The sequence below is a fragment of the Cervus elaphus genome, chromosome 6 (genome assembly GCF_910594005.1).
Source record: "Cervus elaphus chromosome 6, mCerEla1.1, whole genome shotgun sequence".
In the NCBI taxonomy this organism is placed as follows: Eukaryota; Metazoa; Chordata; class Mammalia; order Artiodactyla; family Cervidae; genus Cervus; species Cervus elaphus.
Genome location: NC_057820.1, coordinates 30,429,249 through 30,571,103, shown reverse-complemented (window position 1 = coordinate 30,571,103; position 141,855 = coordinate 30,429,249). Strand labels below are relative to the sequence as shown.

The 141,855-nt window shown below is 37.6% G+C and overlaps 1 protein-coding gene across 3 annotated transcripts; it reads right to left on the bottom strand.

The window, feature by feature from the left end:
• Positions 1-32,850: 32,850 nt before the first annotated feature.
• Positions 32,851-130,950, bottom strand: LOC122696495 (sulfotransferase 1E1-like). 3 transcript variants are annotated; one of them, XM_043906558.1, is made up of 11 exons: positions 130,890-130,950; positions 114,968-114,996; positions 88,331-88,368; positions 84,762-84,823; positions 47,610-47,771; positions 45,547-45,672; positions 44,659-44,783; positions 40,668-40,794; positions 38,687-38,781; positions 35,238-35,418; positions 32,851-33,271 (listed from the first exon to the last, which is right to left on the bottom strand). In XM_043906558.1, exons 1-11 carry the CDS (start codon positions 130,933-130,935, stop codon positions 33,159-33,161), a joined length of 1,104 nt encoding a protein of 367 aa, XP_043762493.1. In that variant the 5' UTR covers positions 130,936-130,950; the 3' UTR covers positions 32,851-33,158. The 3 variants fall into 3 exon arrangements, with proteins under 3 accessions (XP_043762493.1, XP_043762494.1, XP_043762495.1); XM_043906559.1 differs by having other exon boundaries at positions 44,659-44,756; XM_043906560.1 differs by lacking the exons at positions 84,762-84,823; positions 88,331-88,368; positions 114,968-114,996; positions 130,890-130,950 and adding an exon at positions 51,154-51,280.
• Between the last annotated feature and the right edge of the window lie 10,905 nt (positions 130,951-141,855).

Here is a 141,855-nt window from a genome sequence, read left to right as displayed (position 1 = left end):
CCTCAATATCAGACACACATCAGAACCAATTGGCAAAAATGCCCAAATTACACCTAATGCCCCAAACAGTCCTCAACATCAGATACACATCAGAATTAACTAGCAAGAATGCCCAAATAGCATTAACAAATGATCCTCAGTGGCAGAGAGACACCAGAACCAATTAGCAAGAATGCCCACTAGCACTCACAAATAGGAAGATTTCCCATGTGCACATCAGTGGACTTACCCAGTATTGGAGTTCGTCAGTCAGTTAGTTCAGTCAGTTCAGTTGCTCAGTCGTGTCTGACTTTTTGCGACCCCATGAATCGCAGCACTCCAGGCCTCCCTGTCCATCACCAACTCCCAGAGTTTACTCAGACTCATGCCCATCAAGTCAGTGATGCCATCCAGCCATCTCATCCTCTGTCCTCCCCTTCTCCTCCTGCTCCCAATCCCTCTCAGCATCAGGGTCTTTTCCAATGAGTCAACTCTTCGCATGAGGTGGCCAAAGTATTGGAGTTTCAGCTTCAACATCAGTCCTTCCAATGAACACCCAGGACTGATCTCCTTTAGGATGGACTGGTTGGATCTCCTTGCAGACCAAGGGACTCTCAAGAGTCTTCTCCAACATCACAGTTCAAAAGCATCAATTTTTCAGCGCTCAGCTTTCTTCACAGTCCAACTCTCACATCCATACATGACCACTGGAAAAACCATAGCCTTGACCTTTGTTGGCAAAGTAATGTCTCTGCTTTTTAATATGCTATCTAGGTTGGTCATAACTTTCCTTCCAAAGAGTAAGCATCTTTTAATTTCATGGCTGCAGTCACCATCTGCAGTGACTTTGGAGCCCCAAAAAATAAAGTCTGACACTGTTTCCACTGTCTCCCCATCTGTGTGGATCACAATAAACTGTGGAAAATTCTGAAAGAGATGGGAATACCAGACCACCTGATCTGCCTCTTGAGAAACCTGTATGCAGGTCAGGAAGCAACAGTTAGAACTGGACATGGAACAACAGACTGGTTCCCAATAGGAAAAGAAGTACATCGAGGCTGTATTTTGTCACCTTGCTTATTTAACTTATATGCAGAGTACATCATGAGAAACGCTGGGCTGGAAGAAGCACAAGCTGGAATCATGATTTCCAGGAGAAATATCAATAACCTCAGATATGCAGATGACACCACCCTTATGGCAGAGAGTGAAGAGGAACTAAAGAGCCTCTTGATGAAAGTGAAGGAGGAGAGTGAAAAAGTTGGCTTAAAGCTCACCATTCAGAAAACTAAGATCATGGCATCTAGTCCCATCACCTCATGGGAAATAGATGGGGAGACAGTGGAAACAGTGTCAGGTTGATGATAGGAAAGTTTACTTTATTTCAGATGCTGGTAAGTGGGAGGGAGGTGCTGGACATTTATCAGAAGTCCAACTCCCCCCTGCAAGCAGAGGGTGAGAGCTTTTCTAGACAGAATGGGGAGGGGGGGCGGCGCTACATGTAGAAATACAGTCAACCCTGATGGTCATTTTTAAAATTGATCATTGGTGGTCTGCCCAGCGTCATCGTGATTGTTTTAGGTACAGTTAATCTTCATTTCGAAGGTCCATTTGCTCCCATTTCTCTGAGGCCAATTCTCAGCACTGTGGCAGCTTGTGTCCTGGGTACAGTCTGACCATCATGTAGTTCTCCACCTGTGGCTTTAGTATCTATAACACAGCTCACAGGATATGGCCCAAAATATTGTCTATATCTCTTGAGGAAGAACTAAAGTGCCCTGACTATGTTTAACACTGTGCTAAGTTGCTTCAGCAGTCTCCAGCTCTGTGCAACACTATGGACTATAGCCCTCCAGCTCTTCTATCCATGGGGTTCTCCAGGCAAGAACCCTGGAGAGAGTTGCTATGCCCTCCTCCAGGGGATCTTCTTGATCCAGGGATAGAACACACCTCTCCCATGTCTGCTGCATTGGCAGGTGGATTCTTTACCACTGAATTACCTGGAAAGTGTTTAATGGCTACACTATTATTATTTAGTCTCCTTTGACTGTTTTTCTTCTTTCCCCCGCATTTCTCATTTTTCCGACAAACTTTCTTTTTGACTACAGTTTTCCATAGATGAAAGGCAGGCAGAGGAGATAGTGTGAGGGCAAGGGCCATGGGGTCCTGCTCTATTTCAGTAAGGTCTGTATGCCTGGAATGTAGAAAGTGAGGAGTGTGTGAATACTTTGCCAAATAAGGGTAGGAAGCTACAAATTTCAGGTCATTTCTGGGTGATTAAGTGTGTCTGCGATATACCAGGTTTCTGGTTAGAATTTACCAGAATAGGGATGTCCACTAACCTGTCACAGTGCCTAGTTTTAACAGCAGTTTTATCCTCTTGTAAGAGCTTGGTGATAAAACTGATTCTGGGATGTTTCTGAACATTCTTGAAAAAGGATTATGTCATTGCAATAGATATTAGTTATCTTTTTTTAATCAAGAATTTGAGGATTTATAAAGATCACAAAGTTGCAATACCAGTAGATAATGATAAGTTAATTTTTGTGTTTGGCATATCTCAAAAGCAAATTTATGACAGTGTTGGTCTATGATATAATTGTACTGCTGCTGCTGCTGCTGCTAAGTCGCTTCAGTCGTGTCTGACTCTGTGCAACCCCATAGATGGCAGCCTAGTAGGCTCCCCCGTCCCTGGGATTCTCCAGGCAAGAACACTGGAGTGGGATGCCATTTCCTTCTCCAAAGCAGGAAAGTGAAAAGTGAAAGTAAAGTCGCTCAGTGTTGTCCTACTTGTAGCGACTCCATGGACTGTAGCCCACCAGGCTCCTCCATCCATGGGATTTTCCAGGCAAGAGTACCAGAGTGGGGTGCCATTGCCTTCTCCAATAATTGTACTGGTATTGCAATATTTCCTGTTGACCTTAGCTAAGTTTCACGAATTCCTAACTGTGAAAAGGAAGCATAAGAAATGTAAAGTTTAAAATGTGCACAGTTAGAGGTTGTTTCTCTCCCTTCCTTCCAAAATAACACATTTTGATATATTTACTTAACAGCATTTGCTGGACATTACTGAATATCAAGGGCTTCCAAGGTGACTCAGTGGTATACAATCTGCCTGCCAATGCAGGACCACAGGAGACACGGGTTTAATTTCTGTATTGAGAAAATCCTCTGGAGAAGGAAATGGCAATTCACTCCAATATTCTTGCCTGATAATCTCATAGACAGAAGAGCCTGGTGGGCTAGAGTCCATGGGGTCGCTAAGAGTCAGACACGAATGAGCACGCATACACACACTGAACATCAAATACTATTTCCAGGCACCGGTGATAGAGGAAAGGCTAGCCAGGGAAAGTGCAGCTCATTTGCAACAACTTTACCTTTTTTGAGCATCAAGACTATCTTTCAGTCTCAGTCTCCCTAGCAGTTAGATTGAAAGCATGGACCTGAGTTCTAGTTGATGGGCTGTGGGTGATGTAAAACCATGCCTCTACCCTCCAGCCTTCTCTTCTACTGCCTTGGAGCCGTGAGAGCATATGTGTTCAAACACTCAGGTACAAGATTGAGATATCTTCCTCAGACAGTGACAGTGAAAAATAAGTATTTATTGTGTTAAACCATAGATATTTTGGTGTTTGATTTTTTTTTTTTTTTTTGCTACAGTATAGCCAAGCATACTGTGGATAGTATAGAACCATCTCTCATCCCTGTTTATTCTCAGTTTTTAAAAATACCAAAAATATTTCTACCTATTTAGAACAGAAGTATTGTTTTACTTTGTAATCCCATGGTTGGCTCCGTTATGTTATTTTGACATTTTTTTTTCCCATGATTTTAACAACCACCTGTAAGCCGAAGCCTCCAGAAGATAAGATTTACCATTATCTTTTTAGGTTTCTGTTCTGAGCTCCTGGCCTAGGTGTCCAACTGCTATCACCTGTCTTCCCCCAGTATTTCTCAGCCAAGTCTAAATTCAATAACAGCAAATTTAACTCAACAACCTCACTCTCCAGCAAACCAGTTCTTATCCTAGAATCCCCATATACCTCATATTTTGATAATACCACGTTCACCTCACCACTTAAGTCTGAAATCCGGGTGCCATGTTAGATTTGACCTTCTCCTTGACTCTTCCAAAACCAATTCGCTCACAAATCTGTTTTTATCTTTCAAATATCCCCAGTAAAGGGGCTTCCCCCATGGCTCAGTGGTAAAAAAAAATCTGCCTGCCAATGCAGGAGACATAGGTTTGACCCCTGACTGGGGAAGATCCCCTGGAGGAGTAAATGGCAACCCATAACAGTATTCTGGAAAATTCCATGCCTGGTGTGTTACTGAGTCAACAGGCTTGCAAAAGAGTTGGAATGACTGAGCAAATAAACAACAACAAATCCCTGAGAAAAGCACATTCTCTTCTTGAACTAACTTAGCTGTTAAGACTGTCAAGTCTTAACTGTAAAGTCTTTAGTTCAAATTCATATGCCAGGTCTGTCATTTATTATCAGAAGGACTCTGGAAAAATCACAAACTTAAGTTCAATTCATCAATATAAAACAGAGGTGGTAACTTATTTACTTTATAGAGCTATTGTGATGGAAGAATAAGATGACAGATATAACATGAATGTTCATAAAAACATGGTATATATTTGATAAATGGTAGCCATTGTTAGGGCTTCCCTGGTAGCTTGAATGGTAAACAATCTGCTGCAAGGCAGGATACCCAGTTCAATTCATGGGTCAGGAAGGATAGGCTACCAACTCCAGTTTTCTTGGGCAGGAGACCTGGGTTCGATCCCTGGGTTGGGAAGGTCACACAGAGGAAGTCATGGCAACCTACTTCAATATTCTTGCCTGGAGAATCCCCTTGGATGGTGGAGCCTGGTGGGATACCATGGGCGTTGCAAAGAGTTGGACAAGACTGAACACAGCACAGCCATTGTTAATACTGTCATTATTATTGGCTCCCCTCTCCCGAGTCTTAATTTTTTGCCCTTTTATCATCATCCACACTGTACTAAGACAATAGTCTTAAAATTAGTCTCATCTCTAAATTCAGTTCCTCCCTTTCACCTACTAACCATCATGATCTCTGTAACACCTAATCAAAACCCCATGTTGAAAGGAGGAAGTTTAGAGAATTTAGCAATGGTTTTTACACTTAAACTTCTCTGACCCTCCCTATTAAAAAAAAAAAAAAAGATCCTTATCCTTCTATCTAGCTGCTGCATTTGTATGATTCTGTCTTTGAGCTGATACTCTTATTTGTCTTAAACTCACTGCAGATGGTGACTGCAGCCATGAAATTAAAAGACGCTTACTCCTTGGAAGGAAAGTTATGACCAACCTAGACAGCATATTAAAAAGCAAAGACATTACTTTGTCAACAAAGGTCTGTCTCATCAAGGCTATGGTTTTTCCAGTAGTCATGTATGGATGTGAGAGTTGGACTATAAAGAAAGTTGAGCACCGAAGAATTGATGCTTTTGAACTGTGGTGTTGGAGAAAACTCTTGAGAGTCCCTTGGACTGCAAGGAGATCCAACCAGTCCATCCTAAAGGAGATCAGTCCTGGGTGTTCATTGGAAGGACTGATGTTGAAGCTGAAACTCCAATACTTTGGCCACCTCATGCAAAGAGCTGACTCATTGGAAAAGACCCTGATGCTGTAAAGACTGAGGGCAGGAGGAGAAGGGGACGACAGAGGATGAGATGGTTGCATGGCATCACCGACTCAATGGACGTGAATTTGGGTGGACTCCGGGAGTTGGTGATGAACAGGGAGGCCTGGCATGCTACAGTTCATGGGGTTGCAGAGTCGGACACGACTGAGCAACTGAACTGAACTGATCCAGAAAACTCTTATTTTTTTTTTTTAAATACTTGTACAAGTCTCACATCCTCTGAAAAGCTCTCCTGGTGACCTAAAGACAAAATTAGTCACTTTTTCATCTCCATTTCCATATATTGAATATACTGATATTATTTTATATATTTTAGTATTTTGTTATTGTCTGTTTACAGCATCTACTTCCCTAATCAGAATTTAGGTTCTTGTCCCTAGATTGGAACATATATTGGACTTTGTAATTCCAAGGCCTTTGCTGTAATGAGATTAATAAATGTAATTGTGTTTGTTGTGCTTGTGCTCTATCACTCATTCGGGTCCGACTCTTTGTGACGCTGTGGACTGTAGTCAACCAGGCTCTGTAGCCCCCAGACTCCTTGTCCATGGAGTTTTCCAAGCAAGAATACTGGAGTAAGTTGCCATTTCCCACTCCAGGGCATCTGCTTGATCCAGGGATCGTCTCTTGTACCTCTTGCATTGGCAGGGGAATTCTCCACTACTTGAGACATCTGGGAAGTCCTAATAAATGTATCCTGAAATGAAATGAAACTACTCCAATATTCTAGGTGGAATAATCAGGAATTTAACTATTGTATCTTACAGCTATAATTTTGATCATCAAGTTAGTACTTTGGGATATACTGGGAAGTGGCAGTAGGTCATAAACCCAATCAACAAGGAGTTTGCATTCCAATTAATTATTCAAAATACATACACATTCATACACACATGCATATAAGCACACAACCCTGCTTTCAGTGCATGTATTATGCTATTTAATCATTTTAAAAAATCTTTTAATTTAAGTTCTATTACCCCTATTTTACCCAGGGGAAAATCCACATAGAGAAAGCTTCAGTAACTTGTTCAGGTAACGTATCAGTAAGTGGCAGGACTGGGTTTGAACCCATGTAGTCTGACAACAGAGCCAGCAATCATAATCACTATTCTATACTACCTTTTAAATATAAACATTGAAGAAATAAATGTTAATACAAGGTGACATAAGAGAAGTGCCAAATTATGGTAAGGTAGACCTATAATATACTTTGATTTTGATCATGAGGCTTAGCTAATTAGAGATACAAGAAATATTTAAAGTAGAAAAAATAGAAAATCAGTATTAATTTTTGCTCAATATCACACACAATAAAGTGCTTCATAAACACATGGAAAAGATTACTAAAGAACATAGGGAATGACTTTTAGAACAACTGAATTACACTAATGATTCCTTTTAATAATGTTTGTTTTCATTCAATACTCGTATATATTTACCTGCTTACATAAAATTTCATTTGGAACCATTTCTAAAGGGAGACATTATGCATTTTTCACCTTGTTTCATGTATGAGAATTGTACAATGAAATGTTTTAATTTATACACAAGTTTTGGTAACTTTTGGAATATTTGTGTTTTTGCAAATATCTGGTTGTTATGGATCATACATCAAAGGTGAACTAATAATATCAGTGTCTTTTAATATTCCCTAAATTGAATTCAAATTTTGCATGTGTTCAATATTCTGAAGTAGCGTTATGACTCCTAAAAATACTGAAAGTATTTATCAAAGAAAGGCAATCAAATTTAACTTACCTTTAAACTCCTGAAAGCTTTAAATGAATATCCTGAAGTTAAGAGTCAGAGCCACAAAATCATTAAAAGAATGATACTCTTGAGTGATGTATAGCTTACTCTGTTTAGGAGAAATTGAGTTGGTGAAAGCTAGCAAAATGTTGAAAAAAATGGCTGTTTTCCTTAGACATCTTTTGTTTACTCCTTTGAAAATGTCCCTTGAAATGTAACTGTCTCTGGAGGATAATTATAAGACCTGGAAATAATTTAGTATCCTTCACCTTGATAAAAGCCAAAGTTAGATCACATTAACCTGAACAAAACTATCCACTCTCAAGCCCATTACAAAATTAAAATAATGAAATATTGTACCAAAGGATATGATGTGCCTTAATCATAAAAAAATGAATATTAAACTTATGATAAATAATACACTGTTCTTTTAAAAGTGATACTTTGATATTGAGCAGAACTTGACCTTAAAAAGACACATTTTATTAACTCCTTTTTAGATAAAAGAAATCTAAAATACTTTAATGTTAGGAAAACTGTATTTGTGGAGCTCTTCAAAGCACAGCCTTGGGAAGCTGAAGAGAGGCATTTAGCGCACTTCTTCCATGAGCCAGTTGTATGACCCTGAGCTACTTGCCTCATATTTATTTTTCATATGACCTTTGGTAGCTTATCTCTGCAATAAACACTTCCATTATATGACTTTCAACTGCTTTTTGCTCTTTGTTTGCTGTATACCTAGAAATGAGGCTGTGTTCCTTTCCCACACTCTGTCTTATAAATAATCTTAGTCTATATTACAATTTGGCTTATATTGCAAGTGGGTTTCCCTGGTGGCTCAGATGGCAAAGAATCTGCCCACACATTCTGGGTCAGAAGATTACCTAGAGAAAGGAATGGCTACCCACTTCAGTTTTCTTGCCTGGAGAATTCCATGGACAGAGGAGCCTGGAGGGCTACATACAGTCCATGGGGTTGCAAAGCATCAGACATGACTGAGCATCTTTCACTCACCTATACTACAAGTATTGAATGTAATTAGCTAAAACAACACGGAACAACATCACGGCATGGGCTGTGAAGAAGATTAATATTTATTGAACACTTACAGGCATTGTAATTTCTGTAACATACATTTTCACTTGAACTTGATAATAATAGCTTTGAAATTCATATAATCATAACAAATTTTCAGTTTATGCAGCTTGCTCAACTACACAAAATTTTAAATGTTGAAATCAAGCTTCAAATGTTGGGAAATAACACACTAATGGTGGAAGCATTTAGCTTTGTTACTGGAAAGGCCACTGCTATAAAAATTTTTTTAATTTATCACCTATGTAGCTTTGGGCAAGTGAATTTGTTTTTGTTTTTTTGAGCATAAGAATTCTTCATTTTAGTAGATAGTATCCAATTCATAAAACCATTGTCATTGTGTCATTTTCATTGTCATAATGTCATTAATGAAGTAATTTGACATGTATAAAGATGCAACATGCTGTCTGGCACATAAAAATTACTCAAAATAGTTAACCATTACCAGGAGTATTATCATTTGCTGCCATTCACACCACTGTAATCTCAAAGTTCATGCTCTTTATTAATATCAACACTGCCTCAAATCAGCAGAAAAATACATCCTCTTTACCCTAAAGAACAATTCACACTGCAGTTAGTTCCACACAAAAAGACATGGTAGGTCTAAGTTTTGTATTTGATCTCTGCTTTATAATCAGTCTTGAGCAAGTTATGAACCCTATAATGCTTGGCAACTTTTAGCTTTTGACTGGAGATAATTTCACTTCATCTTATACAGATGTTCTAAAGTTAAAAACTATGCTATTTTTTAATATCTTTTTTATATCTTCTTTTATATATACAGTAATTAACTGTGTATAGTCAGGAAGTGCCATTTGCCATCAGCCACTTTTTTATTTTCAGGGTCTTTTAGCATAAGAATTTTATGGTAAAGAGTTAACAATACTCTTCTCCATCTGGGATCCCTGGGGCCTAATAAAATCCAGGAAACAGCTTTCCAGTGCCATAGCAATGAAGGAACTGATGAGCTAATCATCTCAGCTCTAGAAACATAAACAACTCCACATTATAAGGTCTTGCTGGCCAGCCTAAACAGCCTAATAAAATTTCTATTTTATTAGAAATAAAATAACAAACATGAACTTTCACTAAAAATATAACTGCATATATGTGCGTTTGCATGTGTTTTTTTTTAAGCTTTCTTTTGTTTTGTTCTTTAATAATTTGGTTTTCCTTTCACCCTGATGCTGTGTGATTTCACCTGAAGTTTTAAATAGGGCTTTGAGAAATAAACAATATCCCACATTTTCAAGGCCAAAGTGATCCAAGTTGGGCTGAATCAGACCTAAAGAAATTTAGCTGGGCAATGACAAATCACTGATTGCCAAACCTTTTCCCAAAGAATAAATTTCTCTTCTCTAGGAAAGATTAGTGTTATATTTTTCCTCTCTAAAATCTCTCAGGATGTGGTGAGATGACATGAACTGAGATGAGATATGTACATTTTAAAGCTTAATAAAGAAGTCCTTCAGTTCTTCAAAGAAGTTGATGACTGCCTTTTTTAACTCACTTCAGTATCTTAGATTGTAACATTTTTAGATTCTTCCTGGCTACCAGCCCTTTGTTGCCTGGCCATGGGTCCATGAGAGTATTGGAACAGAGCAGGACACTATGGTCCTTGTTCCTTCATGTCCTCTATCTGCTTTTTGTCTGTGGAAAATTTTAGCCAAAGAATAAGTTTGATCAGAGAACTGAGAAAATGTAGAAACTACACTAAAGGTAGAAACTAAGGAAAATAATCCAACAAGACTAAATAATATAGTTTAGATATTAACCATAGCCAAGAACTTTTAATTACTCCTCAACAGCTATAGATAATATTCTGAACCATAACCTGCAAGCTGTTTTGCAGACACAGAAGCCTCCACCACATGGAGGAAGATGATTATATGATGACCAAATTGAAACCATAACTTAAGGTGATCCACTTAACATAATTCTGAGAACTTGCTTCATAGGAATGGGAAGAAACCCTGAAACTAAAGGTTAACTATACGTAAAATAACCAAGATGATGCTGATCAGACTGCCACATTAATTATCAAGATGACTGTAAGAGCTGACTGTGTCGTCCTGTTCCCTCCTCCATCTGTACAAACCTGAAGTGACATCGCTGACTCTTTGTGACCCCATGGACTGTAGCCTACCAGGCTCCTCTGTCCATTGGATTTTCCAGGCAAGAGTATTGGAGTGGGTTGCCATTTAAACTCCTCTTTAAAACCTCCTGCCCCCTGAGTAGCAACCAGGAGTTGATTTTCAGACAGAGGTCCACCTTCTCCCCCTGTTGCTGGCCTCCAGAATAAAGCAACATTTCCTCCCTTACCAACACTTGTCTCTGAAATATTGCCTTTAAAGCAACAAGAAGTAGGACCTGGGTTTGGTAACAATATTCTAAAAAATTTTAAAGGCTTTTGAAAACTACTTTCTATCACTTTTTGAAATCACTTTCAAAGGCTCTTTCATGACTATTTGCATCATGTTTCAGACCACAGAGGAAGTTGCTTTAGATGCCATGAATAAAGTTATGAATTTGCTAACATTCCAAGAAGAACAAAGAATCAAATTGATATTGAAGAATATTCTCTTAATGTGCTGGGCCATCATGAAATACTAAATGAGTCATATGACCCAAAATGAACTGTTGTTTTTGGTTTTTTTTTTTCAATCACATGAAACCTTCTTTAGTATATCTGAAAATCTAGATAATATATGATAGTATAAGTCTTCAAGAATATTAACCTCATTTTAAGTTGGGTATGTGGTAATATTAAAGTCCATTATAGTTTTGTACACATTGATATCTAACATATATGTCATTAAAAATAAACATACAATTTTAGAGCATTTTCAGAACATTGGGCTGTAAATTTAAAATATATAAATTTTCCTGTATCTGAGGGAAATACTTAGATTAGAGAAATAGTAATAGTGAAACATTTATTCACTGGGAGAAAAAAATAAACTTCTATTGACTGGTCACAGGCATTAACATAAATAGATGAACCTGACTTAATAGAATTTTATTTAATTTAAAATATTTTAAACAGAAATACAGATCACTGAAACAGAATAGAAAGCTCAGAGGTAAACCTAGACACCTATGGTCACCTAATCTATGACTAAGGAGGCAAGAATATACAATGGAAAAAAGACAGATACTTCAATAAGTGGTGCTGGAAAAACTGGAAGGCTCCATGTAAACAAATGATTTAGAACATGCTCTAACACCAAACATAAAAATAAACTCAAAATGGATTAAATACTGGACCCTATAAACCTCTACAAGAGAATATAGGAAGAACATTCTTCAACATAAATTGCAGCAGGATTTTTTTTTTGACTCACCTCTTAGAATAATGAATATAAAAATAAACAAATGGCACCTAATTAAACTTAAAAGTTTCTGCACAGACAAGGGAACCATAAGTAGGAAGAACAGACAACTCTCAATATGAGGGAAAACCTTTGCAAATGAAGCAGTTGACAAGGGATTAATCTCTAAAATATACAAGCGTAATATCAGAAAAACAAACAATCCAATAAAAAAATGGGTATTCTCCAAAGAAGACACTCAGAAGGCCAAGAATCACATGGAAATATGCTCAGCATCATTAACTGTTAGAAAAATGAAAATCAAAACTACTGGCATGAAGTATCACCTCATGCCAGTCAGAACGGCCATCATCAAAAAGTCTGCAAACAATAAATGCTGGAGAGGATGTAGAGAAAAAAGGAACCCTCTGGCACTGTTGGTGGGAATGTAAATTGATACAGCCATTATGGAGAACGTAATAGAGGTTTTTGGAAAAAAAAAAAAACTAAAATTAAAACTATGACGTAGTGATCCCACTACTGGGTGTATACTCTGAGAAAATCATGTATCAAAAAGTCACATTCACCCCAATATTCACTGCAGCACTATTTATGAAAGACAGGGCTTGGAAGCAACCTAAAGCTTCATCAATAGATAACTGAATAAAGAATATGTTGCACATATATACAAGGTAATATTTGTTGTTGGTGGTCAGTTACCCAGTCACGTCTGACAGTTTGCGACCCCATGGACTGCAGCATGCCAGGCCTCCCTGTTCCTCACCATCTTCTGGAGTTTGCCTAAGTTCATGTTCATTGCATCAGTGATGCCATACACCCATCTCATCCTCTGATACCCTCTTCTTCTGCCCTCAATCTTTCTCAACATCAGGGACTTTTCTTATGAGTCATTTGTTATCAGATGACCAGCATACTGGAGCTTCAGCTTCAGTGAATATTCAGGGTTGATCTCCCTTAAGATTGACTGATTTGATCTCCTTGTCCAAGGGACTTTTAGGAGTCTTCTCCAGCACCACAGTTTGAAGGCATCAATTCTTTGGTGTTCTGCCTTCTTTAAGGTCCAACTTTCACAACTGTATGTGACCACTGGGAAGACCATAGTCTTGACTATACAGACCTTTGTCAGCAGAGTAATAACTCTGCTTTTCAACATGCTGTCTAGGTTTGTCATCGTTTGCCTGCCAAGAAGCAATCACCTTCTGATTTCATGGCTGCAGTCACCATATGTAGTGATTTTGGAGATCAAGAAGAGGAAATCTTACTGCTTTCACCTTTCCCCTTCTATTTGCCATACAATAACAGGGCCAGATACCTTAATCCTAGTTTTTTAAATAGTCTTAGTCAGCTCTTTCATTCTCCTCCTTCACCTTCATCAAGAGGCTCTTTAGTTCCTCTTTGCTTTCTGCCTTTAGAATGGTATCATCAACATATCTACGGTTGTTGATATTTCTCCTGCCTATCTTGATTCCAGCTTGTAGCTCATCCAGCCCAGCATTTCTCATGATGTGATTAGCATGTAGGTTAAACAAACAGGGTGACAGCAGACAGCTCTGTCATATGCCTTTCTTGAGCTTGAACCAATCAGCTGTTCCATACATGATTCTAACTGTTGCTTCTTGACCTACATACAGGTTTCTCAGGAGACAGGTAAGATAGTCTGGTATTCCCATCTGTCTAAGAGCTTTCCACAGTTTGTCATTGTTATGCCCAATGTCCAAATCCCCGAGTGGGAAGAGAGAAGGCTTCCAAGACAATGCAACTCGCAAAAAAGGGAAGTTTATTGCTGACTCGAGTCAGGGCTTACTGCTGCAACCAACGCAGTGGTGCAGGGTCAGAAAGCGCTGAGCCCAAGCTGTTCCCCAAATTTATAGGGTGTGCATAAGCAGATGGTAGCTGGCTTAAGCAGATTGGTTACATGTTTGCAAAGTAATCTTATTGGCCCAAACCTTTGCGGGCTTTTGTCAAACTTGGGCATTCGCGGGCTTTTCAGCTTTCCCCTGATAGGTTCCCTTTTTCTTGCTAGGTGCATGTTGATTGGCTGGCTCCAGGTGGCCTGATAATCATGTTACCCTGGAAAACCAGGCCTACTCCTAATCTAGGCTGCCTGTCATGGTGCAGCCTCACATTCCCCCCTGTCTTGTTGTTTCTGTAGAGGAATCTTTCTCTTCATCCTGGGCTACCATCTGATATTGTTGCCTCAATACCATAATCTGAATGGTATTTAGACGTTCTTTAATAAAAGACATTAGCCGGTTTAAAATACAAGGGCCAAACGTTAGTGTCAATAACAGTACTATAAGTCGACCCAGGAGGGTGGTCAGCCAGGGGGAGCGTTGAAACCAAGACTCAAGCCATGATTGTTCATTTTCTCTTTCTTGTTTTCGCCTGCTTAGGCCTTCTCTAACTTTTTGAAGAGATTTCTGTACTACTCCTGAATGGTCAATAAGAAAACAGCATTCTTCTCCTAGGGCTGCACATAGTCCCCCTTGTTGTAAGAACAGCAGATCTAAACCCCTTCTATTTTGTAACACTACCTCAGCCAGAGAACTTAAGGATTCTTGGAGGTGGGAAATGGATTTTTCGAGTTGTTCAATATCTTCATCTATTGCAGCCCTTAGCTGGTTATACTGTTTATCTTGGAGTGTTAAGGCTGCAATTCCACTTCCAGTTCCTATAGCCCCTGATCCCAACAGGACAGTTAAAGTTAGGGCAGTGACGGGTTCTCTTTTTACCCTATACTGACCTGGTGTCTCTAACTTTGGCTGCAGGCCTTCTTCTGAGTAATAGTTCAGCCAGGGGATTAGATGGACTAGGACACAGAAATCTTGGGAGGTTTTGGGGTTGTCACCTGGTTTGGTCCCAAAGCTACCTTGGGGGCCAAATAGAGTGGTCCCAGCAGTAATTTGAGCTCAAACCGGAATCCATTATCAAATCCAGTCTGATAAAGATGTAGGCCCCAGGCTCTGCCTACGTCCCACCTGGTAAACCTTTTTCCCTCATCAGTGAACTTAATCTGTAATGGAAAACATTGTCCAGGTTTAGACGACAACATCTTACATGGTGGGAAATCTTGGGGTAATTTTACCTGAATGAGGTCTTTGACGGGATTGGTGAGCCAATGGACCGTTCCTGTAGTTTCACATCCCCAAGCGGCACAATAAAAAGAATCAACTCCCCCACATTTTGCAATTTGGCTCCGATCCCTTCCTACCCCCGGACAGACATATACGGGTGTTGGTTTTGTGCATGGTGTGTCTCCCTGGAAGGCCCAGTCAAGAAGGCCGAGGGTTTCAAACTGAGGGCTCCTGATGAAGTCACTCAGTTGACTGGGACCGTGGAAGCCATTAATGTCGGCTGCCAGGACGCATAAATCAAAGGTCAATTCAGGCCACCATGTCCCTTTGGGGGCTACGTTGGAACTTGAATTAAGTAGTCCTCCGGTCTCAGGGTTGTAGACCACCCAAGTCATGTTAACCGGATGATGGGGGTTGGGACTGGTCGCTCCTGGGTCGATGAGAGCTGCCGTCAGCAGGAGAATTAGGAGGCCTCCCGTCGGACAAGTTTCAGTTTCAAAGGATTTGACGGGTGAGGACTCGCCTTCAATTCTGCTCGCGCTTTTTCCTGTTCTTCTGGAGTGGCTTGCTGCACGTTATTGCAGTGAACCCAGGGTCCAATCCTGTCGACCTTAACAGCGGTAGGAGTGGTAAGGAGAACAACATAAGGGCCTTTCCATCTAGGTTCTAATACTTTAGATTGGTGCCGTTTTACCCAAACCCAATCACCTGGGCCAATATTATGTGAGGGGATGGCCCCCTTACTTTGACCCTCGGGTATCTCTCGAATCAATTTCCAAACATGGTTATGCACCTTACTTAATGCCATCAGAGTTTGCTGGAATTGTCCCAAAGTAGGGGGTGGCAGGCATTTTCCTTCGAAAATAGGACACACAGGAGGGGGTCTTCCATACAGAATCTCAAAAGGGGTAAGTTTCAGCTTATAAGGGGTGTTATGCGCCTGAAAGAGTGTGAAGGGAAGGAGGGTCACCCAGTCCCCGCCAGTCTCTATTGCCAACTTTGTCAAAGTTTCTTTTAGGGTCCGATTCATTCTCTCAACCTCTCCTGAGCTCTGGGGATTATATTCACAATGTAACTTCCATTTTGTCCCCAGAGCTTGGGCCAGCCCTTGTACAATCTGGCTTACAAAGGCAGATCCGTTATCAGAGCCCATAGTCACTGGCAGCCCATGCCTAGGCACTATCTCCTCTAAGATCTTTTTAGCAACCACTATTGCTGTCTCTCCCTTAGTAGGGAAGGCTTCTACCCACCCCGAGAAGGTATCTACCAGAACCAACAGATAGTGGTACCCGTACTTGCCTGGCCTTACCTCAGTGAACTCTATCTCCCAGTGTTGCCCTGGCTCTTCCCCTCGGTACCTCGTTCCCATGTGCTGCTTTTTCCCTGTCCTCATCAGCTGGCACGCTTTGCAAGACCGGATTATCTCTCGTACAGTTGCATTTTGTCGAGGGAACCTCAGGCAGGCTGTCTGGAGAAGTGTTAAGGTCTTTTTCTCTCCCAGGTGTGTAGTTGTGTGCAGGTGTTCACACAGGTGACGACCCAGGGTGGCAGGCAATATCAGGTTGTTGTTTTGGTACCATCCATCTTTGTCATCCTTCTGGAGGGTGGTATCCTCGTTGATCCAGGCGAGATCAGGGAGGGAATATTCGGGAACTGGTGGCAAGGCCCCCATACCAGGAGGTGGAAGTCCCACGGCTAATATGGGGGCAGCGTAGTCCCAGCTAGCCGCTTCTCGAGTGGCCGCATTAGCGGCACAATTGCCCCATGCCCTAGGGTCTTCTCCTTTCTGATGACTGGGGACATGTACTATTGCTACTGCCCGGGGCAGTTGGACAGCTTCCAGGAGCCTGCGAATCTCGGGCAAACTTTTGATCTCCTTTCCCTCAGCTGTCCGAAATCCCCTTTCTTGGTATATTGGACCTTGAATATGGGCAGTGCTGAAGGCATATTGGCTGTCAGTAAAAAGGGTGACTCTCTTCCCTTTGGCTTGCTCCAGAGCCTATATTAGGGCAATCAATTCTGCTTTTTGCACAGAAGTGTTTGGGGGAAGTGTCTCAGCCCATATCATCTGTCCTGAATCATCAACTATGGCGGCTCCCGCCTTCCTTTGCCCATCTTTTACATAGCTGCTCCCATCGGTGAACCATACTAGCTCACTGTTGTTTAGGGGTACATCAGTTAAGTCTTTTCGTGCCGCCAGGGCCTCAGCCAGTATCTCACTGCAGTCATGGTGAGGACGGTCTTTCTTTGGGTTAGGTAGGAGCGTGGCGGGATTCAGGAAGCAAGGGGTCTGAAAACGCACCCATGGGGCATCAAGCAGCAAGGCCTGGTAATGTGTCAAACGGGCATTGGAGATCCACTTACCCGGCGGCTGCTTTAAAACCCCTTCGATGGCGTGGGGGGTGTAAACCAAGAGTTGCTGTTCATACCTCAACTTGTCAGCGTCGTGGACGAGGAGGGCAGTGGCTGCAATGATGTGAAGGCAAGGGGGCCACCCAGCGGCCACCGGGTCTAATCGCTTCGAAAGGTATGCCACCGGCCGCTTCCATGGTCCCCATTGTTGCGTCAAGACCCCCTTTCCTATTCCTTGCTTTTCATCTACAAACAGCTGGAATGGCTTATTTGGGTTAGGCAGGGCAAGGGCTGGGTCTTCTAGTAGGGCCCATCTGAGTGTCTGGAAAGCCTGTTTCATTGGCTCAGTCCAAGTCCAGTTTGGGGTCTCTTTACTTCCCTCATACAAGGGCCGGGCCTTCTCATCAAACCCCATGATCCACAGTCTGCAATATCCAACAGTCCCCAGAAACTCTCTCACCTGGCGGGGGGTCTTGGGCTCTGGTATCTGCAATATTGTTTCCTTCATGGCCTGAGTTAGCCACCTTTGCCCCTGCCTGATCTTATACCCCAAATAGGTGACCTCTTGCCGGGCTATTTGCGCCTTCTTTGCACTAGCGCGATACCCCAAGGTGCCTAGAGTCTGTAAGAGGTCCCCGGTGACATGGTTGCATGCCTCCTCTGTGGTTCCAGCCAACATAAGGTCATCTACATATTGTAGCAGGATGACCTCTGGGTGGTGAGTCCGATATTCATAGAGGTCCTCACTCAAAGCCTCATTAAACAAGGTAGGGGAGTTCTTGAACCCCTGTGGGAGGCGGGTCCAAGTTAATTGTACTACCGGTTGGCCTTCCCCCTCAGTCCACTCAAAGGCAAATATCTCCTGGCTCTGGGCCGCCAGGGGTAGGCTGAAAAAAGCATCTTTCAAGTCCAACACGGTGTACCAAGTGTACTCAGGCAGCAAACTGCTCAGGAGGGTATACGGGTTAGGGACAGTGGGGTGTATGTCACTCACCCGTTTGTTAACTTCTCACAGGTCTTGGACAGGTCTGTAATCTGTCCCCCTGGCTTCTTCACCGGCAGTAAGGGGGTGTTCCAAGGGGATTGGCACCGCTTGAGAATTCCAGCATCCATGAGCCGTCGAATGTGGGGAGTGATCCCCTGCCGAGCCTCCTGGCTCATAGGGTATTGTCTCACCCTCACAGGAATTGCCTCGGCCTTTAGCTCGATGACGACCGGATGTCTCTGTTTGGCCAGTCCCATTCCTGCTGTTTCTGCCCAGGCCAATGGGTATTTATGGACCCACAGTTGTACATCTGGTGCTATGACCTCTGAGAGCTTAGGTGCAAAAAGTCTGTATTCATCTCTTAAAGCTAGAGACAAGACATGTATCGGCTGTCCAAGTCCATCCGTGACTGACATTCCCCCAGGGTCAAAATGCATCTGAGCATTAACTTTAGTCAACAAGTCCCGTCCAAGTAGAGGGGCTGGGCATTCTGGTATCACCAAAAACGAATGGGACACCTGGTGGGTCCCCAGATTTACTTTCCGTTCTGTGGTCCAACAATATCATTTTAGGTCCCCGTGGCTCCCTGAACCAAGCTGGTTTTCTTAAACATTGGTCCCAGTTTTTGATTTAAAACAGAGTGTTGGGCGCCAGTATCTACCATGAAGCCAACGGGTTTCCCCTCCACATGTATGGTTACCCAGGACTCATGGAGGGGTGCCAAGTCTTGACTCCCCTAGTCACTGTCTTCCCCCGCATATAGAACTTGAGTTCCAGGGGAGATTCTCTCTCTCTGGGTTGTTCCTCTCTTTGGGTCCCTCTTAGGGCACTCTTTTTTCCAGTGCCCCCATTCTTTGCAGTAAGCGCACTGATCTTTCTTTAGGGCCTGCCTTTTTGTTCTCTCTTTTTCTCCCGTCTGGGGGTCTCGAGGCTCCCTCAATTCTGTTCTGGCCTTCATCCCCGCAAAAATAATCTGGGCTAGCTCCCTCTGGTTCTTCTGGTTTTCCTTCACCCTATGTTCCCTATCTTCCTTCCTGATCTTCTCAGCTAATTCCCTTTCCTCCCGTCGAATTCGCTCTTCCCTTTCTTCTGGGGTCTCTCTGCTATTAAATACCTTTTCAGCTGCTTTCAGTAAATCTTGTATTGTCTGTTCTCCCAATCCCTCTATCTTTTGTAATTTCCTCCTAATATCTGGGGCTGCCAGATTTACAAATGCTAACCTCCTGAGGCTGACCTCCTCAGCCTGGGGGTCCATAGGTGTATATTGCCTAAAAGCTTCCATCAGCCTCTCTAGGAAGGCTGACGGGCTCTCAGTGGGCTCTTGCTTTACTAAATTTACCTTCACCAAATTTGTCGGCTTTCTAGCTGCGGCCCGCAGGCCAGCCATTAGAGTCTGGCAGTACACTCGGAGACGCTCCCTACCTTCCACTCGCTCAAAGTCCCAGTTAGGCCACAACAGAGGAACCCCTCGTCCACGAGATGAGGCTGGGCGGTTGGTCTCCCGTCAACCCGCGGACCCATTTCCGTGCCTCTGCCAGAATTCGCTCCCGTTCTTCTGTGGTGAAGAGCACCTGCAACAGCTGCTGACAATCATCCCAGGCGGGGTTGTGAGTGAACAAAATGGAATCTAAGAGGTCAATGAGGCCTTGGGGTTTCTCTGAGAAAGGAGGGTTCTGGGTTTTCCAATTGTACAGGTCACTCATGGAAAAGGGCCAGTACTGGTAGGTTCCCTCTCCTTCCAGGTTAGCTGGTCCCACTCGGACAGGGAGTGCCTGAACAGTGGTTGAAGGTGACTCTGGGTCCCCAGGGTCTTGCCCACCCCTATCACCCCTAGTTCTCCCCCGGGTCCCCAGTGCTGGTCCCCACTCATGGTCGGTTCCCGTTGGCCCTCTTAATCCTCTCGGTTCACCCGTGGGAGCTTCTCTCCTTGGAGAGAATTGCAAGGGGGGCACACATGGCGGAGGCCTTATCTCCATTTCTAGATCTATCAGGTTTGGGATAAGATGATTCCTGAAGGACTGGTTTTGGGTCCTCTTTCTTTTTAGTTTCTTCCAGGGGGGTCTCCATCACCAGGACCTGTGAATTGGAAGAACTAGGAAGTTTGTGAATGAAAGGTTTTAACCACTTAGGCGGATTTTCCACTAGATCTTGCCAGACCATGACATAGGGGACCTCATCCGGATGGCCCCAGGGGTCAGGAGCCATAATCTTCTTCTTCACAGCCTGTATGATGGACAGTTGAAAGGTGCCTTCCGGAGGCCATCCAACCCAGAAGGCGGGCCACTCTGCAGAGCAAAAGGTTATTAATTTACTTTTCTTGACCAGCAAAGACAAGTTATGGGCCCTGCCCTGACATCCGAAAAATGGTCAGTCATGAGAGAAAGTGGGGTAGATTCCCCCTGACCCATGGTCAAAGAATAAATGGTAGGGAAGAGAGAGAGAGAAGAAGTCACTGAGAACGACCACCAAAAAATCCTACCGGGAGTGGTGGCAGCCAAGAGGTTGGGCTTATGGTATGCTTTTGGAACTGTTTATGTGCCTACATCATTGCGTGGAAGTTTTCTTGCTGGGGGCGGGCACCCTAGAGGTTTCTATCCCGTTCCATGACCCCCTTATCCTCTCACGGGAGTCTTCAAGTGGCAGGCGCCCTAATGGCCTTTAAGTGCCTGACCCGTGCCCACACAAAGAATTTTAGGCCACGACCTCAGTTAGGGATGTTGAAGGAGAGTTTCACCCGATCGGGCTCCCGTTACTGAGGCTCACTTATTGTAGGGCCTTCAGAGTCCGCCAGAGTGTAGCCCTGGCCGGGACTCATCAATTGCCCCCACAACCGTTCGCCTGTTCACTGAAACTCCCAAAAAGAAAAGGAGTTGAGGGCAGATCAGAGAAGAAGAGGAAAGGAGAGTAAGTCAGAAGAGAGAGAAGAGAACGATGCACCAGAAGAGAACAAGACCAGAGACAATGCCGGCACACACACAAACACGGAGGGTCGTAGACAAACACACGGATAGACATATGTTGGCTGACAACACAGCGTTGGGTTTTCGGGCCCCCTGAGTCCTCTTGCCTCCCGGTACAAGGTTTATCTTACTGAATGGCACCCACTGTTCACCAGACTCGGGATCAGGAGAGGAACTCTCCTTCCCGCAGAGCCAGCAGCCTTCCAGCGCGCTTGCTGGCCTCAGTCTTGCGCCAGCTGGAACGTCCAATCCGTTCCCCCTTTATAGAAAGCTTTCTCCTGTGCCAGATACCTTCCTGCCTCTCAGCAGGGCCTTGGATTTACACTGGACTTTCCTGTCCTGCCTGAGCACCGGTGCTATTATTTATCCTTCCCCTCTGTCCTGAAAGTGTTCTCTTTCCCTGGTCAAGGGATCCCGGACGAGCCCCCAAATGTTATACCCGATGTCCGAATCCCCGAGCGGGAAGAGAGAAGGCTTCCAAGACAATGCAACTCGCAAAAAAAGGAAGTTTATTGCTGACTCGAGTCAGGGCTTACTGCTGCAACCAACGCAGTGGTGCAGGGTCAGAAAGTGCTGAGCCCAAGCTGTTCCCCAAATTTATAGGGTGTGCATAAGCAGTTGGTAGCTGGCTTAAGCTGATTGGTTACATGTTTGCAAAGTAATCTTATTGGCCCAAACCTTTGTGGGCTTTTTTTCAAACTTGGGCATTCGCGGGCTTTTCAGCTTTCCCCTGATAGGTTCCCTTTTTCTTGCTAGGCGCATGTTGATTGGCTGGCTCCAGGTGGCCTGACAATCATGTTACCCTGGAAAACCAGGCCTACTCCTAATCTAGGCTGCCTGTCATGGCGCAGCCTCACAGTCATGATCCACACAGTCAAAGGCTTTAGCATAATCAATAAAGCAGAGATAGATGTTTTTCTGAAATTCCTTTGCTTTCTCTATAATCCAGTGAATGTTGGCAATTTGATCTCTAGTTCCTCTTCCCTTTCTAAACCCAGCTTGAATATCTGGAAGTTCTTGGTTCACATAATGTTGAAGCTTAGCATACAAGATTTTAAGCATGACCTTACTAGTATGGGAGATGAGTGCAACTGTCCGATTGTTAAAACATTCTTTAGTACTACCCTTCTTGGGGATTGGAATGACAATTGACCATTTCCAGTCCTGTGGCCACTGCTGGATCTTCCAGACTTGCTGACATAATGAATGCAAAACATCAATGGCATCCTCCTTTAGGGATGTGAATAGTTCTGCTGGAATTTCATTGTATCCACTGGCTATTAACAGCAGTGTTTCTTAAGGCCCACTTGACTTAGCACTCCAGAATGTCTGGCTCTGGGTGACTAGCCACACCATCGTAGTTATCTGGTTCATTAAGATCTGTTTTACACAGTTCTTCTATGTAATTTTTCCATCTTTTCTGGGTCTCTTCAGTGTCTACTAGGTCTCTACCACTTGTATCCTTTACTGTGCCCATCTTAGGTCCATCTAGTCAAAGCTATGGTTTTTCCAATAGTCATGTACGGATGTGAGAGTCAGACTATAAAGAAAGCTGAGCACTGAAAAATTGATGCTTTGAACTGTGGTGTTGGAGAAGACTCTTGAGCATCCTTTGGACTGCAAGGAGATCCAACCAATCAATCCTAAAGGAAATCAGTCCTGAATATTTATTGGAAGGACTGATGCTGAAGCTGAAACTCCAATACTTTGGCTACCTGATGAGAAGAACTGACTCACTGGAAAAGTCTCTCATGCTGGGCAAGACTGAAGGCAGGAGCAGAAGGGGATGACAGAGAAAAGCAAAACAATTAGAGGAAATTTGATATTTTTACACTTTTGCACTTCAGTCTGAAAAGCAAGGGAAACCCATTTCTGGCTTGCTTCTCCACATACCTCATAAAAAGAAAATGATTCTAGGGTTCTCAGCATACCCCATTTCCTACCCATTTCTCCTCTTGCAAGAAATTGGAGATTTATAGTCTAGAAAAATTGCAGAATAGGGATTCAGGCATTAGGGTCACTAGATATAGACAAAGGAAATCTGTCATAATTAAAATAAGGAAATTGTGGTAATGTTACTGACTTGAGGGAAAACTAATATTTAGTTTGTCTCTTATTTCCTTAAAGGAAATAAACTTTGAATGTCACTGGAAGGACTGATGCTGAAGCTGAAGCTCCAATACTTTGGCCACCTGATATGAAGAGCTGACTCATTGAAAAAGATCCTGATTCTGGGAAAGATTGATGGCAGGAAGAGAGAGGATGACAAAGGACGAGATGGTTGGTTGGCATCACTGACTCAATGGACATGAAGTTGGGCAAACTCTGGGAGATGGTGAAGGACAGGGAAGCCTGGAATGCTGCAGCCCATGGGGTTGCAAAGAGTCAGACAAGACTGAGCATCTGAACAACAGCAACAACAACATTTAGAAACAGCCAACTTTAGGTTGAACTCACTCTCTTTTTCTCTTAATAAAAATATCTCTCCTTTTTAGATTGTATTGTTGCAGAAAACATGTCTCACATTTTTACATATTGAAATGCTTTTATTAATTTTTAGACCACTCAGATATGACCTAAATCAAATCCCTTATGATTATACAGTGGAAGTGACAAACAGATTCAAGGGATTAGGTTGACAGAGTGCATGAAGAGCTATGGACAAAGGTTTGTGACATTGTACAGGAGGCAGTGATCAAGACCATCCCCAAGATAAAGAAATGCAAAAAGGCAAAATGGTTGTCTGAGGAGGCCTTACAAATAGTTGAGAAAAGAAGAGAAGGTAAAGGCAAAGGAGAAAAGGAAAGATACACCCATCTGAATGCAGAGTTCCAAAGAATAGCCAGGAGAGATAAGAAAACCTTCCTCAGTGATCATTGCAAAGAAATAGAGGAAAACAATAGAATGGGAAAGACTAGAGAGCTCTTCAAGAAAATTAGAGATATCAAGGGAACATTTCATGCAAAGAGGGCACAATAAAGGAAAGAAATGGTATGGACCTAACAGAAGCAGAAGATATTAAGAAGAGGTGGCAAGAATACACAGAAGATATGTACAAAAAAGGTCTTCATGACCCAGATAAACACTATGGTGTGACCACTAACCTAGAGCCAGACATCCTGGAATGGGAAGTCAAGTGAGCCTTAGGAAGCATCACTATGAACAAAACTAGTAGAGGTGGTGGAATCCAGCCGAGTTATTTCAAATTCTGAAATATGATGCTATTAAAGTGCTGCCCTCGCTATACCAGTGAATTTGGAAAACTCACAGTGGCCACAGGAATGGAAAAGGTCAGTTTTCATTCCAATCCCTAAGAAAGGCAATGCGAAAGAATGCCCAAACTATAGCACAATTGCACTCAACTCACACACTAGCAGAGTAATGCTCAAAATTCTCCAAGCAAGGCTTCAACAGGACGTGAACCAAGAACTTCAAAATGTTCAAGCTGGATTTAGAAAAGGAAGAGGAACCTGAGATCAAATTGCCAACATCCACTGGATCATTGAAAAAGCAGGGGAATTCCAGAAAAACATCTACTTTTGCTTTATTGACTATGCCAAAGCCTTTGACTGTGTGGATCACAACAGACTGTGGAAAATTCTGAAAGAGATGGGAATACCAGACCACCTGACCTGCCTCCTGAGAAACCTGTACACAGGTCAGGAAGCAATAGTTAGACCTGGACATGGAACAATGGACTGGTTCCAAGTTGGGAAAGGAGTACATCAAGGCTGTTTATTGTCACCTTGCTTATTTAGCTTCTATGCAGAATACATCATTCAAAATGCATACTAGAAGAAGCACAAGCTGGAATCAAGATTGCTGGGAGAAATATTAACTTCAGATATGCAGATCACACCACCCTTATGGCAGAAAGTGAAGAGGAACCAAAGAGCCTCTTGATGAAAGTTAAAGAGGATACTAAAAAAGTTGGCTTAAAACTTAGCATTCAAAAAACATAGATCACGGCATCCAGTTCCATCACTTCTCGGCAAATCAATGGAGAAACAATGTATGTACCTATTGCAATTTTTAACCTTTAAAAACCTTAATCTCTCATGCAAACCAAGAACTGTTTGTTATATTACTATTTTTTGATTCGCAAATTTATGAACAGATCTTAAAACCTCTGAAAACATGCTTATTTTCACAGCATAATTTCTTTTCTTATTGTCACATGAGACATCTGCTTAACCAATCCAAGAACTGTTTTTTAGTTGAAATGTATTTGATTCACAATATTGTATTAGTTACAAGTGTACAGGAAAGTAATTTAATTATATACATATTTTTTCAGATTATTCCATTTTAGATTATTATAAGATATTGAATATAGTTCCCTGTGCTATAGAGTAAATCCTTATTGCTTATCTAATTTATGTATTGTAGCTTTTATCCATTAGCCTGATCTTGAAACTGCACTCCTTCTCAGGTGGGAATTAAAACCAGCCAAAATTTATATTGTCACTTGAACTCAAGATCCCTGAATTAGAAGAGAACTCACACTCATTGTCTTTTAATTGAAACTACTCACCTAGTGTCAGAACTTGCTGAAACTCAGGGTCTCTTGTTTCAGCACAGAAAAAAAACCAACAAGAGGCAAAGTGGCAGGCAAAGAGTGAATTGATCAGCATCCAGGACACTTGTGAGACATACGAGCCAGCAGATGAGAAGGTTCTGCCCCCAGGTCTGAGAGCATGCCATATTTATAAACAAAAGTGAGGAGAGGAGAAGCCCATCCCCTTTCCTATTTTGGTACAGACACCCAAGCTTACATCATTAACTTCTCATTTGACCCTATATTAAATGAGACTGTCATGGCACTGTTTATAATGTATATTAGCAGAAGGGTGGTAATATATACTTAAATATGACAATTCATCTCAGGTTTCAGTATAAGGTCCCCTTTCACCTATATTTCCTATCTTGTCTACAATTAGAAATGCTGTCTTCAAGGACTATTAATTCCCTGACTTCACGTAACAAGATTCATACTCCTGTCTATTTTTTTGTGTGTTTTAACTAACAGGATTTGTGGTTTGAGTGTTTCTGGTGCTTGGTTGCACCTCATCTTCCTTCAAGGTAGACTAGATTGCTGCCAGGTTGAAAGTGAAAGTGTTAGTCACTCAGTCATGTCTGACTCTTTGAGATTCCATGGACTATAGCCAGCCTGTCTCCTCTGTCCATGGGATTCTCCAGGCAAGAATACTGGAGTGGGTTGCCATTTGCTTCTCCAGAGGGTCTTCCTGACCCAGGAATATCAAACCCACCTCTCCTGCTTTGGCAGGTGGAATTTTTACCATCTGAGCCACTAGGAAGTCCATTGCCAGGTTATGGATTCTTTTCTTGAGTGATCATTAGCTATACAACAGCCTTGCCAACGCCCTTAAAATGCCCTTTGTCTTTAATCCACCAGTGGGATTTCTAAACTGACTAATTATTCCAATCTGTTCCTATTAATAGGCTTCTCTTGTAGGTCAGATGGTAAAGAATTCCTATTAATACTCTTAATTTATCCTTCCTTCCTTTCCCTGTCTCCTTTGGTATAGATTACATTCCATTTAACGTTACTACAAAACGATGGCTATATTTCCCAGAACTGTGCAATGTGTAATGAGAACAAACCAGTGGTTACAGTCAGGATAGGAAGGAGGGGAAGGGCAAGACAGAATTGTGGGTTTGAGATACAAATTTCTAGTATGAAATAGATAAGCAAGAAGAATGATTTATAACGTGCTTCTCTTGTGACTCAGCTGGTAAAGAATCAGCCTGCAATGCAGAAGACCTGGATTTCATCCCTGGGTTGGGAAGATCCCCTGGAAAAGGGAAAGGCTACCCACTCCAGTATCCTGGCCTGAAGAATTCCATGGACTGTATAGTCCATGGTGTCGCAAAGAGTCGGACACGACTGAATGACTTTCACTTTCACTTTTTTTCAGATAAATATGATGTTTTCACCATGGCCCAAGAGTCACAAATGATTCTGACATTTTAAGCCAACAGTGAGAGACTCAGAGGCCTTAATGTGACTGCTGTGTGATAAATACACCATTTTCTTATCAAGAAAATGAATGACCAAGTTTTAGGGATGGCAAGCTGTTATGAATAAAACTAGATAGTTCTTGAACTCTTGATAATTCAGTTATTCCTGTCAAGTATCAAATAAATGCCAATAGTTTTGATTACAAATGACTACAAAAAGGTAGCTTATATTAATCTTGGTAAATATTAATTGACCTTCACTTTGTCAACAAAGGCCTGTCTAATCAAAGCTATGGTTTTTCTAGTAGTCATATATGGATGTGAGAGTTGGACTATAAAGAAAGTTGAGTGCCGAAGAATTGATTCTTTTGAACTGTGGTGTTGGAGAAGACTCTTGAGAGTCTCTTGGACTGCAAGGAGATCTAACCAGTCCATCCTAAAGGCGATCAGTCCTGAGTGTTCATTGGAAGGACTGATGCTGAAGTTGAAACTCCAATACTTTGGCTACCTGATGCAAAGGGCTGACTCATTTGAAAAGACCCTGATGCTGGGAAAGATTGAGGGCAGGAGGAGAAGGGGATGACAGAGGATGAGATGGTTGGATGGCATCACCGACACAATGGACATGGATTTGGGTAAACTCTGGGAGTCGGTGATGGACAGGGAGGCCTGGCGTGCTGTGGTCCATGGGGTTGCAAAGAGTCAGACACAATGGAGTGACTGAACTGAACTGAACTGAACAGAACTGAACTTGCCTATGAAAGGAGCATATGCTTTCCTTCCCAGTAAGTTTGGATTTGGTCATGATATCTTCAGCCAATTAAATGTGAGTAGAAGTGATAACATAGCAATGACACTGTAAGAGACACTGCATTTTACAGTGGGACTCTTATTCTTTATTGTGTCTAACTTGAGAATGAACATGTACCCCAAAGGGGCAGCTTTGTCAGCTTGGGTCACAGAATAAAAAATCAAGTATCAGAGTCTCAGCCTGTCTAAAACCTGGAGAAGTGTGGCAGTCCAAAAGTAACATGAACAAGGACTCAGTTCAATTCAGTCGCTCAGTCGTGTCTGATTCTTTGCGACCCCATGAATTACAGCACGCCAGGCCTCCCTTTCCATCACCAGCTCCCAGAGTTTACTCAAAGTCATGTCCATCGAGTCGGTGATGCCATCCAGCCATCTCATCTTCTGTTTACCCCTTATTCTCCTGCCCCCAATCCCTCCCAGCATCAGGGTCTTTTCCAATGAGTCAACTCTTCAAATGAGGTGGCCGAAGTACTGGAGTTTCAGCTTCAGCATCAGTCTTTCCAATGAACTAGCCCTCCATTATTGTTAAGTAATGAGAGATTTCAAATTGCTTGGTGTCTTAATAAAGCTTGCTAACATAATTGCTTCTTGTAGACCTTTTCCTGAAAGAGTTGCTAAGTTGAAGACTGGCTTGAAATTCTTCCTATGAATAGTTGTTCTAAAATATGTACAATAAATCTTTCCCTTTATGGATAACTTTGGTCTTAATATTTAGAGATTTGGACAAAAGTACTTGATAAATCCCTAGTGGCTCAGTCAGTAAAGAATCTGCCTGCAGTGCAGGAGATCTGGCTTCAATCCCTCGGTCGGGAAGATCCCCTGGAGAAGGAAATAGCAGCCCATTCCAGTATTCTTGCCTGGGAAACCCCATGGAGAGAGGAGGCTGGTGGGCTACAGTCCATGGGGTCACAAGAATCAGACATGACTGAGCAAGTAAACCACCACTAGGTAATTCAGTTGAAATTAGCGTTCAGTGACTTCATGAGTTGATAGAAATGAAAAAAATAACATTTTCATTGATAAGAATAAGGAATTTATTTTTAAGCTCTTGCTAATTATAGAGATATACATATGTACCTAGGTAGATATTTATTCATTCATTTATATAATATTCATGATTATATACTGTACACAAGTTTCAGTTCTAGGGACTTTGTATTATTCTGTGAATAAAAGAAAGTCCCTGCCTTCATGGAGTTTAACTGTATTTGGATTGTAGTTGTATTTGTATTGTCCAACTCTTTGCAACCCTTTGGACTGTAGCCCATCAGGCTCCTCTTTCCATAGGATTTTTCAGGAAAGAATTCTGTAGAGGGTTCTCATTCCCTTCTCCAGGGAATCTCTTCCTGATCCAGAGATCAAACCCACATCTCCTGTGGTTTCTTCATTGAAGGCAGATTCTTTACTCACTGATCCTTTGGGAAAACCCAGTGTTTGGATTAAACAAGCAGTCATGAGTTCATATTGACATGAATGAATAAATTAGGGGGAAATTACTTTCTTATAATGTAGTGCCATTCAACAAGCTAAGAATGACAGAAATAGAAACTATTGACAGAATTTGCAATTAATTTAGTTGTGAAGGATTAAGGCTAAATGATCAATGGATGCTAAATGCAAAAGAATGAATTATTAACACCACAAAGTGCTAATCAGTTGCAAAGACAGAAAAATGATGTTATGGTAGAGAAAAAGGGCAGACACCAATTTTAAAAAATGATCAAGTTTGACAGCAACAGTGGAAGAGGCTGGACGTTACATGCCCTCTGGTGTGATGTGCTGAAAGATCCACAATTTTTCTGTATGTCCTGAGTGTTAAGATGGGCAAGATTGGGAGATATTAAAAGTCTATACTCTAAAACTGCAAAGGTCATGAAACACAGAAATATGCATAGCAACTGTTGAGACTGAAGGAAATCTCCAAGTATGATAATAAAATGGAGCATGTTGTCCCAGATTGGATCTAGGACAAGAAGGTAAGAACTAAAAGCCCTGTGATGAAAAATTTTGGATGTATGTGACTGTAACATATGAATTGGATAATAGTACTGTGTCAATATTGATTTCCTATTTGGATAGTTGTGGTTATACAAGAAAGTGACCTTATTTTTGAGAAATAGACACAGACATATTTAAGGATGATTATATCTACAATTTGATCTCAGATGGTTCAGAAAATAATAATGAATGAGTATGCATGAGTGTATATGTATTAATGTGTGTTTTTGTTCAGTTGCTAAGTCATGTCCAACTCTTTGCAACCCATAGACTGCAGTATTCCAGGCTTCCCTGTCCTTTGACTACCTCCTGGAGTTGGCTCATACTCATGTCCATTGAGTCAGTGATGCCATCCAACCATTTCAACCTCTGTCCTCCCCTTCTCCTCCTGCCCTCAATCTTTCCCAGCATCAGGGGCTTTTCCAATGAGTCAACTCTTCACATCAGGTATCCAAAATATTGGAGTTTCAGCTTCAGCATCAGTCCTTCCAATGAATATTCAGGGATGATTCCTTTAGTATTTGATCTCCTTGCTGTCCAAGGGACTCTCAAGAGTCTTCTCCAACACCACAGTTCAAAAGCATCAATTCTTTGGTGATCAGCCTTTTTTATGGCTCATCTCTAACATCTGTACATGACTACTGGAAAAACATAGCCTTGACTATCTGGACTTTTGTTGGCAAAGCGATGTCTCTCCTTTTTAATATGCTATCTAGGTTTACCATAGCTTTCCTTCCTAGGAGTAAGTTTCTTTTAATTTCAAGGCTGCAGTCACCATCTGCAGTGATTTTGGAGCTCAAGAAAAGAAAATGTCACTGTTTCCACTTTTTTCCCTTCTATTTGCCATGATACATACATACCTCTGTGTATGTATGCATTAACGATTGTTCCCTCCAGAAACTGAGATTCTAATTGCCACTCCAACCCGACAACTTCTTAAAAAGTTTCAAGATTCTTCAATTTTTGTAAAATTTATAGCAATGCTACACTAAATATAGCTTTGATTCTGAAAAATCAAAATTATTAAACAAGGGGCTAGGTAACTCCTAGTCTTTTCTCCAAGGAATAAGAAAACATATATCAATATCTCTCTGGAATTGACCTATGAGTTTAGAAATTAATGATGTTGTATTCTACTGGAGACCCATAGTGATTTTTTTCATAATCCTGTGTGTCTTCTGATTCAGAGAAAGGAAGCATTGACTGTTAAAATAAAAACACTATGAAAAAAAAAAAAAAAAAAAACACTATGGGTCTTCCCAGTGCACCAGCCCCCAGCACTTGTCTCATGCATCCAACCTGGGCTGGTGATCTGTTTCACCCTTGATAATATACGTGTTTCGATGCTGTTCTCTTGAAACATCCCACCCTCACCTTCTCCCACAGAGTCCAAAAGTCTGTTCTGTACATCTGTGTCTCTTTTTCTGTTTTGCATATAGGGTTATCATTACCATCTTTCTAAATTCCATATATATGTGTTAGTATGCTGTATTGGTCTTTATCTTTCTGGCTTACTTCACTCTGTATAATGGGCTCCATTTTCATCCACCTCATTAGAACTGATTCAAATGCATTCTTTTTAATGGCTGAGTAATATTCCATGGTATATATGTATCACAGCTTCCTTATCCATTCATCTGCTGATGGGAATCTAGGTTGCTTCCATGTCCTGGCTATTATAAACAGTGCTGCAATGAACATTGGGGTGCACGTGTCTCTTTCAGATCTGGTTTCCTCGGTGTGTAGGGATGGGGTGGGGAGGAAAGTGGGAGGGGGAATTAGGATGGGGAATACATGTAAATCCATGGCTGATTCATGTCAATGTATGGCAAAAACCACTATAATATTGTAAAGTAATTAGCCTCCAACTAATAAAAAATAAATGGGAAAAAATAAATTTTTTTAAAAAGTAAAAAAAGAATAAATAAAATTATCAATACATGTGTGCCTTGGAATACTATATAAAATTGACTTTATGCAATATAATTTTCCTATAAATTGGCACTGTCATTTTATATGGAAGTTGGCACTGCAAATAATTTTAAGTAAAGATTAAGGAACATAGGACATTTAAAAAAATAATAATAATATCATGGCTGCAGTTATGGCCTTTGGGAAGGACTCATGATTGCAAACTAGCTGCAGCATCTCCAGCCATCACTACATACAAAGCTATGTCCAGAAGGAAAAATTTTCCATCCCTGTCTCCCTTCTATTACCTTCCTTCCCCTTTAGCTAAGCATTTGTTGTAGATGGTGATTATTCTCTCATTGTTTCTTTTTGAAAATAAAAATAGATAACTAGGAAAAAAAACACTATGGGAAAAAGATAATCAATAGAATATAGAAAAATAAGAGATGTAAGTCAAAACAACATTATTTAAGTAAAAAAGTTTTTCTTCTTTTACTTTTGTTTCTGTTTTATTTTACTGGTATATGTCATATTCTTTAAAACTTAAGTTTACAGACCTTACTTTCATTACAGTGTGTATAGAATAGAAGGAGCCCTGAAGCATAAATATTTTAATTTAGCTAAAGATATTCAAACATAAATAGTACTCATTGGGATTATTTATAGACATTTGGAAACTAGTTCTGAAAATGCCGAAAATTTATACTAAACTAAGGTAAATTCCAAGTTAAGTCATTTTGCAGTAAATGAAAGATAATATCAGCTAAGAAATAACACATCTAGTTATATACTCATGTTTATTCTTTAGTTGTTTTTGTCAAGGTTTTTGAATTCCATGTACCCATTAATATATATTTATATTTATCCATATACGCATTTAAATGTATATGTATATACCAAATATACTAATGAATGGGGAAAAAAGGAGACACAAATTTAAAGAATTTGGAATGTTTGATTATTTTTATTGAGGCTTAACAACTTGAACAATTTGTGTGTACCTACATCATTCTCATAGGTTATAGCTTTGTGTAGTATTTATAATAAAGAAAAAAGGAAAGAAAATATTAAAGAGATAATGTCACAGAAAAAAAAATCTTTCTTGCTCTTTTATACTAAGATCTCAGTAATCATGTGAACCTGATCATGCTCTTTTGTATGATTCATTCTCTACTAGTTTAAAAGGAAGAAGGCGAAGAAGGATGGAAGAACACTTTAATCTCAGATGTTAAGAAAACCCTTCCTAGGCTTCTGTTCGGAACTTCAGTGTAGACCCCTTCATTTGCTGCTCATAGTGCATGTCAAATTTCTCATTCAGGGCTACGGTAAAGTGATTCTTCCAGTCTCCTATAATTCCTATAACAGAAAAGAAAAGAAAGCAGTAAACACTATGTCTTCCAGTCAGAATAGTGAAATTTTCTAATATCTATCACTTTCATTAACACCTAGTCAAATTTTAGTTTTGCATCCCTTAATTATAAGTATATACCATAAATACTATATATTTGAGAGTGCAAACAAGGATTTGTCCTGATTGTTTAAAAAAAATAAAACAAACATACAAAAAACCCCAGCACATTTATTTCTCTCTGACCTTCCTTTCTTATGCTACTTATTTTCTTCTCCAATTTCCTTTGAAATATTTGTGATCCATGTTTGACCTCTCCTGTGGTATTAAATATCATCTTCATGTTGATAACATTAAAATCCAGATTCATGTCTTCATACCCAAGTGCCTACCTGATGTGGCCACCTGTATTCCATAGGAACATTTCAAATTCACCCAGTTTAAAAATAAATTCATTTTCTTCCCCACCAGATTGCATTTTTTTGTCATTTTCCATAACCTGGTTAATTGAATGCAGATATCCACTGCATAAACTAGGCTGTTTTCTTTAGGCCAGAATATCTAATTCTTTATTTATATTCAGACTTTCTTCGTAGCCATTGCCTCCTCCCCGTTTTTACTGCCACCAACAATTAGAGAAGCTCCTCAATATTTCCCACCTGTGCTGTTACAAAAGTCTAGCAAGCTCTTTGCTTTTCATCACATCCAACTCTCCTCTGACAGGAGGAAGTCACTAGTACTTTGAATTAATCAGTAGTTCACTTGTCCTCTTAATCCAAGGAGCTCTAAACCTTCCCAATGAAATAATCCAAAAAGCAGAAGATAGAAAACATATCTTGAAAATCAGATTCTATCTGAGTACGCAATAGTATGAAACACTTTACAAGCATGGAAATTATTTTTAGTTTGTTGTTTTATCTTAAAAATATATGAGATATTATAGGGAAAGAAACTGAGGTAATCTGAGTATAAGCAGCCTAAATTTAATCTGCATGTTATTCCCTTTTCAGGGATGCCCTGTTTTAACCTGGTTGCAGGTTTGCTATTCCAATTGTTTAAAAAAAATCCCTAACCCTCTCATTGACAATTTGGTTCCAAGAGAAAGATTATTCTTTTATTTTATTTTATTATTTTATTTTTTTTCTTCCAGGAGGAAGATTATCCAAGTAACATTGGATGTCCCAATACTTTGTATATCCTATATGCCTATGTACTTATGAACTGACTGTATCTCATCAAGACCATGCCTCTTCCCATTAGATGTCACCTCATTGTATTTTGATATTTTTACCAAGTTGAGCAGTATTTTCTGCTTAGTGCTTTGAAACTTAGTGCTTTTTTAGCAGCTTTGTAGAAGTATAATCCATACACAGAAAACTGTACATATTCAATGCATACAATTTGATGCTTGGACATTTGACATTTAGTCTTGAAAAACATCTGGCACTTAGCTAGGGAAGAGCTGACTAACTGTTCTAAGGTTGTTTCTTCATCTCAAAATGAGATAATAGAAGTTTTTTCCATAACTCTTGTATTAGAATTAAAAAAAAATAGAATTTACAATTTGTATAATGTATGTGTGTAGCAGCAAGGCATAAAGACTTAACAAATAACAGCTAGTAGGGTGTGGTATTAGTGCTGCTACTGAGGCTGGGGTGACAGCTGGTGGTTCCTAATATAATTTGTTGTATGCACCAAATAATCAACATGTAATGGTAATTTAGTAGTATTAGTAGTATTTTATGCTTCTGCAAAACTAGTCAATTACTATTAGTAATGTTTCTAACAGTAATTTATTAGTAGTAGTATTCATATTTTATACTTCTGCAGAACTGATCACTCAAATACGGAAACAGCTCTGAAGAAAACAAGTGGGGTTCACAGGCATGAATAGACTTTAATAGCTATTTGCCTGTAACTGTTTAAACTTAGGTCTTCCTGTAGCAATGGAGGCAAATAACATGACCATCTCACCTTTTCTCATGAAGGGAGATACTTTATGGTTCATGATTTCATCCGGTAGTGTTTCATAATTGGTAGATGGATTGTTCTTCATCTCCTGGAATGTAGTGTGTTTTATAATCTTGTCCACAATCTCATCTGATGTCTCCTTTCCCAGAAATTTTATCAATTTCATCACCTCTCTTCTGATATCCTAAGAAGAAAAACATATTTTGTTTTTGAGGACAATTACTCAAGACAATTGTAATTGTCTTTAGTAAGACAATTACTCAAATTGAATAATATTACTTTGGGGGTAAAAAAGGACACAATAAGAAACTCATTCTTCCCTTCTCCTCCCCACACTGATATTGGAAAGTAGGCCTCTAATGAGCAGCTTACCTGTCAAACTTCAGCTTAAGGATCACCTTCTTTGGGATTATTTCCTTGACTATTCCAATTTAAGTTAGATATTTTCGATCCATAATTTCCATATAAATCTATTGTATCATATATGTATCTTCACGTGTTTTTTATTTACTTGTTTCCACAGAAAAGATAATATCTCTATATATAAAGGTAATGTCTTTTACTTTTACTTGATGTATTGCAGAAACAAGAGAAAACATTTATTCTTTTCTCCTCATTCATGCAAATAGAGAAGAAACATAAACCTGGCCATTATTGATCAAAATAGGGAGTAAATGGATTAAGACAATTTGGGAGGGTGAAAGAGATGGATTAACTAATAAATTTTGTTCTTGTGCCTTTTAAATTTACTGCCTTCAATATTCTAGTTAGAGAACACAAATTTAGGTAATATAATAGTAAACTACAAATCATGGTTGCTTCTCATTCAAATCTATTCTGCATTAAATTCTATAAAGTAATAATTCTGCTTCTAAAATAATATCCATAATCCTATTTTAAATGTGTCCTCATCAAAACAACTCTAGAATTACTGAGAAATGAATTTCAATAATTGCACAAAGATGTGAACAAGACATGGATATCAATTGCTTTCTTGGTGCTAATAAAGAATGAGAGAAGAGGGCTTCCCTGGTGGCGCAGTGGTACAGAATCCACTTATGAATGCAGGAGACATGGGTTCAGTCTCTGATCCAGAAGATCCCACATGCCATGGAGCACCTAAACCCATGTGCCATAGCTATCAAGCACGTGCGCTAGAGCCTGGAAACTGCAACTACTGAGCCCACATGCCCCAGAGCCCATCCTCAACAACAAGAGAAGCCACTGCTATGAGAAGCCTGGCCATCTCAATGTAGAGTAGCCCCTGGTCGCCACAACTAGAGAAAAGCCTGAGCAGCAATGAAGACCCCATACAGCCAAAAAATAAATAAATTTATATATATATACATATATGTATATATGTATATATATATATATATAATAATTTAGAGAAGATATTTGTTATCCCTTACTCCAGTACTTTGGCCACCTCATGCGAAGAGCTGACTCATTGGAAAAGACCCTGATGCTGGGAGGGATTGGGGGCAGGAGGAGAAGGGGACGACAGAGGATGAGACGGCTGAATGGCATCACCGACTGGATGCACATGAGTTTGAGTAAACTCCAGGTGTTGGTGATGGACAGGGAGGCCTGGCGTGCTGCGATTTATGGGGTCACAGAGTCGGATACGACTGAGCGACTGAACTGAACTGAACTGAATAAAAAGATCTAATATTTTGTCTTTCATTTAAAAATTATTTGATATGTGTACATATATACTTTAAAGAATAAATATAAATGCAGCACCCTTACTTACTACCCAATGCATGTAAGAAAACATTCATAATTGGCTAAGTTCTTCCATTTGTAAGTTCCCAACTTCATTTTTTTCACTCTGCATTCCAATTTTCACAAACAACAACAACAAACAAACTTGCTGTCCTGAAATTGATCTACTCAATCCTGGGCCTTTACTCTGTAGATCTGAAACTCATGTATGTATCCCGTGACAACATATGGCTTGGTTTTACTCAACTGATAAGCACATTTGAAATGTATTCCTTTTCACTGCAATATAATATTTAATTGTAGAATAATAGTATATACAATGCATTGATTCCTGAGTACATGTGTATTTGGGTTGTTTTTATGGTCATGCAGAATGTTATTATGGAGGTTGCTGTGCATATAAACTAATATACACATCAGTGTTTCTCATGAACATATATCTACTAGTGGAATTTGTGAGCCTTAAGTTATACACATTTGCCCTCCCTAGGTGACATGTTGATTCCACAATGTTTGTATATTCTTATACTCTGATCAGAAGTATGTTACTTCTGACTAAGCCACATCCTGACTAGCATTTATTGTCAGACTACAGTTGGACTGGGCTTCCCTTGTAGCCCAGCTGGTAAAGAATCTATCTGCCTGCAATGTGAGAGACCTGGGTTCGATCCCTGGGTTGTGTTGGGAAGATCCCTCAGAAGTGAGTATGGCAACTCACTCCAATATTCTTACCTGGAGAATCCCCATGGACAGAGGAGCCTGGCGGGCTACAGTCCATGGGGTCGCAATGAGTCAGATACGACTCAGTCAGATATGACTCACAGCCCAGTCAGGCTACATCTCATTGCTGTCACTCTGCTGGGGTGAAATATAGCACCTCACAGACATTTTCATTTTGAATTACCCTGATTATTAATGAAGCTAGAACAAAACTAGATTTTTCAGAAATTATGATGTCATCCTACTTTTGCATATTGCTCTTCTGGCATTCTCTTTACCCTCTTCTGGAAGTTTGACTTGATACATGTAAGATGTTATTACTTTATCCTACATATCCATTACTCTCTTTCTAATGTATTCTATTTATCTCACTGAGGTACATCCTGTGAACTTTCCCCAACATCATGTACCACATTACTAATTCACTATTTAGCCACGTCTTATCTGTTACTTAAGCCATCTTTTTGCTTTTCAAATTTTAATTTTTTAGAAGTTATTTTAGAAATTCTGGTTTGCTGCTCTTTTCCCCCTCCAAATCTGCTTTGTCAATTTTAGTAACCTCTTGTTTCTTTGTAAGATTTTAAATTTCTTCTTTTATTTTTTTAAACATGTGAAGTATAGCTATTTTACGGTCCTTTCCTAATAGTTCCATTATCTGCGGATTTAGAAACCAGTTAACTCTTCTTGCCCATTGTGATTCCTTTTGTGCACCTGCATCTGTGTGTTTGTGTGTGTCTGTGCGTGTTGTATGTGGCTGTTGCTTTAAGAACTCAAACTCTTTCCACTTTTATCTTTGGTAATTTTTTTTGAGACTTGAGTTTAAATGTGTTCATTTACAGAAGGTTTTTATTCACTAGCTTCAATCTGTTGTAGAGTATCTGGATTATTGTAACTTTTGGAGTTGGCTGCATTATTTATTTGCAGGCCAAATTTTGTATCCACATTATTGTCAAATGCTAACATTTTGAGAATTATGAAGTTGCCATATATTTTGAGTTTCTCACCTCCTTCATGTCTTCATAGAAAAGAAATAGCACTTGTGGATTCTCTCTCTTTTCCCACCAAGATTTTGTGTGTTCATACCAGGAACCATAAGGAACTAAAATCAGAGACAAAAACAAGGTGAGGACATAGCATCAACTCTACACTCAGACTCAGCTTAAAAATGAGTCTTCAGAGGAAAAAATATAAATAAATGATCATGAAATGAAAACTAGAGATCAGCTGCCCATCTGAGGCAAATTTCTCTGCAGGAAGTATGTTGAAAAATCTACGTACAGAAATATAATCTCAACTTTCATTATTATGACATGGTTTATGACTCAGAGGAAAAGTGATGGAAGTCTTTCCATTTGATTTAGAACTTATGAGAGCATTTTTGAAAATGGTGTGTGTGTGTGTGTGTGTGTGTGTGTAAAATCAGGTTGTTAATGAAAGGAGTTGAGTAGTAGGACTATCAACATTTTTATGATTAGAAGGCAGTCCAGATCCTAAATTTACCATTTAAAAGCTAGCTTTGCTAACTGAATAATTTATAATTATAATAATTGTATAATTTTGTTACACTGTTACAGTTTAAAGAGTAAAGGATGATTTCCTAGGGATCCTTAGTTTCTTTCTCACTTTAAAAAGTTAGAAGATTTTGGAGATGATGTGATACAACCAAATATGGATTCTTCTTTTCTCTCCCTCATCTTCTCTCACATGTATCTAAGTGTTTCACCCAGTAAAAAGCTGACATGGTAATATAATGATGTGTGAGCCAAAGTATTCTGCTTTGCATTAAATCATTGCATATTTCTTTTGTTCTTTGACCCTACTGACAATTATTTTATTTATTTATAGCTAACCTAAAATAATATCAAAGGTGTAAACATAGTGATTCAATATTTGAATAGATTACACACCAAAAGTTAGTATAAAATAGTGACTATATTCCCTATATTGTCCATTACTTTCCTGTGATGTATTTATTTTATAGCTAGCAGTTTGGACTCTTAATCCCCTTCATCGTTCTGCCCGTCCCCCATCCTTCTCCCTTACGGTAACTGCTAATTTCTTCTCTGTATCTGTGGGTAGGGCTGCTTCTGTTTTGTCACATTTGTTTCTTTGCAGGAAAGTCATATAATGACTTTTATAGTGATCTTATTCATCTATTTTGCAGAGGTACAGCATTATCTTTATCTGTTTTATAATGCATGTTTTGATGATCTTGAGGCATGTAATTTATTCGTGCTTTAGCATAAAATTTTCCAAAGGTAGCAACAAACATAAAGCACATGTACCACACTTTTATTGAGTCAATATTAATTTTTTTTTGGATATAAATGACAGTATTATCCTTTTCCTTACACTTATTATTAAGGAGTCAGAATGGCCTTCTTTAATTAATACTAGATTCTTCTGAACACTTTCTTTCTCAAACCTGAATACTCTGTTGCTTTAGTCTGGAGTTAAATAAAAAGACAAAATTTCCCAGAATTTCTGCTCAAGTAACTCTTGTACAATTCTAAGAAATCTAGTTGAATTATTCAGACTGTACAGTGGGTAGAATGAATGAGAATTTTGTAGATATTCAGACTTATTTGTGATTCTGACCTCATTTAGTATCTGAAATTTTTCTTAAATACAAATGAACAAGTTCTCTCCTCTATCCTTTTTTCTTCTTGTTCAGTGAAGTTATAATAACACACTGTGAGGTACTTCTGTAATAAAGACATGAGAGAGAATTGGACACCCACATATGCATATATATACCTACTTGTAGGCACTGTAGTCAAGTGTCCAGATTCTGAACTTTGACATTCTCATCTGGAAAAACTATGCTTGTTCTAAGTTCAAGGGCTTCTAGAACTTCTGTGTTTTAATTAAGGATCAGGAAGGATAACAGACCAGAACAGAAAGCAAAAATTATCCCCAAAGATGCCATTTGTCTTGTACCACTTACCTTGAAAGAATTCAGAAAAAGAAAGGAACTCTTCATACCTTCTCCATTCATGAATTTCTCCACAAAATCTTGAAAAGAACCAGGATCTGGATTAGCAGTCACCATTAAAAAGAAAAAATAATAAGAAACAGCCACATCCTTGGCATTCCGGGCAAGATAGATGATCTAAGGAAGATGAAATTAGTTATTAAATCACCTACTATGTTTCAAATATAGGCACATCAAGATTTAAAAAGAAAATATGTTTTTAACTGTAAACATAACATATTTGCTTTAGAAAATTTATAATATATTAAAATTATAAAAAAGGAAATTCCTTCAATAAACTGAAGTGACAACATCTTTTGTATTGCTGTTCAATGTTGGTTTTCACTTTTGATTTTTATGCCATTTTCACATATTTCATTTGAGAGCCTCAAACTCCACTGATATAAGTTGGGTGAGGCAGATTATTATCTCTGAATTATAAGTGAAGAAACTAAATTAAATTTCAGTCTGAATACATGGTTGAGAATTAATCAATGAGAGTAAGCGATTTGGTAAATCACTCAGTCAAAAATAAAGTCCTCTGGCCTTTATACTACACAACCATCCTGCATAACAATTTTAAAAAGGTCCTGCTATTTTCTTACTCACAGTCTTGAGGAAAAGCTGATTTTTATGGAATGCTTAGACCCCTGATACTCCATGCTTTCCTGGTGGTTCAGTGGTAAAGAATCTGCCTGCCAATGCAGGACGGGGGTTGGATCCTTGGGTCAGGAAGATCCCCTGGAGTAAGGAAATGGTAACCCACTCCAGGATACTTGCCTGAGAAACCTCATGGACAGAGGAGCCTGGCAGGCTACAGTCCATGGAGCCGCAGAAGAGTCAGACATGACCTAGTGACTAAACAACAACTCTCCATTGCAGGAAAAGACCTGCAAAAGTAAACTCTGTCTCTCTATGGGCTTCCCCTTCCTCCTTCAGGCACCCGAGCCATGCCATGGTCTCTGGCAGCTCTTGATTCTCCACTCTTTAGTATATTTGATAAGGCTCACTAATCTGTCTTACTCAAGTTTCTACATTTCAAACAAATCTCTTTGAATATTCTAAGAAGTATGGTTTTCATTTTTAAGGCCCCACTATAAAGAGCTCCAAATACTACAGAAAAAGTCAACTTTCTTTCTCAACAAAGCTATCATTGGCCATGTGAAACTTTTCCACATTTATTTAAAATTTTCCCCAGCCCTTTTTTCTTATGAGCTGAATAGAGCTCTTTGCCACTATATACATATATTTATCTCCACAAGTTTGCTTCATCATTTTCATTCCTTTTTTTGTTAGAACTGTTCCCTCTGTCTTGAATATTCTCTGCATCTCAAAATACAATCTGTATTAAAGTTTGGCTCCAGGTCATCCATGAAGCTTTTTTTCTCCAATGTACTCTTTTTTTATTGAGTTATAGCTGATGTACAATATTATATAAGTTTTAGGTGTACAACACAGTGATTAATAATTTTTAAAGGTTACCTCCATTTATAGTTATTATAAAATATTGATTATATTCCCTGTGTTGTACAATATATCCTTGTAGCTTATTTATTTTATACATAGTAGTTTGTACCTCTTACTGCCCTATTATTCAAGGTAGGGGAAGGGGGAAGGTAAAAGCAACCCCTCTTTCCTTAAACTTCCATTAGTTTATCTTCTCTCCATTTTGGAAGATTTGATTCTATATGCTAACTTTTCACTGTGCATGCTCTTCCTGCCTTTGAGGAAAATCTAGGTCTTTCCCCTCAGCTCTCTCAAGTCAAAGTTTCTAGTTTGCCCACAATTCACTTGGGATATAATCTATCTTAAAAATCTTACATTTGAAAAAGCCCTGTAATAATTCTTTCTTCTCCTGACTGATGCCATTTTTAAACTTATGGTCACTCCCTTGCTTTAACTGAAGATTTGAACATCAGACTCATAATATTACTCTCCATTCCAAAGCTTTTCATCATGCTGTGTAGTTTTAGTATCTGTATACATGATCCATCAGATTCTCTAGGTTCTTGGGGTCTTTGATCATTACCTCCATTTTACTTCAGTTAGCAACATTTGTAGCCAAATCTTGAAACTTGTCCAGTATCTTAAAGGTTCTGAAGACCTGTCCTTGAGCACCATGATTTCTTCCAAGACAATTCTGTTTCTTTATTCTTTCTTTCTTAGGGATATATCTCTTCTGCAACAACTCCAAAGCCTCAAGTTTACTGACTTCAATTGCTTCTTTTAGTTTTTAGCTTGTTCCATTTTTTCACTCTTTTTTTTTTTAATCACTTAAAGTTTCTAGCCTAAAACTCCAAACACACTTTTACCAATAGTTTCAATCCACATGTCTTCTTGTCCACCAGTGAATCACCCCAGAAGTACTCAAGTTGTGATTCCATCCAATGGTCACCTACTCTTTGATGATCCCTGAGATAATAAGCAGGTTTTTGAAGACTGTAGCTATTGTAAAGGTACAGAATCTTTTCATGTACAAGTAAAGGGATAACATCAAGACTTCATTCCATTCTTCAAAGAAAAAAAGTAACTTGGCCAAATATCTTGAAAAAATACTGGTCACACATTTCCCAGAATACATATAAATAGTATTTATTAAAGAGAGAACTCTTATGTATGACTTCAGAAGGATGTATGTGATCTTTCTAGGATTGCTTATGATAAAAGCAAACAAACAAAAAACATTGGAATCTTCAAAAGTTTACCCATGCATCTCCAGTAAATGTCATATATACCATGTTATATCATGGTGAAAGTGAAAGTGAAGTCGCTCAGTCGTGTCCGACTCTTTGCGGCCGCATGGACTGTAGCCTACCAGGCTCCTCCTGTCCATGGGATTTTCAGGCAAGAGTACTGGAGTGGATTGCCATTTCCATATCATGGTACAAATGGAAATACTTCATGACTCTGATAGATCCCTTTTTTGTCAATAATGACTACATATAGTACTTTAATATCTCATATGTTTAGTATGGATCATAGAGTGTCCTAATAAAGCTAGTAAGGTCTTGAGAAACATCAGTGGTCTAAGACAATGTCTGGCCTATACTTTAGGATTCCATGTTATTATTCTTTCTAAAAAGCAAAACTGATCTTATCAATCAGCAGCTTAATATGGCTGTAACTCCTCATTATCATCAAAGTAGAGCCCAAACTTCATAAGTTGGCTTCCATATCTGTTACAAACAAACCCAGCTTATCTCCCATCACTCATCCAACCAGTACAGGCACTCAGCCTTCCAGCTAAATTGAACTGGTTTCACATCCCACCTTGGGTTGCCTCAGAGATTATATAGACTAATTCTTATGCATCCGTCACATATCAGATGAGATGTTACTTGCTTTAAGTTTTCTTCTCTGCCTTCAACGTCTAGGACAGAATTCTTCCTTTACTTGATTTATGTCACCTTCTGCAGTGTCTGTTATTTATCCCTTCCCCCTGTGAACCACGTGTCCATGAAGACAAAGATTACATGTGTCTTTGTTATATTGCTGGCTCATGATAGGCACTCCGTAAATAATTATTCCATTATTTTTGTCTGTTTTTCCTTGCCTAGCTCATTTGCATGCCTTATAAGGCCAAGCACAACAGTTTGCAAAAAGAGTATATTGACTACAATTACTAATAATAACAAATAAAAGTAGCCATTGTAAATTGTTTATAACATGTTAGGTACTATGTTAAGCACTTCACAGGCATTATTTTAGCTAATCCTTACAACAACTCTATGTGAAATGCAATTATTATCCCTCTTTTACAGATGAGGAAACTTCAGCTTCCTGAGAGCTTAGAGAGTTTATTTGTTTTTCTGAGAATCAGCTCTGGAGTTAGAACTGAAGTCTAGACCTTCTCACTATATTATGATCCACATTTTTTAAATGTCTATAGATTCAGTGAAGAAATAAATAAACAAGTGTATATAAGACACAGGATATTACCTAACTTTATCATTGTAACATTCTTTGACTTGGGTGAAATTCTAAAACACTTGGCTCTGTTACCTTACAGTTCTTTTCCCAAAACGAGAGTGGAAGAAGCTCAGCAGGCAGGTGAGACTTCACTATTCTAGGAGATGCCATCCCTTTTAATTGTTTTACTCCTAAGTTAAAAAAAAAAAGTTGGACAACTTCCAAAATTATAAATATTTGTATGGATTTTTATAGATTTTAAAAATAGAAACATCTATACATTCTATATTATGTTCATAATAATGATATATATTCACTATGATAGAAGTTTAGATAGATAAAATCATACAGAAAAAAATAGATTAAATAAATTTTCACCACTTTGAAAAGAAAATCATTATTAACATTTTGGTAAGCATCCTTCCATACAAGTATATCTATATGCCCAGACTCATAGCCATATAAATAACAGACAGACAGATAAATTTTTTTAATATTTTGTAGTTGCATTTTTCTTACTATTTTAATGTCAACAAACATATGATATTATAATATGTTTAATGACTTCATGTCATTTTTACCTTCTGTTGATTAACATTTATATTGTCTCTAATTTTTTACAATAACAAAAGAATCTGTGACGAACATCTTTTTGCATATCCTTGAAAATTTATGGATATGTCTGTAGTGTTTAAAGTATCACTGCATGTATCCCAAGGAGAGATATAATTCTCATATATTACTAGACTCTGATGAAAGCATGTCAGAGCTATCCTCATTCACTCTATTCAAAGAATATGCTAGACTATAAACTCTGTCAAGATTTAAATTTACATCCCTTCCTATGTAGAAGACATAATACTACTTGTCATTTAATACTATTACCAAAAAATACTATTTTGCATACAGTCTTTCTTGTACCATTTACACCCACACATTAAAATATATGTGCATAGCTTTTAAAATTAATTTATGCATTACCATTCATCATCTGATCATTTCTACATTCCAGGTAAGGAACTCGATTAAAAATGACATCTTTTTTGCACTTTTCCACATCACCATCAGCATAAATCATGCATACAATTTCACTAATCCATGTTGTACCTGAAAAAATTAAACACACCTGAGTCTCCCACTGACAATGCACATCGATAATGCAGGGATCAATGGATTTATAGTTGGATAAAGTAAGAAGCTACCAATGAAATAGTATTTGCAAGCTGTCAGAATCACCACAGGACACAAAAACTATTTCCCCTAATATTTACTCTTATAGGATCCAAACATAGCATCAAAAGTAAAGATGAACATAGTTGTAATAAAATACACCTGTGATAGAAATTGACCTTGTCAAAGACGAACTGTGATATTTTGTACAAGCTGATAATATATTTGGATCTAAATATTCACATCTAAAAAGTAAGCATGCTTTCAACCACAGGGTTTCTCGATAGTTTTTATGCCTCAGGTTGAGTCCTAGTACAGAGAATATAGAAAAGAATAAATCTGGTCCTTGTCTTGTGATATTCAAGGGCCCTCAGAAGAGTCAAAAACAATGCTCAATAATTGCACTTCATTTTTCCTAAGATGCTGTAATACAGATGGGCACAGAGATTTAAAGAACTCCAAAGGAGGACTTTGTGTGCTTCTGCTGTTGCCGTGATGTTTCCACAAGAAATAAATGACTTTAAGAGAACATGGTAATTGAGCTTAGCCTTAACAAATTATTGGCATAAATTCACTAGTTGTGTAAGATAGGAGAGAGGTCTATCAGACAGAAGAACTCTCTCCTTTTTTTAAAATCAAAAGCCAGACATTTACAAATAGTAATGTGGTGAGGAAATGAATTGGATGTAAATTGCTTCTGTTGTGACTCTTCTACAACCCCATGGACTGTAGCCTGCTAGGCTCCTCTGTCCAAGGGATCTCCAGGCAAGAATACTGGAGTGTGTTGTCATTTCCATCTCCATGGATGTAGATTATAAAACCTAAATCAGAGGCTACTTGAAGGGATGAATGGAGACGAGGGTGCAATGTCAAGCAGACACCAAGCCTAACAAAGCCTTGTAATTCATACTAGAGTTCAAGTCATTTCTAAAAGATTTTAAAGGTCAGTGGCATACATCAAGCAAGAAAGCAAGGTTATAAGGGTCATGTTTTGGAAGAATTTCTCTAGTGGCAGAGTAAATAAAATAATGGAATGAGGGGTCATAAGAAGGTGACAAGAAAATTAGAAACTGACTGTGAGGCATATCTATGAGACTAAAAGGGCAAAACAGATTGATTGATTGAACATAGAAGATGAAGAAGTTAACAGAAACTGATTCTGAAATAGCTCTCATATGTCCTCAACAGGTGACTGGTTTTGTGCTGACATTGATCCAGACAGGAAAGAGAACTGAACACTTTAGAGTCAGAATAGCCAAAGATATATTTAATGTTTGACATTAAATATAAGTACTAATTTAATTAGTAATAAGTTCCAATAAGTACTAATTGGAACAACCAGATAGAGAAGTCTGGAGTGGACCTTTCTAATTTCTAAAGTTCTAAGATTATAAAACTATGACTAACAAGCTAATTTCAGGAAAATAGACGTTACCTGAAAATAGAGCTTCAGAAATGGACTTTAGAAAGAGGAACTGATTAGCTAAAAAGTGCTAATTTTTTAAAAAACTCCATGAAAATTACTTATACTTTGTCTATATAGCAATGACAACAATGACAGAATGACAGAAGGGCAATTTTAAATTTTACTGATGGTTCTATAGTCATCCATCTATATTATGTGACTTTCTTATATGGCCAACAATACTCATTTATCAGTGTCCTCCTCAAATTATATGTACAGATTGTGGTTGTAGAATAGAGCTATAATATGCCACTATTTTCTATGTATATACCGGAACTTTTATAATCTGTCCCTATTTAATACAGAGAATGGATGTGGGAGAAATGAATGGCTCAATATTTAACAGAAAATGTGGATTTGTCCTTTCTAGGTGAAAAGGGAACAACTTTGACATAACAAAGAGACTTACCAGATTTGGGATAGGTGACAATGACAAGGTCATCTGGTCTTGCCTCAAATTTCTCCACCTCATGCCAATACTGAATAAATTTTTTATACAATGGCATTCCACCAATTCTGCCAAAGTAATCTGCATAGGCGGGTTTGGAAGAACTCATCGTGGAGTGGTACACTGAAAGGAAAAAAGGTATGTTTTCCACTTCACATGCACTTTAAGTTGTTTTAATATTAATAGTAGTCCTGTACATCAAATTTCTCTCTTAGCATTTCTTATATGTTGAGCATATGGGGTAAAGCATATTAAAATAATGTATAACATAGCCTTGGTGCTTTAAGAGTTTCTAATCCTATTACTAAGTCTAACATATAAAAAACCAAGTAGTACAAAGCACAAAAAAGTTACGTGTTTTAAAACTATGTACAAAATGCATGATACGTTCAACAGAGCCTTGATTTCTCTGTCAAAACTGATAAAACATATAAAAAGACTAAGAGATTGAGAAAATGCAACAATATTTTGGCAAAGAATCACTTTAATTCTGTATATATTAAATAACAATAAATTTTGATGGCCACATTTGATAGCTATCGCCACATGTCAAAGTTAAGCTTTCTTTGTTCCTGAATATGTTTCATTCAATGAAAAAAAAAAATCAAATGCTTGATGACTGTATTAAAAAGATGAAAATAATGACACTGTAATGGCTATGTCTAAGATATGGATTCTTGAAGGTACTGAAGATTTTTGTATGACCTCCTAGCATTACTGATACTTTTCTCTCTCATTTAATCAGTAAAGTTGACACTCCCATTGAGTGACTTGTGTGAAAATTATAAGGTTAAACAACACGGTTGTCATTGACAGTGCCTGATCCCATGATACCTCATTTCATGTTCAGAGTAAGCCTTAGGCTTTTTAATTAGACAAACTTTCCTTTATTGGCTTTCAACTTCTCTCATTACCTTTATCCTCCGTAAAATTCCTCCATTCTGAGTTTGTGATATAGCACCTCACCAAATGTCATCCTTCTTGATATTACCCTCACAGGACCTCCTTTTATTTTCTTTTAAGACTTGAGGTATTACTGAGTAAAATGAGGCTCACCATGCCAGAGAACTGGGCAATATTCAGTTACAAGATTGTCTCAGGATTGTTGTTATTGTTTAGTAGCTAAACCATGCCCAACTCTTTGCAACTCCATGGGCTGTAGCCCTCCAGGCCCCTCTGTCCATGAGATGTCCCAAGAAAGAATACTGGAGTGGGTTGCCATTTCCTTCTGTAGGGGATCTTAGGGATCTTCCCAATCTTCCTGACCCAGGGATCAAACCCACATCTCTTGCACTGGCAGGCAGATTCTTTCCCCCTGAGGCACCAGGAAAGCCCATAGTTTCTGCAGTACAACAAAGTGGATCAGCTATATGTACACATACATTCCTTCCATCCTGAACCTCCCTCCTGTCCCCCATCTCACTCCTCTGGGTCATCACAGAGCACTGAGCTAAGCTCCCTGTGCTATATTCAGCAGCTTCCCACTAGCGAACAGTTTCACACATGGTAGGATCTCCCTTTTATCCACCTCTGTCAAAAAAAAAAAAAAACCTGTAGGATAAGTTGTTATACGCTCATACACGTGATCAAACCCAGGTCTTCTGTGTCTCCTGCACTGAAGGACAATTCTTTACCTGCTGAGTCATCAGGGATGCCTGTAGCCTGCCAAACTCCTCTCTCTATGGGATTTCCCAGGCAAGAATACTAAAGTAGTAACCATTCCCTTCTCCAGGGGAATCTTCCAGGGATCGAACCCAGGTCTCCTGCATTGCAGGCAGATTCTTTACTATCTGAGCTACCAGGGAAACCTCTAAAAATCTGTATATCAAAGATATTTTATAACTTTTCATGTTTCCGTGTTTCATAAGTTTATTGGTTATTTTAATCATTTTGGTCAATTTTGTCCATCAGGAGTGTTGTTTTTTTTTTTTTTCCTAAATGATAAATAGTAAGTAATTTATCATTGATTTATAAATTGAAGATATCTGAAGTGTTCCCATCTTATATTGCAAGTGGTTTTTAACTTTTTTAATGGTTTATATAGAAATTTATTGCTCATTTAATCACTAGGGAGAAAAATGTGTACAAAAGGCATTCCTTGTCCTGCATATTGATTTGTTTATTCACATGAACAACTTTCTTGGTGTTCTGCCAAGTTTGTAAGAATTGGCTTATAGCCAAGTGGGAGTAGCTGGTTTATTATCAAAAACAGTTGGCTGACCTCTGACTGACCCTTCATGGTCAGTTTTAATCTCAGACTTAAACTGCTGCTGCTGCTAAGTCACTTCAGTCGTGTGCAACTCTGTGTGATCCCATAGACGGCAGCCCACCAGGCTCCCCCGTCCCTGGGATTCTCCAGGCAAGAACACTGGAGTGGGTCAGAGTTAAACTAGGTGGCATGTAATAAAATCCCTTGTTTTGTTTAGCTTCTTTTAGTAAGTTATCTCATCTTGTATAGATTCACCTCCAGATGCTTTCTTCTTTCTCAAAAGACATAGTTCAGTTCGAAATTGTCAACTTCATTCCCTAACTGAGTGTACAGGGTGCTATTGTCTAGAAACACTGATCAAAAATTATTAGAACTGTGATTCATAAATTCAGTTGAGGGAAGAAATATGTTTCTTCTTTTCTTTGTATTTCTTCTTTCCTTCCTCTTTCTTTCTCTCCTTCTCCATCTTCCCCTCCTCCACTCCCGTCTGCCTTTCATTCGGTGAGAATACTCTGAGTTCCTCTGCTCTTACCAGGCACAGTGATAAGTGCTGAATAGCAGGATGAGTCTAGAGGCAAAGGGCTTGCTTCAGCCTCACCTTCTACAACTTAATTTGGATTTGAGCAAAGTGGCTGAAAGGAGAGAATATCCTTTTGGACATTATTCTATCCAGAACCACAGCACTGTGTCACAAAACGGATGCTAAAAAATCCTCATTAAATTCAATTGTTTTATTGTTAGATCAAATCTCCTCGGGCTTTCTAGTATCCACTAATGATTCCTAGATGAAACAGGCACTGTCAACTACTTACCACGGACTTGGATTTCTGCTCGTAAAGGTCAAATGTCTCTCACTTAAAAGTAACAGTAATATTTGCAAGTTCCCTGTTAGTAATAGATTGCTTCTGACATATTTCACAGAAGTAAACATATAACTAGAATTCAGTCTCCACTTTAACTTTTCTACTCTGCTTGCTTTGATCTCACTTCAGTAAAATAGAGAACATGTTTAACATGCAGGATTTACAAGGCAACTATGATACTATAGTTTTATGTTAAAACTCTTTAATTTAAATAGCAAAACATTATATAAATATATTATTTTTAATGATAAGTGATTTTTTTATCACAAAGTAATTATTAAAGCTTTACATGCTTTACATTAAGTAAGTAAAATGTTGATAAAGACTTTATTCTCTGTATTTCTTTTTTAATATAGTTTTATAATAAGTAATTCTGTATTTTCTATATCTAAAATCTAAATATTAATATCAGCAATAATAATAGAGATAAAACCTGTCCAGATGATCCTGTGAAAGAAACTGGGTGATCCAATTCAGTTTTATTCAAATCCCCACTCAGGTTTCAAGCTGCAAAAAAGGATGAGAACTACTGGGCATTTGGAACGTTTCCGGTGAGTTTTTATTCTGAATGCCAGAGAAGGAGGTGGAGATTAACTTGTGAGTCTAGGCTTTCTGGACTTTGTGATGCAATGGGGTAAAACAAACATGGAATCGCACCTGCAGCTGCAATGAGCCACACAGTCATGTTTATTCACATGGATATTAGAGACTCTCCATTTTTCATTCTTGGCTCATAGACAAATTTCTAAATTTGCCAGTAGCCATCATTGGGTTAAGGAGAAGGAGGAAAAGGAAGTGAAGGTAAAGATGAGGGAGAAAAATGTAAGCACGATGTAGCAAAATATAAGAGAATTTGTAAAAGAGTGTCACTTACTCAATCAAAACATGAGGATGACTTTTGAAAGACTAAACTCCTTAGAGGAGTAAGAAGAGAGAATAAAATGAACCAACATCAGGAGACTTAGATTAGCTTAGAGGGACTTTTCAAAGAGGGATTTATAGTACTTGCTTTTGTCTTAACAGGTCACTTGGAAAACACCCTTTGTTTAAAAATCTCTGCCTTTAACTCTTGAGCAACCCTGAAAATCAAAAACAGATGACAGCTAAAGGAATAATGTAATAGAACTCACTTTTGGATTACTGTTTTTAAAAATCTCACTTCTCTCTGCTCCCAGTCACATGCTCAGTGATATAGTGTGGAATTTCCAGGTAAAGTTAATCATTGACAGCATTGAAATTTAGATAAGAGAAAGAGAAAAGTGGACTTGGTGGGCATTATGCTAAATAAAATAAGTCAGATAGAAAGGCAAATCCTGTATAATATCACTTGTATGTGGAATCTGTAAAATACAACAAACTAGTGAATATAACAACAACAAAAAAAACAGTCACACAGATGTTGAGAACAAACTAGCTGTTACCAGTGGGAAGAGGGAAAGTGGGAAAGGAAAGATAGGTTTAGAGGATTAAGTAGTACAAACTATCAGCTATAAAATAAGCTTCAAGGATATACTGCCCAACACCAGGAATATTGCTAATATTTTATAATATATCATATATAGTATATATATATAATATTTTGACTATACCAAAGTCTTTGTGGATCACAACAAACTGTGGGAAGTTCTTTAAGAGCTGGTAATCCCAGACCTCCTTACCTGCTTCCTCAGAATCTGTATGCAGGTCAAGAAGCATCAGTTAGAACTGGACAAGGAACAATGAATTGGTTCCAAATTGGAAAAGGAGTAAGTCTAGGCTGTATATTATCACCCTGCTTATTTGTTTTATATGCAGAGTACATCATGTGAAATGCTGGGCTGGATGAAGCCCAGCTGGAATCAAGATTGTGAGGAGAAATATCAATAACCTCAGATATGCAGATGATACCACCCTTATGGGAGAAAGCAAAGAGGAACTGAAGAGCCTCTTGATGAAGATGAAAGAGGAGAGTGAAAATGTTGGCTTAAAACTCAACATTGAGAAAACTAAGATCACGGCACCTGGACCAACAACTTCATAGCAAATGAATGGGGAAACAATGGAAAGAATGAGAGGCTTTATTTTTCTGGGCTCCAAAATCACTGCAGATGGTGACTGCAGCCATGAAATTAAAAGACTCTTGCTCCTTGGAAGAAAAGCTATGACCAACCTAGACAGCATATTCAAAAGCAGAGACAGTACTTTGCTGACACAAATCCATCTGGTCAAAGCTATGGTTTTTCCAGTAGTCATGTTTGGATGTGAGAGTTGGTCTATAAAGAAATCTGAGCACCAAAGAATTGATGCTTTTGAACTGCAGTAAGAATTGATGTGGAAATACATTTGCGCCTCATTTGTGCAAATATGTAGGAGTGTGACTGCTAGATCAAATGGTTACGACTATATTTAGCTTTGTAAGAATCTGTCACTGTCGCTGTACCATTTTGCACCCCCACCAGCAATGAGTTAGAGTTCCTTTTGCTCCGCATCTTCACCAGTATTTAGAATTATAAGAATGTTGGATATTATCTGATTAAAATATAGGCTGTGTTTAATGTTTGCTGTTGTGTCATAGACTTTAGTTTCCTCTAGTGTCCTTGCTTTGATCACAGTTATCTTTTACCTCCCCTTTGTGAGACAGGAATGCCAAAAGGGCTATAGTTGAGTATTTGCCTTCCCCTATATCAGATAAATTGCTGGTAAGATCTTTTTCCTTAGCCAGAAGGCCCTTATTATGGAGAACACTCTAGTTTTATTTTTAAACGGTTATTTCTCCCCTCCCTCTACCTGAACTCAGGCGGTTTTCCTCCATTGGTTCTTCACCATGATAATCTAATTGAGATTTGGAAGTAAAATTCACAGAAGCCTGGAGATTTTCTCTAACTGAGCCCTTCCAGGGTTTTTAACTCTTAAATTAAAGCAAACTGTTGTTGCTGTTCAATAGCTAAGTTATGTCCAACTCTTTATGACCCAATGAACTGCAGCGCACCACCCTTCCCTGCTCTTTACTATTTCCCGGAGTTTGCTCAAATTCATGTCCATTGAGTTGGTGATACTATCTAACCACCTTATCAGCCTCTGCCACCCTCTTCTCCTCTTGCCCTCAATCATTCCTAGTATCAGGGTCTTTTCCAATAAGTCAGCTCTTACATGCCCAGCCTCCTCCTGCATTTCATCAGTTCCTATCAGTTACTGGCTCCAAAGACTTCCTCTTTCATCGGATCTCATTCTATGGATTCTGTCTTTCTAGATTTGGGAACTGCAGTTTTCCCTCTGGCCTCATTTCTTTGATAGATCTAAGAAGTCTTATTGATTTCCAGTTCATTTATTTTTCCCCTTTGTTGTGAGGAAGTGATTCGTTATTTGTGTTCATGCTAAGTCACTTCAGTCATATCTGACTCATTGCAATCTTATGGACTATAGCCTGCCAGGCTCCTTTGTCCATAGGATTCTCCAGGCAAGAATACTGGAGTGGGTTGCCATGACCTCCTCCAGGGGATCTTCCCAACCCATGACTTGACCTTCATCTGCCGCTCCTGCGTTGCAGGCAGATTCTTTACCACTGAGTCACGAGGGGAAGCATGGTTGACTATTTACATGCTCTTTATATATCACACCTGAATCCAGGGGTCTGACAGTTCTTTAACACATCCATGAGGCTTCACTTTTTGATATTCTATGAGCCTGAAAAAGTAAAGCGACTGCAGTCTTCTCCCACTCCTGAGAAGTCCCGGAGAGTCTTATCAGGAAAGAAAGACATAATCATTAACTTTTTAGTAGCGCTCATTTGAGCACATAAGTTCTTTGAAATGCTTGATAATTTGAATGCCAGAGACTTACAAAACTCAACATCTTTGTTTATCTTAATGAAAGAAAGTTTTTTGGAATTCAGGTTTTTTCAATGTCAAATTTAGTACTTTACTTTTCATTTCTATCAGATACATACTTTCTACCCAATTGATAGAGTTAGCTTTAAAGTACAGTGGTTGTTGGCCTATAAATTGTACTGTTAATTTCAACTTAGCCTTATCAATAATTTTAACAATGTTGCACATTTGAGAGGAATAAAATAGTATAAAATAGACTATAATCCATAGCATTTTGCCACATGGGTCATGACATAGTGTAATATTGTTATACTTTAAAAATGGCACTGATAATTTTGTGAATACTTTTAAAGTCTTTCACATTATGATCTGGTTTTTCACGGCTTTCTTTATTTTAGGAGTTGGTTACCCTTGAGTTTAAGGAAGCATCAGCTTCCAGAAAGATTGTGAAATCTTTTGTCCCTCTTGTTGTTTTGATTCCTTTCCTCCTTGATAGTTTAATTATTAGAGATGATACCAATTCACAAGTTTAAGTTTCTCCAGTTTACCACTTCCTGAACATTCTATTCCCAGTTTTTGGCAAATGAAAAATTATTTTGTAAATGAATTAATACTATACTTTTATAATAAGTGAGTCTTGTTACTGGTCCAATGTTAGTCTGTATCTAGTAGTTGGGCTTTTTCTTTACCCATGGGTCTACAGAAGCAACAATGCAATTAAAAAAAAGAACTTAGTGAAATATACAGAATACCTTCTATGTGCCACCCTGTTTGTGCCCAGTTATGTGATCTTCACATCCTATACAAGTGCATCTTACAGCCCTGTCCTAAAATATGCAGGTGTAAGTACAACTGTGATTTGGAGACCAACTGTGTCAAGAAGCTTCATAGTGAAGAGCGAAGTCAGTCTTCATATTTAAAATGATGCAGATTTGAATTAAATTTCATGATAAGAAAGAAAATATACATAATCACAGAACAGACAGGCAGAAAGTGCTAGGACAATGAAATTCAGGGAACATGGGGTGGTAGGTAATAGAAAGGTGGGTGTTAGGAGTCAGAAATTGGAGCACATGGAAGTTTATGAGTCAGATATCTGGCAGTCACACAAAATCAGAAAGACTGAACAGATGATAGAGATGTTGCTACAAACCTAGAGCTCAGAAGCAGGACTAACTCTCAGACAGACCAAGAAAAAGTCTGACTTCTATAAGAGAGAAATTTAACATATCCAGATAAAGATTCAGGTGTGGGGGAAAAAAAGTGAGAAACCTGGGATATAATGCAGATTTTGTCATAGGACAGTCCCTGATCTGATTTGCAAAACTACTAAAATTATCTAATGTTTCATGAGGGTTTATTATGTCTCAAGAACTACACTGAGTACTTTTCATAGATTCTTCATCCTTATTTCAACCCTTTGAATTAGTATTTTATAATTATTTTAAGACAAAAGAATCGAAGCTTAGTTAAGGTGCTGTTATTAGTCACTCAGTCGTAGCCAACTCTCTGTGACTGCATGGGCTATAGCCCACCAGGCTCCTCTGTCCATGGGATTTTCCAGGCAAGAATACTGGAGTGGGTTGCCATTTCCTTCTCCAAGGGATCTTCCTGACCCAGGGATCAAACATGCATCTCCTGAACTGCAGGATTCTTTTACCACTGAGCCAGTGGGAAAGCCCTCAGTCAGGTTAAGTAAGTGGCAAAAATTTATAGCCACTAAGTGGCTGACTTAGGATGTGAACCCTAGCCAAATGATCCAAGAGCCCATTCAAAGAACCCTGTGGCAAAGGATTATAGCAGCTAAGTCTCTTCACTTCCCTGCACCATTTCCACCTTCTTCTCAATTCCTCCTCTTTCCTACCAGGATTGGCCTCAGGGCATGAGGAGATGCCACAGCTGTGGAAACCAGGAAGGTTTTTGGAAAGTGAGAAGAGACTCTTTTAGATATTGCCCAATTGCTTACTCAAGCCCAGGAATTCTCTAATCTCTAATCAGTATATTGAATTCTTGCTAGCTCCCAATAGTTCTGTTCTTTGATGAGATCACCTAGTTACAGCAAATCTGAAAGGGGCAGGACATCATCACAATCATTCTAACCTCCCTAAGGCCTTCTGCCTCTGTGCATAGAGTGTGTGTGTTTGCTCAGTCATTCAGTCATGTCTGACTCTTTGCGACCGTTGGACTGTAGCCCAGCAGACTCCTCTGTCCATGGGATTTCCCAAGCAAGAATACTGGAGTGCATGGCCATTTCCTTCTCTGGGTGATCTTCCCAATCCAGGGATCCAACTCATGTCTCCCACATCTCCTGTGTCTCCTGCAATGCAGTCTGATTCTTCATCACTGAAATGCTGGGGACGCCCTGGGCATAGAGACTCAAGTGTAATTTGCATGTTCCTATTGCTCATAGCAAATCTCATAGTCAACTACACCAGGGGACTGGTTAACTGGAGCAATACCTGGATATCTGAAGCCATGGAAATAGTTTTCATCTATGATGGACCACTGCAACTGTAGGTTTCTTCTCTGATCTCTAGAATCAGTTCACTTTCTACTTTTTTGACCATCTCCTAAGAAAGAATTCCACCTTGAGTCTTGAGCCATTCCTCTACTCTCTCAATTTCTGAGGTAACTTTTATAGTCTATATTCTTGAAAGGTTACAGACAGGGAGAAAGGATGAAAATGGTGGCAGATTTATAATTTGTTTATAAGAATGTGTTCCCTATCTGTTTTTTATGTGTCCCCTCAAAATATATGTTAAAGTCTTGACCCTGGTACCTCATAACATGACCTGTTTTGGAAATAGAGCCACTATGGATATAACTTGTTAAGATCTTACTGTAGTAGGGAGGGCCCTTAATTCAATATAATGATGTCCTTGTGTATTTGTTAATCACTTAGACATCACTAAGTCAAGTCTGACTCTTTGTGACCCCATGGACTGTAGCCTGCCAGGTTCCTCTGTCCATGGAATTCTCCAGGCAAGAATACTGTAGTGGGTTGTCATTCTCTTCTCCAGGGTATCTTTCAGACCTAGGGATTGAACCCAGGTCTCTGCATTGCAGGCAGATTCTTTACCATGTGGGCTACCAGAGAAGCGTAATGATGTCCTTATAAGTTGACAATGTAAAGATATAAGGAAAAAAACTCCATATGAAGATGGATGTAGAGACTGGAATTATGTGTCTATAATCCAAGGAATACCAAGAACTGACAGAAGCCATCAAAGCTAAAAAATAAAAAATAAAAAAATAAAGAATGATTCTATCCATAACCTCAAAGGAAGCATGACTTTGCTGATGTCTTGATTTTGGACTTCAAGCCTCCAGAACTATGAGAGAATAAATTTCTGTTGCTTTAAGCCTCCTAGTTTGTGGTGTTATGGCAGCCCTAGGAATCAGTACACTACCCTTGCTACCTGAAAGTGAAGTGTAGTTCTCTACTGCAATAACCTTACAATTAACTATGTAATTTGCTTTCTGCAATAGAATATGAGAAGACATGACAGAGGCCATATCTGAGCAAAAGTTTGGAAAGCCTTTGTGTGTTTTGGCTGTCACTCACGTTGTTATCCTCCACCAAGAGAACATGATGCACTAAATAATACCTCCTCCTTCATCTTCAGTGTTTGAACAAGGAGACAAATGAGAGTCAGCAGAGCCCAGTTACATCATAACTGAGTTGTAGCCTTCAAGTGGAATGAGCAAGAAATTAATTTTTCTCATTTTAGGTCACTGATGCTTTGCAGTTGTCTGTTCTAAATGATAACCAATGAAGAAATTCTGGAAAATAAAACTGTATCTTTCCAAATGACCCATGCTGTGATATATATGATACAGCTTTCATAAGGGAGGTACACCCAGGTGGCACTAGTGGTAAAGAACCCACCTGCCAATGTAGGAGACATAAGAGATGCAGATTGCATCCCTGGGTCAGGAAAATCCCCTGAAGGAGGGCGTGGTAACCAGTATTCTTGCTTGAAGAATCCCACAGATAGAGGAGCCTTGCAGGTTATACTCCGTAGGGTCGCACAGAGTCGGACATGACTGAAGCAACTTAGCACACACATTGTACTTTAGAAAAATATTACAGAGGACTCTAAAGTAATCTAGGAGTTATGGGCCTCTGCACAGATTTAAGAAAAAAGATACAGTTTTATAATACAAAAAAAGTGTCTTGTTTTAACTAGGACAAAGTGAAAGTCGCTCAGTGGTGTCTGACTCTTTGAGACTCCATGGACTATAGAGTCCATGGAATTCTCCAGGCCAGAATACTGGAGCGGGTAGCCTTTCCCTTCTCCAGAGGATCTTCCCAACCCAGGGATTGAACCCAGGTCTCCTCCATTGCTGGTGGATTCTTTACCAGCTGAGCCACAAGGGAAGCCCAAGAATACTGGAGTGGATAGTCAATCCTTTCTCCAGCAGATCTTCCCGACCCAGGGATCAATCCAGGGTCTCCTGCATTGCAGGCAGATTCTTTACCAACTGAGCTATCAGGGAAACCCTCAACTAGGACATAAGGCATGAGTAATTAGAAGTGGAGAATTATATAAGACTTTAAAATTAGGGTTGGTATTATGAAGGGAATTGGATAAAACCTAGAGCCAAGATCATGGGAATACCTGACCTCGAATAAGGTTAGATTACTGTTTCAAAAGAACATTTACTCTGACAGTGATCCGGAGAATGTCGCTTCTAGACTGTGATATTATATTATCAAAGAATAAATAAATATTTGACTTAGTAGAAGGAATTTTTGTTTAAAAGGCTTATTGCAAAATGGCAGGGAGCTGGGACGAGGTAGAAGAAGAACCACTGCGATAGAGTAGAACATTCTGATAGATCGGCAAGCATCTTAAGAGTTAGGCAAGGTATATGTTGTATGATCTTACTTACACATGAACTCCCAAAATTCAAACTCGTAGAAGCATGGTTGAAGCATGGTTACCAGGGAGTGACTGCGTGGGAGCCTGGGGAGATGTTGATTAAAAGGTACAAACTTCCAGCTATAAGATAAATAAGTTATTGGGATCTAATGTACAGCATGGTAACTATAGTTAGTAATACTGTATTGTATACTCAAAATTTGCTGAGAGTAGATTTTTGGTGTCCTCCTCACAGAGACAAAGCTAACTATTAAAGATGATTGACTTGTTATTTAGTTTGATCAGGATAATCACTTCACAATATATACTTATATAAAATCATCACACTGTACAATTTATACAATTTTTATTTGTCAATTTTATGCCACGATGGGCTTTCCCAGTGGCTCAGTGGTAAAGAATCCACCTGCATTGCAGGAGACGCAGGTGACACGGGTTTGATCCCTGGGTTGGAAAGATCCCCTAAAGGAGGGAATGGGAACCCACTCTAGTATTCTTGCCTGGAGAATCCTATGAACAGAGGAGCCTGGTGGGCTATAGGTCATAGAATTGCAGAGTTGGACATAACTGACATGACTGAGCACACACATGTGCACACACACACAAACACAGAGACATACACTCACTCACACACACCAGGAAAGCTGGGTATGGGAAAGCTAGGCAAAAGGGGTTTTCTTTCATACAGAGAAGTCAACAGACTGGAAAGAACCCTGAGTGGAGAAATGAGATGAAGAGTCGTGTGATGGAAAAGAAGGTCAGAAAATGTCTCACCTGAGGCCAGCCTGTTTTCAGGATGGACTATTAAAAAATGATTGTTACTACTCAGTCATTAAAAAAAAAGATGAAATATTGTCACTTGCAGCAATATATTAATAGATGGACCTTAGTCAGACAGAGAAAGACAAGTACTGCATGATTTCATTCATATGTGGCAACTAAAAAGCAAACAAGCAGAAGGACAAAATAAAGAACAAATCAAATGAAAGTGAACACAGATAGAAAACAGTAATGGTTACTAAAGGGGAATGGAAAATTGGTAAAAAAAAAAAAAAAAAAAAGAGTCACTGTATGGAGATGGATGGAAACTAAATTTTTGGTAGTGAGCACAGTATAGTCTCTACAGAAATAGAAATACAATCTTGTACACATGAAACCTATATAATGTTATAAACCAATGTTATCTCAATGAAAAAATGACTTTAAAGTTGAATTGTTTGTCAATTCAGGCAGATAGCAAGACAAAGTTCAGGACCCTGGAGGAGGGAAAGAGTCAAAAGATAAGTTTAGTCAACAAGAATTTTATTCAGTCAATCATTAACAAGGCAAAACGTGGATATGTGGAGGGTGTGTCACCAATAAACAGGCATCCATGGTTCTTAGCAAAGTCATATGAGAAAGAGTGTTTCTTTGGAGAACAACAGAGAAAGTTCAGCATTCAGCATATAACGGTAAATACATTGAGATGAGAAATCAAATGTAGTTGTTTCCCTTGAAGTCCAGGGCACCCTCCTTAGACTATCAAATAACACAACGTAGTGAATGAAAATAGATTTGACAGTGAGGCTACCTGGTCTGCTTGTGATAAAATGTATAACACAGGGGAATTATTTTAACTACTGTTTCTTTATATAAAAGAGAATAACACATCTCCTCTTGCCATAAGAAATGGGGCAAATATGAACATCTTTGGAAACATGCTTTGTAAACTGCAAAACATCAGACATGAGTTTAATATCTATGAAGTGAGCACTGGCTGAACAAGTATAGAGGTGTCAGGGCACAGGAAGATCCCATGTTCCCTCTGCTACTTTGTTAGAAAATACAGCTTCCTCTGCCCCATGCTTGCCTCCACATCTTGCTTAAGAAGGAAAGAATAAATTAGGTTTGGAGAAGGAAATGGTAACCCACTCCAGTGTTCTTGCCTGGAGAATCCCAGGGATGGGGGAGCCTGGTGGGCTGCCGTCTATGGGGTCACACAGAGTCGGACACGACTGAAGTGACTTAGCAGCAGCAGCAGCAGCTTGCCAGAGATAGAAGCTTTGAATTCTGTGCTGCCTGGTACTTATCAAAAGCCAGGTTATGAAAAGCAATATTTATAGAGAGTTGTCTGAGGATGTGAACTCTATCAATTTCTCTGGGTACTTTAAAATGCTACTTGTCAGTTAAAGTGAAGTGAAAGGGAAAGTTGCTCAGTCTTTGTGACCCCGTGGACTGACTATACAGGCCAGAGTACTGAAGTGGGTAACCTTTCCCTTCTCCAGGGGATCTTTCTGACCCAGGAATCACACCAGGGGCTCCTGCATTACAGGCAGATTCTTTACCAACTGAGCTATCAAGGAAGAAATTAAAACAGGCCATCAAAGACCTAGCACTTACACTAACTTGTTTTGTTTTCTCATAGAATAAGTTCATTGAGCCAAGACTCCATAAGGAGTTTGATGAAGTGGCTGACAGCTCCAACTCTAAACCCGGGGCAGACCTGAATTTAAGTACCAGTTCTGTCACTTAATCTTTGTGACCTTGAGCAATTGATTGAAGTTTCCTGTGGCTTATCTATACATGATGTTCATGCAGTAAATTCCTTATAGAATTTCTGGACCATCACGTGAAATTATATATTTGAAAAGATTATCACAGTTTCTGGAAATCATAAACCTCTTTAGGGTATGTTTGTAGCTAGAAAGGATGTTCTGAACTCTACAAGCTTAGAACCTTGAAAGTCAATTTTGTTAAAGGTGATCCATTTGGTTACAGATGATCAAGAAGGAATTAGATATGCCTAGTGGGCTAGTCAGATTATGACTGGGTATCTAAACCTAGAGGCTCTGCATTATTTGGAGTTAATCTCTCAAACAATTCAGTGATGGCACCAAGGCAGTAAAATTTTATTTGCACTGCTAATTGAAGAGTAGATGAGGCCATACAGTGAGTGAAGAAAAGAGCAGATGTGAGAAAAAGATAAATCCTTGGCAGCTTTTCTCTTTGGTCTCAAATGTCTTTCTGAAGGCTACACCCCTGTTCTTAGAATTAAGATTACCCTTATGGAAAAACCGTATGTCTAGTTTTAGAAGCTATATGTTTCTGGAACATAAATTTATTTAATTATTTAGTCTCCTCTTACTTTTCGGAGGGAAAATTAAAAATTAGAACAATATAAGATTCAATGATGGAGAATGAAATGGCAACCCACTCCAGTATTCTTACTTGGGAAATCCCATGGACAGAGTAGCCTGGCAGGCTACAGTCCATGGGGTCAGATAAAAAGTGGACTCGACTTTGTGATTAAACAATAAAGATTAAATGAAAAATTATGACCCATGCATCCATATAAGAAGGATATTTTATTGATGAAAACAGCATGTTACAACCTATACATTGCTTTAGTATTTAGTTTAAATGGAAATCAATACATACTCAATTATTACTAAATTTAACTGCTCTCTCAATAGTTTGATTGTTCTCATCCAGCATAAACTCGTCAACACAATTCAACTCTCATTTGATAAAACCTCTAATTGCAAAACTCAATATATAGATATTGGGGAAGGAAAAAAATTCCCTCTGTACTTCTAGGTTCTTCTGACTGGGCTAAGACTTAAACTGACATTAGCAGAAGAAAAACTAAATTTAATTACATATGTTTGGAGGTTCCATAGGACTGAGGCCCAAGGACAAGTTAGAAAATTAAGACTGGTATGCCATCTGAGAGAAGAGGGTAGGGATTTGAGGCTTTAAAGGGGAGAAAGGCAATTCATATGGAGATGGGAAAACAAATGCTTGATAAAGGAATGTTTGTTATGCTGTGGAGACACTAGGACACAGAGTAGACTTTGGTCTTGAGGCCCTGACAAGTTTCCCACCACAGTAGCCCATGTTCCCTGTAGATCTCTCCAGTGAGAGGGCTCTTGCTGGACCAGGCCCTTTAGCTAAAATCTTTTAGGCAGCTAACAGGGAGGTAATGAGAAAGACTTCCTGAGCCTTTTGATTCTTAAAAACAATCAGCCAAAACTAACTGTCAAGCTGAAGAGATACATTTTCGGGTGGTAAATTTTGTTTTATCACCTAATTTTGTTTTCTAAGATTGGAGCCAAGCAAGAATATCAATCCCTCAAGAGGATATGCCTAAAGTGATTTTCATGAGATTATTTCCAAAGATGCAACCAAGATTAAGGAACCTGAATTGATAAGGCATGATGAGGCTCCCAGAGACTGACTTCAGTAGAAGTGATCGCCATTCTTAGCCTGAAGGAGTGAGGGAAAGGATATTACTAGATTCCATTGAGAACTGGGGACTTCCCTGGTGGCTCAGTTGGTAAAGAATCCACCTGCAATGAGGGTTCCATCCCTTGGTTGGGTTCCATACCTTGGTTGGGAAGATGCCCTGGAGAAGGGCATGGCAACCCACTCCAGTATTCTTGCCTAGAGAATCCCTATGGACAGAGGAGCCTGTCAGGCTGCAGTCCATGGAGTCGCAAAGAGTCAGACATGACTGAGGGACTTCACTTTCACTTTCACTCCCTGGTGCAGGAGGGGACAGCTGTTGGGCTCAGCTATGAATATAGAAAAGAAAAATGGGAATTTATAGTCAAGAAGCAAATTGGAAAGGTCATGGTGTAGATAAATGTAAAACTAGTAAAAGAGCAAGGTATTAATTCTTTGCTAAACTGACCTAACAAGAAGAGATACTAAAAGCAAAGGAGAAAAGGAAAGATATACCCATTTGAATGCAGAGTTCCAAAGAATAGTAAGGAGAGATAAGAAAGCCTTCCTCAGTGACCAATGCAAAGAAATAGAGGAAAACAATAGAATGGAAAGTCTAGAGATCACTTCAAGAAAATTAGAGATACCAAGGGGACATTTCATGCAAAGATGAGCACAATAAAGGACAGAAATGGTATGGACCTAACAGAAGCAAAAGACATTAAGAAGAGGTGGCAAGAATACCCAGAAGAACTATACAAAAAAGATCTTCCAGACCCAGACAGCCACAATGGTATGATCACCAATCTAGAGCCAGACATCCTGGAATGGGAAGTCAAGTGGGCCTTTAGCATCACTATGAACAAAGCTAGGGGGAAGTGATAGAATTCCAGTTGAGCTATTTCAAATCTAAAAGATGATGCTGTGAAAGTGCTGCACTCAATATGCCAGCAAATCTGGAAAACTCAACAGTGGCCACAGGGCTGGAAAAGATTGGTTTTCATTCCAATCCCAAAGAAAGGCAATGCCAAAGAATGTTCAAACTACCACACAATTGCACTCATCTAACATTCTAGTAAAGTAATGCTCAAAATTTTCCAAGTCAGGCTTAAGCAATAAGTGAACCAAGAATTTCCAGATGTCCAAGCTGGATTTAGAAAAGGTAGAGGAACAAGAGATCAAATTGCCAACATCTGCTGAATCCTTGAAAAAGCAAGAGAGTTCCAGAAAAATATCTACTTCTGCTTTATTGACTATGCCAAAGACTTTGATTGTGTGGATCACAACAAACTGTGAAAAATTCTGAAAGAGATGGGAATACCAGACCACCTGACCTGCCTCTTAAGAAATCTGTATGCAGATCAGGAAGCAACCCAGTTAGAACTGGACATGGAATAACAGACTGGTTCCACATCAGGAAAAGAGTATGTCAAGGCTATATATTGTCACTCTGCTTATTTAACTTATATGAAGGGTATACCATGAGAAATGCTGGGCTGGATGAAGCACAAGCTGGAATCAAGATTGCCAGGAGAAATATCAGTAAACTCAGATATGCAGATGACACCGCCTCTCCCCCCACCCCCCCCCCCCTCCCATGGCAGTAATCGTCTTGATGAAAGTGAAAGAGGAGAGTGAAAACATTCCAAAAACTAAGATCATGGCAACCGGTCCCATCACTTCATGGCAAATAGATGGGGAAGCATTAGAAACAGTGAGAGAATTTATTTTGGGGGGGCTCCAAAATCACTGCAGACAGTGACTGTAGCCATGAAATTAAAAGCCAATGGCTCCTTGAAAGAAAAGCTATGACCAACAGCATGTTAAAAAGCAGAGATGCTACTTTAGCAACAAAGGTTCATTTAGTCAAAGCTATGGTTTTTCCAGTAGTCATGTATGGATGTGAGAGTTGGTCTATAAAGAAAACTGAGCACTGAAGAATTGATGCTTTTGAACTGTGGTGTTGAGAAGACTCTTGAGAGTCCCTTGGACTGCAAGGAGATCCAACCAGTCAATCCTAAAGGATATCTCTCTTGAATATTCATTGGAAGGACAGATGCTGAAGCTGAAACTCCAATACTTTGGCCACCTGATGTAAAGAGCTGACATTGGAAAAGACTCTGATGCTGGGCAAGATTGAAGGCAGGAGGAGTAGGGGACAACAGAGGATGAGACAGTTCGATGCCATCACCGACATGATGGACATGAGTTTGAGTAGGCTCCGGGAGTTGATGATGGACAGGGAAGCCTGGCATGCTGCAGTCCATGGGGTCGCAAAAAGTCAGACACAACTGAGCGACTGAACTGAACTGAACTGAACTGAAACTGACCTAACAAGATTCTTGTTGAATGTGGGCCAGGGTTATCAGATATTGCCTGGGGGATAATAGAGGAAATTGAGGGTTATCAGATATTAATCACGGGGCATTCTAGCTAAACTGATTTAGCAGAATTCTTGCCCGAGCTGTTTTACAAGTATTAAGATAAGCCCAAGATCAGGCCTATTCAAGTAGAGGGCTCAAAAAAGCCTGACTAAGGTTTGGTCAAGGAAAGAATTCTCGATCTCCCAGCAGTACAGGGCCAGGCTGCTCTCTACTGGCACACATCAGTGTCTGCAGATATTTCATTCCTGAATTTCTAGCTTGGAGCACATGGTGCAACAAGGTAGGAGATGTAAGGGATGTGGGTTTGATCCCTGGGTCAGGAAGTTCTCCTGGAGGAGGAAATGGCAACCCACTCCAGTATTCTTGCTTGGGAAATCCCATGGACAGAGGAGCCTGGTGGGCTACAGTCTGTGGGTTCTCAAAGAGTCAGACATGACTGGGTACACACGCACACATACAGCTTGGAGCACAATGAAAATCAAAGATAATCAGAAATTTTGAAGGTAATAAATTCTACTAATTTTCTATTGTTTTCTGAGGTTCTGCAAGAGTAGCTGAATTTTTGTTTCATATTCTTTTAAAAAGCAATTCAAGCAGTTAATTATTTAAAAATCAATTCAAGAAACAATTTCTTAGCATCAACTAAGTGCCAGAGATAATGTCAGTCACTGAACACACATAATTCAATCACAGGTAAAATTTACCTTCAAGGAAATCATGCTATAATAACTACCCAGAAATATTATTTATGATTATAATGACAAAGGAAGTACCAAGAGGAAGAGTATGTGCTTTTACTCTCCCCATCCCTGGTTAATTTCATAAAAAATATTTTTTTTTTCTACAGTGTCATTCCCTCAAGTTCTTGAACCAAACCTGACAGAGCCTGGTAGGAAAGAAGGTTTAAAATTATTTTTTTCTTATTTTAAGATCATTCCTCAAAAAAGTTCTTTCTTTATTTACAATATTGTGCAACCTTCTCCATTACCTTCAAAAGTGTGCTCATCTGCATGAGACCACTTCTTCCATAGTTCCATGAAAGTGAAAGTGAAAGTCACTCAGTCATGTTCAACTGTTTGTGACGCCATGGACTATACAGTCCTTGGGATTCTCCAGGACAGAATACTGGAGTGGGCAGCCTTTCCCTTCTCCAGGGAATCTTCCAAAGCCAGGAATCAAACCCAGGTCTCCTGCATTACAGGCAGATTCTTTACCAGCTGAGTCACAAGAGAAGCCCTTCATAGTCCCATAGCTGGATCTGCATTCTATGCTGAACTTCAGACAAATTGAAAGAGATATGACATGTGCCTCAATTCTATCTTCTTTAGGATCAGATGCTTTCCTTGTTCACTCTAGTTAGTAGAGAAAATCCTACTTCAAAAAAGGAAAAGATCTAACATCCAAGCACAAAAGCTTCCCCCTAATACCCACTGATTTATAAATATTATCACTAAAACCCCTTTCTCCCATAGACATGAATACTGCTCACTGCTCACAATTACACTCCAGTTCATCCCATTCCATTGGACCTTATCTTTCAATTTATGAACACCCCTCCAAGGGGATTAACCTTACACATGGATCAGGTCCCTTAATTCAGGGTTTCTTCCTGTTTTCCACCCAGTCTTTCAGCCCATTTGAACATAGCCTGAAAGATGAAGAAAGGTTTCATGCAAGAGATAATATTTGAACCAGGTTTAAAAGGACAACTCAGATTTCTATGAAGAATGAAATGAAAGAGAAGAAATAACATTCTAACTAGAATAGGTGTAAGACATCTAAACACTTAGTACTTAAAAATAATGATCTGTATATACTGATAAAAAATTATCTCTAAGACATTCATGAATGAGAAAAACTGGGAGAAAAGCAATTCATAGTGTGTTGTCTCTTTAATTTAAAATGAACAAGCAAAAATACATATATTTAAATAAATTTATACATATAAGCAAAATGCTTTTGCAAATTGATTTGGAAGAACCGCTGAAAAAGGAGTTCATGAGCTGAGCCACAGTCAGCTCCCAGGCTTGTTTTTGCTAACTGTCTAGAGCTTCTCCATCTTTGGCTTCAAAGAATATAATCAATCTGGTTTCATTATTGACCATCTGGTGATGTCCATGTGTAGAGTCTTCTCTTGTGTTGTTGGAAGAGGGTGTTTCCTATGACCAGTGCATTCTCTTGGCAAAATTCTACTAGCCTTTGCCCTACTTCATTCTGTACTCCAAGGCCAAATTTGCCCATTACTCCAGGTATTTCTTGACTCCCTCCTTTTGCATTTCAGTCCCCTATAATGAAAAGGACATCTATTTTGGTGTTAGTTCTAGAAGGTCCTGTAGGTCTTCACAAAACCATTCAACTTCAGCTTCTTTAGCATTACTGGTCGGGGCATAGACTTGGATTACCATGATATAGAATGGTTTGCCTTGGAAATGAGCAGAGATCATTCTGTTGTTTTTGAGATTACATCCAACTACTGCATTTCAGACTCTTGTTGACTACGATGGCTACTCCCATTTCTTCCAAGGGATTCCTGCCCACAGTAGTAGATATAATGGTCATCTGAGTTAAATTCACCCAGTCCAGTTCATTTTAGTTCACTGATTCCTAAAATGTCAATGTTCACTCTTTCCATCTCCTGTTTGACCACTTACAATTTGCCTTGATTCATGGACCTAACATTCCAGGTTCTTATGCAATATTGCTCTTCAAAGCATTGAACTTTACTTCCATCACCAGTAACATCCACAACTGAGTGGTTTTTTTTTTTTTTTTGGTTTGTTTGTTTGTTTGTTTTGCTTTGGCTCCATCTCTTCATTCTTCCTGGAGTTATTTCTCCACTGATCTCCAGTAGCATATTGGGCACCTACTGACCTGGGGAGTTTATCTTTCAATGTCCTACCTTTTTGCCTTTTCAAACTGTTCATGGGGTTCTCAAGGCAAGAATGCTGAAGTGGTTTGCTATTCCCTTCTCCAGTGGACCACATTTTGTCAGAACTCTCCACCATGACCCGTCCATCTTGGGTGACCCTACACAGCATGGCTCATAGTTTCATTGAGTTAAACAAGGCTGTTGTCCATGTGATCAGACTGGTTAGTTTCCTGTGAATGTGGTTTTCAGTCTGTCTGCTCTCTGACAGAGAAGGATAAGAGGCTTATGGAGGCTTCCTGATGGGAGGAACTGACTGAGGGGAAAATTGGGTCTTGTTCTGATGGGCGGAGCCATGTTCAGCAAATCTTTAATCCAACTTTCTGTTGAGGGTTGGGGCTGTGTTCCTTCCCTGTTATTTCAGTCAGTTCAGTTCGGTCGCTTAGGCATGTCCAACACTTTGTGACCCCATGAATCGCAGCACGCCAGGCCTCCCTTTCCATCACCAACTCCTGGAGTTTACTCAAATTCATGTCCATCGAGTCGGTGATGCCAACCAGCCATCTCATCCTCTGTTGTCCCCTTCTCCTCCTGCCCCCAATCCTTCCCAGCATCAGGGTCTTCCCAATCAGTCAACTCTTCACATGAGGTGGCCAAAGTATTGGAGTTTCAGCTTCAGCATCAGTCCTTCCAATGAACACCCAGGACTGATCTCCTTTAGGATGGACTGGTTGGATCTCCTTGCAGTCCAAGGGACTCTCAAGAGTCTTCTCCAACATCATAGCTCAAAGGCATCAATTGTTCGGTCCTCAGCTTTCTTCACTGTCCAACTCTCACATCCATATATGACCACTGGAAAAACCATAGCCTTGACCAGACGGATCTTTGTTGGCAAAGTAATGTCTCTGCTTTTTAATATGCTATCTAGGTTGGTCATAACTTTCCTTCCAAGGAGTAAGCGTCTTTTAATTTCATGGCTGCAATCACCATCTGCTGTGATTTTGGAGCCCAAAAGAATAAAATCTGACACTGTCCCTGTTATTTACCTGGGGGCCACACCATGGTGGAGGTAATGAAGATAATGGCGACCTCCTTCAAAAGATCCCATGCAGGTACTGCCACACTCAGTGCCCCCAGCCCTGCAGCAGGCCACTATTGACCCACGTCTCCACCGGAGACTCCGGACGCTCCCCGGCAAGTCTGGGTCAGTCTCTTGTGGGGTCACTGCTCCTTTCTCCTGGGTCCTGGTTAATGACAACTTCCTCCAAAAGGGCTTATGCCATACCCAGGTCTACTGCACCCACAGCCCGAGCCCCTGCCCCTGTGGCAGTCCACTGCTGATGCGTACCTCCTCAGGAGACACTCAGACACAGTTCTGTCTCAGTCTTGTGGGATCTCTGGATCCTGGTGCGCACAGGTGTGTTTGAGCCCTCTGAACGTTTCCAGCAGGTATGGGATCTGATTCTAAACATGATTTCGCCCCTCTTACCATCTTGCTCCTGAAGTTGATGATGGACAGGGAGGCCTGGCATGCTGCAGTCCATGGGGTCGCAAAGAGTCGGACACGACTGAGCAACTGAACTGACTGACTGACTGACCATCTTGCTGGGGCGTCTCCTTTGTTTTTGGATGTGAGGTATCTCCTCACAGGCACTCCCCCACTGCACAGCCACCGCTCCTTATTACCAAATTCAGGCTTAAACTGAAGAAAGTAGGAACCTCTAAACCATTCAGATATGACCTAAATTAAATCCCTTATGATTATACAGTGGAAGTGGCAAATAGATTCAAGGGATTAGGTCTGATAGACACAGTGCCAGGAAAACTATGGACAGAAGTTCATGACATTGTACAGGAGGCAGGGATCAAGACCATCTCCAAGAAATGCCAAAAGGCAAAATGGTTGTCTGAGGAGGCCTTACAAATAGCTGTGAATAGAAGAGAAGCAAAAGGCAAAGGAGAAAAGGAAAGATAAACCCACTTAAATGCAGAGTTCCAAAGAATAGTAAGGAGAGATAAGAAAGCCTTCCTCAGTGATCAATGCAAAGAAATAGAAAACAATAGAACGGGAAAGTCTAGAGATCTCTTCAAGAAAATTAGAGATACCAAGGGAACATTTCATGCAAAGATGGCCTCAATAAAGGTCAGAAATGGTATGGACCTAACAGAAGCAGAAGATATTAAGAAGAGGTGGCAAGAATACCCAGAAGATCTATACAAAAAAGATCTTCATGACCCAGGCAACCACAATGGTGTGATCACCAACCTAGAGCCAGACAACCTGGAATGGGAAGTCAAGTGGGTCTTAGGAAGCATCACTATCAAAAAAGCTGGGAGGTGGGTGGGTGATGGAATTCCAGTTGAGCTATTTCAAATCCTAAAGATGATGCTGTGAAAGTGCTGCACTCAATATGCCAGCAAATCTGGAAAACTCAGCAGTGGCCACAGGACTGGAAAAGATCGGTTTTCAATCCAATCCCAAAGAATGTTCACTACTGCACAATTGCACTCATCTCACACGCTAGTAAAGTAATGCTCAAAATTCTCAAAGCCAGGCCTCAGCAGTACGTGAACCGTGAGCTTCCAGATGTTCAAGCTGGTTTTAGAAAAGGCAGAGGCACCAGAGATCAAATTGCCAACATCCGTTGGATCCTTGTAAAAGCAAGAGAGTTCCAGAAAAATGTCTACTTCTGCTTTATTGACTATGCCAAAGACTTTGATTGTGTGGATCACAACAAACTGTGAAAAATTCTGAAAGAGATGGGAATACCAGACCACCTGACCTGCCTCTTAAGAAATCTGCATACAGGTCAGGAAGCAACAGTTAGAACTGGACACGGAACAACAGACTGGTTCCACATCAGGAAAGGAGTATGTCAAGGCTGTATATTGTCACTCTGCTTATTTAACTTATATGCAGAGTATATCATGAGAAATGCTGGGCTGGGTGAAGCACAAGCTGGAATCAAGATTGCCAGGAGAAATATCAATAACCTCAGATATGCAGATGACACCACCCTTATAGCAGAAAGCAAAGAAGAACTAAAGAGCCTCTTGATGAAAGTGAAAGAGGAGAGTGAAAAAGTTGGCTTAAAACTCAACATTCAGAAAACTAAGATCATGGCATCCAGTCCCATCATTTCATGGCTAATAGATGGGGAAAAAATAGAAACAGTGAGAGAGTTTATTTTTGGAGGGCTCCACCATCTGCTCACTGCAGATGGTGACAGTAGCCATGAAATTAAAAGACGATTGCTCCTTGGAAGAAAAGTTTTGACCAACCTAGACAGCATATGAAGAAGCAGAGACGTTTCTTTGCCAACAAAGGTCCATCTAGTCAAGGCTATGTTTTTCCAGTAGTCATGTTTGGATGTGTGAGTTGGACTATAAAGAAAGCTGAGCGCTGAAGAATTGATGCTTTTGAACTGTGGTGTTGGAGAAGACTCTTGAGAGTCCCTTGGACTGCAAGGAGATCCAACCAGTCCATCCTAAAGGGAATCAATCCTGAATATTCATTGGAAGGACTGATGTTGAAGCTGAAACTCCAACACTTTGGCCACCTGATGTGAAGAGCTGACTCATTAGAAAAGACTCTGATGCTGGAAAAGATTGAATCAGGAGGAGAAGGGGAAGACAGAAGATGAGATGGTTGGATGGCATCACCGACTCAATGGACATGGGTTTGCATGGACTCCGGGAGTTGGTGATGGACAGGGAGTTCTGGAGTGCTGCAGTTCATGGGGTCGCAAAGAGTCGGACACGACTGAGAGACTGAACTGAACTGAACTGAACTGAACTGAACTGAAAGGTGGTTAGTATGGATAGAGGAGAAAAAGGGACACGGAGGAAGAAGACAGGAAAAAAGGGGTGGGGAGCCAGATTGCAGAGGTGTTTTGTATCCACTCTAACATCTTTGGTTGTTTTGGAAAAATCCAACAAGGAGATCTGAGCAGAGGACTGAGAGATATGATCCCTATTTTAAAAGATTTACCTTAGTGACTCGCTGAAAATAAATGTGAGATTGGAGGTGTGGGCAAGAGTAAAATCTGAAAAAATAGTCAGGATATTAACTAAAAAACATGCATACACAACAATGTAAGAGCTATAAATTCAGATTTGGGGAGGGATTACTGAAGACTGTAGCCTGGGAGATACCCTCTCAGCTAGTTCTGAAGAATTGCTCTAAAAAGGTATGGGGAAGTCTGTATCTCTCTCTATATATATGATTTTGGTGAAAAAGGATCATGCAACCAAGCACACAAATCTGTAGAAGGTTGCTGCTAAGTCACAAGGAACAGATGTCTCTCTTAATGATTTTAGGGCCGCTCTAGTTATGAGAAGATGCAAGAACTTGAGTTCAAAAGTTTCTCATGAAAGCATCTAACTATCTGAAATTCTATTTTGTCAGTTTTCCCAAAGCACAGTGTGTCTCTTTCCTAATTTCCATCCTTTACTCCTTTCAGGGTGTGTTAAAGGTCAGCAATCACAGTGGCTAATGACCTAATTCTTATAGAGCTGTATGGTGGTTGGCAAGAGTGTATTTTTTAGTTGGCAAGAATTTTTTCAGCTATTCAGGCAATGGACCATGCCGACTTGGACAAAAATGAAAGTGATGGATTTGTGAGAAGTAGCCATAGAGCTGACAGGATTTGGGAATGGTAAGTGAGAGAGGGGAGTAAAGGATGATTCCACAGTTTGGGAGCTGAGCAAGTCAATGAATGTTTTCTCTGGAATTTACTCACTTCGGATACAAGATACAGCAAAGGGAGGATAAGAGTTCAATTTTGAAAAGTTGTATAGACATCTACATGGAGATAAGTAGCAAATGTTGAATTTTAGGGGAGCATTCCAATGTAGAGATAACACTCTGTACCTTATAAATGGTTTATTCTGTTCTTCATGAAGTATAACTTTCATTCAGTTTTTTTGCTTAAGCATCACTTTCATAGGCATTTCTAGATTGATTTATACCAAATATCAATGTTCCCCCAAATTTTAGTCCTCTACTCTTCATTATGATAATTCAAAGGAATTATCTCCACATGGCATATTATACATATGTTTTTGTTTGTTTGTTTTCTCTATCCCTCCATCAGAATAAAATATAAGCTTCATGAAAGAAAAAGATTTATTAGTCATAGCATTGTCCCTGGTAATTGCCTAGCACATAAAATAGTTAATCAAGAAATATTTTTGAATCAAAGCATAAATAATGCTCATTGAGATACTTATATGCTTCACATATTATTTTTTGAATAAAATAATTGTAATTATTCACATATTTTTTCCCAAAACACCTACCCAAGCATCTAGCATTGTTCTTTTTTTTTTTTTTTTTTTGCTATTTTTATGAAACACATTTAATTAGCAAATAGAGAACTGAGTGGTTTGTCATTGACTTTGATTTAATGCAAATTTATTTTAGCAATTTATTTTGCACATTTGTAGGTAAGGATAATAAAAGCCCTGGGTGGGATTGTTAAATAGAGGGAGCCTTCTGAGCATTCCAAATGAGAAATTATGTAGTCTACACAGGTACTTCCTTATATCTGGTGCTTCTTTCCTTCCTGGACATTTAGAAGACTGTATTTCTTTGAAGGAGGAAACAGACAGAACAGGCTCCACCTTGAGAGCAGGACTCCATCTTGGGTCAGACTGAGTACTTTGGGCTATATGCCCAGTATCTATGGAAATGACATACCAACTGGAAAACCAGACCCCCCTTCCCCGGATGGAAGAGCCCCAGGGCTCGTACCTAGACTCTCCATCGCCTAAAAGAATACCTTAATTATCTGTGTAACTGAATAGAATCATGAATTCTATTATGCTTATGGGGTATGACCACAGGTCTATTGATAATTGTCCACTGTTAACTACCTAGGCTTAAGGCATACTAATCATGGGTTTAAGGCATACGAATCACATGTTAACTCTGATTATATCTTTCTTTACCTTTGTTCAGACTAGTTTCAGAGAATTGGGGGAGGTGGGTTTGAGTACGTACACTTAGGGTATATAAGGTTTTCACAAAAACTGGTCGGGGTCCTTGGCTAAGAGGAGACTCTGCCTTGGGCCTGCCAGTGTAATAAACTGCACTCCACTGTCTGCATTGTTGTCCTTTTGAGTGAGTTTTTTTCCCAGAACACGTGACTACAACATTTTAACCACTTTGTCTGTGTCCTTGTCAGGCAAAGGACAGAGGACAGTCCTCTTGATGATTGCCCATTCAGACAAAACATGTGCTCCTGGAATGGGAACCCAGAGCATGGTCTCTGACCCAACACTGCAACCTAACCTACACATTGAAAACTAGAGCAGTCAGAACAATGGGAACCAAGTGGAGTCAAATATCTGTGGTGATAGAAGGCTCTTGTAGCCCTCTCTCTAAAAAGGAACATTCTTTCAGTATTACCTAGAGGTCTCATTTTGATTTTGTACAGTAAAACATTGCTGTTGCAAGTGACTAGAGGTGAGGCAGAGGGGAAAATGTGTATAAATTCATCAGTTGAGATGGCAGACTATACATCTTTAACTTATTTAGGTAAATCTCTAGGAGCATGACTGCTGGATCATACAATACTTCTATGTTTAGTTTTGAAAGAAGTTGCCAGACTGTTTACCAAAATGCCCATATCATTTTGCATTCTCACTAGCAATGAATGAAAGTTCTTGTAACTTTGGATCCTACAGAAAAAGAGACAAAAGCCTGATTTTTCAGGGAGTCAATAAACTAAAAACTACATTGTGCCTTTCAGTAAATCACTTTTACAAGAATAATTACTGAATTACTCAATAGGTAAGACAGTGGATCAATAGCTATGTTTCACATTTACTGCCTCACTCCTCATCATCTACCAAAGAAACATTTCCAATATAAATTCTGCCTGTACCGGACTCCATCCAGCCACAAAAATTATGGAAATCTTTGTTCTGCCTAAGGACTCTTAAAAGAAGACAATCTTGGAGTCAGTTTCTTGGGAAGAGGCTTATTGGTTACAGAATCTTTTGAATACATGATGAAGAAGCATAAGCAGTTGGTTCCAGTTTCCATTGGAAGATTTGGTCTGTAGAATTTTGAGTCCCTTAATGAGATATCATTAAACCTTAATGCATAATCTATGTTTCATTCTTAAAATATTTTTCTTCTTGCTGTGCATTTGATTACTTTTAACTACTGACTTTGGCCACTTAATGCAAAGAGACGACTCATTGGAAAAGACCCTGATGCTGGGAAAGATTGAGGGAAAGAGGAGAAAGAGGTGAGAAAGGATGAGATGGTTGGATGGCATCACCAACTCAATGGACATGAGTCTGAGCAAACTTCAGGAGATACTGAAGGACAAGGAAGCCTGCCATGCTGCAGATCATGGGGTCGCAAAGAGTCGGATATGATTTAGCGACTGAACATTGACCTTATAAGTTGAAGAGCAGCCACTTGCTTGATAATTCCCTATTAACTCCAGCTTCAGACCCCACTACCATAAAGTAGTATAAATTAAATTCAGTTCCTATCATTACTTTTGGAAAATCTTCCTCCCATTTTCCTATCATTTTAATCTCATTTTAAGGATTATCATCATCTTTTTGATATCCTCACAGAGCAGGAAAAATATGCCATGATCATTTTCCCTGCAACCTTTTTCATGATCATGTCAGGTACCCTAAGACACAAAAAGAAAAGCAAAACAACTGTGATAATGGTTTCTAGCCTGACTGCCTGTGGTGTCTGTGTTGGAGTTTTGGAAAAAAAAACAAAAAACAGTTTATAAATAATTCCACATTCAACAAAGTATCCATAATACATTCAACTTCACTTCCCCAACAGTATAGTTTATTCTATAATTGAAAAATGAATGAATAGATCAATGAATTATATAGAGAGCTTGCTATACAAAAGAATACAAAACAAGAAGAGAAATATAGAACAGACGTCTAGGCGTTACAGGTATAAGACATGTAAAAGTAATTTTGAAAAAAAAGGAACTTGAAATGGCCTTGAAAGTTGAGTAGAACTTTGGCAGGACATGAAGAAGGGAGAAATAATTATATCCAAAGGCAACAGTATGAACATTCTAGTATTTGGCCTGAAGAAGATGCTAATAGAATCTGGCCTGGGAAGACTCTAATAGAATATTCCCACATAGTTTCAACCTTTTTGTCATTCTCAAAATGTGATATCCCTGAACTGTTAGCATCTATATATTCTACAAATTTCAAAAATGCATATTCTCAGACCTCATCTCAAATCTCCTGAATCATAATCTCTGAAAGGAGGTCCATATTCTGTGTTTTAATTAGCCCTGTATACAACTCCAAAGTACATTAAGTTTGAGATTCACTGATAAAACTCATTCAAAAGATCATATCAAAAGATAAATTAAGTAGAACTAATTGAGATCTAATATCTATCCAGTCAAAGCATTATAATAATATATATTTCAGAAATGTCACAATTGGAGGTATTAATGAATGTCTATATCACATATAAAGTTTAATTTTATAACATTACACCACTCTATAGGGCTTCCCTGGTGGCCCAGGAGTAAAGAATCCACTTGCAATGCAGCAGATATGAGTTCGATCCCTGGGTCAGGAAGATTCCCTGAAAAAGGAAATGGCAGTCCACTCTAGTATATTTGCCTGGGAAATCCCATGGACACACACATGAGCCTGGCAGGCTACAATCCATGGGGTCACAAAGAGTCAGACATGATTTAGTGACTAAACAACAACAACACAGCGTTCTATAAAGAACAAGCTTAAGTAAAACCATTTGCAATTTGAGGCATAATCATGTATAATTCCATAAGTACAACTCAGTTATAAATAGAAGCTCATTTATATTTTTCCACATCACATTCTGTTAACCATAGAATCACTGTTAATTATCTGGCATGTCATTTCACTAACCCCAGTTGTCCTTGAAAAAAACAAAATCCACTTTATTCTCTTTTGGATGCCTACTAAGAAATCATACTCACCTAGTAGTTTTCCTTTTTAATAAAAAAATACCACTGTGTTGTATTCATGTTTAGCATGAATCAAATGTTACCATTTGTCAAATTGTAATTTTCAGAAAACTCTATGAAATCAACAGCATTAGCACCTACATTTTGCATATAAGGACACAGAGACACAGAAGTGGTAAGGAGCGCACCCAACATTCTTTACCTAAGAGGTGAGAGAACCAGAATGAGTGTCCCAGAACCCATGCTAACTCTTTTTCTTTGTAATATGTTAAAATCCTCTTTGTTTTGTTTAAGTCAGACTTATTAAGGCATCCTGTACATAGAGTAAAATTCACCGTCTTCCATAGGCCAGTCACTATCCACAGGTTACATTTTCTTCTTTTACAACAATGGTTGTCAAACCTGGTTCCCAGATCAGTATCATCAGCATCACTTGGAAGTTTGTTAGTCCACTCCAGTCTTCCTTTCAGAAACTCAGTAGGGGGTGAGAACCACAGCACATGTCGTATTTATCAGAATTAACATCAGCATCGTTTTAATATGTTGAAGTGAAACTGGTACCTCACCTCTGTATTCTGCCTCCCCTACACTCTTGACTCCAGTGTATACTGAGAAAAGCTATCAGGCAGGTCCCAATTCAGAGACATTCTACAGAATATCTGACAATGGTTCCTCAAAATTATCAAGATCATCAAAAATAAGAAAAACTGTCACAGTTGAGAGGAGCCTAGGAGATATAAGAACTAACTGGAACAGAAAAAGATATTAAGTAAAAAACTAAGGGAAAGGGCTTCCCTGGTGGCTCAGTGGTAAGGAATCCACCCGCAATGCAGGAGACATTAATTTGATCCCTGGGTCAGAAAGATCCCCTGGAAAATGAAATGGCAACTCACTCCAGTATTCTTGCCTGGAAAAATCGATGGACAGAGGACCTTGGTGGGCTAGCGTCCATTGGGTTGCAAAAGAGTCGGACATGACTTAGCAACTAAACCACTACCATCAAGGGAGTAAAAATCAGTATATTAATGTTAACTAAAGTGCATATATCAGCAACTGAATGGCCATGAGTTTGAGCAAACTCTGGGAGACGATGAAGGACAGGGAAGCCTGGTGTTGCTGCAGTTTATGAGGCCACAAAGAGTCGAATACGACTTAGTGACTTAATGCATTAATACTGGTTCGTTCGCTGTAACTAATGCACTGTAGTAATATAAGATTGTTTTGCCAAAAGTTTTGCTTTTGTTTTAGGTTCAAAGGATTCGTTAACCAACAAAACTGCTTGCTAAACACTATAAAAAAGTTCAATATTTCATAGAGGATTATTTAACTTAATTTCAATAAACAATCATTAGAAGAAAGGAAAAATAGAAATAGAGAAAAATGGAAGCACATACATCACCAAATTGGGCTGACCAATATCGAGAGTCAAAGACGGTGCTGGGAAGTCCCTTGTCAATAGCAATCTGGAGTTCCAATCAGGAAAGAGTCCCAAACAGTGCTTCCCATCCACAGGTGAGACCAGATTGCAGTGTCAGGGGCTCATGCTTTTAAATCCAGGCCACGAATTGATACCATCATCAGTCTGAGTGCAAAATTGCAGTTCTGGTTTTACTTTAACATTTTTATGTTTCATCTTGTGAGTTAAGAGAACTTCCAGACCCCAGGCTTTAACCCAACCCTCAGGGGCTGGAGAAAATTCCAAGAGCCAGTCTCTATCTTATCTGAAGTGCCTCTCTTCTCCCTGGTAACAATCCATGCACTCACAAGTCAGCAGAAAGCTAGCAAGTCATCAGGGACGTGTTCAGACAGATCAGAATCAGATCAAAGGCCTATTTTGCTTTCTTGCCTCTGAAGCCTGAACAAGATTGCTTCCATTTTAGTTTCCCTAAGAAAGATATCAGAGAAAATTAGATACGGGGTATATGGGAACTCTCTTCACAATCTTTCTGTAAATATAAAACTGTTCTAGGGCTTCCTTGGTGACTCAAAGGTAAAGAAACCACCTGACAATGCAGATTCAATTCCTGGTCCAGGAAGATCCCACATGCCTCAGAGCATCTAAGCCTGTGTGCCGCAACTATTGAGCCTGTGATCTGGAGCCCGGGAGCCGCAACTATTGAGCCCATATGCTGCAGCTACAGAAACCCATGTGCCCTGGAGCCTGTACCCCACAGCAAAAGCCATCGCAATGAGAAGCCTGCACACCTCAGCTAGAGAGTAGCTCCCCCTCTCCTCAACTAGAGGGAAGCCGGTGCAGCAATAAGGGCCAGCACAGCCAAAAACAAACAAGTAAATACATTTACAAATGTCCTCAAATGAAAAGACTACTGAAGTAAACAATAAAATAATAATTTAAAAGTTAGGAAAAAAGAGAATAATATGTCAGAATAAGCTCAAAGTGTATAAAACTCAATATTACAAACCAAAAAAAATGGAAGAATTCTTAGAGAAAAGGTCTTTTAATTTTGTTTTTGAGATGACAGATTAAAATTGAGGAAGACAAGCAAAATAAACTAAGAAAAATATCACATACATAAACAGTATTGGATATGAGAACAAGTGATTTGTGAAGAGATGAGACATCTATGAATACCTTTTTTGCCAATAGATTTTAAAATAGATTAAATTGAGACAGTTTTGACAAAATATAATTTTAATCAATAAGTACAAAGAAAAATATCAAAGCATTAGGTTTTAATTAAATTTCTTTAATGATTATTAAATACTATACTGTTACAATGTAAAGAAATTTAATAAGCACTTACATAATGCTACAACTATTAAATAAGTTTAATAAACAATTTAAGACTTTACACAAAACAAATATCAGATTTAATTATTTTACAGGGGATGTCTATTAAACATGCAAAGAAAAAATATTCGTTAATATTGTTTTAAATTTATAATGGTGTTAAAAGTTATGTTCTCATTGATTCCAGTAAGCAGAGCTAAAACCTATAAAGATTTTTAAAGCAAGCAGCAGAGCAGCAAAGTAACATTGAGAACTAAATGGAAAACTAGACTTCAAGATTTATTATAACTCTGAACACCTTTCTGAAACATATTCCAAGTGTTACGGAAATTCAGTTTTCTTTCTAGGTTAGGTATTTTCTGAGCATTCCAAAAGAAAACATTTGAATTTTGTGTGTAGGAAAAAGTCCTCGTATGGACTGGGGGCAACCTCAAAGTATCATTCTACTTCCTCCTCTCCTCCAGTCTTTCTCCTCCACCCCTCCTCCCCACATCTTCCTCATCCTTCTTCTTTTCTCTCTCTCTCATACACACTCATTTACTCACACACACATACACATATTCACTCGCACACACACAGCCAAGAGAGATTCAATCCCCTCTCTACCTTATAGGTTTGAAAAGGGACAATAGATCTATTTAAATTTCAATTTTTCTTTTCAGGAAAAATATCACCTCTGACCAGTAGGTGGCATCAAATAGCTATGAAATATGCTTGCTACTGCTGCTGCTAAGTCACTTCAGTCGTGTCCGACTCTGTGCGACCCCATCCCTGGGATTTTCCAGGCAAGAACACTGGAGTGGGTTGCCATTTCCTTCTCCAATGCATAAAAGTGAAAAGTGAAAGTGAAGTCGCTCAGTCATGTCCGACTCTTCGCGACCCCATGGACTGCAGCCTACCAGGCTCCTCCGTCCAAGGGATTTCCAGACAAGAGTACTGGAGTGGGGTGCCATTGCCTTCTCCATGAAATATGCTTAGATGACTGCAAAGTCAGAGAAAAACTTAAAAAGGTCATGCAATACATTATCTTTCCTTAGTTAAGGAGGTGAGGACTCTGCATCTGAATTGAAATAATATTACATAGATCTTTTAACCTTTAAGGATAACTTGTTAATCATTAAAGAGCATAGCAAAATGCTTCAATTATAAATTCTATAATTAAATATACGACTTTATCATGTGAATTAGTTTATCTTTGTTGAAAAATAGCATTGCTAATTTCATTTGTTCAGACATTTGTATCATCAGTGGATAAGGTCCCGGACATTTTAAATCACTAGATACTAGACATAAGAATGCACAAATAAATTTTCTATCTACATGCGTGTCTCTGTTTTTTAAGTTTAGGTCGAGGCCATGAACTTAGGTATGAGCAGCTAATTTAATTTCAATCAATTAAATGTTATCAATTTATGGGCAAGTATCTGGTGGCTCAGATGGTAAAGCATCTGCCTACAAAGCAGGAGAGCCAGTTCGATCCCTGGGTCAGGAAGATCCCCTGGAGGAGGAAATGGCAACCCACTCCAGTACTCTTGCCTGGAAAATCCCACGGACGGTTGAGCCTGGTAGGCTACAGTCCATGGGGTTGCAAAGAGTCGGACACGACTGAGCAACTTCACTTCACTTCATATTTCAAGCACTGCAAGATACTGATTATGCAGTGATAGCTATCCTTGCTGTCAAAGAATTCAAAATTGAGAGGGAAGACAAAAATGTAAATAGGCTGCTGAAAAAACATAACACTGATCTCATGAAAATTTAACACTTTCCAGAAGACCTCAGAAAAGGATAAGTCGACAAATAGCAGAGGAGAAGTGATGCCAAAGCAGGGGTAGGCCAGCAGAGCTGGGATGGAGTGGAGTAATATAAAATGAGAATAACCTAGTTGAAGGAAATAACATACATAGGGGTGCAGGAATAAGAGTCTCATGAATTATTGAAATCAAAAGAAATGTGTTGTGGCTGTATCCTTGAGAAAAGAATAGATGTGGAAAGTGGTGAGAGATGAGGCTCAAATCATGCGGGGATTCGTAGGTGAGTTTAGATGATTGACTAGTATCATATAAGCAATGAGGAGCCAATGAAAAAAAGGGTTTCAAAAAGTTGTTCAGTTGCTAAGTCATATCCAATTCATTGTGACTCCATGGACTGCAGCATGGCAGACTTCCTTACCCCCACCACCATTGGCTCCTGGTTTCAAGAAGACAGATATTATACTTAGATATTATACTTAGCTTTGATTTTTTACGTGATTTCTTGGGCTGAAGTGTGAGGGGACACAGATTGGATAGGAACAATATCAGAAGCAGTGAGAGGCATGAAGAGATTAGACTATTCCAGTAAGTTGATGGTGTCTCACCTAGGAATGGAACATTTGGTAGGTAGACTCAAAAATAGTTAATGCTAGATAGGCTGTTGAGGAAGGAGACGGTATGATATGCAGGACTAAGCAATGGAGAGAATGATCTAGGTAAACAAGGCTAGTCTCAGGCAGAAGGCAAGATGCTCCTTTTAGACCTACTAAATGTGAGATGCCTCTATGGCTGTCCTGACCCTCACCTTGGAGTTCATCCCAGTGAAAGGCACTCGCATTCAGGCATGTGTTTTTGCCTTACTCTCCATATCCAAAGGATTACAAAGCTCAATATGTAAATCCCTCTATAAATCCTCTTGAAACTATTCAGCTCTTTTCATCCCCACCAACCCCCCTTAAACATTATTATCTCTGATTTGTTGTTGTTTAGACACTCAGTGCTTTCCTGACAGCTCAGTTGGTAAAGAATCTGCCTGCAATTCAGCAGACCCCGGGTTGATTCCTGGAAGATCTGTTGGCAAAGGGACAGGCTACAGACTCCAGTATTCTTGGTCTTCCCTTGTGACTCAGCTGGTAAAACATCCGCCTGAAATGCAAGAGACCTGGGTTCTATCCCTGGGTTGGGAAGATCCCCTGGAGAAGGGAAAGGCTACCCACTCCAGTTTTCTGGCCTGGAGAATCCCATGGACTGTATAGTGGATGGGGTCGCAAAGAGTCAGACACGACTGAGCAACTTGCACTTTCCATCACTCACTCAGTCGTATCCAATTCTTTGCAATCCCATGGAGTGTAGCCTGCCAGCCTCCTCTGTCTAGGGGATTTTCCAGGCAAGAATATTGGAGCGAGCTGCCGTTTGCTTCTCCAGGGGATCTTCCTGACTCGGGGATCAAACCTGCTTTTTCTGAATTGCAGGAAGATTCTTCATTTACTGCTGAGCCACTGGGAAGACATCTTCTTTTATTTTTTTTTTTTATTTTTTTTTCCATTTATTTTTATTAGTTGGAGGCTAATCACTTTACAATATTGTAGCGGTTTTTGTCATGCATTGACATGAATTAGCCATGGATTTACATGTATTCCCCATCCCGATCCCCCCTCCCACCTCCCTCTCCACCCAATTCCTCTGGGTCTTCCCAGTGCACCAGGCCCGAGCACTTGTCTCATGCATCCAGCCTGGGCCGGTGATCTGTTTCCCTCTAGATAATATACATGTTTCGATGCTGTTCTCTCGAAACATCCCACCCTCGCCTTCTCGATGTCTTCTTTTATTTGGATAACTGCAAAAGGCTCTGAACTAGTGTACCTGATTTCATTCTCCATTTACTGCAATCTCTTCTCTACTCTGAAGCAAGAGTGAGTTTTTAGTACATAAATCTGATCTTGTCACCTCCCATCATAGTCCTGCTACTTAAAACCTTTCAATAGCTTCTCATTGTTTTCAAGATTAAGACCAAATCCTTAAATTAGTCTACAAATCCCTGAATGACCTCATTTCTGCCCTTCTAGTGACAGGTATCATCTTTCTCTACTCCTTCCCCTTTCTCCTCCACTCCAACAAACGCTGGCTTCTTTTAGTCCAGTATCCTCCTTCTCCTTCAATAGGCTCTGAACATCACGCTTTGTCTGTTTCAACTCTTTCTCATTCTATTGGCCACAGCTTTACAAACCAGTTCCTTAGGAAAAAAGCTCTTCCTAACCTATTTAGCTCAAACACTTTCACAGATCCCCATAGCACTACACCCCTCTTTTCCTGCAGTTGTCAAAGTTGCACTTTTGCACGTGTTTATGCAATTACAATCGCATCTCCTGATCTACCAAGCTTCAGGTTTCAAGACTAAAGACTAGTTCTGATTTAACTCACCTTTGGGTTTCCAGAACCTTGTCTGACGCTGGCAGATTGGGAGCATAGATACTTCTAACTTCCTGAAAGAATAAATATAAGCAGAGTAGTACACTTTATGCATAGATATGAAGCTTAAGAAACAAGCCTGAGTGGGTCATATGATTCAGGTATCTTTAGAATAAAAATAATAATTGCAGTTATAGGAGTGAATCAGATCACTTAAGAAATGCACACAGAATGAAAAAGAAAGAAAAGGAGAGAAGGAAGGAAGAAAGAAACTCAAGGCTGTGTTGATCACTGTTCTAGTTGTTATAGAAACATAATCTGTGTTTAAGCAGGAAAGAAATCTATTTTAGAAATTTCCAGTGTGTTTTAGAGAATCCAATTCAGGGATCCAGGCCTGGAAATAGACGGGAACAGCACTAAAGACTACAATGAGGGATTTCTAGGGAAATACTGAAGTTCACACAGATTCTGCCACTCCACTGACACCAACATAAACACCAGATATTTTGCCACTCCAGTCGGCACAGAGCTAGAGTCCTCATCAGGAGGTTAATGCCCCAAATACCTGCTTCCTCATCTTCACTGAATTTACGATTCTAGCACTTTGAAAGTGTTTCTGATAGGCGTAACCTCACAACTCACATGCCTCACTGCAGTAGCAAGGGAAACAGAAAATAAATGTTTAGGCCATTATCTTGATAAGTTGCAATATAAGACATTATAAAAATATAGAGATGTCAGTCCAAAGAAAATAAGTACTCCCTTCCCACAAATAAATACATGCCATGATGGCTCAGAAGGAATTGCTGAGAATATCAATATGTATAGTTAAGGAAGCAGAACTATCTAAATAAACAGAGGGGTCAAGGGGACAACCACGAAGATGTGTCACTAGAGACAAAAATCTGGAAAGAGTGTTCTTTTTTTGAAATATTTGTCTATTTAGCTGCCCCAGGCCTTAGATGGGTCATGCACGATCCATTTGCTGCAGTGCATGGACTCTGTAGTTATGGCCCACAGATTTAGTTGCTCTGTAACATGTGGGATCTTAGTTCCACAACCAGGGACTGAACCTGCATCCCTTGCATTACAAGGCAGATTCTTAGCCACTGGACCACCAGGGAAGTCCCAGAGAAGAGTGTTCTTGAATAGGAGGATCAGTAATCTCAAATGCTACAGAGAAATTTAATAGGGTACAGACTGAGGGGTATCCATTGAGGACCAGTCAGGAGGTCATTAGTCACCGTGGAGGGGCCAGTTTCCGGGAATAATGATGTAGAAGGCAAATTGTAGTATATTAGTGAATGAGTGGGAGGTAAGAATACAAAGGAAATGTAGGATGTTATTCAAAAAGATTGTTGAGCAAATAGCAATATGTTACGGAATTAAGGCTTTGCTGTTATCACTTCTCCTGAAGGGAGAGATCTCAACATGTTAAATGGACCCATTAAAGCAGAATGGTTGAAAATGTTCAGAAAGGAAGATATTAGTAGGGGAAAGTCCCTGTTGTGATTCTCAGGAGAGGTTGAAGACCCGACTTCAAGGAGGAGGAGGGATACATGTTCTACCAAAAAGGCAGGGAAGGAACAAAAGAAATATGGATGAATGAATTTGCAGATTTGCTGGCAGGAACAGTGAGGGCAGGTTTGGTACAGTAGGCTTTTGTTAAATAGAAGGTGGAGAGTGTTGGAAATAGAGGATTAGAGAGTAGCAAGCAGATTTATTTCTATGTGCAACACCCACAATGCAGGTAAGTTTGGAGCAAAGAAATGTACAAGGCCATCAGCTGCATGGTCTAATGGTTCTCTTCTGGAGGGTTCAGTAGTCTAGTTGTTGGTATAAAACATTCAGCCTAGGGGAGCCCAACAGGACTTCCTGTAGAGATGAAAATGTTCTTTTCTGTGCCTAATACAGCAACCACCAGCCACAAGTGGCATTTGGTACTTGAAATGTAGCTAGACAGAGGAGGTACGTTTTTCATATCTTCATTTTAATTACTTAAAATTTAAGATTTAAATAACCACACACAGCTAGGGGCTAGTTTATTTCGCTGTGTAGATTGAGAGCTGGAATTTTGCAATATAGCTTAAAAGGACAGTGGAACTAGGAAGTTCAGAATATTGGCGATAGAATGGCTGAATGGATAATGGATTCTAGGTGACTTAGAAAGTAGTTAATGGAAAGAAGGCGAAACAATGGTGTTACAGAAGAGACCCCTTAGCATACAATTGCAGCTGTGGAAAGAGCTGAATAAAAAGGTTATGTGGAATCTGAGGAGGTTAAGATACAAAGCTAACCTATTCAAAGTTAGTCTTTTAACAGCGGAGGAATTCTAGGTAATTAATATTTATTGTCTTAAAGCAGAGGTAAACCTTACAAATATGCTACAGAAGTGAAGTGAAAAGGGAAATGTATCAGGGGGTTAAATTTGGAGGTTAGATTAACATACACACGCTACCATATTTAAAATAGATAATCAACAAGGACTACTGTATAGTACAGGGAACTCCACTCAATATTCTGTAAAAACACTTACATGGGTAAAGAATCTGATGCAGAATATCTATCTATCTATATAACTGAATCATTTTGTTGTACTCTTGAAACTAGCACAACATTGTAAGCCAACTATACTTCCAATAAAATAAAATCTAGAAAAAAAGTGAAGTGGAAATGGTAATGAAGAGGTGGAAGAATTTAAATTGTGGGTCTTGTCTGGACTGGATAACTCTCCCTGTTGAGAGTTAGGAGCATGTTGAATTGGTTTTGATTATTTACAGGACTGGGGAGGGGTCACCACTTGCATTTAAGGGCAAGTCAAAAATTCCCAGTGCCTTGAGATAACCAAAACAGACTCAAGTATAAAGTTTGCTTTCATAATGTCAATAGGACTCTCATAGAGAATCAATGCCTTGGATTTTGGATGAGTCATGTAGGAATATTGAATTAACTCTTGATAGAATTTGGAGGCAAGAGGAGGATTTTTATAAAGAGGTCATCAGTCTCAGTTAGTTTACTTTAAGATAGTAGGAGATTTAGGAGTTCAGTAGATAACAAAAGTGAAATAGTCACTTATCATATGGTGTAAGTTCCAAAGGATCAGATGTTTGACACCAAATGAAAAATTAGAAGTTTGTAAGCATACTAGAAAGTGAAGAAAATGCTAACCCACTTCTGGATCATGCATGAAAAGAATAGTTATACTGCCTTAGGTGGATTATAAGAGAAACGTGTATCCTTCTAGTGAAAATCAGATTTCTTTCAAAGTATTTGAGGGCATTTATTTAAAAGGTGGACAGCAAAGGAAAGTTATTTATATTTAACATGAAATTACATGAAACAGCAGTCTTCAAATTGATAGATACATCTCTAGGGGTTCATGAACATGTTCTGAGGGCTATGAGACACAGGCACATTTAAGAAATCAATATATTTTAGATATTCAGTTTTCAAATGTACACTTCCTTAAACTGCTCCATTCAGAACACATAGTGGAGGTACCTATCATGCTGGTCTTTCTTTCTTATCTACTCTTTCACAGTAGCATTCTTTCTAGTTAAAGGAAAATAAAGCATACTTACGTCCAGCCCAAATCTAACCATGGAACATTTCTCCAAAACTGGGGGAAAAAAAAAGAAAACAACTTTGGGGCACATAAAGAATCAATTAAGGCTGTAGATGTCAGCAAAGCCTCTTTTAATCAAGGGATCATAGACCACACAATGCTTATCATTAAAAGAAGCATTTTCAATACCATTTCACCTTTTTTCTTGTAACTACTGACATAATAAGTAAAAATATACTTTTGATCAAGTATGTAAAAATAACTGTGTTTTAATACTTAGAAAGGCATTTATGATCACTGAAAAGTTTTAAAAATAATTTCAAGGTGTTAATATATTCCTATCATACTCTAAGAAAGTTATAAGACAAATTGCTCTTATCCTATACAGACAAGTTTACATCCAGATGAGAGCAGAATTGAAAATCCAACCAAAACACAGGAAAATTTTTCTGAATTTATAATATTTTCCTTGGAGAATTTCATAGCAACTAGAGAGAGAAAAGGAAACAAAATTAGTAGCAAAAGATAACATCTTCCCTTCAGACAAAGTCTATATCTTTACAGTTAGATGAATTAACTATTTTAGAAACATTCTCACAATGAGATTACATAGATAAATGAAATCTAATTTTCTAATTTTAATGTTTACATTTAGAATTTTAATATTCTTTATTTGGAGGAAAGATTTCCTTATAAATAATTCAACTCTTCTTAGTTGATGCTTAAATGTAATACTTTTTTTTCTGTCTTGATCACTTTCACAACTAAATTGGCCTTCTGTTTGAATCAATCTATCATAGATATATACTCAGACCAATAAATTGCTTATTTAGAGTTGTCTTAGAATTTGAGCACTCTGAGATTTTTTTATTGTAATATAGCTGATTTACAATAGTATATTAGTTTCAGGTGTACATTCTCTGAGATGTGTATCAGAATGAGTCCTGCTCTGAACGGCAGTTCTTCATGTGCACCAGATCTGTGGTTTCCCAAGGTTCATTTCCCTCATGTCATAGACATCCTTGTCCACAGATAAGTTTCTTAGAGCACTTATTTGTTCTCTCATATTTTACAGGACATGTCACATATTAAACTTTACATGTTTTGAATAAGGGAATCTTCCTTTAGAGAAGTATACAAAATAGAAAACCATTTGATTATAACACCTTATATATCATTTAAACCTATGTTTTTATCCCACTTCATCACACTATAGTCCAATGTAAGACAAATTAAGATTCTGAGCCATAAGACCACATCCTACACAAAGGTGAGCCACCTTAATTGTAATTATTAATTGTAAAATAGGAAGACTTTATGCAGATGATACTATCGTAGAAACATCTCTAAATTGATTAAAGTTTTCTTTGTAAATAAACAAAAACTAAGCAAGAGGAAATTGTGTAAGGAGGAAATGTTATGCATCTAGATTAGAATTTTCATTTGAAAAAGGATTATTTTGATCAACTGAACAAGATGTAAGAATTTGCTACCATACAGATGATTTGGAGAGAAATTACCATTCAGCTTTCTCAAAAGATTATATAGAAAGGCTGAATTAAAAAATGTCAGGCTCAGGAGGAATTACAAAGGGCTTCTAGACCAACTAGTTGTATGCATAGGATACTTCTACATCTTATTATAATTCTTGAATACTGTCAGTATTAGGCATCTCAGATGTTACAGCATGTGCTGAATAAGGCAGACACTCCAAACTTCCCTGTTCCTCAACCTTTGCTTTCTTCCCCAAAACTCCTACATCTTCTTGCCTATTGAATTTCCTTTCCTTCTATTCCCATTTCCCATATTTTCAGGTTTGGGGCCCAAAAGGAGAGGAAAGCTTATTTCAGGCTGTCATCACAATTCAGCTACTCACCAAACTAAATAACTGATCCGTAAACAGGTAGTTATAGAAGGGGAATTTGAGGATGAAGCCTAAGGGATCAATGAAGATTTTGGAATTTGGGGGACAAGGCATAGTACCAATGTCATCTGGTTAGTGAAAGGAAAGAATGGATTTGAACCCCATGGGACACATGATGAGATCATGACAAAAATACATTTTAAGATGGAAAAACTAACCTCAAGAGAAAACCTTGGTGAAACTGATTTCCAGTGAAGATTGCTATGGTCCTCAACAGCTGCTGTGGTTCCTTGTTAGTCATTTATGGGTGTGGTGTGATCTATGGTGCTAATAGACATGTCAACCATATTTAATAACTGCAATTGTTATGTAAATATAATTTCAACTACCACATTTAGAATTAATGTTCGGAATGAAAGTGTCATTTTTTTCTCATTATCTACAACAATCGATCCATGTCCTTATTCATATAAAGGGGCATGATAGTATTACTATCTGTTATGATAATAATTTTACTTTGTTTTTTTTCAAAATATTAAAGAATTAAATTTAATTTTTATGAGCTTATTTTTTCCTCAAATTCTGAGAAGACTAACTTTATTAGAGTTTGCCAAATTATGTTTTTAACTGTAGTGAACTAACAATATCAATATTAGCAGTTCAGCAATAGAATTGAATTCTATTAGACTATGTAATTTTTTTAGGCTATGTAATTTAATTAGGTATTTTTCTATCTCTTTTCTCTTCAATGTTGTAAGATTTCAAACTTAAAACATGTGAAATAATTACATTTCCCCTTTAGATTAAAATATATTTAATCTATGTTATAGAATCAGTCAACAGTTTGCTTTTTTTCACATTTATCCATTTAATTTTGGCTGAATAAAGATACTGATATTGGAAATTTTATGTCACTGAAATACACCTAACAAATAATTTCCTTGTTCTAAATCTATCTTTAAATAATTGCCAGTGCATTCAGAAAATTTCTAGGAAGTGCATTGTGTTCATTTTCCAAGCATTTTATCTGTGACATCTTGATTTCCTAATGTGTCATTTTAACCCTCCTTATTATTTCAAATTTATGATTTTATGCCAAAAACATAAACTGTTTTTGCCACCATTTATCTATATTTTAACCCTTTTTATTAAAATTAACTTCATTTTATAAAGAAATTTCCATAAGTTTTACATGCTTAGAGATCATAAAGCAATTAGTATACTTTGAACTTCATACATCCAAACACTAACTTTATATTAGTAGAGGTAGTAGAAACCAAAATGAGAAAAATAGATTGGACTTCTTAAAAATAGCCCTAAGAAGTTCAGCGTCTTGGTGTAATGCATGCTTTTTTATTATTTAGGAATCTCTAAATTACTTTGGGTAATCATATTTTATTTCTTTTAACTATCAGACCAAAACTTCAGACTTCTAGATAACTTAGGGTGCATTAAATGATGAACACTAACAAAGATGCTTGTTTTCTGGCACTTTCATTCTAGGCAAATGTGGGCAGACTGTAAACTTTTGATAGACATATTTAAATTACACTTTAGGTTAGAAGTGGTACAGGCCATCAAAAAGACAAAAAAAGAAAAGAAAGGAAAAGAAAGAAGGCTTAAAGTGATCAGTATATTGAGATGTTCAGGAAAAAATAAAGCTGAGGAGGCCTCATTGTGAGAAGGCATTTGCTAAATGGCACATGTGATTATCTTTGTTACCAATTTATTTATGATTTCAAGAAACAAAGTATTTCTGTAAAATTAGGTCTAACACCAGTGTAAATAATATTCTATAAAACAATAGATTTGATCATTTGGACACATTTCAAAGTTTATAATTTTTATTGTGTTATTTTCAAGTTCCAAGAAATATTATAACACATGCATATGGAATAGTTTGTTTGGTTTTAGACAAATACTAAAAGATTATTCCTGTTTACATACCATCCTGACACAGTTTGAATGTAATATTGAATGGCAAATTTTTGGCCAAGAGCTCAAGTCACATTTCAATTATGATATCATCAGCTGGGTTTATCTATGCAGTTCAGCTACAACAAAACAATTCAATGTTTTCCACAGAAAGCTGCCTAGAACTTCAAAAGATTACTATAGACTATAGTATACTATAAATTCTTTCTCCTCTTTTCCTATTTTTCTTTTCATATCTTCTTATTTTATTTTCCTATACCCTCTTTATTGGCTAGCATGCATACCAAGCTTCAGGTTGTTCATCACTGAATAATAGAATCATTAAAGGAGTATAGGACTAATATGCACTGGAAGGACAAATATACACAAATAACTATTATTTGCACAGTATTAGCACTTTTATTTTAGACCTATAAGCTCATCCATAATAACAAATTGGAAGTTGCTGTCTCTGATGTAAATAATAATAATGGTCTATATATTTCAATCCAAGAGAATATTTTCATGTTTTAAATATATACATTTATATCCACATCTATTTAAAAATATTGCATCCCTATTATGTGTAGCACACCCTGAGTGTTATAAGAATGAATATTAATGCTTAACCTGTCAAAGAAAGGGAGGAAGAAGGGAAAGAAGGAAGGGAGGGAAAAAGAGGTACATATCAAGGGAGACAGGCTGCACAAAATTCATTGTTATAGACATTACAACCTTATAATACCTTAAATACCTTAATAGAAGTCCAATGTACTATGAGTGTTTAGAAAAAGTATAAATTACTTTAAAGTGAAACAAGTAGGGAGAGTTTTGTGGATGAGGACATACCAAGGAACAATGAATTTTAAGTTTTTCAGCACTTCCACATTTCAGATATATTTCTAGGTCTTTTTCTTTTTCAAATTTTACTCCCCTTTATAACAGCCCTAGGAGTCATCATTACCTTCATCTCCACCTTTCAGTAAATAAAATTAACAAAATATAACTCTCCTGAATCACACAGTGTGTTTTCTCTTCTTCAGAGACTACTATTCCATGAGAATATCTTAGTGAGACATCATAAAATCACAGCCTGTGTGACAATAGAAAATTGAGACCTCTCTAGATTACTGTTGATGACTTTTCTAAACATTTTTAGTTCTCATTCTAAACAATTGCTCCTGGGATCAACTCTGGCAATTGTAGCTAAACTTCTTCATCTTAAATTCTTGTGAATGTATTGTCTTCTGTCCTCCCTACGGACATTTACACAAGGTTGTTGAATTTGTCAGAATTTTGTCGCCACTTATTGATTTCAGAAGAGGACTTCAGTGTAGGGGAAAGAAAAAATAAAAGCACTTAATGTGTATATTATTACAACTACCCCTAAATTCTATCAGCTAAACTCCAACAGAATCTTACATTATTTTTCTTGACCTCAACCTGCTGTTGTATTCTGTAATTTGCCACCTTATAATCAGAGCTACCCATAATCTGTCATATCTAGCTATATTCAAGTTTCCCAGATCCTTATTTTGAGGTTCCCAATTTTTAGAAGCCAAAAATCAACTATTAGGTAAACATTTTTCACATGTAAAGGATATTCTTTTACAGTTCAACACCTCTTCAAGCTAAACCTTTCCAGTCAAGATTTTGCTAAGGTTTTGTAAAAATAAATAAGGCTAAACATGTTTTTAGGAGTGACAAAAGAATGAAGAAACATCTGCATTTTATTTTATATCAAAGACAAATTTTCCATCTTGCCTGAGAATGTCAGTATTAGGAGCTTGAGGCGAAACTGAGGTCTATTTTATCCCATAGCTCATTTTTTCATCATGTTTCTTTCACATAAAGATGAGTATATTTCAGTAGTTTTGAAAAGAGGGTCGCAAAGTCAGAGAGGTGAGTAAACTGAAGGTAAGTTTGAGAAGAAGCAATCAGCTATTGAATGAAGTGCAGATTGTGTTAAGGAGAGTGTTATAAGATTGATTAGAGAGATGATTCTGTTTCACTCCAAATATGAATAATTAATAGTAAGATGTTTGGACACAATTCACCAGGTACCATGTGACTGACAAAGCAGAGAGTTGAGAAGATAAAAGAAGCAAGTACAGGTTCCACAGCCTCATATAGAAGATGGAATTGTGTCAGTCATGTCCATATAACTAACCTGCAACAATTACCTATTCATCTGCAATCTCCTATATCACTGCCTATCCATCCCATTGTCTTAGTTCTAACTCTTTTTGCTTTTAACTTTTTATTTTACATTGGAGTATAGAAGATTAACAATGCTGTTACAGTTGCAGGTAGACAGAAAAGGCTTCCCAGGTGGTTCAGCTAGTAAAGAATCTGCCTGCAATGCAGGAGACCTGGCTTCAATCCCTAGGTTGGGCAGATCCCCTGGAGAAGGGAATGGCTACTCACTCCAATATTCTGGCCTGGAGAATTCCATGGACAGAGGAATCAGGTAGGCTAGAGTCCATGGGGTTGCAAAGAGTCAGACACGACTGAGCAACTTTCACTTTTCACTTTCACAGACCGAAAAGGGACTCAGCCATACTTAAGCATGTATTCATTCTCCCTCAAACTCCCCTCCCATCCAGGCTGCCACATAATTTTGAGCAGAGTTTCCTGTGCTACACATTAGGTCTTTGCTAGTTGTTCATTTTAAATATAGCACTGTGTACATGTTGATTCCAAACTCCCTAACAATCCTTTCCCTTCATCATTTCCTCCTGAGTGTTAGTTCCAACCTTTGCATTTTCTATTCTATATGTTGTCTAGACATGAGTTCAATATTCACATTTGAGTTTAATACCCATTCTGCCTTTGTCTTGGGGCTTTCCTGGTGGCTCAGATGGTAAAGAACCTGCCTGCAAGATCAAACCTGGGTTCGATCCCTGGATCAGAAACATCCCCTGGAGAAGGGAATGGCTATCCAATCCAATACTCTTGCCTGGGGAATTACATGGACAGAGGAACCTGTGGGCTACAGTCCACGAGTCTCAAAGAGTCAGATACAACTGTGCGGCTAACACTTTTTCATTGTTTGTCCTCGTAGACTAGAGGATTCAGACTGCCCTTAACTGCCCAGCATTTACCCTGACCAGCTGCCCCAAATGCCTTGAATAGAAAATCAGATAACAACAAAAGAGTGTGCCTTATCTTTTGAAAAGTTTCATTAAATTATTGTGTTTAAATATTTAGTCAATTTATTTATTAAATTTCCGACTGTGTGCTCTCCTTTTTCCCACAGGTTTTCAGGAAGGCATCCAAGATGAAAATATCTTTGGCTTTTCTCTTACGTCTTCTCAGGAGGGCTTCTAGTTTTCCTCAGAGTGGCTCTGGGTGCTCTATTGGTTCATTATATTACTTGTCCAGTTGCTTTACCTATTTTAACCATAGATTGAACTGGGCTCAGGCAGAGGTATGTATACATGATTTTGCTTATAATTTTAAGTCCTCCTCATGCTCTGCTTCTTTCAGTACACTTATCACACCAAAAATTGGAGATGGAATTGTTTTATTTTATTTCAGCAAAATGTACACAATCATACAAATAATTGGGATTACATTTTCTGCTTTTTCCTTCCCAGGGTTTATGTCAACAATATGGCTTTCATCTTCTAACCATCCAGAATGTTCAGGAAGCCTCTGCCATAGCTATTTTGATTAAAAAAAAGTTTACAACAGAATGAAATATCTGGATCAGATTAGACAAACCTATTCAGGTATTGCTAAAGTATTTTTCTAAGAAAGGATATATATTTTTTCTTTGTTTCCTACGTGAAGACGGTAGTAATATGGACCTACCAGTCAACCAAGACACATATGCTCTTGATCTCTTGGCTTTTGTAAGATTTCCCAATTTAAATTATAAACTAAATTCCACATATTTAAAATTAGCTAACTCATAATTTGTGGAGAGCCTGAATTTCCTAAACTTCTGTTGGCAATCTAGGTGCATCTGGTAGGTCACAGAGTTTTTTCTAAGAAAAGTATGATCGATGTACAATGTTTTGTATTGTGTGAGTTTATGGATATTATTTCTGTGAACCGAATCAGCATCATCTCTGCACTATTTGCCAGATACTACTCAGATATGTTTTAAGTATTAAAGAAGATTCTATGTGCATTAACAACCTCTAATCCACTCTGCCTGAACAACATTATTTTATTGCTGTATTACATAAATAATTCTATTACTCTGATGATATTATATAAAATTCTGTGGCTATTATGCTATATTATAGCTATATTATGCTATATTATATTATAGCCAGAATATTCTTCTGAATATTCAACTTAAGGGACACAATATAAGTAGGGGAACATTAAATCTTGACAAGCTGTAAATTTTATCAAAGCATTTTTTACTTCTGTTCTTAGGAACTATGATCTCAGTATTCTAACTGGTGTTTTTTCATGTGTTTGTTCATTCATTAAAAATATCATATTAGTTCAGTCTCTCTGCACAGTAATAGGTATCTATTGATCAATTGCTAATTTATTTTTTATTACCATCCAAATTATAATTTTCTCAGCTATGAGATAATATAGCCAATGAACTGCACTAGATCCTGTAAAGGTAGAGTTCTATATCATGCCTTACAAGTTATAAAAACTCTTACTGTGTGGTTTACACACATTTGCATTATAATATAACCAAAGAATATTCTGTCTTGGTAATTCTCAACTTACTAACAAAAACTACCCCTCTCTCCACTGGGGAGACATTTTCTTTCAGAAGAGCCAGTAGAAAATCATTCATGGACCTAGATACAGACAATATATACCACTAAAGAGCCAAAAAGTCACTATAAAAAATGAAGATTGTATGGAACTTGTAGCAGCAGAAGGTGAGAATATGTGATAGTAATAAATTTTTAAAAAATCTGAGTTGTACCAACAAGGCCTCTTTCTAACTATTTGCTCTAATATTTTCCAAAATTTTCGAGGAGCCATAATTATGTCAAAAAAGAAAAGGTTCCTTTATCAAATATGCTTTTGAAATACTACATTCTATAATCTTTCTCTAGGAAATTTAACACCTTAGTGACTTAAAGGCTCTGAAAACTACAGTTTAAAAGAAACCTGTAATAGTCTTTAACCAACACTTTCCATATCTATTTGATCATAGTTCTCTTTTCTCTCCTTACCTGGTAACATTTTGCACAGTAGTATTTAGTTTGCAAAAATGCAGATTCAGATTTATCAGTTGAGTACTGCAGGGGAAAATGTAGGTAACAATCTCAGGACTGTTGGAAAACCACGATTGTTACACAATTTTTCAAATTTGTTTTATTTGGGATTCTTGAGGTAGAATAACCTTCAGTGCCAAGAAAGGAGGTCCTTCTTGTGTCAAAATGTGTAAGTCTCCAGGGGTTATCATTTCTAATTCAGTCTTCTTGGAATATGAAGAATACTCCATCTAATGCTAATTACTTTCAGAGTTATAAGGATAAGAACACCTTCCATGGTGCATGCAATATATAAATACTTTTTTACTGAGTTCTTTTCATAGATTTGAGAAGTCTTTTTTTTTTTTTTTTCAGGTTAAACACTTCCTGAGCAATGTTTCTTATGTGATCAAAAGTCAGAGAATCTTAAAAATAGGTCTGATTCCAGAGCACTTCAAGTCTCAAAATAATTAATTATATGAGCATTATTATTATATAATATGAAACAAACTCAAAAAACAAAATTCACAGAACATATTATTCATTTCCTATGGGGGATACATTAACTTCTGTATCTGATAAACACACCTCCAAGCATGGTACTAGGCATTAAAATTAAGACCAAAAAAGGTGGGAGGGGGGATCAGGATAGGGAACACATGTAAATCCATGGCTGATTCATGTCAATGTATGACAAAAACCACTACAATATTGTAAAGTAATTAGCCTCCAACTAATAAAAATAAATGGGAAAAAAAAAGATTCTTGTTCATGTTATAATGGAAAAGTCAGAAAATAAACAAGTAAATAAAAATGTGCTATGACTGCATGTGTGGAAGTCACTTCAGTCATGTCCAACTCTTTGCAACCCTGTGGACTGGAGCCCACCAGGTTTCCATGTTCATGAGATTCTCCAGGCAAGAATTCTAGAGTGGGATGCCATGCCCTCCTCCAGGGATCTTCCCAACCCAGAGATCAAACCCATGTCTCACGTCTCCTGCATTGGCAAGTGGGTTCTTTACCACCAGTGCCCCCTGGGAAGCACCGGACTATAAGTAACACGTAGATGTGTATTATCTGCATTAGAACTGTTTCAGATGCTAGGCATCCCCTTTACCAATAAATGGAAGTCTATCCATAGCCTATGCATCCTAATTTGCTACTATGCATCAAAAATTAATGACTGACAGATCATAAAGATACTAATTATTTGGTTTATTAGGACAGTGAATTGAGATAATTTCTATCCATGTTTGAGTAGGGTTTATCTTATGAACATCTTCAAATTTCTACTTTTAAGTAGCTCTCTGAATTCCTTTTGGAGATAGTGATTTTTCTCCACTGTATGTAGTCTTCGTGAGAGGGCGTGTGCACACACCTGATTTCTCACTATGGAAGTGCAAAGAACCAGATCCTAGTTCTCTGTACTTTGTTATGGGCAACATGACCCAAGCTTGACAATGAGACCTTCTCTCCTGGAATCATAAATCTTTATTGAGTAATTCCAAGTGAAGACAAGATATTAGATATGATGGCCCATCTATTGTGTAGGTTCAGACTATTCTAGTTAGTATCCCTTGCTATTCTGTTCTATACCATTCAGAGCTATCTTTCAAATTCTCCTTCTGAATCCTCCTTTCCAATAACCTTTTGCTTAAGATAGTCAGAGCTTGTTTCAAGGGTTTGTAATCAAGAACCAAAAACATGCAGTGTTTGAAAAGTCCCTGACTCCTTAGTTCTAGTACAAAAATAGAGAATTTAGATGGAAAGAGAGAAACGATGGCCATGAGCCTGGAAATGGTGAAATTTCAGATTAGGCACTTATCTATATTTTCTCTGACCACATAGCTGGTATTCACCAATACCACCAAGAACTGAATAACGTTATGTTACCCAGGCCCTCCCGTGGCACTACACCCCCTGCAAATGCACACAATCCAGTCCCTTTCCTCCTGTCCACCAAATTCTATCTGTCTTATGTCTTTTACTTGCATAATTCTAAAATCTTCTAAGTTACTGAGTCTGAAACAAAAGCAAAGTTTATTGAGTATGGAAAATCAATTTATATCTTTTTTTTTAATTAGTTGGAGGCTAATTACTTCACAACATTTCAGTGGGTTTTGTCATACATTGACATGAATCAGCAATAGATTTACACGTATTCCCCATCCCGATCCCCCCTCCCACCTCCCTCTCCACCCGATTCCTCTGGGTCTTCCCAGTGCACCAGGCCCGAGCACTTGTCTCATGCATCCCACCTGGGCTGGTGATCTGTTTCACCATAGATAATATACATGCTGTTCTTTCGAAACATCCCACCCTCACCTTCTCCCACAGAGTCCAAAAGTCTGTTCTGTACTTCTGTGTCTCTTTTTCTGTTTCGCATATAGGGTTATCATTACCATCTTTCTAAATTCCATATATATGTGTTAGTATGCTGTAATGTTCTTTATCTTTCTGGCTCAATTTATATCTTGATAGGGGTAATTAGAGGCTTCCCTGGTGGCTCAGATGGTGAAGAATCTGTGTGCAAATCGAGAGACCCTGGTTCTATCTCTGGGTTGGGAAGACCCCTTGGAGAAAGGAATGACTACCCACTACAGTATTCTTGTCTGAAGAATCCCATGGAGAGAGAAGCCTGGAGGGCTACGGTCCATGGGGTCACAAACAGTCAGACATGACTTAAGGACTAACATAGTGATAATTAGGTGAAACAAACTGTCTTTACCAAAACTTAGGATTTAAAAAAGATGAAGTTATGATTTTTGGTAAAACACCCATTATTATTTCACCTAATCATATCTACATAGGAATTCTCTGTTATATGTCTTTTGCTTGTTTCATAAGTTTTGGAGTCTTACATATCTTCGGTAATAGTAAAAAATATATACATTTATAGGCCCTTTCATTTAGCATATTGGAAGAAAAAGAATAACATCACAAAATTAAGCAAAGTAACTGAAAGTGATGAAAAAACTAAGGACTTTGAGTTAATCCAAACTTATGGTGGAGTAAGAGTAAAATCCACAACTAAGGAAGAAAAAAAAATAGAAAAATTTCTTTTCACAAATGTATGTTCATAATTCATTTTATTTCTTTTTATTCCCCTTTGTGTATTTCTCCCCATCTTTTCTTTCATTGCTTCTTTCTATCCTTCATTTTAGAAATTTCCTTTTCTTATTACTGTTAATATTGATCTTCAAAATGATCAAACCTAATGGGCAGGTGGTCTCAAAACCTTAAACTTTAACTGACTGAAATATGATGTAGTTATCAGTAAAACTGAAAGTCTTGATTTATTACTTTTTGAAAAGTTTTGATAACTTGTTTGATATAAAGTGTTTTCATATTTTAAAATCTTATTAAATTGTCCTACTCACCATATTGGTTGCAAGATACCAAAAGAGTGACAATTTCTTATTATTTTAAAACCCCTTTACAAAAGTTACTGATTTAAGGCTGTAATGTCAATAATACTACAAAACACTTAGGGAAATTATGTCTATGACAATTTTCATTCTCCAATGTAAATATACTTTAATCAGTGAAAAAGAGCATTGGCTTTCCATTCAGTCGATGCCTTCATTCTTGTGTTTGGCTTTCTTGTTCATTGCTTTTCTCTTTATTTTTTTTCCAGAATCATTCACCAGAGAAAAGCTTCTTTTCTGATGGTTCCCTTGATATTCATCTCCTTCCTCATTTCCTTCTTTCCCAAAATCAACAGCTCCAAACAAAATCTGCAAACTGAGCTTGATTAAAATATTTCCGTAAATGGACACTGAAATACTGTAAAATGTCAGAAACTAAGTTTCAGAAATTTTTAAGGGTCTGTGACTTAAGGTAAAGAAATAGCCTGCCACAGTTTCACAGATACCAGCAGAAGACTGCAAATACTGAACATAAGACAAAAGATTTATTGGACACAGGCAACCGCAGGAGAGTATCGGCATTTGCATTAGTTTCCCCAGTTCTTACAGTGCTGTCTGAAGAGGGCCAGGTGATGATCTGTATACACAGTGGGTTGTACTATGGGGAAGAATTCTAAATGTAAGGAACTCAGTTTTTTATAATGAACAGCCAGCTTACCTGAGTTTTACCCTGCAAAGAACCATGATCTTTATTACAAATGGACAGAAAACATATCCTTTGCCCTGAATAGTGACACTATCTCTGTCTATCTAGTATGGTTACTTAAAAAAAAAAAAAATCTTTGGAAAAATGGTCCAAAACAAAGGCAGTCAATGATTCTATCTGCAGAACATGAGAAAAGCAAGATTGGGGGACTGTTTCTCAATATTCAGTGAAGGCCCAGCATAGGTATCCAAATGCTTCTGTGAAGACAGATCCTGTAGATGTTCAGGGGCTCAGTTGTGTCCGACTCTTTGTGATCCCATGGACTGCAGGACACCAGGCTTCCCCATCCTTCACCATCTCTTGGAGTTTGCTCAAACATGTACACTGAGACAGTGATGCCACCCAACCATCTCATCCTCTGTCGTCCCCTTCTCCTCCTGCCTTCAATCTTTCCCAGCATCAGGGCATTTCTAATGTCCCCTCATTTTTAAACTAGTTTTTATTTTTAACTTCATATATTCTCTTTCAAAATGAATTCTGGATTTTAATATTGATTTGTAAGAAATTTATAGAAACAGTTGCTTGTTAGGCATATAACACAGGTTCCCAACATTTCTTTTCCAATATAAACTGGTAAAAGAAGTTATGATAAAGCAACAGTAATGTTTCTTGTTTGTCTGTTTGAAAAAAAGAGAAATGGGAGCATGGAAAAACCATTGCCCTTATACCTGTAGAAGATATAAGGTAAATATTATATCCTGTATTACCCTCTCTCCAAAATGGGAGCATGACATTAAAATAAGTCTTTATAAAGCAAGTATTATGCTTAAAAGAAACTGATAAAACCAAAGTTTAAATCACATATATAGTACAATCTAAGATAAAGATTTATGTATAACATAAATTACAAATGAACAATTTAAATTAAACTTTGCCAAAAATTATGTGATGCTTTATTGAATTTAAAGACTGTATTACAGAAATTTGTTGGTTGTCAACAAATTTTATAACTTTATAAGTTAAAAAAAGCCCCAATATTCTAATTAAATTAAATAAAATAGATACTGTTCAGACTAACTATTTCATTGTTTTGAAGAACTCTAGTAAACTGTACAACCTACCTGACTGAGACAAGGACATTTTTAAGAACCTGCATTTGACGTACCACAGAAGAGCCATTGTTTTCTAGATGATGGATGCTTCCTTACCTTGAGTGACCTGTCAGTATTAACCAAGATAATGCAATAGCTTTAAGGTCAATTAAATGTCCTTGACATCTGTTTCTAATGTCTCCTTAAACAGAGATCGAGCTATTTTGATTTCCTGTTTTGTCTTAAAAGTTAGTAATTCAGAAATAAATGTAAAGCCTGAAACTAGAGAAAATAATGTATATAATAATTTGAAACTTAAAAATAGGAAAGCCAGGATCAAAACTGGGTGTGAGGCTAATTATATTCCTTTTGAAGGTTTTGATGATTAGAATTTTCTCCTTGGATTTTAGAAAAAAATAACACTGCAGAAATATGAGTTTTTCAATGCATTACAACAAATTGCATTTATTATATCAACCTAGTGAATAATAGGATATAAAACTATGATAACTATTTTACTTTCAGTGATAATAAATATAGAAAAAAGAAACTCCATACAGTAAAAATGTGATTCATTTGATTATCTAGAGGTTGAATACATCTCAATATCAAACCCATCATAACATTAAAAGGAAAATAACATTTGTGAAAATATGTCCACAAAATTAATGACTGGCAAGATAAATATATTTGTGATTGAATAAAATTTGCAAAAATATAAAAGCATTTCTCAAGAAAAAGGCAAAAGATACAGAATCAAGATGCAACTTAATATTAAATAATATAATTTTTGTTCATACTTTTATGAAATTAACAAAGATGTAAAACTCCCAAGTCAGATAAGGAGTATTTGGCATAAAGCTAATGGTCAAACAAGTACTTTCAAACATTAATTATGCCTTTATAAATTGAAAATACCAGTTGTGAAAGGTATTTGGAAATCTGAGTCAAAGATCAGAAATGTTTATACACTCTTTCATGAATTTCCAATTGCTCTTCACAATTATATGCAAAAGACATCGCTAGATGGTATGCAATAAAACCCACGTACATGTGTACATGTTACGGCCATATGTAAAAGGCAGAAAACAAAACCGAACTCTGAAAATAAAAAATTACTTTTAAATGGTGGCTAAATACATTGTCATGTATCTAAAATGTGGAAAATTGTCGCTCATATAAACTGAAAAGAGCCCTAGGGAGTTAAAAAAACCATATTCCATCAGGAAATATTGCAACCGAAGGAATATACATTTACCTCTTTTACATTTTGAATTTTAAAGAACAGGATCCATCGCTTAAAATTTCTTAATTATTACTAATTATAAAAATGCCACTAGGAAAATGTGACAACAACATAACAAAAAGTAGAGGAACAAGTAGTTTATGAAATCAATATAATACACTTGTATGTGTGTAGATAAAAAATACACTACACATTTTTACCAGTGGCTTCTTATCTTTGGGTTGAAGGTTAATGAATTATCTTTTCTTTTTTTTTCTCTTATTGATTTCTAACAATTGTGTAAATATTCAGTCACTAAACCCAAATCTACAACTCTTCTACAATAAGTAAAGCTTGTGACTCAAACCTTTTGCCTCATTTTACAAGTTAAATGTCAGAAACTCTAAAATTGAACTTAATGTTTCAGTAATCTACCTGATTATACATTTAAATAATAAAACAAATAAACATGATAAAGCCACGTGTTTGGACTCTTATCAAGGACACAGAAAGTCTTTGGGGGTACATTTTAAAAATAAAGCACATAGACCTCCCTGGAAGTCCAGTGATTAGGACTCCAAGCTCCCGAGGCAGGGAACATGGGTTTGATCCCTAACCAGGTAACTAAAATCCCATGTGCTGCTCAGTGGGACCGAAAAAAGAGCCACAGTGCATTAGAGTAGAGCCTCTGGAATAAAATGGCCTGGTTCAAAGTCCAGTTAACCGTTTATGTATTAGCCTGGAAAAGTTGTTTAACTACTGCAAGCCTTAGTTTCTTCATCTCTAAAATCTAAATAACAATAGTATTTACCTTTGGGGGTTACCATGAGAAAAATCATATTAATGAGAAAATCTTTTAAAGGTACTAACACAGTACCTGAATGTCTGACTTGTTAAAAATGCTTGATCAGGGACTTTCCTGCTGATCCAGTGGCGAAGACTTTGTGCTCCCACTGCAGGGGGCCTGGGTTCAATCCCTGGTCAGGGAACTGGATCCCATATGTCACAAACTAAAGATCTCAAGTGTCACAAGTGAGACCTGGCACAGCCAAATAAATTAATTTTTAAAAAAGCGCTTGTTAAATGACAGCTTGCTCTTCTTTTGGAAGACTATGGCTGCATTTGAGCGTTGGCACTACAATAATCAGTACATTGAGGAGATGACCTTCCTTTTCTCCTCAGGTGACCGCTCAGAACAAGGGACGCTGGAGGCCAGGAACATAGCTGTGAATTGTTGGAGCAGAGAGGGCTCTATTAATACTTCCTTTTACCTTCTCAGAGGGCTTCCAGACAGAGGAAGAGGAAGGTCTCAGAGATACTTGGACTGAAACAATCCATGACCATCCTGATTTGAAAGAGCAAGAGGAAGCGATGACACGCAGGAAGAGCTGGGGTGGGGAGAGGTGGGGCAGAGTTGAAGAGCACCGTAGAACTTCACCTCACCACCTAAGGAGAGAGTGCCAGCATTTCAGGCATCTGCCTTCCTCAAAGGAAAATTTCTAATTCCCAAAATCAAGTTCAAATTGTTCCTTGTACTGATGGTCTTCCATGTTCTGCTTGCTGCCTTCCTTTTCACCTGAGCCACTCATCACTTCCCTGGTGATTATGGTACACTTCAGGCCAAGACCTCTCTCCCACCTCCATGTTTAATCCCCTTCCCTTTTTCCTCACTTTAGTTCATACACTTTTACTCATCTTTCAGGACCCCTTTCCTAATCTTTTCATGCTGAGGTTAATACTTCCCTTTTTGCACTTTCAGTGTTCTTATGTTCCTCAACAATTATACTGCCTGTCAATATATAAAATTTATTAATGTATAGGTTTGTCTCCCCAACAGAATTATTTTAGTTTTAATTTGATGCCTCTACACCTTTGCCATTAGCTCTTTCCTCATCTGTAAATCTCCCTTTCACTTCTCATCTTTCCAAATCTTACCCAAATATTAATAGTCATTTCAAATTTCAAGCCACATCATTCCATCATATGCTGTCTGTCTTTTGGACTTTCATTGTCCTTTGCTTTTTATATCAGCCATTTAGGAATTAAATCTTGAAATTACTTCTACCTGTTAGCTTTTACATGACTTTTCATGTGCCTCTGTGAAATCTTCCCTACTATACTATATCTTTCGTCACTGTAAATTTTAATCAACAACCATGTTCTAAGAATCTCCAGCCTAAAGCATACCAGCTCCACATTCCCTCAATAATCCTTTTTGCTGTGTCTGTAAAAATTTAATCACATTGCCATTAACTCCTTTCATCCTCTTTACTTCCAAGAAAGACAGACATTTGAATTTGAATCTCCCAGATAAAATATCTCATTTTATAACCTTCTCACAGGGGATAGGGGGAAGAAGGTGTCCCTTCTGTGTTATCACCTGTATCTGGAGGTCAGAAGGACCTCCAGGAGGGGAAGGAATGGTCATTCTGCTTCTCTTTCCACTTCCTGTTCACTTTTTCTACTAGTTTTAGTCAAATGGCCTCCTTACCTTAAAATCTCTGTTATTCTAGAGTCTGGCCTTTTCCTCATCTCACAGCTACCATTTACTGTCCTTCAGGGTTCCCTAAGACAATCCTGATCCTACAGTTTGTTCTCTGTTCCATCTTGAGACTGCCATGATCCTAGAAAATGGTGCCCACTCAAATGACCCAGTCAAATTCCCAATGTCTTTCTCTCTCTGCTCTAACATTGACTTTTAGACACTCAGCACTTCCATAAGAGTGCAAACATTTACCCACTATTAAAGATTAGTTAGTGAATGAAAAAGCATTGTTATTATTGACATTGCTGTAGTTAGTGAAAGACAAAAGCGTTAGAAGATTGTTGTTGGATCATATTGGATTTAGGGAATCACATGTCTGAAAGTCTGCAGCCTTCTGCAGAATTATTGTAAAGTTTGTCTTTAACAATGTAAGTCCTTTTTATACCGCTAGTTCCTCTTACTCTAACACTACCCCTGATGGCTTAAATCAGTTCATCTTTTATGCATTTTAGGCATTCTCCACTTGCTAGAATGTTGCCTTCTTCATGATTTATCTAAAGATACAACATCTTGCATATATTAAGCATTTTTGTTGAGTAAAAGAATGAGCAGCAGGGTAGATTAGAAAGAGCAGAGGTTTTGGTGTTGGAAGATCTGACTCATCCTTTCCTGGTTATCAGATGCACGACCTTGTACAGAAATTAATTTACTTAACTTACAGATGGTTTGGTTTCCTTATCTACAAAAGAAAGAATAATTTCTGCTTTCTCTTCACTACACAATTCTCACAGAGAGTAAATGGATTCATAATTAAAAGAAGACTTTAAACAATGCAAAGAACTGTAAAAATTGAATGCATACATTCCAATCTGCAGAAGGATGGTTTATTATCCCATCTGATAGGATAAGATAGTTTTGATAGCTAGTTGTTAACTGTTGTTCAGTTGCTAATTCATGTCTGACACTTTGTGACGTCATGAACTGCAGCACTTCAGGCTTCCCTGTCCTTCACTGTCTCCTGGAGTTAGTAAGGCATGCTAAATACATTATATCCTCATATTAACACTGTTAAACATGGACAACCAATGACTAGAGCTAGGAAGATTTACCAATCATGAAAACCACATTTTGTCAAGTCAGAAGAGATATTCTTCAGAGGTAAAATCTCTTTACCCACCAAAATACAGTCTTTCAGAAAGAACTCATTAGGTAGGATTTAGTTAACAGAGTTAAATTTTAGTCCATTTTTTCCCAGGTGTCTTAGGTAGGTGAATGCCTTGTTAGTGCAAAATGAATGAATTTTTGGCTGGAGGTAAAAGGAGAGTACAACATAGACAGATAAACTGTTACTAGAGGGATATCCTACTTACAGAATCTAGGGTTGGATAATGAAATGCTTTATTTCAGACACTGTTATAAAGGTGAACACTTTCATGGAAACACAACTCAGTATTTTTAATGTCATTATTACTCCTATACATTGTTACAATTTTCAAGTTTTTACATATTTCTCAATGGTATTTTGTGTACAAACTTTCATTATTGTGTAAGTTTAAAAGAGAGGACTATATCTTACATATTCAAATCTCTCAGTTCCTAGCTACTCAAAGAGGGTCACATAGATTCCCAGCAGTGATATCACTTGAGAACTTGTTAAAAATGCAGAAAGAGAGGACATATCTCAGATCTACTAGATCTGAATCTGAATTTTAACATGATATCCTAGTGATTCATAAACACATTAAAGTTTAATAAGCACTGTCTTAGTTCACTATTTTGTGTAAATATCAAATTGTGTAAGATTTCATTAACAAAAAATCTCATCAATAAAAATAAAAAGTTCTCCTTTCTATTCCCCTTTCATATTCCTTTCCAAGTTTTCTTCAATTGTGGTCACTATTAGAAATTTTGTCTTTACTCTTCTGTACATTTTTTATGCATATATAAATGTAAAAATATAATTCATAAATTCTCAAAAGTTAACAAGTCCATGAAGTAGGAAAATAATTTGGGCACAAAATAATTAGATGGAATTCTTCAAAGATCATGTTTTAATAATGGATAATTTTAAACGAGTACCTATTTTATTTCAGGCACTCTTCTAAGTGTGTGACCTTTTTCCTCTCAATCACATAGGAAGTGGATGTTACTAAACAGATGGGACCATTGAGACAAAATGAGTTTGCAAAATTACACTGCTGGTCACTGAAAGCCAGAAATTAAACTCACAATTTGACCTTGAGGCATTATCTTGCAACTACTACATTCTACCTCTTTACTTAAACTGTGTTCACTTAAGATTTCCAAAGACCAGTTGACAGAGTAGCATGTTAAAAAGGACACTGTTTTAAATACAAATATAAAATCTAGCAGAGGTTCCACATTTCCAGTACTATCATATATTCATTATATAAAACTTCCTGAAAAGAACTCTGTTTTAGTTCTGGATACTAAAATTCTTTTTATATAATACCTTGAGCTATTATTAGGAGAAGGCAATGGCACCCCACTCCAGTACTCTTGCCTGGAAAATCCCATGGACAGAGGAGCCTAGTAGGCTGCAGTCCATGAGGTCCCTAAGAGTCGGACACGACCGAGCGACTTCACTTTCACTTTTCACTTTCATGGCTGGAGAAGGAAATGGCAACCCACTCCAGTGTTCTTGCCTGGAGAACCCCAGGGACGGGGGAGCCTGGTGGGCTGCCGTCTATGGGGTTGCACAGAGTCGGACACGACTGAAGTGACTTAGCAGCATCAAGAACTATCATTAATAATCTTATTGCGTATCTTTTCTTAGATTCCACATGGCATATGGATTTCTAGAGAAAAACAAAAATATCTTTCCCATTTCTCAGTAACTTTCCTTCTGGAAGGTTGACTGTTTGTTATATAATTAAGCAACACTTTCCTAGAAGACTAACCAGTCAGATGTTCCTGGGAGAATTTTGACAAACCAGTTTGAAACTTCAAATTCTGAATTATTCAATGTCTCAAACAAAGTCAGTCCTCCAAAGAGGTTCAAATCTGGACTAGAATATTTAGCAACAGTGTACATAATCTTGCAGAGGAGAGTGTGTCCTTAACTCATAGTTTTATTTTTCAAAAATCTATGTTTATTGTTAATAATGTTTCTTTTTATTTTTTTGCTAATTTTTCTAATAAATTTAAATCCAATTCTTTTTTCAGTGTTGAAATTTGAAAGTCAAGAAATCTTAGTTCTCCCTTACCTGATCTATTTCCAGTTTCATTTCTTTAGAGATTTTGTTGTATTTTCAAAACAAGTTGTGATATCTATACCCTTGAGCTCTTAAATTAGTCCAATTTATGTTTATTGTTTTGTTATAGTTATTAAGAGTAGACCCTTTTACTATCACAAATGATCAATGTTAGAAGACCAAATTTATGGTCACCCTATGTGTGACTCTGTTACATCAGGAAATTAATATTTTTCTTTATTCACAAGGCAAAGGCCCATTTGACTACAAATGGTCTAAATATGTGTCTCAAATTTAAGCCTTGTTTAGTAGTTGGAAGCGAAGAATTTTAAGTGATAAAGCAAATTGAAAATATCAATATAAATCAAATAAATGTAGGCTATCATTTTGCATGATTTGGTATTATATAAATCTTCAATCCCTTCACGGATCACAAACTTGTGGTGAAGGGCTTTGAATAACTCAATGAAGCTACGTGTCATGTCATACAGGGCTCCCCAAAATGGACAAGTCACAGTGAAGAGTTCTGACAAACTGTGGTCCACTGGAGGAGGAAATGGCAAACCACTGTAGTATTCTTATCATGAGAATCCATGAATAGTATGAAAAGGAAAAAGATATGACACCAGAAGACGAGCTCCCCAAGTCAGAAGGTGTGCCATATGCTACTAGGGAAGAGCAGAGGGCAGTTACTAATAGCTCCAGAAAGGATGAAGCAGGCGGGCCAAAGCAGAAATGACTGGTTGTGTCTGGTGATGAAAGTAAAGTCCAATGCTGCAAAGAACAGTATTGATTAGGAACTTAAAATGTTAGGTTTATGAATCAAGGCAAGTTGGGTATGGTCAAGCAGGAGACAGCAAGAGTAAACATCAACATCTTAGCAATCAGTGAACTAAAATTGGACAGGAATGGGTGATTTAACTCAGATTACGATTATATCTATTACTGTGGGCAAGAATCCCTTAGAAGAAATAGAGTAGCCCTCATAGTCAAGAAAAGAATCCGAAATGCAGTACTTGGATGCAATCTCAAAAACAGTAGTATGATCTCCATTTGTTTCCAAGGCAAACCATTCAACGTCACAGTAATCCAAGTCTGTGCCCCAACCACTAACACTGATGATGCTGAAGATGACCTGTTCTACAAAGACCTACAAGACCTTCTAGAACTGACACCAAATAAATAAATCAATGCCGTTTTCATCATAGGAGATTGGAATACAAAAGTAGAAAGTCAAGAAATACTTGGAGTAACAGGAAATTTTGCTTTGGAGTTAAAAATGAAGCAAGTCAAAGGCTAACAGTTTTGTCAAGAGAACATGTCGGTCATGGCAAATACTCTCTTCCACCAACACGAGACGACTCTGTACATGGACATCAGCAGATGATCAACAATGAAATTAGATAAATAATATTCTTTGCAGCCAAAGATGGAGAGACTCTATATAGTCAGTAAAAAACAAGACCTGGAGCTGACTGTGGCTCAGATCTTGAGATCCTGATTGCAAAATTCAGACTTAAATTGAAGAAAATGGAGAAAACCAATGGACAATTCAACTATGACCTAAATCAAATCCCTTATGATTATACAGTAGAGGTGATGAATAGATTCAAAGGATTAGATCTGGTAGACAGAGTGTCAGAAAAACCATGGGTGGAGGTCTATTACATTGTACAAGAGGCAGTGACCAACCCTATTCCAAAGGGGGGAAAAATCAAGAAGTTAAAGTGGTTGTCTGAGGAGGCTTTACAAATAGTTGAGAAAAGAAGAGAGCAAAATACAAAGGAGAAAGGGAAAGATACACCCAACCGAATGCAGAGTTCCAGAAAATAGCAAGAGAGGATAATAAGGCCTTCTTAAATGAAGAATGCAAAGAAGTAGAGGAAAACAATAGAATGAGAAAGACTAGAAATCTCTTCAAAACAACTGCAGCTGTCATGGGAATATTTCGCAAGGGAATATTTCCCACTTCCCAAGATCCTCCAGCAGGGGATCTTCCCAACCCAGATGGGCATGATAAAGGAGAGAAATAAAAAGGAATTAGCAGAAGCAGAAGAAATTAAGAAGAGGTGGCAAGAATACACAGAAGAACTGTATTTAAAAGGTCTTAATGACCCAGATAGCCACAGTTGTGTAGTCTATCATCTACAGCTTAAAACTCAGTGTTCAAAAAACTAAGTTCATAGCATACTGCCCTATCACTTCATGGAAAATAGAGGGGGTCGGGGAGGTGGAAGTAGTGTCAAATTTTATTTTCTTGGACTCAAAATCACCGCAGACATTGATTATAGCTGTGAAATTAAATGATGCTTGCTCCTTGAAAAGAAAGTTCTGACAAACCTAGACAGCGTATTAAAAAGCAGCGACATCACTTTACTGATAAATGTCTTTACAGTCAAAGCTATGGTTTTTCCAGTAGCCATGTACAGATGTGAGAACTGGACTATGAAGGAGGATGAGTGTCAAAGGACTGATGTTTTCAAATTGTGGTGGATACACTCCTTTGCATGCATGCTAAGTCATTTCAGTCATGTCCAATTCTTTGCGACCCAGTGGACTGTAGTCTGCCAGGTTCCTCTGTCCATGGGATTCTCCAGACAAGAACAATGGAGTGGGTGGCCATTTCCTCCACCAGGGGATCTTCCCAACCCAGATATCGAACCTGCATCTCTAATGTTTCCTACATTGGCAGGCAGGTTCTTTACCACTAGTGCCACCTGGAAAGTCCAGATACTCTCCTGGGAGAAGATGACGTAGAGTATTACAATGCAGCAAAGGATTTTTGTCCTCAGCTCCTTGAATAAATCAGAGTCAATAGAAAACACGAGTATCTTGTTGAAATTGATGTGAAACAGACAGTAAGGAAGATAATATCTAAAGAAAACTTCAATATGGGAAATTATAGTCTTTTCTATCTTCAAAGTGGAGAGCCTGAACAGTTTTGAAATTTCTTTTAATACAAGATAATGTTCCTGTCATATACCTGTGAATACACTGTAAATATCACTATAGATTTTTTTAAGTATATAATATGATTCCTTTCTTATAAACAAGGAGTTGCAATCAACAAGTTTCTAAAACCCTCACTTGTATATTTTATTTAGCACATAATATTTTTCTAAAATGTACAATGCCAGTTAATTCTAGGAGTACAATTAAGAACTGGAGAGATAGAATTTTTTTTCTTTTACTTGTTTACTCTAAAAGATAGAAAATCAGAGTTATGGTTTATTTTTTGCAATATTTTAAAATTGTAACTCTTGAATAATTATTAATTTTAATTAAGTAATCTGTAATGAGAATCTGCCTACCAAGCAGGAGACCTGAGTTTGATCCCTGGGTAGGGAAGACACCCTGCAGAAGGAAATGGCAACCCACTCCAATATTATTACTTGGGAAATCCCATGGACAGAGGAGATTGGCAGGCTGCAGTCCATGGGGTCACAAAGAATTGGACACGACTTAGCGACTAAACAACAATTTATACCAGAATGAATGAACTAGTTACCACAACTAGAACACCCTAAACAAACAACAAATTGCTTGGTGGTATAATTAAAATGCCACCAATGTTTATACAATAATTACATTTTCTTTTTGCAGTACAAAAAGGTCAGACCACATATAATGTAAATTATTCCACAAGGTAAATAATTAAAATAAATAATATGGATTAATTGAGTTTTAAGAGGTGAAATGAATAATAAATTCTTCTCATGGTCTTGTATGTTAATAGAAATTGAAAATTTTTGAAGACCCTATTTTGTCCCAAGAATTTCCTTTACAGGTATTGAATTTTTCAAAAGTTACAAAGGAAATTTTATTGATATAAATGCATGTTCTCATAATAATCATAAATCTAGGGTTTGGGTTTTTTTTTTTTTTTTTTGCATTTTAATTTAGAACAATGCCATTCCATTTCCTGTATAATTTGGTACCAGAGCATGAATCACTTCTTTGTTGTAAACTCTCCTTAGAATTTCTTGGGAGAGGAATTGAACAGAACATTGATTTCCTATGTGAGAGAATTCTTAGAATTTAAATAAACCTATTGGTTAAACTGAAACCACAAAATTAGCATTTTACTAATCACTAGGTTTAAATAGCTTAAAAGCAAAAGTCTGCCATCACCTTGATCATCAACCCAGCTTGCTGCTTCTTCCCAATCTTGGGTTCAAGGTATTGTGTATACATATAACAAAATTTCTATGATTTTCCTCTGTCTCATCTTTCATTCTTCACTAACATGCTGTTGCAACTTTTCTATGTGATTGCAAGTATTGGTACGTTCCTATGATACACTGTTAGATTAAAAATACATTTGCAACTGTTGATACCATCTGTCTCAGAGCTCAGAGCTATAGATAAAAAATTAAATATTTTTATAAAGACAAAATTTTCTGATAATTTTTAGAACTAAATTCTTATATACTGGAAATGTAGATACATAACTTCAGTATAGATTTATGGTAAAATAATTTGAATCATTTTTGTCAAACTCTGTAAAAAGTTGTCATACAGAATAATTTATAATATTTTTGTTTTCATAGTGAAGGTCATTTCTGGTAGAATATTTCAAGGCCATTTTTATTCCATGTAATTAGGTTAATAAAGTTAATTTTATAAAGGATACATCAGTGATAGACAATTAGATATAAATGACTGCTTTTATAAACAGGATTAAATTTGGATATTTATAAGGATACAAATGGATGAAAACAGTAAACTCATTTGGGGCTTATAAATATGTCTTTTTTAACAAATGCAGGTAGGTTCTGCATTTTGTAAACTGAAGCAACCTATATAAAATAATCTGTCATTAGTTAGCTGACTAAGGTATAAACAAATTTCATGTATAATCTAATTTTTCCCTATTTATCTGAAACTCATTTTTCCAGCACATATAAATGTATGTATTTTGGCGTCTTGCAATTTAATGGAACTCTAGGAGTCAAACGTGATATGTTTGACTTATGAATCTGTTCAATCATCTTCACAGAGTCATGTCATGGATATATCAACATAGCAAAATTAAGTAATAGCTAGATCCTTTTAAAAATTTAATGAAGGTTAATAGTTTCTACATAATGCCCAAACAATGCTTTTCATAAAGACTCTGAAAGAGCAGGGTAAAAGATAAAGACATTTTCAAAAAATTACAGATAAAATTAAATGTAACTTACCAGTGGGTTTTAGTTTATCAATTTTAACAATGATCTAAGAGGAAATTTCTTTTTAGTTTTTATAATAGTATTTTAAAATTTGTAATATTTAAATACTGATGCTTCTCTATTCCTCTGACAAAACCCTATTATTACTTTCAGGATCAAATGCTTTACTTTAAAGTGTAGTAGATATTGGAATTTCTTATCTCACATAAGCACTAAGCAAGATAATTTCAATGGTAAATATTTATATTTAAGAGCAAAATTAAAAACTAAATGAATAAAAATATTACTTTCAAGTGAAACAACTTTTATCATAATATACTCCTTTGTTGGAAAAATCAAGAATTTTTTTCATGAATCAAATTTTATTATAAGACCTAACTATTTTGTTTTCTTACACAGATCTTGACAACCATGAAACTTCTCATCCTTACCTGTCTTGTGGCTGTTGCTCTTGCCAGGCCTGTGAGTACAGTAGAGAGTTTAGAAGATTCTAGATTCTTGTTTGAAGTCATCTCAAATGCAATTTGATGCGTCTCATCAAGTGCAAGATATTGTAGTAGTAAAGAATTTGATGGTCTCTAATTAGCTATTAAAGTGTTGATATTAAAGCTACGGTAATCCTTCGCATTTTGATCATTATTATTTAGTTCCTTCAAAGACTTAACTCCAAATAAAATCTCTAACTTGAAATATAAACACCTCACAATAAAAAAAGAAATAAGGTAATTAATAATACAATAAAGAGCATCAAAGAAGGTAATTAGTCTCCTTGCCTTGGTCCATTATAGGCTTAACATATTTGTAAACATACATATGTCCAATATTGTATTACCAAATATGCTATTAAGCTCTATATTCCAATCTATCCACTTTTGGAACCTAAATCAAACTCTCATTTGAGATGGCTCATGTCAACCAATATTTCCCAAGGTACAGAAAGTTGGGCTCATTCAGCTGATTCAAAGATCTAATAATTTGGTCCTTGTAGGGAGAAAAACTAGATAATGTAAAGTAACTTAAGTTTCTTCTCAAAAAACAAATTCAGTTACTAATGTGAAACAAAAAGTTATTCTGTTCCTTTGTGACCTCTAGATAATGATAAATAAATAACGAGGAATCAACTGACAAGAAAGCGATTCAAATAAAACAATAGTCATTGATATTTGGACACTCAAACTATCAAATATAGATGCAAAAGTTTCTGAAATGCTGAGATATTCTATTGTTAAACTCCTATTTTCTAAATTTTGAATAATGAAGGATCACTCATAATCCAGCTTCTTAACCAATAGAGTTCTGTCTGTACTAAACCATAAGCATCGAAAGAAGGAAATATCTGACAATAAATTACAAAAAAAGCATCCGAGTTCTTCAGAAATGTATCATCGGAGTAGCCCATATCTTGTGCTTTTATCAATGAAACAGATATAGACCCCCCAGCAAACAGATTCTTTAATCCTTTTTAAAAGAAAATATCATTTTTTAATGATAACATTTAACAAACATAAATCTTGTTCCAACAGTTAAAATTGGTTGAGTTAAAACAAACAGCTAAAACTAACAGTTAAAAAAGTTAAGATTGAGTTAAACTTTTATATAATTTAATTTATGATAAAAAATAAAATCCAGACAAACAATATTTCAGATTATTTTTTGTCTTTTTACATACTTTGCTCCACCATATTCTAAAAATAGAAGATAATTTATTTTTCTTTGACTTTTGTCAATAAAATCTTTTTTTTCCCTCCCAGGGGAACTTGGTGTCAAATTTAGCTGTTAAAATACAAACTTCTTAAACAGCAGTATTAAATGTATAGTATTCCATGTGCCTTGTGATATTATTATTGTTGTATTTTGAGTGCTTTTGGTTTTACAATTCTTGCATTTTTTTTTTTTTAACAGAAACATCCTATCGGGCACCAACGACTCCCTCAAGTGAGTGCTCTACACTATGTTCCAAGAACTCACTGTAATTGTGTAGCTTAAGTGATGATAAATTGCTAATATATAGATTGCAGTCCCATTCTTCCCTTCTCTAGAAAACAGCCAGTTTCACATTCGCTGAGGTGCAATATCTTCAACTATTGAGTTGAATATTGATCTGCTCTCACAAACCTTTTTAGAGAAGAGGGCATTTGGACTTAACGTACTTAGGATTAATAAAAATGTTATTATTCAAGAGCTGTAGTTAGTTAAACAGAATATGTGTATGTGGTCTATTTTAATGGATTACTGATTCTTTCTATCTCTTCTCCTTGCACTCAAACATATGATTTACAACTTGATCTCAGTTCACACACTGAGTATTAAATTAGATACTCTACCATGCACTTCTACAAGAGTCATTAATCTTCCACCTTATCCACTGCTTAATTCATTTTTTAATCTTTATAGAATGAACCAGATAGCAGAGAGGTAAGGTTCTTTCTTTACCCCGACTAATTTCTCTTTCAGTTAGCTGTGATAAATACTGAATGTCTTCTTCATTTCAATTTTCATTTGTATAGATTCATTTCAATTGTATCCAGGTACTCAGATAGTTGATTACTCTCTCAATTTTCTGTTTTCATTGCATTCCTATTTAATGCCTCCTTTGGCACTTGATAAGTATGAAGTGACTAAACCTATAAGCCTGGTAAAGAAGAAACCAAATATGGTGTCTCCTTCAGATTTTAAAATAAGATCATAAAACTGAAACTAATTATCTCTTATTTTACCTAAGAAATATTTTGGTTTACCTAAATAAATGGAGAACTTGTGTTCAAATGGAAAAACATTCTCCTTTTTTGACTGTTTTTCACTTTTACAATTCACAATTTAATTCCTACAGGAAGTCCTCAATGAAAATTTACTCAGGCTTTTTGTGGCGGTAAGTGTTATCCACTTCTTAAATGACAAATGTATTTTTCTGGAAAAATCAACTTAATTTTTCTTTATAAATTTTTTTCACTTGGTCAAATTTTTTCTTCATTTGCTCACCCAAGCAACAACAAAGAATACTGAAATTATATATGCAAATATTAAAAAGCTGCTTTAAATATTAATCTGTACCTATACTTTTGACTCTTTGTAAAACACTTATGCTGTCTTGTGCATAATCTATGTAAATTTTACAATTTCCATTCTCATTATGATGGAATGTTCTATCCCTACAATATCCTGGATGTATTGTGTCTTCTGTAATTTCACGACTGAATTGTCAAATAGAACACAAATAGAAATTTTACTTCAAGACCACTATTTAAAAGATTTGATAGGCAACCCAACTTGGTCTGAATGATTTTTAACATAATCTTTTTCCTTGTAGCCTTTTCCAGAAGTGTTTGGAAAGGTAAGAAATTCTGAACAGAATATACTATAGAACTAACAAAGCATTTTATTCTGTGTTATTTATGGTGTTATTCCAATTCTTTATTGCCTTTTTATGGAAATAGACACTAGATTATTGAACCAGACAGAGAGATCAAGATAACTCAGAATTATGACTTAAACAAGATGAAAGATAATAATAGTCAAATTTACTGGAACAAAGTTTTTAAACATTTTTAAGTGCACAGTAATGTACTGACAGCTTAAATAAAGAAAACTTAGCAAGGAGATAATGCAAGAAATGATATAGCAAGGAATATTAGTGCATTCACAAAAAGCATATTTATTTTTTAATTTGCAGCAGCACAATGTAAGATACATTTCTTACAGATATCCATTCATTCATGTTTCTTTCTTCTTTTCTGTCCTTAAGGAGAGCATCAATGAACTGAGCAAGGTAAGGAACATAAATGATAGTTAAATTATTTTAAAGTTATCTCAAGATCATATTTTGCAACCTACAATTTATTGGTTTTGACAAAGAGAATTTTTGAGGGAAAAACAGTGTGATGAACTCAAGGTAATGAAAATATGCAAATTTTCTTAAGGTGTTGTGTCAAAAATGCTTTGTGCAGTAGGAATAACATTTTAGAAAAAAATTTCCTGCAACATTTATAGTTTTCTTGAACTTTCAAAAGGATTGATGAGATCTACTGAGAATTCTAAACATTGATTTTATTGATTTAACTTTGCAACTGTGAGGAGACAAGGCATTAGTATAAATGAATGAATGGATGAAAGAATGAATTAGTGCAATTATGTACTGACAGACTATTTTCACTTATCACCAAAACAGAAAGAATGTTTTATTGAGTACTACATAAAGCAATATATCTGCTCCAAAAATGTTTTACATAGACACAATTGATTTTTTACTTTCTTTAAACACAATTTTTTGATCAAGGTTGTTTTTCAAAGTTTTAATAGCTTTGTTATTTAAAAAAATACAGGTCTTTAAAAATTCACATCTTCTTAATTATTCTTCATACCTGACTGAGCGTCTTTTCTTGGCAGGATACCAAGAGTGAATCAACTGAAGTAAGATTCTTTATTTTAAAACTATTAAGTATAATATAAGGGAGAGAAAGAAGTAAAAAATATCCTAATCAAATACCCTTTAAATATTCTAATCAAAATGAATGAACAATTTTCTAAGGCCAAAACTAAAACAGATATCTCTAATTCAAAGAAAAAAAGATGCAACATGTATGTTGACCAAAATTGGCTGGATAACTAAACCAACATAGTATTTTGAGCTTAAATTCTATGTATCATCTCACTGTTCTCAATACTGCTATGGCCACGGAAACTGAACACAACATACTACATGAAGAAAATTCATTTTGTTTAAATATTTATACATCTTTGAACCAATGCTTTGTGCACTTTTATTTTTCACATAATCTTTAATCCAATGCTCTGGTTTGTTATCCAAAAGCAAGCTAAAGAAAAAAAGAAGTTAGGCTAGTTAAAGGAAAATGTAGGATATTTACACTGATTTACCAAAACATACAAAAATCTACAGTACTTTTTATTGAACTCTGAAATGCAGATTAAAGAGGCAAACTCTTCAGTTAGCCTGGTAGGTAGGGTTTTTTTTTTTTATTTTCCTTACCACTTCACTATTGCCACCCATTTCTATTTCCTTTGGCATCCATTTTATTTGGTAATTATCATTTTACATTGGAATGGTTGTCATGAAAAATAAAGTTAATTCTCTTTTCTTTTCTAAGGATCATGCCATGGAAGATGCTAAGGTAAGATCTTTATTTTAATAAACTCTACACTTATATATCATAAATAGGATATGCTCTATGCTTTAAGAAATCTATCCACTCCAATTGTGCGATTGAACTCCTCAAGCAGGGCTATCATACCCAAGAATGTACAATGTTGTGCCAGATAAAGTTAGGAGAGGAAATTTGACATTTACATGATCAGGAGAAACTTTGTTTCTTTATTAAAATCAAGAGTAAAAAGCAAAATGTGCGTGATTGTTTAAAAATGAAACATCCGACTCAAAAAAATTAAAACCCTGCTTCTGTCATCCCAGGGTAAGAGTTCACTCTCTTGTGTGTTGAGGGTGGTCTTTGGGCAGAAAGAATCTATTGCAGCAATTATGTAGGATCAATGGGCTATGCTGTTGCTCAGTTGCTCAGTTGTGCCCAACTTTGTGACTGGAGATGCCAGGCTTCCCCGTCCTTCACCATCTCCCAGAGCTTGCTCAAACTCATGTCCATTCAGTCAGTGATGCTATCCAACCATCTCATCCTCTGACATCCCCTTCTCCTCCTGCCCTCTATCTTTCCCAGCACCAGAGTCTTTTCTAAAGAGTCGGATCTTTGCATCAGGTGGCCAAAGTATTGGAACTTCAGCTTTAGCATCAGTTTTTCCAATGAATATTCAGGATTGACCTCCTTTAGTGATTCCTCCACTCTTCTCCAGCAGCATATTGGACACCTACTGACCTGGGGAGTTCATCTTTCAGTGTCACATCTTTTAACCTTTTCATTCTGTCCATGGGGTTCCCAAGGCAAGAATGCTGAAGTGGTTTTTCATTCCCTTTTCCAATGGTCTATGCTACCTAATCTCAAAACATGGACAAAATTCATTAGCCCACAATACTTTTTATTCAACTCTCCCAAGAGATGAATATTTTGCTGCATATTAGAATCAATATCTTAGTATGTACTTGGGAACAGAAATCATGTTCATATGTAAATATAAACATCTATGACTTAGGAAAAAAACTAAATGTTTCGTAGAGTAAGACTTTTAAAAGCTCATGTAATTTTAGTTCCATTCTGAAATTGATTGTTCTATTTTAATATTTCCAATTTATTTACATCAAAATTGCCCCAAGTGTATGTGAGTATATTAACTCAACCCAGGGTTTCAGGTAGCCCAGCTCAATAGGATTCTTCATTCCAGGTTTCATTTTTATCACAAAAATTCATATGCATTTGCATTCTACTCAAGAAAGTATCTGTGTTTTAACCTTAATAAAAGGTTTTAAGTTACAAAGTAAGTTATTATACTCTCCTCTCCAACATATTTTAAATAAAATTGACAATACAAAAAAAGTATTTTATTGGCCCTGAATCTTTTTATACCCAATTGTTTTCACTAAAAACTAGTTAGCAACCCAGTATGAAAGTGTGGAATAGTTTCTTTCTAATTCTAAAAGTCTCAGAGGCAGTAACAATGATTTTCTTTCTTTTAGCAAGTGGAATCTGGAAGCAGTTCAAGTGAGGTATATCGTTTTTATGTTAATTTTCAGTATCCCAATTAGACAATGTTTGTGAAAGTTTGTTGAACCATAAAGTTTACACGTCCCATAAGATTTCATTGTACAAGGCACTATGTATGCAGCTCTATCCTAACTTTTAACACACAAGGCTATCAACCCAAAAAATGTAAGAAAACAATTATTTGTCAGAGATAAAATTACAGATTTCTTTCTGGGCAAATAATCATATCTAGATATCTGTGGTGTCCAAACATTATTTTTCTAATTTTTTTTTTCCTTCCCAGATTTTGGTAGAACTAAATCTTGTCATTGAAAATTACAATAATGGCTATGCTTCTAAACTGTGAAATATAAACATGATATATCCTTTGTGGAACTCAGTCAATTCTATGTTAAAGAGACTGGAATTCTTTGCTATTTGCTAAACTACATGAGAAAAAGAGAAGGCCTACAAGGTGATGAAGTCCTTAAACTTTGGAAGCAGAACTTCATCCAATTTACAGAATAAGCCCAGCTCCATTATGCGGAGTTTCTGTGAATTCAGTTAAAAGTGAATACTTCACAATCACCTCCAACATTCTGAATAACTTCCCTGGTGAAAGCAGTGAGAAGAGAAAAAAGAACCTTGAATACCACATGTACTTTTTGAGTGTTCATCTTAGCTAAATTATCCAGGAATTTGTGGCTAAAATCAGTTTACCACAGATAAGCCATGATGTGTATGATTAATTAGCATTTTTTTAATCTTGAATGTTAAATTAATGTCATAAAACTAACAATACATGTTTTTTATTTTTTAAGGAAATTGTTTCCAATATTGCTGAGGTGAGATATATTTACTAAATTTAAAATATATTAGCATCATCCAGGATATCTTAAAATTTAATTAAACTTTTTATTTTTTGAATTTTTTGGCAGAAACCGGTTCAAAAGGAAGATGTGCCCTCTGAGCGTTACGTGGGTTATCTGGTAAAATTTTATTAAAAGTTAATCAAAAACCAATGTATCAGGGAATGAGTAAGAATGCTGTATTGATAAACTATCTCTCCTTTTCAATATCTGCTAAACTTAAAACAAAGTAAGCAGTCTAACAGATTCTAGCAGTGTACTGATCCCTTCTGAAAATAAAACTGACAACTTTTTTAATCCCAGATATTTAATTCATACTCTCATTTGAATATTTGTGTATTGTAGTCTGCTTTCAGATCTGATTAGCACAGTATTGAAATGGCATGTTATAGATTTGACTAGACTTGAGTTTGACTCTAAGCTCTACCTTTTACCAGCATGTGATATTAGACAGTTTCCTTATCTGTTGTAAGTCTACAATCTAAGTTCCACAGTGACAAAACAATAATAAATACTTAAGCATATAAAGCAATTAATACAAGCAAGCCATAGTGCAAAGTAAGCCCTCGGTAAATGTGGCTAGTATCAGAAACATCATTTTTCCCCACTTCATTGAATATTCTGATTTAATTTGAAAAAATCAGAAAACAAATGGGGCTTTCCAGGTGGTGCTAGTGGTAAAGAACCCTTCTGCCAATGCAGGAGACTCAGGCTTGATCACTGGGTTGGGAAGATGCCCTGGAGGAGGGCATGGCAACCCACTCCAGTATTCTTGCCTTGAGAATTCCATGGACGGAGGAGCCTGGAGGGCTATAACCATAGAATCACAAAGAGCTGGGTACAACTGAGGTGATTTAGCACAGCACAGAAAGCAAATCTGTTTTCAATTTTCTTAGCAATTCTGATATAATATACACTGTAAGCAAAACCGCCTCAGTTCAGTTCAGTCCCTCAGTCATGTCCAACTCCTTGTGACCCCCTGGACCGCCACACACCAGGACTCCCTGTCCATGACCAACACCCAAAGCTTGCTCAAGCTCATGTCCATTCAGTGATGCCATCCAACCATCTCATCCTCTGTCGTCCTCTTCTCCTCTCCTGCCTTCAGTCTTTCCCAGCATCAGGGTCTTTTCTAATGCATCAGTTCTTCACATCAGGTGGCCAAAATATTGGAGCTTCAGCAAAAGTCTTTCCAGTGAATATTCAGGACTGATTTCTTTTAGAATTGACTGAATACTTATTTATATCTGACTGCATTATAATAAATTTTAAGTTAAAAATAAGATGACAAAATATTTTTTCTATTGTTTTCTTAAAAAAAAGAATCATTGGATTAACCCAAATTCTCTGTGGCAGAAACAACACTGAAGTAAGATTATTAGCTCCTCATTCTTTACTCCTGGGAAAGGGATACCATGAAGGATGGATCCATGAAATTGACAATATTTTTTCTTTTTGAATAGGAACAGCTTCTCAAACTGCAAAAATACAACCTACCCCAGCTGGTAATATTTTATTATAATAATACAAAATTATTGTATTGTCTACAGAATTAAAATAATTAAATGAAATTTACTTTGACTAAATTCTACATCAAATCATCTTAGAGCCTCCCAAATGATTCATTATATTCTGGAATTTATTCTTTATTTATTTTCCCAAATTCAGTTCTGCGTGGTGATTCCATATATATGCCTCCTTGTGAAAGCACAGATTATTGCCAAATAGACTTTCCATTTAAGAAAACAATGTAGACTCTATAGAAGGAATCAGGGATCCCATACATTCAAATTGCTTTTGTCAAAATTCTCAGAAAGAATTGGCAAGTTGATTGATCTCATTGTCTCTAGATCCATTTTCTTATGTGTGAAATGGAAATATAGTTATTTTCACTTCCTGATGTTGTTTTGAATATTGAATGAGCAATCTCCTACACAGTTATCCCTGAGGCTAGCTTGTGGCAAGTCCAATAAAATGTTCAAAAAATTTTTCCTTCCCCTAATCCCTAGACTATAAAATTTGCTATGTTTATCAGACCTCTGACAATATTATGAAGGTTTTGTTTTTTGTTTTAATCAAGATGTGCATTTGAACTATGAAGTTATAAACTATCTGCTGATAGTATGGATACATCTAAAAAGTATCTATTAGCACAATCCAGCTTCACTATTTAGTAGTATCAATCCTTTTGAGTATCATAGCTTTTCACTTGGGAGGTCATAAATTTTTCTTTTAGTTATGCCAAATAAGCTTGATTAATTAGGACTTTAGGGAATAGGACTTAATTTAGCAAAATTACATTTTCACATTTTTATTCTGTTACAATTGTAGGAAGGAGGAAGTCAATAATGAATTTAATTTGGATCTCAGTGTCATTCTTGCTTCAGTTCCAAGTAGCTTATGTTGCTTTGGGTTTAGAATCCAAATAAATTTAGATATATCAGTACCACAATCAAATCTATTACTAATCTAAGAAATTACATGAATAATATATTTTAGCACCTTAGTTATGATATGATTAGGCTGTAACCTCCACAAGTGTTAGAACTATATGGTCCTGCTCATAGTGTTCACTGCTCATAGTGTTCATTATTTTTTATCTCATAGATGGTCCCTAGCATTTAGCATAGACCTGCAGTGAATGGAGGTACCTAGCAAATGTCTGTGATTCACACATGAGTCAAAATCAATGTACTGAAATAAAGTGATCTCTCTTTCTGAGGAAGCTATTCATGACCATATAAGATTATTTATTAAATCTAGAATATTTTAGTATTTTCTTCACGTGTTGTTTTTATAATGTGTGTTCCTCTTTCTTTTTTTAACAGAAATAAATATAATCCAAGGGAGAAATTTTTCTACTACCCATATCTGATAAATGTTTTATTTAAAATTTATGAAAGATAAAATGTAAACAAGTGATTAATAGTCATGAACAGAAAATATGTAGTCCTAGGGAATTGCTAGATTATTTTCCCCCAGGTATGAAACTTATAGATTCTTTATCCTTCCAAACTATAATAAATATAACATTGAGTTGAATATTTTTTCTAAAGTTAGAGAATTAAAGATATATTGCTAATTTGCAAAATTTTGGCAGAGTATACAGTTTATCCTAATCTTCACAAATGATAATATATTTGTGGTAATTGTAAAATGAATGTGTTATATCAGAAGATATCTAAGTAACTTAGAATATATTTCCTTCTATTTAGGAACAACTTCACAGTATGAAAGAGGGAAGCCATGCCCAACAGGTAATATTTTGCTTAATGAATTACATAATGATAATATGTTGCAAAGTTTAAATATGCTTGCTTTTAAATAGCTTCACAATTTTGAAGAGACTTCTTTCTTCTCAGGTGGTTATTTTTCACTCCCAACTTTCTGAAACAATTTGTAGTAATCAATCTGAGAAAGGAGAACTATTTGCCATTCTTTGGAATGGGAGCTGTTCTGTTCTGTCGGTCTCACCTGACAGCAGCACCTTTGTAATTCTCAACACTATGAAATGTTAATTTCTCTTTTAAGGTATTCCTAAATTTTATATCTTTATGTCCATGATTTGATTCTTAAATTCAACTTAGATTTAGGAAATTCAAGCTCATAATTATGCTATTTCAAGCAAGCCACTTGGAGATTTATTAATACTAATTGAAACCTTTAGAAGAAACTGGAGAGATATTAAATGTCTCTGTCAAAAAACCTTTCTGATCCTCTGTTTTCTCTTCCATCTGTACAGTGTATTTATCTATAATATGTAATAGAAACTGATTCTTCCTCTGCCCTGCATCCCATTGATTCAGTAGTGCTCCTGGGGCTTTTGATTTCATTTTTAAGGTGACAACCAGATACTGTGAAATATGTGCTGCTATTACAATTCTGATTCCTATCAAAAGCTATGCCAGTTTCAATCCCTTCTTCCATTTAGTGAATCTTATGAGGATTGTTGAGTATGTTTCATATGTCTTAGAAGAAATAGTATCTAGATAATGCAATTGGTAAAATTATTAGTGTGAATTCCCAGATCTCTAACATGAAAAGCATTTCAAAAAGTTTGCTTCTTACATTTTTTGGTTTTATTCAGCCTTAAAAGATCACCCTGACTCTTTTTTTTTTTTCCAGAAAAAGCCTATGAAAGGAGTGAGTCAGGTAAGTGTGTGTCTCTGTGTGTGTTTTAATACTACCCCAAACTATCTATTGGTAGCCACTGTTTTTTGGAAATTATTTTACTAGTTGCACCAAGAAGTAGTGCTCTGCTAGTATTTCTTAGTTGTTGACTGGTGTTGGACTCTAACATTGCTATGAAAGATCAGATCTAAGTTGCCAAAGGAAGTGAAAGAACAAATGGCCATCCCTGGGTGAAGACAGCTTCTGGTCAACTTTTAAGTTAGAACAACTTCAACCAACTATTCAAGTTGTTCACATTTGACTTTTTATTAATCTATAGTACTGTCAGATCTTCTTAAGTTTTCAGTCTTAGATCTAATCTTATGACCTTGAGCAAGCTGTGTTCTCTCTGAGCCTTGCTCTTTTATTTGGAAAATTAATATGAATCTAACAATTTATTTTCTTCCCAAACTCACATATCTTGAGTTTTGCAATGTTCTTTTGTGTCTTCACTTTTAAAGGTGGTAACTGCATTCAGTTCAGTTTTTTTGGGCCTTTGATGGTTGAGCTTATGTATAGTATGCTAATTAAAAAATTAAACCGTAGAAAGAAAACCATGGAGTTTTATAAATATGAATCTGATAACAGATTAAACAAGATTCAAAACATAGTAGTCATCAATCGATTTTATGATAATTATTTTTTAATGTGAATCATATTTTGCTCTCAAATTCTTCTAAAATTCTCTCTTCACTCATGGACCAAAGTAAGAGAAAAGAAAAGACAATTATGTACTTCAATGAATTCTAAAGAGTACACCATCCTCACCTTTCCATGTAATTTAAAAAAAAATGAGGGTGATCATTCTAATCTTAATAAGAGCATTTGGTAGTGATACTTTAGTCTATTATGACATTTAACTAGGTTTAAATCACAAAACTATTTTTTCTCTCTCTCTCCCTTAAGGAACTGGCCTACTTCTACCCTCAGGTGAATTTATTTTATTTTTATATTAATACTAATAAGAAAAAATCTCAGATATCATACTTATTATAATCGTTAGGATAGGCAACCACAGAAAAACTTGAAATGCTTTCTTTGGCTTTTCTAATTCCATCAAAAAGCATATATTTTCCACCTAAATATATAAAGAATTATATTAATACACAGAAACAAGTAAAAGGCCATGATAGATTAACAGAGGTACCTATTCCAAAATTTCAGAAAAGAAATAATGCTTTTGCACCAAAACCTTATGGTTATGAAGGGGCACTGGGCTAGGAATTAGAGAATTCTTTTCTCTTTATTCTTGGCATTTCTGAAAACCCTGTATTATTCTGGGATGAGGACCTTCCCTTTTTTTGAGCTGTCTTCATGGAAAACTAAACTATAGAACAGAAAGGCAAAAATGACCTTCTCTAGTCCAAATGCCCATGAGTTTATAAATTATATAATAATTAAATTCATACTACCACTTTCCTCTGGACTTTGGTAACTGGACCTGTGTTAGTAATGCAGGTTCTTGGAGTTTGATACTGACTATTGATCTTAAAGAAGTGATTTATTCATTACCCCTCAGGTACCCTAAGAAAAGCCCTTTTCAAAATTTCCTTACTGTGATTTACCATAGGGAAGAGTTTGATTTCTCTGTTTTCCTCACAGAGTAAACATCTCTTGTGATGCGAATAGCCGTGTCTGAAATTAATGCAATGATTCATTTTCAGAGATTCAAAACTGATTTCCCATACACTGTTCCTTTTTCAATGGTCTTTCTCTCTAGCTTTTCAGACAATTCTACCAGCTGGATGCCTATCCTTCTGGTGCCTGGTATTACATTCCACTAGGCGTACAATACACTGATGCCCCATCACTCTCTGACATCCCTAATCCCATTGGCTCCAAGAACAGTGGAAAGACTACTATGCCACTGTGGTGGTAAGTTCATTTAAATGACTGCATATTGTTGTCTTATCAAAGGAATAAAAGAAAGCATAACATAAAAATAGATTTAGAATAAACATTGACACACAAATGCTTAGTGTCCTATACTAGAATTTTCTGAAATGGAAAATTGGTGATAACTTTCTGATATATGGCTAATGTTAATACTTTACTCGGGAACATGTGGAGCAGTGCTATCTATCTATTTGATAAGTGATATTCATTCTGATGAAATTAGGAGGAAATTTTTCTCTCCAAAGTAAAAATTCAACTTTATCCTCCTTGCACTTTTGCTAATCTTTAAATACCTTTCTTTTGATTATACCCATGATATACATTAGAATGCAGTGTGGGAGATAAAACACAGATTTTGGCATTCCTAAATTCCTAACTTGAAATCTTGATTTTTTTTTTTATTTGAGATAATATAATGATGCTTGTTTTTATAACCTTGAAAGTGATTAAATATAATACTCTATTAAGCATACTTCTGGGAAAATAAGTAATGTTCATTTTTTGATTTAGCAAAATTTTATTACTAACTACCTTACTCACATTTTACCAATTTTTATTCCTTCAGAAGAGTCAAGTGAATTCTGAGGAACTCCACAATTATGGTCTTTGGTAAGTTGGAAATTGCTTGTCTAATCTTTGATCCTCTTTTCATATGAGAATTCAGTACAAAGATACAACTGTAGACTATAAAGTTGTTTTGCTGGTCCTGTAGTCTAACTATATGTAGACACATTACACTTGGATAATATCAATAATTAAATTGGCTTCAACATTTTTTGTATTATAATATCAAATTTCAGTAGCAATAAAATTAGCCAATTTTAATTAATATAATTTATTATATTGAAATTTCTATACAAGTATAGGAGTGTGGGTGTTATTAATTCTGGTGACCCCAACAGTGGAATCCTATTCTTTATGATCACTGACATAGAAATACGTAACAAGTCACATAGTGAAATCAAGTGTTTGTCTATTAAGAAGAAAACAGACTTAAATGTCCATAGATGTGTTTTGATTACTTCAATTTACTATATTGAAGCTTGTAGTTGTGTGTGTGTGTATATGTTCCCTTTCTAGTGGTGGAAACTTGCCTTAAAACAGATCAAAAGAAGGAAAATAAAAGTCTGACGTACTTGAAAGTTTTTGCTTTGAATTACTTTGCCATATTTTCTGTTACTGCAAAAGAAAGTGCAACCTAGTCATAAAAAAAGTGAAGTTGCCTAGTCGTGTCTGACTCTTTGCGACCCCATGGACTGTAGCCCACCAGGCTCCTCAGTCCATGGAATTTTCCAGGCAAGAGTACTGGAGTGGGTTGCCATTTCCTTCTCCAGGGGATCTTCCCAACCCAGGGATCAAACCCGGGTCTCCTGCACTGCGGGCAGACGCTTGACTGTCTGAGTCACCAGGGAAGCCCAGTCATAAATTCCCTGTAAAACTTAAAAATCAGGAACAGTGGGTATGTGTTAGTAACAGGAGACTTTGTGAACTTCATCTTAAGATGAAGAGAAAATGACTATTAAAATGTATCTTATCATAACAGTACCTTCTCCCTTCAAAACATGTAACATAACTAACCGCATATTTCTTTTTTGATTTACAGATGGGGCTGAAAATTCCATGCTCTACATGTCTTTAATCTATCATGTCAAACCATTCTATCCAAAGGCTTCAACTGTTATTTTAGAATAGGGCAATCTCAAATTGAAGGCACTCTTTCTTCTTGAGTTCTCTACTGTATTTTAGATAATGTAACATCCTTAAGTGAAATTGTCCTAACAGCTTGTTACCTAAATTCCAGTAGTATCATGCTGGTATAAAGGCCACTGAGTCAAAGGGAATTAAAGTCTTCATTAAATTTCTATATGGAAAATCTGTTTTAAAAGCCTTTGAATCACTTCTCCTGTAAGTGCCATCATTTCAAATAATTGTGTGCAGTAACTGAGCTTTTGTCTTTCTTCTTTTCAATAAATTACATTTTAAGGCACTATTCCTATTTTTTTTTTGTCATTATTCCATTGGGAGGAATTTACACAATCTTGTGAGTTTGTATGTGTATAACATTTTGCTTTCACTAAATTTTTATGACACTTTCAACCACATTTTAAAGAAAAAATTCAAATGTTAACTTCTAGCTGATGCTGGTCGATTATAAACTGAGTCTAAGATTTTTCATTTGAAGTCAACTGTTTATAGAACATTTTCCATGAGAACATTAGTGTGGTTTCAGAGAGAATAACACTGTAGTAGTTGTGGGTGCACTGGGAATTTGAACAATCTGGTTATACTATTTAATTATGCAAGACTTGTTGGAGCCCAATCCATTTGATCATACTTGAATTTATAACTAGGTAGATTACAAAATAACCATTGTAAAGGTTAACACAGGACACGCAGTAACAGAGCATTCACAGTGAGCTCTTCAGTGTCCTCCAAAACTCTAATGAGGAATTACTTCTCAAAATGACAATAGTTGCTTACTCTGATATCTTTAAAGCCCCGGGTGAAATTTACTTTCCTGGCTTTATTCTAGGATTCCCAACCAATCCAATCTGTCATGACTTTTTAAGAACCTTGTATAACCCAGGTCACAAAACACAGGTGACAAAGTCTCTTACACAACAGCTTAGACCATTTATATCAGTTGTTCTGTTTCTTACTGATTATGTATATATGTATACATAACATTGAAGCATGTCAGTTTTGCCTTGAAATTTTTTCAAAAATCCACTTAGTATTAGGTCTCCTGCCTCCTCTATGTTAAGAAGTACAGGGTGCAACAACTTGTTATTCAATCTAGAGAAGGTTTGTCAACATACTCAGAATACTGGATCTGGCAGAAGTTAACGGAGGGTGCAGATTCATACGTCCTCATAAAATATACCTCCCGGCTTCTGTCACCATGTCAGTTCCCGAAGAATCAGCAAAACACAATTTCATGTGTTGTGAATCCTATAGGAATAATGCCATCCATTTAATGAATGTCTCGTGAACAGTAGCATGATAAAAGTCACGTTTTCTGTAGATTAATCTGTGGTACAAGATTAAAGTAAATTTGTCCTTAAAAACTGTCCCATGAGAGAGAAAGTTCTGTTTTTAAGAGGAAAGGAAACTGTTTCTGGTATTTTTTTTCTTTAGCTAAGTCAGAATGGGAAAAAAATGAATTTATAGCTGTGAAGTTAATATCAGGAATTTGCCTGACATGTAGCATATTAAAAATGCCACCTGTAATAGGGGTCATAACCTCATTAAATTTGAAATCATCTATTGTTATCTTCCAAGAAGCTATTTTAAAGGCCAAATGAAGAAGTGGAATAATGATGTAATTCACTATTGTTTAGTCTGCATCTTTTAGTGTTCAACAGCTGTAATTCCCCCAGAAATGCAAATTATGATTTTATGATAGAAAGAGACACAAGAATGGCTTCTAGTTAGCATTTTTTGACCTCCTTATTCCATAGGTCAAGGGGATAATATGGGGATTAGAGGAGTGTCTAAATGTATCCAGTCAAACATTACACTCTGAATTGATGACCATAAGTGGTTTAGAATATCACTAGGCTTAAAAGGAGGCAAACTCAGGTGGCAACACAAATTATTACTCAATTCAAAGAAATCTCAACATGAACAATAGATTATCAGGACATTTCTCCATCCAACTAATGAGTGATAAGACAAAGCATGGATCTCAGTGTCTGTAAGAAGATTACATAGTTCCTTTTATCCAGGTAAATGCTTCAAATTCATAATCTGAAGGCAAGTACCAGAGTTGGAAATATGATGTTATAGTATGCTCTTTCCTATAGAATTTTGATGTCCCTTTCATTCTAGGAGTATAGCTCCATAAATTGATTCTTATTTGTAAATAGCAGGTGGGGTGAATCATCACTCGCTCTGATAGCAGCTTGAGCCAGAGTTTTGTTCAGCAAATTATGTTCACTAGAACATTTTTATATTGCTATATCAAAAACCAGCGTGATAACACAACCATTAAATTTTCCTAAGGATGTAATAATTAGCCTCACACAGAGATCACATCTGGTTTGACCATTTCTCATGAAATAATTGCCCCATTCACTATATCTCTGAAATTTTTAATTATCACCTTGCTTTGGAGTGATATCACCAGTTACCACTAAGTTTGGTGACACTAGTCTCCTTCCACTTTCCCTGAGGTAGGAAATGCAATTTCAATAATTTGCACCTCCAACTAGAGTTTTCAGTCAACTGTAGTTAGGCAGTAAATATTTTTGTAAGAATTTATCCTTCATGGAAAAGTTTAAAGGAGAGGTATTGCTGCTTTTACTATAGACACAGGGAATTGATGGACCATTCGTTCTAAGTACAGCTTTTTACAGATGCTTAAATGTTTCCATTTTGACTGTGGTTACCAAACTGACCTCTAGAACTTCACAAACAATACATGTGAGTAAAAGAAATGATTGTGAAAATCTTTCTAAGAATGAACTGACAAATGTATGCATTCCTCTTCTGCTACTCCCTCCATTCCACTGTTGCATGTAGAAAGGAATGCACAAGTTACATGTGACCAAATATTGCGACTCTAGAAGAAACTAGAAACACGGATTGGTGTGTAAGATCTCCTAATTTTTTAACATGGTCTAACACGGAAAAAACATGTGTGTTTTTTTTTTTTCTTTTTTAATACAAACTACACAGCCCCTTTCTTTTTATTGGCCAAATCCATTCCTTAAGATACTAGTCTATTTACTATGCTGTGCATTAAGTTAAGAACTTTCCAGGCTTTCTGATTTCTACTTCCAGTTCATATCAAGGTTGAATCTTGGTTATAATGAAGAAAAATGAGAGGTTGGAAATTAAGGTAACAATTAGCTGCAGTAAACAAATCATAATTTTACCATGAAAAAGAGTTACAGGGAGACTTTCAAGAGCATTTGGGATCTGGAGGTTCTCTAAATTTTCCATATCTTCCAACGTATTTCACTTTCAGTAGTTGGGATTCTACTTTCATAAATTTCACAAGACCTACACAGTTTGTGAATCAGGTCACTTTAATTACTATAGATTAAATATTTGTGCCCCCCCCCATCCATATATTGAAGCTCTAGTACCCAGTGTGATGGCATTTGGAGGTGGCAACTTTGGAATTAATTGGGTCATAAGAGTGGAATAACTATGAGTGGGATTAGTTCCATTAAGAGAAAAGATATGAGAGAGATGATCTTTTCTCTCTCATGTGAGGATACAGTAAAAAGGCTAGGAAGTGACTTTTCATTATTTGCAGGATCTGCTGGCACCTTGACCATGGACTGCGAGTCTTTAGAACTGTGAAAAATAAGTGCTTGTTGCTTAAGCCATTTGGAATGTGGTATTTTGTTTTGAAGTGCTGAACTAAACATTAATTTTATAATTCAAAAATTAGACCTTGGATTCTTTTTTCCAAAAATATAAGCTTTATTATGGCCATGAGTGGTGAAAGTTTCATTAACACAGAACTATGAGGTATGGAAACATGGTTGGATTCTGTCAAGAATCTTATGGTTCCAAATGACACAAATAAACCTTATCACAAATGAATGGAAAGAAGAAAAGTGAAAGTGTGAATAGCTCAGTCATGTTCAACTCTCTGTGACCTCGTGTACCTACAGTACACGTGTACCTACAGCCCACCAGGCTCCTTTGTTCATGGAATTCTCCAGGTAGGAATACTGGAGTGGATAGTCATTTCCTTCTCCAGAGGATCTTCCCAATCCAGGGATCAAACCCAGGTCTCCTGCATTACTGTCAGAGCCAACAAGGAAGAGATTTATTAATTCATGCAACCAAAAATTGCAAGTATACAGTTAGATTTTTGCCTTTGTCTTTGACTTTGTGGATCACAACAAACTGGAAAATTCTTCAAGAGAAGAATACCAGACCACCTTACCTGCTTCCTGAGAAATCTGCTGCTCAGAAGCAACAGTTAGAACCAGACATGGAACAACAGACTGGTTTCAAATTGGGAAAGGAGTATGTCAAGGCTGTCATCACCTTGCTTATTTAACTTATATGCAGAGTACATCATACAAAATGCCAGGCTGGATGAATCATAAGCTGGAATCAAGATTTCTGGGAGAAATATCAATAAACTGAGATACGAAGATGACACCACCCTTATGGTAGAAAGTGAAGAAGAACTAAAGAGCCTCTTGATGAAAGTGAAAGAGGAGAGTGAAAAAGCTAGCTTAAAATGCAACATTCAAAACTAAGATCATGACATCCTGTCCCATCATTTCATGGCAAATAAGTGGGGAAACAATGGAAACAGTGAGAGACTTCATTTTTGGGGGCTCCCAAATCACTGCAGATGGTGACTACAGCTATGATTAAAAAATGCTTGCTCCTTGGAAGAAAAGCTATTACCAACCAAGACAGCATATTAAAAAGCAGAGACATTACTTTGCTGACTAAGTTGTGTCTAGTCAAAGCTATGGTTTTTCCCGTAGTCATGTATGGATGTGAGAGTTGGACTACAAAGAAAGCTGAGCACCAAAGAATCGATGCTTTTGAACTGTGCTGTTGGAGAAGACTCTTGAAAGTCCCTTGGACTACAAGGAGATCCAACCAGTCAATCCTAAAGGAAATCAGCCCTGAATATTCATTGGAAGGACTGATGCTGAAGCTGAATACTTTGGCCACCTGATGTGAAGAACTGATTCATTGGAAAAGACCCTGATGCTGGGAAAGATTGAAGGCAGGAAGAGAGGGGGACAACAGAGGATGAGATGGTTGGATGGAATCACCAACTTGATGGACTTGAGTTTGAGCAAGCTCCAGGAATTGGTGAAGAACAAGGAAGCCTGGCATGCTGCAATCCATGGGGTCATGAAGAGTCAGACACGACTGAGTGACTGGACTGAACTGAACTGAATGGAACAGTTGTATTTAGAAACTTGATTGTGGTCATTAACACTTTTGTTCAACCTCTGCTATCATTCTTCCATAGACTAACTTACTTTGCAGAAGGCGGTGACCCAAACCCCATGGGTTTATCATCATCAAATCCTAATCCAAGAGGAATTGACTATATTGCAGTTTCCCTAAGTGTCCATGCATCAGTAGAGGAAAGCTAGTTGGCTCTAGCTGGTTCAAGAACCTCTCCCATTGGAGATAAGGGATTGTGGTATAATCCTTGACTTGGAACATACAGTCATTTCTTCATCCAAAAGCCATTAAAATATTCTGACTACATTTTCAGATATACCAAATTGCAATTGTAGAAGCTTAAAATTAAATTATGTATTTTATTTGATATTTCATTATTTTTTTAAAAAATGTCTTCTATGAGAAATAAATGTCAATATCTTCCCATTTGCAAGCTTTGCTCTTCTAATTTTAGTAAGGCAGAAATTTTTCTGGTTCTCCATTTGTTAAATAATTTGATCAAAGATTTTCAACTGCGTTTTGAACAAAATGTAACCAAAAATTTTATATCTCACTCCTTGTTTCCTAAGGTTGCTGTAAATAAAACACACAAACTGAGTAGCTTAAAATGACAGAAATTTATTTTCTCAGTGTCTGGAACGTAGAAGACTGAAATCAATGTATTGATAGAACCATGCTCAATCTGAAGGCTCTAAAGAGCCTTTCTTGCCTCTTTGGAGCTTCTGTTGGTTGCCAAGAATCCCCAACCTTCTATAATTTGTGGTTGTGTCTTAAAATTGCATCACTCCAATTCCTGCTTATCTTCACACGGCTCTCTCTTCTCTGTATATCTCTGTTCAAATCTCCCTTGTCTTATAAGAACCACAGTCATTGGATTTAGGTCCACTCTAATCCAGTATGGGTCTCCCCTAGTGGCTTTGTGGTAAAGAAATCTGCGTACCAATGCAGCAGATACAGGTTTGATCCCTAGGTTGAGAAGATTCCTTGGAGAAGGAAATGGCCACCCACTCCAATATTCTTGCCTGGGAAATCCCATGAACAGGGGAGGCTGGCAGCACAGCGCATGGGGCTGCAAAAGAGTTGGACACCACTTAGCAACTAAGAAACAACAACTAATCCAGTATGACCTTATCTTAAATTGATTACATCTAAACACCCTCTATCCTAATAAGCTCACATTCACAGATATCAGGGTTTAGCTTCCAGGAGCCAGCACACAAGATCCCACCCATGACAAGGTCATGAGGAGAAGACCTGACAAGCAAGGCAGATCAGGACTTCAGGGATTTCAAATAGCTGCCCTGGCACTCACCTTAAAGATGATATCTGTCTTTCTGATGCTTGCTGTGTTTTTGCTCTTAATGTGCTGAGGTTGTGCAGTGGAAACTATTGTTAATATAGTTAAAGATTTAGAAAAATAAGAGTTTAGCCCTAGTGTGGAAACAATAAGAAAATTGTTAACTTTAACCAGGAGTGCTAAACAGGGGCTGCCTCACTGGAGCTGCAGAGTCTTTGTCTGGTAAACCTTTTAGATAAATTTAACTGACAACTTCTGCAAAAGGACTGACCTTTGTGTTACCAGGATTGAATTTCTACTATATTGCAACCTGCTGTGCCATGACACTGCAACTTCTCTGTTTTCTGTTAAAGGCAAAATGGAACATTAAACAATAGGTTACGGAAAACAGCTTTGCATTCACCTAGGTCATAAAATGTCGACAGGCCCCATGGCCAGAAGATAATGTACAACACTTTCAAAAACAAAGAAGCATGCATAAAACACCCTGGATTCGTGAAGGACAAGCTGATGTAATGTTAAACTATCTTCCCCTTAAAAATGTACTAACTTAAAATATAAAAGCTATGGTAAAAAAATAAAGCATTTCCAGACCCTGCTGCACACCCCCAGTCTGGTCTCTCTCTCCCTCTTTCTCACTCTCTCTCTCACCGATGCCGTTCACCCTGAGGGTACCCCTGGATCCTGCTGAGGCTGGACCCCGGCAAGTGACACCACGAACAGGCACCCAAAGGTAAATCTTTCATTGTTCAGTTTTTGGGACGGCTAGGACTCCACTTTTCCATGGGGATGGTCTTGATCCCTGTCTCCTGTACAATGTCATGAAACTCTGTCCATAGTTCATCAGGCTCTCTGTCTATCAGATCTAGCCCCTTAAATCTATTTCTCACTTCCACTGTATAGTCATAAGGGATTTGATTTAGGTCATACCTGAATGGTCTAGTGGTTTTCCCTACTTTCTTCAGTTTAAGTCTGAATTTGGCAATAAGGAGTTCATGATCTGAGCCACAGTCAGCTCCTGGTCTTGTTTTTGCTGACTGGATAGCGCTTCTCCATCTTTGGCTGCAAAGAATATAATCATTCTGATTTCGGTGTTGACCATCTGGTGATGTCCATGTGTAGAGTCTTCTCTTGTGTTGTTGGAAGAAGGTGTTTGCTATGACCAGTGTGTTCTCTTGGCAAAACTCTATTAGCCTTTGCCCTGCTTCATTCCGTACTCTAAGGCCAAATTTGCCTGTTACTCCAGGTGTTTCTTAACTTCCTACTTTTGCATTCCAGTCCCCTATAATGAAAAGGACATCTTTTTTGGGTGTTAGTTCTAAAAGGTCTTGTAGATCTTCATAGAACCGTTAAACTTCAGTTTCTTCAGCATTACTGGTTGGGGCATAGGCGTGGATTACTGTAATATTGAATGGTTTGCCTTGGAAATAAACAGAGATCATTCTGTCATTTTTGAGATTGCATCCAACTACTGCATTTTGGACTCTTTTGTTGACCATGATGACTACTCTATTTCTTCTAAGGGATTCCTGCCCACAGTAGTAGATATAAGGGTCATCTGAGTTAAATTCACCCATCCAGTCCATTTTAGTTCACTGATTCCTAGAATGTCGATATTCACTCTTGCCATCTCCTGTTTGACCTCTTCCAATTTGCCTTGATTCATGGACCTAACATTCCAGGTTCTTATGCAATATTGCTCTTTACAGCATCGGACCTTGCTTCTATCACCAGTCACATCCACAGCTGGGTATTGTTTTTGCTTTGGCTCCATCCTTCCATTCTTTCTGGAGTTATTTCTCCACTGATCTCCAATAGCATATTTGGCACCTACCGACCTGGGGAGTTCCTCTTTCAGTATCCTATCATTTTGCCTTTTTATACTGTTCACGGGGTTCTCACGGCAAGAATACTAAAGTGGTTTACCATTCCTTTCTCCAGTGGACCGCATTCTGTCAGACCTCTCCACCATGACCCGACCGTCTTGGGTGGCCCCACATGGCATGGCTTAATTTCATTGAGTTAGACAAGGTTGTGGTCCTGTGATCAGATTGTCTAGTTTTCCATGATTATGGTATTAGTGTGTCTACCCTCTGATGCCCTCTCGCAACACCTACCGTCTTACTTGGGTTTCTCTTCCCTTGGATGTGGGGTATCTCTTCACAGCTGCTCCAGCAAAGCGCAGCCACTGCTCCTTATCTTGGACGAGGGGTATCTTCTCACAGCCACCCCTCCTGACCTTGAACGTGCAGTAGCTCCTCTCAGCCCTCCTGCGCACAAATAGCTGTGATGAGAAGAGAAGCAAAAAGCAAAGAAGAAAAGGAAAGATTCCCATTTGAATGCAGAGTGCCAGAGAATAGCCAGGAGAGATAAGAAAGCCTTCCTCAGCAATCAGTGCAAAGAAACAGAGGAAAACAACAGAATGGGAAAGACTAGAGATCTCTTCAAGAAAATTAGAGATATCAAGGGAACATTTCATGCAAAGATGGGTTCGATAAAGGACAGAAATGGAATGGGCCTAACAGAAGCAGAAGATATTAAGAAGAGGTGGTAAGAATACACAGAAGAACTGTACAAAAAAGATCTTCATGACCCAGATAATCACAATGGTGTGATCACTCACCTAGAGCCAGACATCTTGGAATGTGAAGTCAAGTGGGCCATAGGAAGCATCACTACGAACAAAGCTAGTGGATGTGATAGAATTCCAGTTGAGCTATTTCAAATCCTGAAAGATGATGCTGTGAAAGTGCTGCACAAATATGCCAGCAAATTTGGAAAATGCAGCAGTGGCCACAGAACTAGAAAATGTCAGTTTTCATTCCAATCCCTAAGAAAGGCAATGCCAAAGAATGCTCAAACTACCACACAATTGCACTCATCTCACATGCTAGTAAAGTAATGCTCAAAATTCTCCAAGCCAGGCTTCAGCAATACGCGAACCATGAATTTCCAGATGTTCAAGCTGGTTTCAGAAAAGTCAGAGGAACCAGAGATCAAATTGCCAACATCCGCTGGATCATTGAAAAAGCAAGAGAGTTCCAGAAAAAACATCTATTTCTGCTTTATTGACTACACCAAAGACTTCGACTGTGTGGATCACAAAAAACTGTGTGAAAATTATAATGGGAATACCAGACAACCTGACCTGCCTCTTGAGAAACCTGTATGCAGGTCAGCAAGCAACAGTTAGAACTGGTCATGGAACAACAGACTGGTTCCAAATAGGAAAAGGAGTATGTCAAAGCTGTATATTGTCACCCTGCTTATTTAACTTTTGTGCAGAATACATCATGAGAAACGCTGGGCTGGAGGAAGCACAAGCTGGAATCAAGATTGCCGGGAGAAATATCAATAATCTCAGATATGCAGATGACATCACCCTTACAGCAGAGAGTGAAGAGGAACTAAAAAGCCTCTTGATGAAAGTGAAAGAGGAAAGTGAAAAAGTTGGCTTAAAGCTCAACATTCAGAAAACTAATATCATGGCATCTGGTCCCATCACTTCATGGCAAATAGATGGGAAGAGAGTGGAAACAGTGTCAGACTTCATTTTGGGGGGCTCCAAACTCATTGCAGATGGTGATTGCAGCCATGAAATTAAAAGACGCTTACTCCTTGGAAGGAAAGTTATGACCAACCTAGATAGCATATTAAAAAGCAGGGACATTACTTTGCCAACAAAGGTCTGTCTTGTCAAGGCTATGGTTTTTCCAATGGTCATGTATGGATGTGAGAGTTGGACTGTGAAGATGAGCACTGAAGAATTGATGCTTTTGAACTGTGGTGTTGGAGAAGACTCTTGAGAGTCCCTTGGACTGCAAAGAGATCCAACTAGTCCATCCTAAAGGAGATCATCCTGGGTGTTCATTGGAAGGACTGATGCTGAAGCTGAAACTCCAATACTTTGGCCACCTCATGTGAAGAGTTAACTCATTGGAAAATACCCTGATGCTGAGAGGGATTGGGGGCAGGAGGAGAAGGGGAAAACAGAGGATAAGATGGCTGGTTGGCATCACCGACTCGATGGGCATGAGTTTGAGTAAACTTTGGGAGCTGGTGATGGACAGGGAGGCCTGTTGTGCTGTGATTCATGGGGTCGCAAAGAGTCGGACACGACTGAGCGACTGAACTGAACTGAACTGAGGACCCCACTAGGGTGCTGCAGGCCCCCCTGCATAAGAAAGGTAGGGTAAGCAAGGTGGGTAGGATTCAGGTTCCTTCTTTTCTAAGATTAAGATCCTCTCCTTTTTCTTCTTCTAATTGCTAACAAAAATGGGTAACAGTGAGTTAAAAGAAAAGCAGCTTTTTATTAGAGTCATAATGCAACTCCTTAACCGCAGAGGAATTAAAGTTAAAAAGACCAGTGTTCAGTCCTTTTTTACATTTGTCCAAGAGCAATGTCGTTGGTTTCCAGAAGAGAGCAGTTCTCTTGGGTTCCCTTACTCTCCTGCCCTCCACCCGGGTGCCCTTCCCAATAAAGTCTCTTGGTTTGTCAGCACATGTGTCTCCTCGGACAATTCATTTCCAAGTGTTAGACAAGAGCCCAGTTTCAGGCCCTGGAAGGGGTCCCCCTTCCTGCAACAAATGGTGACTCTGGTGGGGACTCTTCTTCGCTGAGACTGACATCCTGACCACCCGGGGTACTCAGAGGCCAGCTTGCCTGCCAATGGACCAGACCCAGCGGCCGCAACTGGGACCCTTTTGTCCATGGTCTCCTCCTGACGAGGACAGCTGGCCAGAGTGCCCCAACCGGTAAGGAACAAGAGACTTTATTGACCTCTCTCCCCTTCCCTCTCTCTTTCCTCTCCTTAGCCCTTCCTATCCTTCCCGTTTTTCTAGTCCCCCGGTCCTGGATGCAGGAATCTGAAAAGCCTTTAAAAATTTTATTTATTTCAACTTTTTTTATAAACTAGTAAATTTTGTATTGTAATATCTAATTCATCACCAAGCTTAGAAAATGAAGCTAGATCTTGCACTGTGTCTGTCTGAATATGTCTTGGTATGTCTTTGTCTCTGGGTAATATTTTTTAGGTTAATTTGTAAATGAGCTCTATTTAATTGGCTTAAAGAAAGGTAAGCTCTTACAAATCAAATAATTCTAAGTTAAACAATAAATTCCAGGTTCAGGCGAACTGGGAAATATTCAGTACTAAATACTGATATTAATGTTTGTTTGTTGACCTATCTAATATGGACATGTCTTAGAGTAATTAACATCAAGTAAAATATTTTCATTGTACCTAGGTTTAATATAAGTTAAATATTATATCTGTTGCAAGTTTGTCAACAAGGAAATTACCTCAAATGAAGAAACTTCTAAAAAAAATGTAAATGAGATATGAGTTTGTATATAAACTCTATTAAAAATAATTATTCCTTGAGAATATCTACCTACAATAGTCTCTCCAGATTGGAGTAACTTAAATTTCTAAGGGTTGTGCTAAACTAAGTATTGAAAGTCTATTAAATAATTAGGTCATTCCAAATAAAATAAGATTTTAAAACATTTACTACTAAACACTGATTTCCTTTTACAGAAAAACTAAAGAGATTTGAGACTACAAATGAATAATTGATGC

Excerpts from the sequence above, each read along its gene's own strand:
- LOC122696495 (XM_043906558.1), bottom strand. The coding sequence starts at position 130,935 with ATGAATCTGCACCCTCCGTTAACTTCTGCCAGATCCAGTATTCTGA. Across the intron at positions 44,784-45,546 it reads AAATGATCAGATGATGAATG|TTGTCCAACTTTTTTTTTTT; the intron begins GTAATGCATAAA and ends TAATTTTGGAAG. Across the intron at positions 35,419-38,686 it reads TCTATGAAGACATGAAGGAG|GATATCAGAAGAGAGGTGAT; the intron begins GTGAGAAACTCA and ends TTTTCTTCTTAG.